The sequence below is a fragment of the Rhinopithecus bieti genome, unplaced genomic scaffold (genome assembly GCF_001698545.2).
Source record: "Rhinopithecus bieti isolate Rb0 unplaced genomic scaffold, ASM169854v2 scaffold_74563, whole genome shotgun sequence".
In the NCBI taxonomy this organism is placed as follows: domain Eukaryota; kingdom Metazoa; phylum Chordata; class Mammalia; order Primates; family Cercopithecidae; genus Rhinopithecus; species Rhinopithecus bieti.
In genome coordinates this window covers 681,703-824,901 of record NW_016827726.1, presented here as the reverse complement: position 1 = coordinate 824,901, position 143,199 = coordinate 681,703, and the positions used below count along the sequence as shown (strand labels likewise).

Sequence of the window (143,199 nt, the reverse complement as noted above, 5' to 3'; positions counted from 1 at the left end):
AGTAAGACATACACAGCTTCCATAGTCAGAGGTCTTGAGCTTTCACTTTGTGCTTGGAGACCCCAGAAGTAGTTGGGGATGGAGGCAGCCTCTGTCTGGAGCCTGGTGTCCCAGGTTGCTGGCCTTGATTTTCACCACTGATTTCCTCTTTTGGATTCCTTCGAGGATGTTCACATGATGACTACAGAGCCATCCCAGTGTCTGGTACTACATAAGTCCTTAATAAATGATTGTTGAATGAATTATGTGATGGGGAAATAGTCTTGGACTTGGGGCGAGATGAAGCTTGATGCAGATTCTATGTGTGCATGGCTGAGTGTCTATTCCTTCTGAACATCAATTTCCTCCCTGGTGACAGTGGGTGTAACACCACTGGCAGTGCTGGGTGTTTGAGGCATAAACAATCACAGTTGAGCAAGCACCTAGCACACGCTGGCACTCGATCCATGGTGGTGTCTTCTCTGAGTGCCCAGCTGCCTTCTTCAGATTTCTGAAAATGAAGAAAGTCTTCATTTTCTTTCTTATTTTGATTTCCCCTAGTTCAGTAGGCTTTTTTCAGGTTTTAAAAAAATCATGGCAGGAACACTTAGCGTGAGATCCACCCTCTGAACAGATTTTTACATGTACAGTACAGTGTTATTGTCTGCAGGCACAGTGTTGCACGGTAGGTCTCCAGAACCTCTTCATCCTGTACAAGTGAACCTTTCTGCCCATTGAACAGCCCCCTCTTCCCCCACTCAGCTCCTAGCAACCACTATCTACTCTGCTTCTATGCATCTGACTATTCTTCCTTATTCTTCCCTAAATAAATAATGTTCCCCTTAAGTACTGCCTTCTAGATAAATAAAATGCTCTTACTTAATTTGATTGTTTTCCTGTTTGTTTAATTACTACCATTAAAATGTTAATGCTTTTTTGTATTTTCTCACGGCAAATGTGATATGTTAGTTCCATTTTGGGTTACTGTATTTGTCAAGTCTTTGACGTTTTGATTCAAATTGGCTTAAGTAAAAGCAGAAATTTATTGGTTTCTGTAACTAAATATTCCAGGGGGATTGCTTCAGCCAAAGCGGAGGCTGTGTTCAGACAATCCAAGGATGGTGTCAGGACCCCCGTCTACCTCCTGGCTTGCTCTCCACCATGTGGCTCTCGCTCGTGGCACAGAGGTCTTCACCCCATCCTCTCCTCTCTACAGCCCCACTGAAAGAGCCCTTCCCTCCATCGCAGACCCTCAGAGTCCCAGAACTTAGATCCAAGCACAGCTGAGGGAGGGTAACACGCTGGCCAGCCCTCCTGGGTCCATGCCTGGAGCTGGGAATGGGCTCATTCCCTTCCAGACCTCATGGGCTCGGAGAGGCAAGTGATGGATCGCTGAATGAAATCAGTGCTGGGTTCGTGGACGCGGAGGGGAGGGTTGTTATTCCTTCTGTTTTACTGGTGAAGAAAACACCCGTGTTCACTACTGTCCTATTGGCAGCTAACTTGGTCCCCTGTGATAAGCTTATTTCCTCTGAAAAATGGGACCTGGGCATTAAACTGTCAACTCCTAAAGCCCTTATGGAATTGGGGTGCTCGTGTTGACTTCTGGGCCTGTCCAGGGGCCTGTGTGGGGCCATCAGCGCAGGTGCTTGGGTGGGAGTGGGCAGGGAGCATCAGGGAAGGCTGAAGTCTGCTCTGTCCTGGCCATGCCCCAGGCACCCTCGAGGATCTAGTGCTGGTCAAGACCTGCCCTGGATCTTCTCTCCCTCATTTGTGAAATGGAAGCAAACAACTCCGCCCTCCCAGAGACATGGGGAGGATCAAACGAGGGATGAGCGCTTAGTAAGTGCCCAGTGAATGCAGAGTTGGCTCAGAACTCATGTAAACTCGGGGCAGGTCACGTCAGCTCTCTGAGCCCAAGCAGCTTCCGCTGTAAAATGAGATGATGACCCTGCATCCCAGGTGGGTCGGGTACGAGGTGCTCACTATGCCTTTGGAGACTGAAGGAAGAGGAGACTTCGCGAGCCATGAATCCCCCCAGTGCCGGGCGTCCCCGCTCCCGCCCGTGCGCACTTGCTGAGACCCTCACTATTGAAGTGAGGAAATGGATGCCCAGAGAGGTAAACTTACTCCCTCAAGATCATGTAATCACACAGCGAAGGGGCAGAGCCAGGCTCAGTTCCAACTGCTTCCCCAGGAATTGGGACAGTGCTCCTTATATAGTCCTAGTTACTCCAGACCTGGCTAAGAGCTGGCCTCTCAAGAGGTCTCCCCAGGGCCCGAGGCTGAGTGAGGGGCTCTCCTGTGTTTCCCCAGCTCCCTGGGCTCTCCAACCGGTTCTCACTACCTGGAATTGCAATTGTCTATCTACGTGTTTGTCTCCCCCACTGGACAGAGGATCAGGTCTGATGTACCCCAGAGCCCCCGGCCCTTGATATGCTGCTGGGGGTGAAAACGATGCTGGGTGAACATAGAAACAATGGCATGGTAAAGAGAGCTTCTGGTATCGCCCCGAGCTCTCTCCATTGGACCTTGAGCAGGGTCCTGCCCTGCTTTTGCCTCAGTCTTCTCAGCTGTGAAATGGGAATAACAGCACCTCCCTAGCTGTGTTGTTGTCAGGATTAGAAACAGTGTAATAGTAATATAGTCATAATAGCAGCTGGCATCAGGTGATGGCTTGCTCATTTATTTCTTCCAACAAACTTTTAAGGCAAACACCAGAGACTCTCATATTTTACAGATAAGAAACCGAGGCTGAGAGAGAACTGCTTTGCCCAGAGTTGCACAGCTGGAACCTACCGCATACACAGTGGGAAGCTGATAAGTAGTGTCTAGAATAATAAAGAATGTTCCTGGGGTAACTGAATGAATGTGCCCCTGACCACATGGCCTCCCCTCCTCTGCCATCACAGGCCCCTGAGCCCTTGTTAAGCAGCAGGCTTGGCCAGGCAGTGCCCTGGTGAGTTACTGAGCTGGGAAGGCCAGCGTGCATGGGGGTGCATGAGTGTGCAGGTGTGAGGTGGCCTCTGGAAGGAGGGGGATTTGGAGTGGAGCAGAGGCCTTGCCAGGCAGTCCTGAGAAGCAATCGGGCTCATAAAGTCTGGTGTTTTCATCTGAAGAAATTGCTGCATCCCCTCCCAGTTCCCTGGCTTTTTGTTGCATCCCTCTCAGCAGCAACCCTTTCCTCTTGTGGGAAAAAGCTGCACAGCTGCCGGACCTGTGCCCTTCAGCAGCAGCCTCTCGCTGCAATGGAGCATTCACAGTGCGCTCCAGTGCAGGAAGGAAGGGTGGAGACAGGCATAGCGTGGGGTGGCTTAGCATCAAATAGGCTGGACTCAAGCCCCTGCTCTGACATTCACTGGCTGGCAGACCCTGTCCGAGTCGGGGTCCCTCTCTGAAAATGGGGACATGTCCCTGGGGGCTGCAAGCGACCAGAGAAGACCAGCAGCCCATTACCCAAGAGGTGAAAGACAAGGGGGCTGTGAGCGGCACCCTGGGCGAGGTGGCCGCCCTGAGAGCCTGGGACCCTAAGGTAGGGCCAGGCCAACCTGGGAGCGGGAGAATCCGAGCCAGTGATGGCTTCATTAGGAAGGTGGTGTTGAGCACAGCCTTAAAGGATGGGGAAGAAACTGGGTGGGGGAGGGCGCGGTGGGGAGAGAAGAGACACAGCAGGCAGCCTCAAAACCTTAGACCAGTGCCGGGGGCTGGATTCGTCAATACTTATGCAGTTGCAACAGCTAGAAATGGGATTAAGCTGATTTCTTCTTTTTTTGGTTCACATAATTGAGAAGTCTAGAGTTGGCTTTCTGCATAGCTAGATGCAGTTTTCCAAACGCTGTCATCATCTCTTTTCATCACTCAAGTCTGCTTTCCCCCTGTAGAATCTCAGTGGGGCTCTCTCTCAAAGCGGCCCCAGCACCAACGTCTTCCCCCACAGCTCCAGAGTAAGTTCCAAGAAAGGTCTCTGCCCTGGCTCGGGCCACGCCCACCCCTGAGGGATGGGGGATGAAAGGTTCTGGTTGGTTTTGACTGGGTCATGGGCCGATCCTTGGGTTAAGAATGTACAAAAGTATTTCCATTAGGAAACCTGGGCTGCAGTTACTGGAAGAGAGATAGTGGATTTAGGACAGGCAAAAACTACGTCCATGGCAGGGCCTGGTCCTGCTGTAATGCTTCCTGCTGCCAGCTGTCTCTATCATTCCTTTTTTTTTTTTTTTTTTTTTTTTTTTTTTTTGAGACAGGGTTTCACTGTCTTCCAGGCTGCAGTGCAGTGGCATGGCTATAGATCACTGCAACCTCAACCTTCTGGGTTCAAGCAATCCTCCTATCTCTACCTCCTCAGTAGCTGGATCTGCAGGTACACGCCACCATGTCCAGCTAATTTTGTTTTGTTTTATAGAGATGGGGGTCTCATTATGTTGCCCAGGCTAATCTTGAACTCCTGAGCTCAAGCGATCCTCCTACCTCAGTTTCTCAAAGTGCTGGTGAAACAGGAAAGGTTCCCTTGCCCCCCTCGCAGGGCGTACGATGTAGGTGTGGCTCGCTTCTTCCCTACCCCGCTGCTTAAACCTCTAGGGGAGCAAAGAGATGGTCAGGCTGTGGGGCTCCGACCCCACGGCAGTGTCTAGGGGTGAAAGTTGGCAGCTCCTGAAGCCCGAGTGGGCGTGTGTTACAGGGTGCTCTCTTAGTTCTGCCGTCTATAGGAAGCTTGTATTAACCAGCTCAATCAGACCCTGTACCTGTCACAAGGACGGAGAGCTCTCTGTATCCCGGGTTCTTCCTTGGTATAGTGGAAGAATGGGGTCACATGTGGGCTTGGAGAGTGAGTGCGAGGTTTGATTGAGTGGAAGCAGCTCTCAACAGATGGGGAGCGAGAAGGGAGACGGTTTTCCCTGAAGTCTGGCCGCTGGGCAGCCTGACTCTTCTCCGACGGCTCTTTCCTAACTCTGCGTCGTTCCCCCGGTCGCTGGCCTGCCGGCCTGCCGGTGCCTGACAACGTGCGCTCCCGCCCGCATGCTCTTGAGGACCAGTCTCTTGCGTCTTCTTCCGCCGATGTGTTCCTCACGACGTCTAGCCGCTTGTGTCGCTGCCTTGCTAGGGTCTCAGGTTTTCATAGGCCCAGAATGGGGGCGTGGCGGGCCAGGGTGGTCTGGAGAAATGCAACATTTGTGTGCGAAGGCAGAAGTGCCTGTCCTCATCTAGCTCTGTGCGGGTGGAGCCCTAGCCAGGGACCACACCCTCCTTTCCCAGCACTCCCGGATCACTGGCATTACACTCCAGAGCCAGCACACCCAGCCCACCTTTCCTTCAGACATGAGAGCTCCGGGCTTCCCTGTCACTGTCCTCTGGCCCTTTGCACAGATGCTCCTCATCTTGTCTGAGCTTTCTCTTGGTGACTGCCAGCATGAATGACCAGGTGTGGCAGGCTGAAGAATGGCCCCCGAAGATGTTCGTGTCATAGTCCTTGGAACCTGTGAATGTGTTTCCTTATGTGACAAAAGTGGCTTTGTGGATGTGATTAAGAATCATGAGCTGGGAAGGTGACCTTGACTTATCTGGCAGCCCTGATGTAATCACAAGGGTCTGTTCTTATAAGTAGAGTCAGAGAAGGGGAAGGGATGATGAGCAGAAGTGGGAGGGATGCAGCTGCTGGCTGGGGCCACCAGCCAAGGAATGCAGGCGGCCTCCAGACACTGGGAAAGGAAGGGCAATGCATTTTCCCCTGGAGCCTGCAGAAGGAATACAGACCAATTGCACTTTGATTTTAGCCCTGTGAGACCAATTTTGGACTTCTGGTCTCCAGTACTTTCTGGTCCTACCTCTGTGTTGTTTATAGCAATTAAGTTTGTGATCTGTTACGGCCGCATCGGATCAAAAACTTAATGGCTTCATACCTGACGTCTTACTTTCAGGAGATCGTGCTCCACACTGGCCTCCACTTTGTCACCCACAGATGGAGCCACCTCTCCCGGCTCGCAGCTGTCAGCTGGATTCAGGTCTTCCCTCCAGTGACCCCACTCCACCTGCTGGCTGGCCTGCCACTGTCTGGGACCTACCCTCCACCTTTCTCCTCCACGGGGACAACTCCCATACCTCTCAGCTCCAGTGTCATCTCCCGTGAGAAGTCGGATACGTGCCCCATCAACGTCTTCTCAGCACCCTTCTTGGTCCAATCCTGCTGGGCAGAATCACGTGTTTCTCTGGTCTCTCTATTAGGTGGTGAACTCAGTGTATACAGATGACGTCTGCTTCATCGCTATTGCTGGTTCCCAGCCTGGGGCCTGCACACATCAGAAGCTAAGTCAACAATTACTCACTTGAATGGGCCACTAGCCATGTGGTGTGGGCCAGCGAGAAACCCCCAAAGAAAAGCGTGGGGCCTCCCTCTTGATGGCTGGCTGCTCACCCTGAATCTGTTTTTTTTTTAATTCCTGGTTCGTGCCTCCCTTGGAGCGTGTTGGGTGGTGGGCTGAGTTCTGTGTTCTGGCCCATAAACTGGGCAGAAGTAACGGGTTCCCTTCTGGAGCTGAAGCTTTTAAGGAGCAAATATGTCCCTCATTTTCTTCCCTTCCTGAGTCTGGAAGAGGTGAAAACAAGGTCCTTGTGCTCAAGGGGAGGTGGCTGCCAGGGGTGGAAGCCTGGTGTCTGGCTTACTGTGAAGCGAACCCTCCTACCACCCACGGCTGCAACCGTAGGCTTAGGACCATCAAGTAAAGAAGAAACCAAATTCTGATGTGCTGAGTCCTTATTCATTTTGGATCTACTTGCTTCAGCAGCTTATATTACTCTAATCAATACAGGAATTGGCACCTTGAAGCAAGGATGTTGCCATAACAACCTTAAATACATGGCACGGCCCCAGGGGGTGGACAGTGAGTAGCGAAGACTGGAGATCCCGGGTGGAAAGTGGGGGACTTGTGTGATGCAGTCGCAGCGCATCTGATGAGACATTCATTGCCTAAAATAATCTGCAAGGAAGACAAAGGCCAGCGAACCGGCAGCTCTAGGGGAAGAGGCAAAAATCCTGAAAGCTAGTGTGTGTTTCTGCTCATAGAAGCACACACTAGCTTTTGCTGCGTTTTGCTGCTTATAGCAACAAGAAAGACATGAGCTCAGGTAAGATTTGTGTAGTCTGCAAGCAAAAATGAAAGAAAATAGAAAGGTGGGGTCTCTCTGGGTGGGTTGGATTTTCTAGATTTGGACTACTGCATGAGCAAGTAATAGACTTCCATTGAGTTTGAGTGTGCATACACCTCTGGGTCTATTTTTCCAGCAGCTAGCATTGCCCTAACATAGGCAGCTTTGATAAATGCCACTTTTGGGTATAGCTAGTACTCTTCACATCCACTTTGGCTCAGTCTCCTATGGCAGGGAGGGGCCACACTGAGCCACCATTCCCTGGATGGACTGCCCTAGAATCTATGGCATCAACTGCAAGCAGAAGGCTGGGGTCAGAGGGCTGCAAGGTTCCCAATAAGCCCAGGGTCACATAGCTGATGAACTGGGGGAGCCAACTCAAGGCAAGCTTCCCTGGCTCTAGAAACATGCTATTTAGTCACCTGAGATGTGTAGGGGCCTGTTTTTCACTGGGGCCTGGTGAGTGAGTGTGAGTGTGTATGCCTGTGTGTGTGTATGGTGATGGGTGGCAATTGAGTCCTCAGTGGCCCCAGTGTTGAGATTCTTTGTAAGTAAAGCACTGCTGGACAGAGGGACTGCACAGGACAGGTATGCTTGCCCAGAAAAGTCTTTACTGATTGTAAAACTGGGGCTCAGAGAAACCAAGGACCTGCTGGAGGTTGCACAGCAAGTGGCTGCCAAGCTGTGATGAACAGCCAGGACTTTGCCTGTCTACAAGGAGGGCCTCCCTCCTTTACTCTTGCTCATTCTGCTCTGTCCTCCCTGAGCCTTGCCTCCCCCAATGGCTTTCACACACTCTGACAGCAGAATCCTGCCTGCTCCTTCTCACGTCTCTACCTTTCTGAGCTCCATGCTGCAGGGCTAGGACCAGGACCAGAATGGGAACCAATGTCAGGGGGACTGGAGTCCCAGCCTGGACTTGGTGTATTGAACTGTCATGAACTTGGCTGATCTTTGGCCATCTGGCCTCTCTGCCCACTTCACTGGCGGGACTTGCCCTTCTGTGTTGCATGTGACACTATCCTGGGGCATCCATCAAGCTGTCCTGTGCTCTCCAGGCCAGGCGCGGGGGTGGCCTGATTGCAGGGGCTCTGCATCATAGAGAGGCCACCAGAAGTCATTCATCACAGTGGTGGCAACTTGGCAGAGAGGAAAAGTGCTCTTTCTGTCCTGGCCCCCAGAGCTGCTCTGGTGTTTGGTAAGCTCAGACCTCCAGTTTTCCTTTATTTTTTCTGAGGTACCTGACATCTTTCCAATAAAGTTCACCCAAGTCAGTGTTCAGGGCTTGCAGCCAAATATGCAGATGATGCATCAACTCCAGATGATGCAGACAGAAACCCAAATGAATAGTGGGAAAGAATTTCCCAAAGCCATCCTCAAAGCAATGCAGTGTGCGGTTTTTGATCACCTACTGTGAGCTAGCCACTGGGGTTCAGAGAGGCAGCAGTCCCCTTTACAGCCTGGAAAAGCTCACAGAGTGAAGGCAGGGAAAAGAGACAGTGGATGGACGGGGGCCAGTGCCCAGTGGCCAGGAGTCAGGGCTTGGGGCTCTGCTGTGTCCACTGTCTCCCATATTATAAACTTTTAACTATGAATTTGATTGGTACCCAGAAAGGTTTGGTCCTATTTCCTCTCACTCCCCTTAAAAAATAAAATCAACAAACCATTCAGGATGTCTTTAATAGAGACTAAATCAGAATTTTTCATAACCTCACTATGGAGTTGGCATTTGCAACATTTTCCCCCTAAAGCTAAAGTTGGGTTAATATGGAATCATTTGGAAATCAGACAGTGGACTAAATTAACCAATAACCAGCCTGCGTTTGGCAGTTTGTCATTTTCAGGGAACCCTCGCAGGCATCATAGAAGCCTGCAGGTTAGAGAGTTATGACTCAAAGAGGGGAAGGAACATGCCTACATTCACTCAGCCAGGGTGGAAATGGTAGAGCTGGGGTTGATCCTGGATCTGCCTGACTCCTCAGATCCACTTTTCTTGTGTTTAATTGAAAGGGGTAGTTGAAACTCCGGAAGCCTTGGAATGCTGGCGCTAGGGGGAGACGATTTCTGAAGGGTTTAGGGAGGGCAGTTTACTCGCAGGTGCTGGCTGGATAGGCATTCGTGGTCCTGCACTGCCCCCTGGTGGATTCCCCGTGCCTGGGCTCCCCCTGGTTTGGAGACTAGCTGGGTGTTGAAGGCTGCTGGCTATGGGCGGGTTGGAGACCTCCCCGGTGCAAGCAGCCCCTGCTTTGGGACAGCTGAATGTTTAAGCCTACGAGATCATATAACAGATGTTCATGTGTTTGCTTATTTGTGGGAAAAGTGTTCATTAATTAATTCACTTCCCTGCATTCTGCAGGTCGAAATGCTGATGACTCCCCACTGCCCTGGCCCCCAGCCTCATGGGAGGATCAGATCCCCAGAGAGACGCCCACTATGCAGGGAGATTGGACCATCCTAAGCTAAGCGCAGGGCGTCCTGGGGAAGGACAGGAGTGGGGAGCGGTGGGCGGGGCCGGGGAAAGGCTGCCTCGGGAAAGTAAGGGAGGGGAGATGGGACCAGATGGGGGAGGGGAGGCAAATCTGCTTTAAGGCCAATGGCCCGAAGCTTCAGGGGACCCTTGTTTTCTAGGACTCTGGACTTCATTGTCCCATTTATCCTTTTGTACTATTTTTCTTCAGGAGATATACCCCAACTCATGTAAGCTTCAGGGCTCCACCAAGCCTGGCTCTGCCGCTGGACAGATGGGGATGCATGCGGAGGATGTGGAGCAGGCAGAGCCGCCCAGAGGACGGTATGGCGGGAGCCCTGGGCGAGTGCCCCACGGAACCTGCAGGGAACGGCAGAGGATCAAACGACAGAGGCAGAGGGGCGGGCTGGCGCGGAGGAGACCGGTGGCCTCCGTAGTGAGGACAGTGGGTCCCACTGGAAGGTTTTGAGCAAGGGAGTGGCCAGGCCCTGTGAGTGAGATAGGTCTCTATAGAACAGGAGCTCGCCCACAGGGGCCCCGGCCTTCCTCCGCCGAACAGTCGTCAGGTCTGATTCCAGGGTCTGCAGGGACCTTGCCTGGTTTCAGTCTGTAGAGTAGGGACCATGCTGGCCGTGTAGTGCCCGAGGATGGCTGATTTTGGGGGCTGTGTGGAAGGAGTGGAGGGGCCTAATGGAAGGCATAGGCAGTGTTGTCAGCTGGGGGCTCCCCTTGTCCACCCTCATCTTTTCCACCATTACTTAGGAGAACCTGAGCTGTGCACCGGTGCAGCTCACCTAGGTCCAGGCCAGGCTGGGCCTCCTGGGCCAGATGTGCTGGGGAGGCCCGGGAGCTGGGAGTGGGCAGGTGGTGGGATCTAGAGGCTGGAAGTGAACATAGGAATGTAGGGGTGCTCTGAGAGGAGGACTGACCAGTGAGGGGGACCCAGCCCCAGGGTGACAGTGTCTGGTGCAGAGACAGTGCCTGGGGCAGGAGAGGACAAGGAGAGGGCCAGGACCCAGATGCCAGGGCCTAGGAGTCCACAGCTCATAATGTCGTAATTGTTGGCCCTTGGTAGCCCTGGAGTGAGCCAGGTGGCTTAGGAGTCTAGGGCTGGGGCAGAAATCCAATGGGAGGGGCCATTCTCAGAGCTGCTAAGCTTTATCGTCGGGTGGAGGACTGGTCTATATCTGGCAGTCTGGTCTCTGGGACACAGGCCCAACCTCTTGTTCTCTCAAGAATAGGATTCCCACCCTGCCTGCAGCCCCCAGGAGGCAGCAGGAGGCCCCCGAAAGGCGGAGAGGAAACGCTTCTCTGGCCCAGCCTGGTAATTAGGTCCCTCAATTGCAATTACTTTTGCAATTAGCTCAGCTGGTAATTGGAGCTGGAGGTGGTAATTTCTGTCCTTCATGGAAGCTTCCTCTGAATTGGGCTCCGCTCATCTGTCCAGGATGCAGAGTTGTGATCCTGGAGCACTGTCTCTCAGTGGGAGCTCTGAGTGCATGGCCCTGGGCTTGGCAGGTGATACATTTGGATTCTGCTAGAGCCCCTGAGGTGGGACATTTTATGTATGGCAAGGAGGTGCTTTGTGGGCTTCACAGTAAAGAGCAGGGTTGCTCTTAAGATTTTTGGAGTTTGGGAGGACTGTATCTTACATATCTAAATACTTACAAGTCAAAAATCAAGCAAGCTGTGGCAGGCAGCCCCTAAGATGGTCCTAGTGATTTTCGCCTCCTGATACTCCTGCCCTTGTATGACCACCTCCCCTTGAGGGTGGGCTGGCTGGAGACTTGCTTCTAACCAGTAGAAAACGACAAAAGTGATGGGGTGTCACTTCCATGAGTAGGTTATACAAAATAGTAACTTCTGTTACAATCTTATGATGCCTCTTGGCATGCATGCCTTGATGAAGCAAGATTCTTTCTGTCAAGGAGCTGAGGCCAGCCTGGCTGATAGGCAGCCACTGACTGAGCTCAGCCACCAACCCTGCCCTAGTTGGGCCTTCAGATGAGACTGTAGACCCTAGGCTGAGACTTGATTGCAGCCTCCCAAGACACTGTGAAGCAGAAAACCCAGCTAAGAAGTTTCCAGATTCCTGATCACACAAATTGTGAGGTAATACATATGTGTCATTTTAAGCTACGAAGTTTTGGGATCATTTGTTACACAGCAATAGGTAACTGGTACATAGACACATTATTAAATTAAATAGCTTCTATTTTTTGATCTTGAGAAAGTATACTTTTCAAACTACCTAGAAGGTCAGGTTCAAATCTAGAATCTTCGGACTCCTTGGAGTTCCACACCAGAACGTGGTATGGGGAGGAGAGCTGGACCTTGGCAGAAGGCCACCCTGCTCTGTGTCTTCCCACCTGGGTTCCATCCCATACACCCCACATCTTACACATGCCCAAGGGTCAAAACTCCATTCATATGCCCCCATAAGTAGCCACCCTTGGGCCTAGTCATGTTCATGGTCCACTCCTGAGAGGTTGGACATGGGGACAGGCCTGCACAGGCCCAAGAATTGGGTTTTAGCACCATTTGGCCAAGGAAATCTAGGGCCCCAATTCCTGCAAGTGTGATTTAGAAGGGGGCTGGGGTGCGCTCCAGGTGGCCACATCCTTTCTGCCCCATAGACCGTTGACTCCGTGGGGGCCACTGGAGGGACAGGGCCAGGTCTTCCAAAGTAGGGTCCCTCTTGCCTGGGTCTGAGGGTGGTCCTGGGAGGGCTTCCTGTTCTAATCTTCTCAGGCAGGGATGAGGTGTCTCCCGGGATATACCAGAAAAGAGGAGGATCCAATAATACTCAGCCCAGGGGCAGGGCTGGGGCCCACATCTGCTCCCTCTTCCCTGTCTTCCACCTTCACTGGGGCCTGACGTGTGCTAGGCATTTGCTGGCAAAGCGTCTGATGGACACAGCCTCCGGCTTCCCAGTCAGTAAGGAAGACATACCTTAGAGCAGAGCCAGTCCTTCTCCCCAAGCAGATCCATTTAATTAGAATTCATTGAACATATATTACAGGCCAGGAACTGGGTATTAAGCAGGGAGAAATTTATCAGTATAGAGGTTATTAGAAAGCTCATGGATTGACAGCAGAGCTGGCCTGGCGGGGAGCTGGGGCTGCCCTTGGAAGCCTGTGCACCAGGGCGAGCCAGTTACTGCCAGAGCCCACCACATTCTGTCCTGCACGGAGGAGCTTCTTCCTCCCTCCCTTTAAAAAATTGATTTAGAATAGTTGTACACATTTATGGGGTACATGTGATATTTTGATACATGTGTACAATGTGTGATGATCAAATCAGGGTAACTGAGACATCCACCACCTCAAATATTTATCTTTTCTTTATGTTGGGAACATTCAAATTCTTCTCTTTTAACTATTTTGAAATATGCAATACATTATTGTTAACTCTAGCCACCTTACTAAGTTATTGGACACTAGATCTTCTTCCTCTTATCAGACTGTATTTTTGTACCCATTAATCAACTTATCTTCATCCTCTCTTCCCCTCCCCTTCCCAGCCTCCAGTAACCATCGTTCTACTCTCTGTCTCCATGAGATCCACTTTTTTAAGCTCCCATGTATGAGTGAGAACATGTGATTTTTTTGTCTTTCTGTGCCTGACTTGTTTCACTTGACATGATGACCTCTAGTTTCATTCATATTACAGCAATTTCACTCTTTTTTGTGGCTAAATAATATTCCACCATGTATTGATATGGTTTGGCTCTGTCCCCACCCAAATCTCATCTTGAACTGTAGCTCCCATAATCCCCACATGTCATGGGAAGGATCTAGTGGGAGGTGATTGAACCATGGGGGCAGGTTTTTCCCATTCTGTTCTCGTGATAGTGCATAAGTCTAATGAGATCTGATGGTTTTATAAAGGGCAGTTCCCCCGCACACACTCTCTTGCCTGCGACTGTGTAAGACATGACTTTACTCCTCCTTTGCCTTCTGCCATGATTGTGAGGCCTCCCCAGCCATGTGGAACTGTGAGTCCACTAAACCTCTTTTCTTTTATAAATTAACCTCAGTCTTCCCATATTTCCTTCATGCCATATGAAAATGGACTGAATATATATTATATACTATCTATTTGATATATATATACGTATATATATATATAACATTTTTGTTTATCCATTTATCTGTTGGTAGACTCAAACAAAACTCAATAGCAAAAAGCCCAAATTATTTGTCTAAAAATGGGCAAAATATTTCTCAAAAGAATACATACAAATAACCAACAGGTATATGAAAACATGCTCAATGTCTATCATGAGGGAAATCCACATCGGAACTGAGGAAAGTGGAAATCACCTGGTGACCATCGGACAGTCCCAGAGGCAAAAACTCCTTATCTGAGGAGTTCAGAAAGGAGCAAAGACCACCTGGTGACCATGAGACAGGCCCTCCGGAGGCAAAGCTCCCTAGACCTGGAGAAAATCAGAAGTAATGAGACTTCCCTAGTATCCAAAGTCGGCATCTGGTTCCAGGCCTCTTTCAACTTTTATAAGTAACTAAAATTTCTATACATCTCTGGAAGGCCATACCAAAACTCATTTTACAACCCTCAGCTCCTGCCTTGAAGTCCATAGATGCCCCTAAGGGAAAATTCACTGCAGCGTGCTGTCTTCTTGCTGAGGTGTCCCGCTGCATGCTTTTGCAGCATTCTTCCTGTCTAATAAACTTTCCTTTTTCAAACTTATACTATTGTTGGTACTTTTTTTTTTTTTTTTTATGAACCCACGAGTCGACCACTTCCTGGTGCTGGGACTCTGACCTTGCCTGGCAGAAACCACAATGAGATATCATCTCATCCCAGTCTCAACAAAAAGACAAAAAATAATGGGTGTTGGTGAGGATGCAGAGAAAAGGGAGTGCTTGCGCGTTGTTGGTGAGACTGTAGATTAGTACAGCCACGGTGGAAAATAGTATGGTGGTTCCTCAAAGAACTAAAAATAGGACTATCATATGATCCTGCAATCCCACTGCTTGGAGGAGCTTATTGCTAAATCAAAGTTGCTCAAGCCTTTGATTGGGATATTCTGTCATATGTCTGCACCCTAGGGGTAAAGAAGGCTGCGCAATGCAGAGGTTTGCACTCTACACTGGGCAAGAGGGCTTTTCAGGATAGAGGAAAGGATTTAGATGTGAGGGTGCTTCCCTACTGGGGCAGCCCTGATTGACAGCTGCTTGCCATGGCAATAAATACAGGGAATAACAAGGTAGCAGGAATCACCCAGCAGCAATGTACAAAAATGAAACATTTACATTTTCTTCTAATAACATGTCACTTTCGTTTCCTGAGACCACTGGTTTGGAAGAATAATGATGGATCTGATCTTGCCAAATAAAGGATTTTAATCCCTTCCATTTTAAAAGTCACATTCTATTTCAATTTGGGGTAAATATTTAAACAATCCCCGGAAACACCTCCACAGCCCTTGCTGCTGTTTATAATCTCCAGCCCAGAACTTCCTCCCCCTTCTCACTGGTTTGTCACCTTCCAGTCCTCTAGCTTGCTTTTACCAAAAAAAAAAAAAAAAAAAAAAAAAAACTGATTCCAGAATATGAAAAGAGGACTGCAGGATCAAAGCCAATCAGTGTTTCTATGTAACCATATTCTGCAGGCAGTAATGTTATGTCAGCTTGTGAATTGCAATTGAATTTAACACTTGGAAGAGTCATTTCAGGTGGTGTCTGGAAACATTTTAGTGTGTTGCTAAGATGTGGAATAACCCCCCCAGGTTAAGGGGTCTGTATAAAAAGAACCTTCATCAAACATTAAACCACAGGAATTTTTTTTTTTTTTTTTTGACCTGGAAACCTTTACCATTTTGGTGACACATAGGATAAATTAATTTTTATTTACTTCAAAATTATGGGACCTTGAAAACATATATTTACTAAATACTAAATAGGTGCTAGATGAGTTATATGCAACCCTGACTTGGTCCTTGATCCCTTTTTACAGATGGGAAAACCAAGGTACAGATAAAGAAGTAACAGACCCCCTAAGGTTCCCTTAGAACTAGAACTGGAGCCAGAGCTCATATCTCAGGGTTTTGAGGCCCAGTGAGGAGTGTGGTTTCCCCTCAGCAAAGGGCCTGAGGCCTGCAGTTTGCATATCTGTGTTCTTCTCTTATCTGGGGTCAAAATAAAATTTGGTTTTGTAAACATTAATATGCTGGACCTGATTATGGTTTCAGAGCTGGGAGGACAGGGGTCTTAATCCCCACCCCACGGCTCTAAGAGCAATTTTGGCGTGGTTGAGAGTTTCTTGTGCTTGAGATGTTCTCCATGGCTGGCCAAAATTGATACTTCTACATTATCAAAATCAGTATTAGGATCTTTCAAGAAATAGTTTGTGACCTGTGGAGGTGGAGATATGAAAGCCTCAGTGAAACCTCTTCCTCGCCCCTTGGAGTGACCCATGATACCAGCTGGTCAAGGAATTGCTCGAGAGGCAGCTCAAAACCAGAACACAGGAGAGCAATTCTTTAAACCTAGAGTATTGTGTGTGTGTGTGTGTGTGTGTGTGTGTGTGTGTGTGTGTGTGCACGCTAGGTTCTTACAGCCTGCAGCAAGGGTTCAACAAAGCCAAGCTGATTGGCTGGCCGTTGTCTCCAGGATAGCAGAAGGGGATGTCTATGAGCACACATCCTTGTGAAGATTGGTGGGTTGTGTAGAGGGGAGGCAGGTCTCCTGCTGCCTGGATGGACAGCTGACTAGCATCAAGAGCCCAGTGGCCCTGAGTGTGGGCAAGGAATCACACAGATGGCACAGCATCTTGGTGACAGAGGGAGCCAGGAGAGGACATGAATTATGTCCCACCAGATCCTGGAGAGGCAAGGTGGCCTTGGCAGGTGGAGTGGGGTGTCTATAGTCCTAGATCAATCTCATCTTGGAAATAGGGCAGATGGAGCCGGTTTTACATTAAGTAAAAATGATGCACAGAACATGCCTTCTACCTTTGTCCTGAAGAACTCCCGTCAGACATTGTAACCACTCAGAATATCCCATATTAAAGATAATTTTTACATAATTATGAATTGAGCTGAGCTATGGCTGACAAGCTATACTTTGTAGACATCTAAAATATTGCATTTTAGGCCCGGAGTGGTGGCTCAAGCCTGTAATCCTAGCACTCTGGGAGGCTGAGGCGGGCAGATCACTTGAGGTCAGGAGTTCGAGACCAGCCTGGCCAACATGGTGAAAGCCCATCTCTACTAAAAATACAAAAAAATTAGCCACGCGTGGTGGTGGACACCTGTAATCCCAGCTACTCAGGAGACTGAGGCAGAAGAATTGCTTGAGCCGGGGAGGTGGAGGTTGCGGTGAGCCGAGATCCTGCCACTGCACTTCAGCCTGGGCTACAAAGCAAGACTCCATCTCAAAATAAAAAATAAATAAATAAAAATAAAATATTGCATTTTGTAGATTTTAATCAAATGTAGACTCATTTTAAATTTGCATTTTCTTTTCATACTTTAGAGGCTGTTTTCTTTTCTTTTTTTCCTTTTTTTTCCCCAAGTCCCAAGTACCTTTGGAAGCTTCTGAAAATCTTGTGCTTATAACGTGTAATGAATAAAATGGCCCTGCCAGCAGGGGGAGTCCCTGCCCACTGGCTGTGGTTAGAACCCAAGATTTCATCGAAGTGTAGTGTTCAAAAGGTTAAACACACGACTCATGCAAATAGATAGCCAACACGAAACACAGAATAATTTAACTCATTAATGAGAGTTCAAATAAGAATCTGAGAAACAGCCATAGACCATCACTGAAAGAATGTCTTGGGATAGGATTGCTGAATTAGACAAAAACAGGGTAATGTCCTACAGGACAGTAAACTATAACCTTTGGTGTGATCTCTGCCACTGTACAGAAATCATTTGCATTTCTAATGGGCCAAAAGGAAGCTATTTGCAACTTCTACAAGTTAACATGTAACTTTACAGAGTCTGGGTCCTAATCAATAGTAAACAGTAAGTCAAACACAGGGACATTCCCCTGGAGAATCAGATAGTCCTGGGCAGGCCTGCTAGATAGGTCCCCCCGTGTGACACTCAAAGGACATGCTGTCACCTTTTATCTTTATTCCTAAGTTTTGGGTAAAAGTTCTTAACAATAGAAAGGGGGAGAAAAGGGTTTTTCTAGGTCAAGTCTTTGCTGGGGTCAGGGTTCTCAGGGAGGTAAATGGTTTGGCATTTCTTCAGAGCTATGTCTTCCAATCTTTGTTCAATATTAAACTAGCTGGGTCAGGGAAAACTGATTTTCTGTTAACAAAACTATATACAGAAACAAAGTCACTTACCTGTTTATTTCCATGGTCACAATGGAGTCAGTACTCAGAAAATACTCAGCAAAACATTTCCCATTTTGTTTCGGTTTTTGTTCCTTCCTTAGTTTCATTTGGGAATTATCCAAAAATAAGTTACTGGAAGCACAGGAAAGAGTTTTAGCTCTAGAAAAGGCATTATTTTTTACTGGTAAGCAGCCCGATGGCATGAACTACTGGGTTCCTGCATTTCAGCAGAGGACACTGTGGGCCCCAAGCTCGCTCTGATAGCCCGTGTGTGGCACAATGTCCAGAGTGGGCAAATTCACAGAGACCGAAAGTAGATTCATGGTTGTCTGGGGCTGGGGAGTCATTGCTAATGGGTGTAGGGTTTCTTTTGGGGAAAAGAAAAAATTTTGCAAAGTTGCAAAATTTAGCAGTGATGGTTGCACAATTTTGTGAATATACTAAATACATTAAGTTGTGCACTTTAAAAGGCAAATTTTATGGTATGTGAATTATATCTCAATCAAAAAACACTCCAGAAAAGGGTCAACACAACAAGGGACTTTGGAAAATTCCCTAAAGGGTCAAGTGTGGGGATCAATGCACATTTCTCCAGCTATGAGAGGAGAATGATCCTGGAAACTGGAGTTACCATGTTTGTGGTTTATTTCCATGATGTTTCAGGGCTCCCCGCCATCTGGCTGGCTCACACTCTAACTCAGCTTGGGCCCATCCTGTCTTTAGTGACATGTTTCAAAGGAGACAGTTTCCAAGAACTAAGAGGGTCCTCTCCCCTCTACTCCCCTCTACCTCTCGTACACAATGCAAGTCTGAAAGACTTAAAATCATTTGAACACCTGCTTAGATCCACCCAGTGCTTTAGCATTTTATGCTGCCTGGGACCTAAATCTTCAAACTGGACATTTCTATAGTATTGTTTCTGGCATTGGAAGGAGTCACAACCACAAGGAAAATCCACCTTAAATAATGTTGTCATTATGTATCGAATGCTTTTATTCATCATCTCTTAATCCTCACCACAACCTGTAAGGTAGATTTTGTTAAACTTGTGCAAACAAGATGGTATCTGTGGCCTCCTGATGCCTTGAGATCTGGACAAGGCTGGTTTGATCTCACTCATTCACTACCCTCTAGGAAGACCACAGCCTTCCCGAGGTTCCAGTGACTTCCCAAAGGATCCAGAGTCTCCTGTTTTTTTCTAGCTCTGGAAACCTGCCTCCTCCAGGGTCCCTTCTGTTGTGGTCTATGTGGGCCCAGATGCCAAATTCCACTCCCTCTCCAGATTCCACACCCACTACCAAAGCCAAAATACTCATGAGTGCAATGGGTCTCTCCTGGAGATCTTTGTGCAGGAGGAGAGGTGGAGAAGGGTTTACAGCATATCAGTGTGTACAACTATAAAACGAACATGAGGCATTCAGTTTTCTTCCAAGTGTCATTTTGGGAATGTACATGGTTAACTTCATTCTGTCCCCATCTTAACGACTTTTATCTCTTTTCTCTTTTCTCATCCCTCCTCCTCACCACCTGCCACCCCAGACTGTACCTCACGAACTCCAAATTATTCTCCCACTATTATGCAGATAAATGAATTTTCAGATTCATCCAGGTGCTCAGCAGAACAAAGGGGACCTAGTTAACATTAAAGGGTCTTCTTTGGAAAAGGCAGTTTGGGTTATAAATAGCATAAAGAAAATGTCCCCAGTACCACCATGTCATGGATGAGAGAATGAGACACAGGGGCCTGTGTCAGTCACTTAGATTTCCCTCTCTGGCTCAGGCTCTAGATCAGATGAATGCTGGGTCCCTGGGAGAAGATCCTGGAGTCAACTCAGAATGAGCTCAGTCCCTAAGTCTCTAAGAGAGGTTCAATTTCAATGCCCAGAGCAGCCCTGCCTTGGCACTCAAATCCTGGACTGAGCTCCCAGGTTGGTGGAGGACCTCCATTGCTTTTGGGAAGGGGCAGCCTGCAAGGTCTTGACATTTGGAAGGCTCAGAACTGACAAGTCAAGAATGTACCATTTAGAGTTGGGTGTGTACATCTCATGGCTGGCAACTGCATCCATGTGGGAGCAGGGAAGCCTACATGGGCTAGATCAGGCAGGGCTGTGAATGTCAAGCCCAGGAGCCAGCTCTGCATTCAAAGGTAGTGAAAGCCACAAAGGTGTTTAAGCAGAAGAGCACTCAATGACTTGCACTTTGGCAGTAGCAGTAGCTGATGCTTATTGAGCACATGACATTGTCTAAGCTCTTTGGTTACATTGTGCCGAGCACTTTGCAGACATGACATCCTTTGAAACCTTCCAACAACTCTGTAAGATACCACCAATTTTCCCCATTGGTGGATGAGGGAACTGGAGTGTGACTTGTTCCCTCAGCTGGAATTCAATACCATGACCTGCTGGCTCTGAGATGCCCTTGGGGACACAGGGAGGTGTCCATAGACATTGGACGAGGAGGGAATGAGGACTGGAAGCTAGTGGGGAGTCCAAGAAAGGTAAGGCAAGGCCTGACGTAGGGCAATGGTGATGAAGATGGGAGGAGCGGGCTCACTAAAGACCCTTTCTGAGGTCAGGAGGCTCTTGGGACCTCTCTTGAGCACTGTAGAGAAACCCCAGTCAAGACAGAGGCAATTCCCAATCTCTCTGTATTTCTTTTCCTCTGAGGTCTGCCTGCTCTCTCCAGTTTCCCTGGAGGGGCGGAGGGAAGTGTGTGCGCGGTGTTGTCAGGGGAGAGGGAAATGGAGGAGGCATCCTCAGTGGCGTCTGCTCTGGGCAGGGGCCACATCCCACCCCTACTTTCTCCTCGAGGGGCTCCCCCAGAGTAACAGGGCAGTTCTGTTCCTGAGTCTACAAACTGGCAGCCTTCTGATCAAATGTGGCCTATAAAAAGGCTTGGTTGTTTCAGTATAGCATTTTTTTAAATTACCAACTTTTCAAAGAGAGATTTATCTAATTTATCCTCCTCCTTTCCCTTCTTTCCTCTCTCCCTCCCTTCCTTCCCTCTATCCACTTACTTTAACAAGTATACAGCATTTACGATGCCCCCAGCATCCTTCTTAGAGCTTTACAAATATTAACCCATCTAATATTCCTAAGAAATATCCAAATTTATGTCTTCTCCTGAAAAATAGACTTGGCCCACAGTCCCGGGTGGTAGCATCATCGTCCAGCAGAGTTGCTCTGGTCCGTTTTGGCCAAGGTCATATAAACATGTGTGCAATTAGCATGGCTGGGGTGGAGATCAACAGCAGGGACATTGGATGTAAATTGCCAGGCACCCTCTTCTGTTTGTCTTAAGCCAGTGAGCTTTGGTGGCCCCGAAGGCAACTGAATTAGACCCTCTGGGATGTCTGTGATGTGTCTCTTGGACAGAGGGATGTGCCAAGGGAGGAAGTAAAATGAATTAGTCTGGGAACAGAGACAGGGATCACTTTGACATGGAGGTGAGGCCCAAGCTGGGACTTGAATGATGCCTGGGAAGGGAATTCTGCAGCAGACATGACCGTGGAGTGAGAACATGTGTGAGCGGTTGGGTCCTTGAGCAAGAGAGGAGAGTGCGGCAAAGGGGAAGGGCTGTGAGTGAGTCTGGACCGTTAGGCAGAGCCAGACCACAGGGGGTGGGTCAGTGGTGATGGAGGTAGAGCACTGAGGGGCCCATAGCCAGGCAGTGCCAAGGCCCAGATTTGAGTCTTAGAGATCTCACTGTGGGGCAGGGTAGAAAATCATTGTGGTGTGTGTAGGAGATTGAAGACAACTTCAATAATGCGGAGTTGAGGATCTTTAAAGAACTCATTTCCAGACAGTTGGGGGACCCTGTCTCCATCCTGAGACCCTTGCTCTGCAGGGCTCTGGCGTCAGGCAGATTTCAGGTCGTATCTGGCCTGGCTTCTGTGGCGGATTAGACAGTCATTTACCCCTCACCTCAGTTCCACTGGAGAGTGAAGGGGTGGATTTACTTGCTTCATCCATGGCTTGGCCATGGGACTTGCTCTGGCTCATGGTGTGTTTGCAGATGAGATGCCCAGAAACTTGAAATGCACATGTGTTGCTGGGCTTGCTCTCTTATGTCCCTGCCTTTTCCCGGAGAAGAACATGGCTGGGTGGCCCTACTGGTCCCAGGAGAGCCTGGGAGACACCGGAAGCAATGCTGACCCATCCCAGCAGAGCCTATCCTAGACTAGCTGCCTACAGATGAATGAGCTAAGTAAATGTTTACTGTCACATGCCGAGAGATATTGTGGATGTTTGTTACAGAGCACTCCTGGAGCCATTCTTAGCTGATAAAGCCTCTAATAGCTGGGTGACTCGGGCAGGACTGGCTTCCTCCACAGAGATCCAAGGAGGAAGGCAGGACTTGGTAGAGCTCAGGGAGAGCCTGGGGTGAGCCTCAGGAGAAGTCTGAGTATTTCTTCTACCTACCTTTTCTGTCCTGCACTGGAAGTAGGGCATCTCTAGGAGGACTAGAAGGACTAGAAGGCACAGGTGGGATATTGAGGCTGTGAAGAGACAATTTCTTCCCAGTGTTGCTGGTGGGAGTGTGAACATGCTTTGCTTCTCTAGAAGGCTGTTTGGCAGCATGTATACTCCACATTCAGAAAGACACTTGCAGGTATACTTATGCTAAACACACTCACACACACATACACACACACACACAACCAAAAAACCTGAACTTACACATGTGCATGAGACGATCAGCATATCAGTGTTTAAACAGCCAAAAAAAAAAAAAAATAGAAATAACTCAAATGTCTGTGGCTAGGAAGACAGCTAAACTGTGGGGTACCTACCAATACCAATGCCATAGAACACCTTCCCACGGCTAAAAATAATGAGGAAGATCTTTATGTGCTAGCATGGTTGAAACTTGAAGACATACTGTTGAATTTGGTTCCTTAGGTGCAGTATAACTTTCCTGTTAAAAAAAACAAAATAAATAAAACTGAACCAAATACCATACAGCAAACTAGGGTAACAGTGGTTGCATGGAAAGAAATTGCTAGGGAAAAAAGATGGTTGGCGGGGGTGTCAAATAAACTCTACCTTTCTTTGTAATGTTTCCATTTTAAAAAGAGATTGTATGTCTAGTATCAGTTATGTCCTTAACAATTAATTTCGAGATAAAGGTATAAAGAAAAGACCTGGACTTTGGAGACAAGCGAATCTGGCTGGAGCCCCAGCTATGCTGCTTGTATGGGTTGTTAATTTTGGAGTTGTTAACAGCTCGTGGGGATGCTAATCTCTACCTGGGATGGCTGGTTGCAGAAGAGACGAGCTGGTGCCTACAGAAGGGCTGACATCATGTCTGGGTACAGGAAGGGGCTCGTAAAAGTCAGTGGAAAGTGACAGATGGTTTATCTGGGAGCCGCGTGGCCCACACTGTGTGTCCCTTTGGGGCCCTATTTCCCTGGGAGTCCTGCCAGGCCCACCAGGTGCATGAGAATCTGGTAATGCCCCAAATGGCCCAGGCAGTGAGGGCTAAGCTCAGGCCAGGTCAGTGCAGCGGCTTGCCCGGTGGCATCTCAGGACCTGAGAAGCACTTTGTGCTCTGTGACCTTGAATGAGGAGGTCAGGGATATGGCACTGACTTCTGCAAAGACCTCCAAAACATTGAGTTATGAGCCTAGGTCTGTTGACAGTTGGGGCAGTGGCAGGGTGGGGGTGGGGGGCTCCTTCCATTCACTCTGCAGGCTCGGACTCCTGAATTCTCACTGGATGCTTGGAATTCCGGTGGGAAACGTGTGTCCCCAGCAATGTTTTCCTGCTTGTGTGACATGGGGAGAGCCACCTGAACTCCCCGAGCTCCATTGCCTCATCTGGACAATGAGGATGATGACCTCACCCTCGACAGTAGTCTTGAGGGCCACACCAAGCATGGTGAACTTCCGGGTGCTTTGCCGGGGCTCAGTCGCTGTGAGTAGAATGGGATTCTCCATCCCACCCAGCTCAGCTGGGATTAGATTCCAAACCACCCCTCAATCTGGCTACCAGGCAACTCCCCGCCACCCACCTTGCATCTAAACCGGGTTTAAACACCCCCTGAACCAGGGTACTCAGGAGCCTTTTCCTCTAGAACCTCACAGCTGCTGGGTCCACTTCCTCCCACGCTCGAGTACCGCGCCTCCCTCCCAGCCTCAGCCACACCGCTCTCCACACAGCTGGTTTCTTCCCTCATTCCCTTGTATCGTTTAGGTGCATGCCCATCTTTCAGGTGGGCATGAGCTTTGATTCCCTTGGTTTCCCAGATGTAGCCTGAGGTCTGCAGTGAGCAGATGCTCATAGAATGTTCCTGTCCACCCCCACCTGCTGCAGGGGCCTCACGATCTGCCCCCGATCCTCCCCCTGATCTATTTTCTCCACCGGAGCCTGAATGCTCTTTTCATAACACACACTGCATCATTTTAGCCGCCTCTGCTGAAAACCTTTCAAAGGCTTCCCGTGACTCATGGGAGGAGACAATTCCTGATGTGGCCGCCAAGCCTCCCGTCTGCCCATGGGGCCTGTTTGGGCCTCACACGCCCTAGTCTTGGTAGTTTCTCAAAGACTCTCTGGTCTCCTTCCCGCTCTACAACCCCATTCCCCTTTGCCTAGTTAGTGATCACGATTTTTGCTTCTCTGATTCCCACTGGTGGAATCTGAGCGAGCTGGCACAGGATTCTGGACGTTGTAGTTCCCAGGCCCCAGCCCTGGCTGCTTGCCTATAAAGAGCCCGGATATTCATCATACCCGTGGCTGTCGCTCAGGGGTTAACACTTCAGTTCAGGACTGCTTAGCATCATCTGCCAACCCAATTTACTACCTTCACCTTTCCCAAGTCTTCCAGCTTTGTCTTTTCTCCCCTGAAATATATATTAAAACTCATTTTCAGCAGAGCAGTTCCTGTACGTTTGATTTACACACAATCTCTTCTCTGCTTCTTGTGAAAATTTGTCAGGGTATGTCTTCATGGGCTCTTCTGGAGGAATGGAAGCTCAGAATTCCACAACCTCTGGCCTCCTCCCTACCATGCCGGGGAGCACGGCTCACGGCTGACATTGCGGTGATCAAACATCATCCTCAACTCCGGCCTGCCCCCTTCCTTCCTCCTCAAAACCCTTTTGTTGGTAGCTCTAGGATTCATTCTTTGCATAAAATCCATGCATTTTCCCTTGACCTGGTTTTTGCTTGTGCCTCATCCATCCACCCACTCTCTATTGTGGGCTTGTTTGATTGGCAAGTTTTCCATTTTAAAGATGCCTCTTTCTCCCACATAAAAAAAGGTGTCTCTGCATCTGACAACTCCAGGAAGACTTACCAAGCTCCTCCCAACTACCTGGCTCTCCAGGTCCTTCTGATCAGCCCTTCCCTCACTTCTGGTGTGGCCCTTTAAGATAAAACTAGCTTCTGGAAAATGTCTTCTCTTTTTGAGGCAATTTTTAATTTGGCCTTTACCCCAGCATTTTATCATGACTCTTTTTCTAAATCAAGACACCGTATGATGAAGTTTGGGAAGCATTTCCTCACCAGGAAGTTAAAAAATAAAACCGTGAGGCAGCATCTGTTTCGATAGTTTTATTGGAACACGATGGTAACACAAACATGGATTTGGGGTCCCACCACAGATGTTCCTCCTCCAGGCAGCATGCACCCCACTTCTGCAGCCAGCAGAGGCTCCAGGAGGCCTGCAGAAGGCGGAGGCAGCCCAGAGACAGACGTGGAGGCGTCTTCTGCAGTGGCGGGTGGTGTGTTGGCCCCTCGGGCCAGAGCTCTGACCAGCTGAGTCTGTGAACAGCCAGACTGGTTTGTTTTCACTCGAGGTCATGTGGCCATGACTGGGAGACCTGCCTGCCTCAGACTCCTGGGAAAACTTCCAAGGAGGGGGTTCTGGGGATTCCAGAAGGAATTCAGCCAAGAGACTAAGCACCTCTGGGGGTCACCAGGGCAAATCCTGCCTTTAGGTTTATTGGCAGATACACTGCTGAAAGCATCTGTTTTGTCCACTCTCTGCACTCTCTTTTCTCTGCTCCTTCATCCAACACACATTTATTAAGCTCCTACCATGTGACAAACTCTCCTGCATGGGTTAGACAGACAACGGGCACCAGAAACAGACAGGACCCACAGCCTCCTGAGGAGGAGAGACAGACAATATTCAAGGAATCACACCAACAGCGTGCCAGTGCCTTCCAAGGAGAGCTCTGAGGGGTGTGGCAGGGGCCTGGCCTGGTGTGAAGGGCCAGGGAAGACTTCCTCAAGGAAATGACATCTCAGGGCACTAAAATGGGCAGGAGGAGCCTTTTGTCGTGGAAACAGCTTTGAGCATGGAATGGGCAAAGCGAGTTAATCAAACTAAAAGGAAAAGAACAGCAGGGCCAGAGTGAAGTTGAAGAGGAGGCCTGGTGCAGGGAGAGGCTGGAGAGGGCCCAGCAGGGTCCAAGCACACAGGGCCCGAGGGCCGGGCTGAAGATGATTTTATCCAGCTGTGTGGCACGACCTGGATTGCATCTGCATGGCTCACTCTGGCTGTCGGATGGAGGGTGGACTGGGTGGGGGCGAGAGTGCTGAGAGGTGTTCCAACTGTCCTGATGGAGACGATGGTGGTCAGATGGAGTGACACAGAGTAGATGGGGAGAAGCCAGCAGATGGTGGAGCCAGGGCTCCATGAGGACCGAGGCAAAGGGAGGTGGCAAGGTGGACCCTCAGCCTGTGAAGCCCGGGCAGGCTTTGGTCTGAGAAAGGGACCTGGGGAACAGAGCAGGTGCAGGGGGAAGGCAGGCACGCAGCTGCAGACACGCTGAGGGAGAGTGCCTCTGAAACTCCCAGGTGGAGGTGTTGCGGAGGCGGCAGTGGGTCTCAAGCTCCTGGAAGGAGCCAAGCCTGCAGTTATAAATCTGTGAGGGATTTCGTAACCGAACCTCGTGCCTTGTAACTGGAGTTGTGAGTGCAGACAAGGTCACAGGGGGAGAGTTGCTGAGTGAGAAGAGAGGACTCTGGACTGAGCCTGGGGAACAGCCACATCTGATGGCAGCTAGAGGACGATGAGTTGCAAAAGGGACAGAAAAGGGAGGTCAGGGATGTTAGGGAGGGGGAAGACCACGAGGCATCTTGGAAACCAAGGAAGATTGAGTGTCAGGGGCCAGCCAGGAGATGCCACTGAGAAGCCCTGGGGGCAGAAGTCCCTCCACAGCCCCCTCTCTCTGGGGCTGGCACTATCCTGTCTCTTTGAGACACTTTATGGATCCTGTGAATAGGAACAGGGGGCCTACCCTCTTGGACAGGAGAATCAAAAGCTGCTTAGAGTGGTCAGGAGACGTGCCCAAGGTCATACAGCCACCAGAGAGTGCTGGGGGCCAACTCCATTCACAACCATTACAGTCCCTCAAGCTCCATTCCTCCCTCCATGAAGCCTGGCTGCAGACACTCTCCCCAGCAAGTCCACTACACACCACTTCTTGATGACAAGCACCAGAGAGGGTCATACTCTAGCAGGAAGGGACCCCCATGGCCTGGAGGTCTAAGCCTTGCTAGGAGGAAGGTGGCTGAGTCAAGGAAATATTTGCCCTCTCTCCTGAGAGGCGATGTAGTGCAGTGTCAGTGGTGTGGGTTTGAGGCCTGGCTTTTCACTCATCATCTCATTCATTCACCCATTCAACAAATATTTTTGCATGCCTCCTATGTGCTACGCACACTTTCTAGGTGCTGAGTGGCCTTGGGTAGGTCCCTTACTTCTCTGAGCCTCAGTTTCCATCTCTGTAAAGTTGGGGTGGTGAGTCTTGCTGTAAACTCATGTTGCTATAAGGGTTACAAGAGCTCATGCCAGGGAAGCACCTGGTACACAGTAGGTGCTCATGAAAAGCTATTTCCTTCCTGTCTCTATCTTTACCTTTCCTTTCCTTCATCCTGCAGAACCCAAGAGGGAGTGAGAGACCAATGCTTTCTTGCAATACCCTCTGCCTTGCTCAGAGGACATGCACGTTCCTACACATACGCACCCATGCACACACATGTGCACGCATCCCCGTCTGTCCAACCTTCTCTGCTCATGACTCCCAGGGCCAGCACCAACATGGGCTTTGAACCCATGGGATTCAGCCCACTCGGGCCCAGAGGAGTCTTGTGTGCCTGTCTGGGAATGCTGAGCACAGAATAGGCTGTTCCGCCCTAGGCCTGAGGACCCCACACCCAACTGTGTGTTCTGGGAGCCCCCCGACTCAGTCCAGGGTGAGTCCTTGGTGGCTTTGGAGACTGGGTCCTTAGGAGCTCCAGGAGTCACATCTTGGGGACCAGGAACAGTATCTTCAGTGTCCTGGGGCTAGGTCTAGACAGCCTCAGAGGGCAGCGTCCTCACCGCTTTCTGGGGAGGTCTCTTCTGTGGCTCCTCAGACAGTGGCTCCCCCGATGGTTCCTCTGAGGGGCCTCCCATGTGTCTCTGAAGGAACCTGAGCCCCCACAGGCTCTTGCAGCAGCTCAGGAGGTTGCTGGAGCACGTAATGCAGGACAGTGCTGGCTTCCTGAGGAGACACAAGCACATGCCAGGCTGAGGTGGCCACAGAGCAAGGCAGGGCAGCCCAGGTTTAGCCTCTCGATTTTGCTTCTACTAAGTCAGGGCCTGGGAAGGGTGGGATGGGGTGGGGAGGGGAGGGGAACCGCCCTTTGCCACCCAGAGCAGCCTATAGGCAACAAGGACTTCTTCCCTCAACCCACAAGAAGGAGTATTCAGGAGACTTGCTTTCAAATCCCAACTCCACTTCTAACATGTTGTATGCCTATGGTCAATTTACTTAGTTTCTCTGGACTTCAAATGAAGATAAAAATATCCAGTTCAGGATTTTTGTTTTGTTTTTGTTTTTGTGTTTTTTGAGACAGGGTCTTGTTCTGTTGCCCAGGCTGGAGTGCAGTGGCGTGATCATAGCTCACTGCAACCTCAAACTCCTGGGCTCAAGGGATCCTCCCGCCTCAGCCTCCTGAGTAGCGGACACTATAGGTGCGTGCCACTGTGACTGGCTAGTTTTTTTAAATTGCCTTTTTGGCCGGGCGTGGTGGCTCACGCTTGTAATCCCAGCACTTTGGGAGGCTGAGACGGGCGGATCATGAGGTCGGCAGATCGAGACCATCCTGGCTAACACGGTGAAACCCCGTCTCTACTAAAATACAAAAATTAGCCAGGCGCAGTGGTGGGCACCTATAGTCCCAGCTACTTGGGAGGCTGAGGCAGTAGAACGGCGTGAACCCGAGAGGCAGAGTTTGCAGTGAGCCGAGATCGCGCCACCGCACTCTAGCCTGGGCGACAGAGCGAAACTGTCTCAAAAAAAAAAAAAAAAAAAAAGCCTTTTTTTATAGAGGTGGGTTGTCACTCTGTTTCCTGGGCTGGTCTTGAACTCCTGGGCTCAAGTGATCCTCCTGCCTTGGCCTCCCAAAGTGCTGGAATGACAGGCGTGAGCCACTGCACCCAGCCCTCACTTTTCCTACTCCTGAAAGAATTCAGTGTTACAGAATACACATAAAAGTAAGCACACATAGGCTGTCTGGTAGTAGGAGCCCCGTCAAAGTGTGCCATTTCCGAGTCTTAGTGAGATGATTCCTGAGCATCTGCAGCATGCCCCGAGTTGGGGAAGAAGTTTGGGAGAAGTCTGAGTTACTCCATCTGGCATTCAAATCAGCTGTGAACACCTCGGCCACCAAGGGAATCAAGCGTACTCCTCCTTCTCCCTTCCACATAGAGGGAAGGGAACACTTGTGCCTTTAGTGTCCATCTGATGATAGCTGTGGGTTTGGAGGCCTGACTTTGAAAGGCTTTGTGAACAAAGACATAGCTGATATCTGCGCTTCCTTCCATGTGAGGGCATGTGCCGGCCAGGCCATTGCAGAAGGTCTGGGTGTGGCCCTTCCTCCCTGAACACCCCACCTGCACCTGGGCCTCAAGGTCATCCCTCTGGCATTTCAGAGCCTGCAGGCGTCCTTTACCGTGTTAGCAGTGTACATATTTGACCAAGCAGGCAGGTATTTGCCCTTGCATTAACATTCCAGATGCAGCCTGTGGCTCTGAGAAGGCAACTCTCATTGCACTCAGTGAAATTATCAAAGAACAGCTAGCTCTAGGCTAGGAAATAACCACCTCCCTTCTTCTAAGGGGCCTAAAAATCACTTAAAATAATGCTATTTTGGAAATACCACATGTTCATAGTAACAAATTCAGACCATAAAGATTAACTAAAATGAAAATAAACATCTCAAGTCTTCCTCTATTCAGTCATATCTCTTTGTTACATGTCAATTTACTCATTAAATATTTTTAAATGAAATGCATTAAGCATCCAAAGAGACGCTATATAAAACACATATACATGGCTTAAGGAATATTGAAAAGATTACCAGTGGAACCACCTGTCAGATTAGGAAACTGAACTTTACCAGCCCCTGATTTGTTTCAGCAAATATTTCTGTATCCCTAAACAATCTATTGTGTTGTTCTGCCTGTATTTCACTTGTATATACATAAAATCATGTTTTATGAACTTTTCTCTGTAGCTAACCTTTTGTTATAGTTTAACACTATATTTTTGATAGGTATAGCTGTAGCTCATTTTCACCGTTGTAAAGTATTTCAGGGCCAGGCACAGTGGTTCATGTCTGTAATCCTAGCACTTTGGGAGGCCAAGGCAGGTAGATTGCTTGAGCTCAGGAGTTCGAGACCAGACTGGGCAACATGACAAAACCTGGGAAACATGGTGAAACTCTGTCTCTAAAAAAAAAAATACAAAAATTAGCTGGGCCTGGTGGCATGCACCTGTAGTCCCAGCTACTTGGGAGGCTGAAGCAGGAGGATTGCTTGAACCTGGGAGGCTGAGGCTCCAGTGAGCTGAGATTGTGCCACTGCACTCCAGCCTTGGGGACAAAGTGAGAACCCGTCTCAAAAAAAAAAAAAAGGTCTACTCTGGGGAGTAGGTGGTCCTGTGTGTGGGGGGAGTAGGTAGTCCTGCTCCATAAGGAGCAGTTAAAAACAAACAAACAAAACAAAAGATTGGGCATAAGTTGATAACTGTTTACATCTGTGTGATGGGTTCAGGGAGCCTTACTATGTAAACGTTTAAAATGTGCTGTAATTTTTTAAAAATGATATTTCATTGTATGAATAGACTTCAATTTATTTATGCATTTATCTGTTAAAGGACATCTGGATTGTTTCCAGTTTTTTACCCTTACAAGAAATGCTGCTCGGGACTTCACTGAACCTGTCCCCTGGTGCATAGGTGTTTGAGTGCCAGCTGAATTCTCTATCCTTTTCCACTAGTCTATTTGTCTATTCTTGCAGCATTACCACCAAGGACTTAATTGCTATATCTTATTTTTTTCCTCTTTAGAAAAGACTTGGCTATTCCTGATCCTATTCTCAACCGTACAGATTTTAGAATCAGCTTGTCCATTTCTATGAGAACACTGCTTGGATTAATGGGAATTGTTCTGAACATACAGATTAATTTGGCAAGGAGAAACATCTTTATTAAATTGAGTCTTTTCCTCCAGAATCTATGAGTCATTTGAATTAATGTTAGGGTATAACAAGGGTATTGCACATAAGATCAGTACACAAAATGCAGTTGCATATATGCAGTCCAGTTCTCTATGTATCAGAAATAGGTAGCAAGACCACTTATAACAACAACCAAAATTACAAGGCACCCAGGTACTCATCTAACAAAAGACATACCAGGTTTTTATGAAGAAAAGTATATAATCATTGAAAGATTTGTTTAACTCTTCTTCAATGTCTAATTTTCTGATTGTTCTTGTAAGTGGTAGTTTTCAAAAGTTGACAATGTACGTTGATTTTATGCCTGGCAATGCTGCTCAGCTTTCTTATTCATGACAACAATTTGTAGATACTTTCTGGTTTTTGTATAGAGGATGGTTATTAGCTGTGAATAATAATAGTTTTGTTTTTTTCCCCCTTCTTATTTTTTAAATTTATTTTTCTTGTCTTACTGGACTGATCTCTGGTAATATGTTGAATAGAAGTGTGATGGCCATCTCTGCTCGCTATTTTAGAAGTAGTTTATTAGTATTTCCTCAGGTTAAGGAAGTTTCCTTCTGTTCAGAATGTGCTCAGATATTTTGTTTTGTGTTTCAAATCGTGAATAAATGCTTAAACTTACCCAGTGTTTTTTTTTTTCTGCCTCTATCGATATAATATTCACAAAGACTTTTTTTCTTCTTTAATTTGTTGAGGAGCGGAATTACATTAGTAACATTTCTAATATTAAAGCAACCTTCCGTTTCTGTATAAATCTAACTTGGTCATAAGGAATTATATTTTTCTTTAAAAATATTGCACGATTATGTTTTCTAATGCTCTGAAATTTTTGTTAACTATGTTCATGTTTCTGATTAGCTTGTAATTTCCCTTTTCATACTTATTTTTTAATCTGTTCTCACAAAATAAATAGGAGAGTTTCTCTTTTTTTCTCTCCTCCGAGAGAGTTTGTATAGGACTGTACAGTGATCTCTTTTCTTTGAGTGTCTGGTAGAACTCATTTGCAAAACCAAATACTATTGGTGTTTTATTCATATTATGTATTTATTTTTAAAATATGGAATTCTCATGAATTTGCATGTCATACTTGTACAGGAACCATGCTACTCTTTTCTGTATGGCCCCAATTTTAGTATATGAGCTGCCAAAGTGAACCTGTCATTTTATTTACTTTTAATGGTTATAGGGCCATTCAGGTTTTCTATTTCTTCCCAAGTCAGTTTTGGCAAGTTCTGTTTACTTATTCACTTCACCTTAGTTTCTTCTTGTTTTGGGCATAAAATTGATCATAATGTTCTTATTATCTTTTTTGATCTCTGCAACATCTATATTAATATCTCCCCTTTATTATTCATAGTCTTTACTTAGGTTGTTTATTCTGTTATCTTAACAAATTTTGCCAGAACTTTTCAAAGTACTAAAGTTTGGTTTTGCTGCTCTTCTCCTTATTAAATCTTTGTCTTCTGTTTCATTAATTTCTTCCTTTGTCTCTACTGTTTCCTTTCTTTAATTGTCTTTGAGTTTATTTTGTTTTTCTTTTCAACTTCCTAAATTGGCTGTTTAAATCATTACATTTCAAATTTGCTTTTAAAAATATGAGCCATTAAGGCTATATATTTCCTTTTGAGTAGCGTTTTAGTGGCATCCTATAAGCTTCGATGTGCAGTATTTTCATTGTCGTTTACTTTAAAATGTTTTCTAATATCCATAATTATTTTTTCTTCATCCCATGATCTATTAAAAACGTTTACAACTATGTAAGAGTTTTGTTATTATTTAATTTTGTTGTAGTCAGATAATTATTCTGTATGAAGCATATTCAATGCCTTGAAATATGCTGATACATACTTCTTAGCCTAACACATGGTCAGCTTTTTAAATGTTCCATATGTGGTTGAAAGGAATATGTACTCTCTAGTTGTTAGATACAGTGTTCTAAGCGTTTTGTGTTTCCCAAATATTAATTACTATTTTATCATAGTTTAATCTGTAAATTTTGATAGAGGTATATTATACATTTTCTGCCCTAACGATTATTTGTCAATTTCTCTTTGTAGTTCTGTCAACTTTACATATTTTTAAAGCAGGGTTATTTGGTACATACAAATTTAAAATGTATCTCTCTGGTGAACTGAACTGTTCATCAAAATATGGTGGCCATATTTATCTTTAAAGATGGTATATTTTGGCCGGGCGCGGTGGCTCGTGCCGGTAATCCCAGCACTTTGGGAGGCTGAGGCGGGTGGATCTGAGGTCAGGAGATAGAGACAATCCTGGCTAACAAGGTAAAACCCTGTCCCTACTAAAAATACAAAAAAAAAAAAAAAAAAAAAATTAGCCAGCCGTGGTGGCAAGTGTCATCTACTCAGGAAGCTGAGGCAGGAGAATGGCATGAACTCAGGAGGCAGAGCTTACAGTGAGCCGAGATCCCACCACTGCACTCCAGGCTGGGCAACAGAGTGAGACTCCATCTCAAAAAAAAAAAAAAGTTGGTATACTTTTGCTTATAGCTACTCAGATTTCTTTCAGTTAGTATTTGCTGGGTACATCTTTTTTTCCTTTCTATGCTTTCAAAAATTATGTTCTTTATATTTTAAGTCTCGTGTAAAAACATTTGTTTGGAGTTAAAAAACCAAGCCTGACAATCTTTGTATTTTTTTAATTGGCCAATTTGTTCCATTTATATTCACTGTAATTACTGATTTATTTTCATTCATTTCTTCCATCTGTTTTTGTGCTTTACATTTGTCCCATTTTTTTCTAAATTTTCCCCCCTTTTCTTGTTTTAAGTTGATTTCTTTTTCTCGTTCTCTTTCCTCCATACCATATGGAATCTCTACCTTCTGTTTTTTAAGTGATTATCCAAGGCATTTTGACATGCATATTTAGCTTTAAAAAGCCCAGTGGCAGGAGTCCTTCTCTCTCTTACTTGACTTGCCCCCCATGCTGTGCATAAGCTGGGATGAAACACCAAACTGGGATTCCCATGCTGTGTAGACTCTAGTATAGATTACTTTTAATGGCAAAAACTGCAATTACTTTTGCACCAACCTACCACTTGCAAAGATTCTAGTAGGTTTAATCTTCTTCAACCCACTTCACGGCCCCATGGCCCCTCTTTGCCCTGAGCCAGAACACTGGAAGCTAGTGGATGCTAATGGGGTTATAGGTGTGTATAACACGGCATCTGCTGAACTGTAAGTGTTTGTGATAAACACCTCATTTTCACATTTCCATCCTCCATTCCCCTTCTCATGCTAACAGCACCTTGATTCTTCTTTGGAATTCGACCTTCCCCACTTTTTGTCCTTGTGGATTAGGTGGAATTGACCTATTTCCCTTTGCCCTGGCTTCAGGGTTGGGTATGTGACAGTTGGTTCGGGGATAGACATATGACCCAATCCAGCCAATGAAACTGAAGCCTGGAGCTTTTTGTTGGAATAGTAGGAAAGGGATATACTTTTCCACTGGGTCTGCAAAGATGTTAAGATAGAAGCTTGCACCCACTGGTGGCTCTGTGGGAAGACTCCGCCTGAGGATGAAGTCAACACAGTGGAAAGCCGAGTTGAAAGTTGGAGAAAGACAAGTTCCTGAGGACATTTGAGCCCTTGGGTCCAGCCATGCTTGAAGCTACTCTTAGTCTCTTCAGTTCTATGAGTCAGTTACCTATCTCCCAAACTCCATCCTCTTTTAACTGGGTTTCTGCTACTTGCAGTTAAGAGGGTTCAGACTAATCATATTCCTAAATAAATGTCATTTGAATCTGAATCTCGTGTTTTTACATGGACGGTGTTATAATATGTTCAGCCACCAGGGGACAGGACCCGGTTTCAGAGCTACTGGGCATGGGTAGCTTTGCTCAGCCCCGCTCTGAGCCTCAGTTTTCTCATCTGTGAAATGAATTAATAATAGCACCCTCACAAGGCTAATGTGAGGACAACAGATGATGAATGTCAGTGCCCCTTCCCATTTCCCTCCACTGCTTATCATACAAATGATCAGACAGAACCACCATCTGTATGTGTTACCCTGCTATTTCTTGCATCTGTGCCTTTGCACAGATTTTGTTATTCACACTGCTTTAAATTCCTACCTTTTCTTCTTTGCTGGTCAATTCATCCTGTGTCTTTACTTTTTTTTTTTTTTTTTTTTTTTGAGACAGAGTCTTGCTTTGTCGTCCAGGCTGGACTGCAATGGCACCACCTCAGGTCACTGCAACCTTCACCTCCCGGGTTCAAGCAATTGTCCTCCCTCAGCCTCCTGAGTAGCTGGGATTACAGGTGCATGCCCAGCTAATTTTTAAATTATTTTTAGTAGGGACGGGGTTTCACCATGTTGGTCAGGCTGGTCTCAAACTGACCTCGTGATCTGCCTCGGCCTCCCAAAGTGCTGGGATTACAGGTGTGAGCCACCATGCCTGGCCAATTTCTCCTGTTTCAATACTCTGCTCAGTATCATCTCCTCTGGGCAGCTGTCTCTGAGGTCTCCCAGAATTACTGGGTCCCTCCTGGCCCCTGCAGCCCCTTTGCTGAGGCACTTATGTCCCTGGGTTAGGTGTCAGCTTACTTGTCTGTCTCCTGGACTGAACAGGAGTGTCATAAAGGCAGGCATTGGATCTTTCATCATCTACCTTGTCCAAGTTTATAGTAGGTGTTCATGTGTGTTAACGAAAGAATGAGAACCCCAATAAATCTCAGTTTGGATAGTGATTCTCCTGTCTTCTGACTTCCCAATTTCACAGATGGTCAGAAGCAGTCGAGCTTCTCCCCGGCTGTCTCCAGTAGCAGGTACCCACTTTCTGGCTTCATTTCACCATCTACCTTCTCACCACCAGCCTGTAAGAGTCTTGTGGGCAGGAGCCCCGGAGGGAGACCGTGAGGGAGGTTTACCACTTCAACAAACATCTGAGCGGCAACTGCGTGCTAGGAGTGAATGGGAGGAGGTGTGAGATTCAGAACAGGAGTCCTGTGTTCTGTCTGAGCCTTCCTCATCCACCGCTGCTGGGTCTCAGACAACTCCATCCCTCTCCGTTCCTCAGTCCCTCTCCACATCTGTACAACAGGAGCAGTCCTGAAGAAGAGGCTGTGAAAGCCATGAGATGAGATGGGAGAAGTGGAATGTTTTGAAATTTCAGGGAATCCTTCTCTTTCTCCTCCTTCGTAAATGTTTTGTCACTGAGGGTCCCTAAAAACTCATGGGACTAAACTCATGAGCTAAAAAGCTCATGCCTGGAATCCCAGCATTTTGTGAGGCTGAGGTGGGCGGATCACGAGGCCAGGAGATCAGATCGAGACCATCCTGGCTAACACAGTGAAACTCCGTCTCTACTAAAAATACAAAAAATTAGCCAGGCATGGTGGCGGGTGCCTGTCGTCCCAGCTACTAAGGAGGCTGAGGCAGGAGAATGGCATGAACCCAGGAGGTGGAGCTTGCAGTGAGCCGAGATCGCGCCACTGCACTCCAGCCTGGGAGACAGACAGAGACTCTGTCTCAAATAAAAAAAAACCCAAACAAACAAACAAAAACCTGACAGTAGAGGGACTGTGTGCTAGGGCTCTGGGTTGATCCTGTACTGAACAACACACAGAAACCCCAGACTGAGAGGGTCAGTTTCATCCTGGGAACTGGGTCACCAGGATGTCACTCCTTTAAGAGGAAATGGAAGTGCAGGAGGTTGGGGAGAAGAGGGGTTGGCTCCTACCCTCGGGGCCAGCCACAACCCACCTCACGAGAGGTCTTTCTTATTGCCTTAGACTTCTGCAAAAATTGGGGGCAACCCTTTCCTCTAGGCCATACCTATTTTTTGGTTGTCATTTTTTGGTTTTTTTTTTTTTTTGAGACGGAGTCTCGCTCTGTCGCCCAGGCTGGAATACAGTGGCCGGATCTCAGCTCACTGCAAGCTCCGCCTCCCGGGTTTACCCCATTCTACTGCCTCAGCTTCCTGAGTAGCTGGGACTACAGGCGCCCGCCACCTCGCCCGGCTAGTTTTTTGTATTTTTTAGTAAAGACAGTGTTTCACCATGTTAGCCAGGATGGTCTCGATCTCCTGACCTCGTGATCCACCCGTCTCGGCCTCCCAAAGTGCTGGGATTACAGGCTTGAGCCACCGCGCCCGGCCTATTTTTTGGTTGTTTTAAAATATGCCGTGGTGGAAATTTCAGGACACAAAGTCACCTGGAGACCAGTCATGGTGTTCTTTTCATTCCCCCTTGTTTTCTGCCACAAACCAACATTACCCAATATGCCCAAATGACCACACTTCAGCCTTCTGTTCATGAAAGGAATTCTTTTCTCAAGGCCTTCTCCTGGTTTTCTGGAAGTAAGCACAGAGGGTTTGCCTGTCCCCAGGGTCTGCTTTGAAGAAGTGGAGACTGAGGGGTGGTGGGAATGGCAGGGATCCCCCTTTAAGGCAGGGCTCACTTCATCCTGCGTTAACAGGCAGCATGAGCAGGGTGTTGAGCAGGCCGGGGAGACTCCCAGCAAGAGCTTTGCAAACATCTGGGTTTGCTTTTGCACCCAGTGAGGTGAAATGAACCCCGTGGGACTTACTTGAGATCAACAGTTGTCAGTCACAGGCCTTAACCCCTTTTTAATATCTTCCATGATAAAAGGAAAGTGAGGTTCTGGGAGCTTTAGGTCCACAAAGGGAATTGTGATGAGGGAGCTCCTGGGACCCCTATCCCTGAACACTCCTGAGCTACAGCCTTGGACCTGACCTGGAGGCTGCCAGAGGGAGGGGTTGGCTGTGACTCCAGCAGGATCCCTGAATTTGCTGGTGAATGAATAAATGCCTGGCAAGAAGTAGCATTTACTAAGTGCTCATGTTCTGGGGCCTGAGCTAGGTGTTTTGCATCTTTTTTCTGTTTAACTTTCTCAATGGTACGATAAAGCTAGAACAGGTGTGTGCATTTAACAGACCATGAACGTGAGGCTCCGCGTAAGTAGGAGCTGCCCCAGGTCATGCAGTAGCAACGTTCAAATCTGAATCCAGGGCTATGTGACTTCAAAGCACGCTTCCCTCCCATGATGACATGCTGCTTCCTGTGGGGCAGGCCAAATGGATCAGGCAAAACGGTACAGAGGGATAATACGAGGGACACGGAGATGATCTGGGCAGGGCTGCCAGTCTCCAGCAACTCAAGGGTGAGAAAACGTTTGGGTTAATTGCTGCAGTGTAAAAACAAAACTGCCTGTGTGATAACAGGAGCCTGTAAGTGAGCGTCTGCAGGTAGGTGTGCCAGTGTATGCACAGGTGTAAACTACACACAAGGGCCGGTCTGCTTGCACACAAGAGCGTGTGTGTGCTCCAGTGCCTGAGTGTGCATGGGTGCGTTGCCCGTGAGTGTGAGTGGGCATGCACCAGCAAGACTGTGTGGCACAAAAGCCATTTCTGGCTCTGGAGTTCACGGGAGGCTACATGGAGCAGGTGGCATTTGAGTTGGGCCTGTTGCCATGAGGGGTGTTTGGGAAGGTGGGTAAGGCTCTTTAGGCAGACAGCAGCCTGAGCTCTGGGGTATTCTCTGAGAACAGGAAATGGCCTATCTCAGCTGAAGAGGAAGAAGCATGGGGCGGAAGAAGATGAGAAGGGCAGAAAAGGATTCTGTAGTCGGAGCATGAAGGTCTTGATTGAGGAATTTGTGTGTGATCTGGCAGGCACTGGGGAGCCACTGAAGGCTGTAGAGCAGGGGAAGTGTCATGAATTGAACAATGACTGGACTCAGTCTGTGACCCGGACAGCCCTTCTTCAAATTCTATGACTGCATGGGGTGGTGAATACCCCAGTGAGGGAATGGGGAAGGGAGCTTGCCTCTCTGGCAAAGCATATTCACTCACTGCTGGGAGAGATGAGGTTGCAGGGGAGTGGGTCTGGGCAATTTTCATGGGCATCCTCTTTAAAGGTAAAACTTTAGGCAAAATGTGTGACTCAGCATGGTCTTTGAGCATGCACTGGGTGCTCAGCCTGGGATCCCCCACCCCACCAGCAGTCATGCTAGCAGGGACTTTACAGAAGAGGGGACTGGCCTTCCCTGGGGTTGAGCACCCTGACTGAAGTCACACAGCTGGTGAGCAGAGGAACTGGGCTCCTGCCACCTCCGCTAGGCGCAAAGCCTGGGCTGAGCCCTAAGAACTACCACGCAAGGCTACCATCCACTGAGCTCCTGCTGCACTGCGGCCTGTCTCTAGCATTTTCTATGTCTTAACTCAGTTCCTTCTCACCCCAACCCCATAGGGCAGGTGCTGAGATTCTCCTCGTCTTACAGAAGAGGAAGTTAAGGCACAGAGAGGTTAGAAGACCTGGCAAGGGGGTCACACAGCCAGTAGGCGGCGCTGAGTGTGTTGCAGCCCGTCCGGTGGAAGAAGTGAAGGTGTGGGAGCCCTACTTCCTGGGAAGTCCCTCCCCCACCTCCCTGCCATCCACTTCCTGCTACTGACCTAGGATTGCTGGTAATAAAACCACAAGAGTATGCATGGAGGAGGCCCTTAACATCCACACTGTCGCTTAACTTTTACAACATCCACATGATCGATATGATAGATATTTATCCTGTTCTTATCTCTAACAGATGAGGGCGTCTTGGCCCAAAGAACTTCAGTCACTTGCCCAGGACTCACAGTAAGTGGCGGAGTCTTGAGAAGTCCAGGTCGGCCCCACGGCAAAGTGGGGGGCTCCCCGCCTTATAATGCACAAGGCCGAACTCAGAGGGGGCCCAGAGTTGGCCCACACTGCTCCAGAATCGGGGTCACACTCAGGTCTCCCAAGTCCTGGACTGTGTTTGCCCTGCCCAGCTGCTTGAACTTTTCTATAACTGCCACTTTCAGATGGGCTGACTTCACGCACCCTCTCCTCAAAACTGTGAAATGTTTTTTTCAAACTGAAGGAAACCCCCAGGCCACTGCCCACTCATGCCAACGGCGGCTCACACACAGGCACTTCTCAGTATCAGTCACGATCCCTCATTACGTCCCAGCTCTGAGAGGCAGGTGAAGTGTCGCGCCCATTTAGTAGATGGGGAAACTGAGGTTCAGAGAGGCCTACTGTTTGCCCCTGGGCCTTGAGCAGTGCCTGGCAGAGCTGGGAATTGCCTGGGCTTGTTGAATGCTGCGTCCTGGGTGTAGCCCCTGAATCGCCGTGCCAGTTTCTTTGGTTTGAGACCTTTACTGGCTCTGTAGCCTCTGAATGGCTCAGGCCTTGGACCTGGGGACCTCTCAGACGGTTCCTTCTCAGCCCCTTCCAGGATTCCTCTCCCCTCTTCCCTGTCCCCTCGCCCATCCTTAAATGCTGGTGACCCCTTCTCCTTGCGGTCTATGCCCTCTGCCTTAGTCTGCTGCCCCCACAGCACTTCTAGGGTCCTCTTGCTGATGTAGCTTCGAGGAAGTAATAACCTGATGGGGCTGGCAGCAGGGAGGCCCCCACAGCCTGTCTAGAAAATAGCGAGGCGAAGTGTGGCAAAAGGCTTCAAATACCCCTCCCCTTTAGCCAGTAATTATTTCCAGAAATTCCGTTTCTAGGGAAATAATCTGAAAGAAACAAAGTGTTCCCTGCATGAAGATGTTTATCATAGAGAGAAGAAGAGACAACAGCCAGATGCAACAGTAGGGAAGCGTTTTCTCGCACCTATTCCCGCGCGAGCTGGTGTACCCCTGGGGCTCACCGTGTGCTGGACACTGTTCTCCAGCCTCTGTATTATTCTTTCCTTTAATCCTTGTAACAGCTTTTTGAAACAGGTACTAGTAACATCCCCTTTGACAAGTGAAGACACCGAGGCTTGGAAAGGTTAATCGGCATGCCCAGGGTCAGCCAGCTCCCTAAGGTCTGACTCCACCAGCCTCAACCGTTACCAGGGTAGCGATGGTTAGTAGTCACCATTACCAGGTAATTGTTGGGAGAGGGTCAACGTGCTGGGCAGCGTGAGATGCTTATCAGGTGGGGCAGGCTGGGCTGGACTTTGCAATGCAGGGAGACTGCATGGCTCCTGGCCCTGGCTTCTCTGTGTCATCGGCACTGGCCCTGCCACTCAGGCAGCAATGGCAGGTGAAGGCAGAGACAATTTCTTAAGTCCCAAACAGAAACGGTGGAGAGAGAGTCAATGTGCTTTAGGTTTGCAAGAGCCCCTGTGAGCCATTCCCCACCACCCAGGGTGAAGGGGGCACCACCTGGGGAGTAAGGTGGTAGGCTGAGTTAGATGCTAGGCTGGGCCCTGCTCCCCACTCCCAACACTCTCCTGTTGGGTCAAAACCTGGATGGCAGGGGAGCGGGAGTCACTAGAAAGTGAGTTTGGGGGGTCTGAAAGCACAAAGGCTGTGCCTCACTTCCCATCTAGAAGCTCAGAACAAGGCTGTCTCAGAGGAAGGGGCCCCTGCAGGGGAACAGAAATAGCAGCTAGGAGGCCTCAAGCTGCACCCCAGTTCCTCCTTCCTCTCCTCCACAGGGGCTGCAGGAGATCATTAAAATCTCCCAGAGCCCACAGTGAGCCTCAGCACATGGCTGAGCCTTGGGGACTGCCTGCTAGGGTGTCCTAGGGGTGGGGACCCATAGCAGAGGCAAAGGCCTGCAGGGGGATGTAGCTGGCTTTGGACAGCGCCAGGGAGAGCCCAGGAGCCCGCCAACTATGTTCACGTGGCTGCCATGGAAAGAGAAGCTGACAAGACAGGTCTGGAGTAGCCCAGAGAATGCCACTGGGGCCAGACAGCCTCTGGGGACTTACACTAGGGGGATGCAGGTGGGGAGGGGAGAGAAGCCCGTACGGACTGCGTGCCATTTCCAAAGCCACCATGTTTACTACTGGAAGTGGCTGAGCTCCCTGACCTGGAAAATTTCCCTGACCTAGAAAATTTAAGTTTTTCCATCATCTGTGAAGTGGTAGCCTATAAGGTCCCAGAGCAGAATAAAACAAAGTATCTTACACCTGGGCACGTCCAGGTGTGCGTGCCAAGCTCCACTACTGGGGCATGGGCACTCACTCAACTGTTCCTTCCCCAGCCCTGGGAGGGAGGCGCTGGAATGATCAACCCCATTTTTCAGATGAAGAAGACAGAGTTTGAGAGAGAGGAAGTCACTTGCCCCATGTCAGCTAGCCAGCCAACTGGGGAGGTCAGCCTTCAGAGCTCTGGCAACAGACCACCGCCATGTCACAGATGGCTTCCCAGTTTGTGAGAGTGTCTCATAAGGGACGAGTGAATGGGGGAGACAGCAGGAAACTCAGCAGCCACAAAAGGGAGAGACTTGCAGCCTGCTCAGGAACGAACACCAGGTGGAACAAAAGCAGGGCAGAACAAGAGCGTGTGCATCCTCTTACCACCATGATATTAAGGCCGTGTCTGCACCCAGACCACGATGGGAAGGGAGCGTAGAGCTGTGACTTCAGGGACTAGGAAGGATGGCAACAGACATGGGGTTCTCTATGACTTTCCATTTTATCTTCCATTTTCACAGTAAGTTTTAAAACTGTGTCTCCAGATTCAGCATGAGAAGGAGAAGTTCCCTGAATCCTCTGGGCATTGGGGACAGCCCTGGCACCCACCCTGACAGTCTGTACCTGGGTGACAAAGGGATGTGGTCAGTCCTCACATGAGGAGGGACTGAGTGTCCTCCATGGACCTGCGACCTCCCGTCTGTGAGGCCCTCGCTACCTTCTGCAGCTTTCTGCATGGATCAGAGACAGGAGAAGCAGGCACACTGATGGCTGTGTAGCACCACCTGCCAGTTTGGGGCAGTCGGGACCACCTCGACTTCCTATCTCCAGGCAGGGTGGGGAGGGAATGGTCCTCCTACACCAGGAGAGCCTCAAGGGCTGTGTACACCCTGCAATGCAGGCACACCCCCTTCCACTCTCTGAATGCTCTGCCACAAACAGCCACTGCGAGTGTAATGAATACCCCAAAACAGGGAGCCCTGTGACTCACCACTGCTGCTTCAGGGACAGGGACAGCTGCCAGAATGCTTAGCTCTCTTTTACAGATGGGGAAATTGGGACTCAAGAGAGGGATGCGATCTCTCCAAGCTCACACAGCCAATCTGTGGCAGGGAATGAGGAAGTCTGGTCTGGTCTTCTGTCCCCATGGCTGGGGCTCTCTCAGCAGTCCCGCCCTGTGCCCAGCCTGCACCCTCACCTGCCCCTGACTCCCGAACCGGCAACTCAAGTCGTGACAAGGACACGCTTTACTGAATTTGCCTCCACACTTCGAGAGACTCATTAGTATGAAAAACACGTTCCTCACCACCCTTGCCAGAAGATTCTTGACACAACACAGTTGGGGGGTTGGCATGCACTCTCCGTTGTTAAGTATTTATATATAGTTAGTGTTGGAATGGTCCCCGGATACCGATCCAAGTCTCCCGTTTTCAGATGGGGGGCACCAGGCTTAGGGTCAGGACCCCCCTGGAACAATTCAGTAGCACAGCTGAGACATGCATCCACAGAGCCTGCCCTGAACTTTCCAGCTGCTCCTTGGCAAATGGGCCATGGGGAAAATAAATAAATAAATAAAGGCTGCCACTTACTAAGCATTTGCTCTGTGCCAGGTGCTTTGCATAAATCGGTGCTAAATCTTATCCTAGTTCTCTCAGGGAGGCATTTTTATTCCCATTTTGCAGATGAGCATGCTGAGACTCAGAGAGGGCAAGGCACCTGCCCAAGGTCACACAGCCAGGGGCTGGAAATGACACACATTTCTTCCCCCACGCCAGGGCTGGCAAACGACAGCCCACAGGCAAATTGAGCCCACCACCTGTTTTTGTTGAAATGGTTGAAAATAATAGAATAACATTTTGTGACCCTGTGAAAATGATATGCAGCTCAAATTTTTGTGTTCATAAACACAGTGTTATGAGAACACAGCCATCTCCATCCATTTGTGTACGGTCTGTGGCTGCTTTCACCCTACAAGGGCAGAGCTGCGGCACTGCAACAGGGATCAAATGGGCTGCACAGCCTAAAATATTTGCTATCTGGCCCTTTGCAGCAAAAGCTTTCTGACCCCTGCCTTTTGCTGGGCTGTCTCCTGAAGGGTCTGGAAAGTATGCAGCCCCCATACGGTTGTACAGGCCGTTCTCTGCACAAAGGCATCAGGTGAAGGGGGCAAGGGCCTGCAACAAGCCCTTCCTCTGCTTGCCAGGCTGTGCACCCCGGGCCGGGTCCCCTGGAGGAAGGGCCTTTTCCTCATTTGTTCGCCTTTCTGTGCTTTTTTTTTTTGGGGGGGCGGGGGTGGGGTTTGGCTCTGTCACCCAGGCGGCAGTGCACTGCAACTTCCGCCTCCCAGGTTCAAGCGATTCTCCTGCTTCAGCCTCCCAAGCAGCTGGGATTACAGGCACGCACCACCACTCCCAGCTAATTTTTGTATTTTTAGTAGAGATGCAGTTTCACCATGTTGGTCAGGCTGGTCTCAAACTCCTGACCTTAGGTGGTCCACCGCTTCAGCCTCCCAAACCGCCAGTATTACAGGCATGAGCCACCGCGCCCAGCCACCATGCTCCTTCTTAAGGGTACAAATGTACTAGCAGTGGCCCCGAAGGCATGGTGCCCCTTCCCACCCCATCTCGGTCCCTGGGAAGGTAGCACCTTCAGACCAGCTCAGAGGGAGCCAGGAGGTGTAGATCAGGGTAAAGGCAGGGCAGAGGAGGGGAAGGAGGGGTTCACAGGTAGAAGCCAGAGTCTCCAGATGGCTTCCAGTCACCATCCCCAGACCCATGTAGGAAGGTTCTCTACCTTTCAGTGACTCCTGGGGGGCCACGATTTATTCTCCTTGACTTTTGAGGCTGTAAAGGGCTTCCCACCTCCTCTCTGCTCTCCTTCCCCTGACTTCCTCTCCAGGAGTGGGAGGGGCTCTCACTCCCCAAACTCTCTGAAGAGACAGAAGAGGAAGAGGATTAACTGTGTGCTGGCACCGTTGCTCCACGTGGCTGCTGTGCAGAAGTGCAGGCCCTGAGAAGCTGGGCGGGCAGGGATTTGGGCCCCGATGGCCCACGGTGCAGCCTCGAGCTCTCCACCCAGAGCCTGCAGAGGCCACGAGCCGCCCTAAAGCCCGAACACTTGGGGAAGGAAAACTGGGCCTTTGGAGGGAAGAAAGGGAAGGAAAGAAGAAACAGGGGAAGGAAAAATCACAGCAAAAAGGATGGAAGAAAGAGGCAAAGGAAGAAAAGGCGGAAAATAAAGATAGCACCGTGGCAATGTTACACTAAGTGAGGGAGCCAGGCACAGAAGAGCACCTGTTCCATGAAATGTCACACAGGCAGGTCCAGAGAGGCCGAAAGCAGATGCATGGCCACCTCGGGGTGAAGGTGCAGGGAGTGGAGCGCAGGGAGGGTGGGGGTCAGCTCCCAGGTGCAGGATTTCTTTTGGGGGGTGGTGAAATGTTCCAAAATGGATTGTGATTGTAGATGCACAACTCCATGCATATACTAGAAACCACTGAACTGTCCACTTCAAACAGGTGAATTCTATAATATATCAAATGTAGCTTGAAAAAAACTTACAATAAAATGGAAAGAAAGAAAAAGGAAGGCAGGCAGGCAGACAGGAACAAGAAAATGAGATGGATGGTGAAGAATGAAAATTCTCATTTGCTGAAGTAGCTGTCACATGCCAGGAATTACGCTAAATGTCTGTGCCCTTTACGCCTTTGCTGACTTTTCCAAGTAAGTCTGATGATTATCAGCATTTTACTGTAAAGAAGCTGCAGCTCAGACTGGAGAGTGACTTGCCCGAGGTCATCAAACCAGTAAGTGGTGGGGCCATAACTCATACCAGGCAGACTCACCCTCCAGCACCCCAGGAGAGCACCCGCAGCAGCTGTGAGACAGGGATCCAGCTTCACAAGGCAGCCAGAAGGTTCCCGAGTGGCAGGGCCAGCCGGGGCCCCTGACTGTGGCGTGAGCTGCCCTGGGTGTAATGCAAAGGGCACTCATAGAGGCCAGGCAGGAACACTGAAACCACGTGCTAAAGGGAGCATTTCAGTAGAGCTGAATGTGTAAGTGAACAAGCTGGGGCTCTTGAAGGGGTGAACACATTCAGGCCCTTAAGGAAACTTATCTTCTGGGCAACAGCTCTTCTTGAGAAGTGTGTGTATCAGACATGTGGTTTGCAGCCTCATCTTCTGAGATTGGATTTGGAGCAAAAGATAAAGTCAGTCTTGCTCCTCAAGCTGTGCCCCTGACTTCTGGCCAAATCAGGACATGCCGTGGTGATGCTGTGGATGCAGCCCAGGTTGTTGGGAACTCCGGATTCCAATCCTGACTCAGAGCTCGCTGTCTATGCTATTGGCCAGAAGTCGCACCACCTTCCCGGGTTCATCTGTGCTGGAGCTGGAGAGGGGTTAGGCTGTTCCCACCCCGCGGTTCTGTGATTCAGAGCTGGTGCTGGGTTCTGCCAGGAAGCCTGCCCCGATGCCAGTATTTGCAGGGAGGCTTATTGTGCCATCCAAGCTAAAAAGGGGAACCAGGAATCTCTGAGTTCTTATGAGGTTTCTGGAACTTCTCTCTTAGAGACGTGGTTTCCTGATCTCTACAGTGGGGGTGGGTTCACTTCTCAGGGTTCTTGGGGGCCTATCACAAGACATTCACTCATTCCTTTATTCAACCAGCAATATTCCTGGGCCTGTTCTGTGCCAAGCACAGTGCCACGTGTTAGGGTCCAGTAGTGAACAACACAGACAGGGGCCTGTCCTATGGAGCTTACGGTCTAGGGGGAGCAGACGTTAAACCAGTAGGGTAAGTCAAGAGGGGGAAGAAGAGGGTCTGGGCTGAGGGGAGCCTGCATGGGGTTAGACACCATGTGGGCTGAGGGGAGCCAGAGGGGAGGAGAGGAGGTCGTGGCAGGGCAGGGCCTTGGAGATGGGAATAAGAATTTGCTGTTTTACTCTAAGCAATAGGAGAAGTGGAGTATAATCCAACTTACGCCTGAAAACCTCACAGAGGGAAGAAAAGCAAATTCAGGGAGCCAGTCAGGGGCCAGCTGGGATGCTGAGCTGATGGGGGGACAGAAGAAGAGCTGGAAGGATTGCGGAGGCACCAGCTGTGACTCCAGCCCTCCAGGCATCAGGAGTACTGAAGCCACAGGCACAGGCACAGGCCCAGGGACTGTGTAGGCATGAGGACGGGCCACGCCCGGAGACTGTGATAGCCCAGGTGCTAATGAATATTATCTCCCGCCTTGGGAGATTACCATGAACAAGTGAATGGGTGGGGAAAGGGCTGAAAGAGACCTAGGCAGGGGTCCAGAAACACAGGGTTCTCCTCCCAGCCTCTCCTGAGTTTGCTTCACACCTCAGACAGGTCACTTGCCTCCCTGTGCCTCATTTTCCTCATCTGGTATGTGTAGGGCTAGCACTGAGGTGACAGTCAAAAACAGGGCCAAGTTCAAATCCAGAGAGCATTTCATCCTAGAGTCTAGGCTTTGGGATCAGAGAGACTCGGGCTCAAATTCTAGCTCTGCCACTCATTAAGGCTGGCGGCCCAGGCCAGCTCCTCTGTTTCCGGGAGTCCCCTGCGGGTGGGGGCCACACTGTGAGAATGCCTGCTGTAGAGTAACATTCTTATGAGAAGAGGGCCTCAGACTTGCTCACTGCTCTACCGCAAACAGTGCTGGCAGGTGGCAAGTCCTTGGTAAATGCTTCTCACTGAGCTCTGGGTGGTTTATTCTGGCTGGGGCAGAGGGTGGTGGATGGGGCCGGGGAGGTGGCAGGAAAGGCAGCAAGATGGTGGGCAGGGACCAAATCAGGATGGGTCAGAGGGTTGGGACTTGTGGGAGGCTGGATAATGGCCCCCAAATGCGTCCACATCCTAATCCCTTGAGAGTGTTACCTTATGCGGCAAAACAGACTTTGCAGATTCGATGACGTTATGAAATGTGAGCTGGGGTTCTAGAGTAGCATGGGTTGGTTACTCAGGCGGGCCTCAGTGCAATTGCAAGTGTCTTTCTAACAAGGAGGTAGAGGGAGAGAGCTGGCTACAGCAGAGCAGAAGGTGACGTGACCTTGGAAGCAAAAGGCTGGAGTGATATGAGAGGGGCCCTAAGCCAAGGCATGCAGGCTAACTACAAGTGGGGAAAGGTAAGGAAAGGGAGGCTCTCTGGAAGCCTTCAGAAGGAACCAGCCCTGCTAACACCTTGATCTCAGACATCTGGCCTTCTGAACTGCAACAGAATAACGTGTGTTATGTTTGGCCACTAGGCTGGTGGGGATTTGTTATGGCAGTCACAGGAAATGGACACAGGGCTACCTATGTGCAGGCGGCCGTGGGAGGCAGAGGAGGGTCCTGAGCAGGGCACTACACTGAGATTCATGATTTAGGGAGCTCACTGTGAGTGACGGAGCAGACAGGGAGCGGCTGGGAGCAGGGGTATCTGAGAGCAGACAGGGGAGAGGTGATGAGGGGTGATTAGGGGCAGATGGTATCTGCCCACAAGGCAGCCAGCAGGTTCTCAAATGGTGGGACTAGCCGGGGCCCCTGACTGTGGGGTGAGCGGCTCTGGGTGTGCTGCAAAGAGCACTCTTAGAGGCCGGGCAGGAACGTTGTGGGGTGGCTGCCAGTTGGCCACAGGGAAGGGAGGACCAGCCAGCTTGGCCACTCTATCTTCTGGAGTCACCCCTTGGCCGATGGTGCCCCACCCCACACAGGGCAGGCTGGCTCAGTTCCCTTTGGAATTCTTGGCTCAGGCAGACAGCCCAGTCTTGGCAGTGATAAGGGCTCTGGGTCAGTGCAGGTTTGTCCCCAGACGGAGAGCTGGAAGGACATGCTATCAGCCAGCAGGGAAACTGGGAGCCGAGCTTATCGAGGGACACACGAGGCCCTGATCGCCCTGGCAGTCTTGGTGGGAGTATCAACCTCTGGCTGTTCTTGGCTACCTCCACCCTCCATGCCCTCAACCATGGTGTGGGGCCCTCTGACTGGCTCCCCAACCCTTCTCTGCCAAAGCCCTCTGCCCCTGCACCACTGGAGGACAGACCACAGCTGTGCTCTCCAGGAGCATGGGCCCTGGACTTGCCTCTGGCCCTGCCTCCATGGCTGCATGCATGACCCTGGCAGGCACCACCTCTCTGCTGGCCTTGCTTTCTTCACAGCCCCTCACCCAGGGTGCCCGCAAGGATCAGAACAGGAGATGGACACTCATACCCTGCAGCATGCCGGGCACCCAGAGGACAGTCTATGGCAGGTGCTGCTATTTCTGTTGTTGCTCAGATCGCAATTTTGGGTTGTGTCCCTTGGGGCAGTTTACTTGACTTCTGTGAGCCTCAGTTTTCCCATCTGTAAAGTGGAGATTAAGCAAGTCCCTGCTTCACAGGGTTGTGTGGAGGAAGAAGTGAGGCCCTGAGTCTCAAGGGTCCAGTCCTGCCTTGGATGAAAGGGTCTTTCTCATTTGCATTTAAAAGCTCAGAGGTCTACTCTCCGGGATGGGCTCCTGGGCCCACGTGCCAGCCCCATCCGGGCTTCAATCCTTGGCATGTGTGGCTCTGAATCTGACCAGTCAGTTTCTTAACTAGACCATGAGCAATTGAAGGTGGCCGAGGGTGGCAGGGGGTAGGAGATGCTCTATCTCACTTCGTGCCCTTAGCACTTGGTGCAGGGGTGGGAGTAGTATGCCCCCGAGGAACAATGAATGCCTGGAAACAATGTCAGACATTGAAAAGGGGCCAGTAGTGGGTGCTCAATGAATGTTAGCTATTGTTGTTAAGTGCTTATTGAATGAAGAGGTTCCCTTAAGGACTCCACTGAAAAGGCGGCTTATTAACCCAGGGCTCCAACAGGTAACGGCAAACACAAAGTAATACATAAGACTAAACCCAGGAGCGGCAACCACCTTCTAGCTGAACCACATCCCCGTATTTTTTTCTTTTTTAAGCTTTGTGAACTGAGTAGGCTCTGCACTCCAGCTGCCTCCTGAATAAGAGATTGCGCAAGGATATGGTAGGTGGGCGTTTTGCCCATCAGGACTGGAAGCGGAAGTTTCCAGGTGTGCACTTGGAGGGTGGATTTGAGGGGCAGGGTCCAGGGCCTGAGGCCACAGTTCAATGCAGGAGCAACAGGCTTGCTTCAGATGGACAGTGGTGAGGGAGCAGAGGGCCCCAGATCCAAGTCTATGGAGGGACACTCCACCCCTGGGAATGGAGGTGGCAGCTACAAGGACCAGAGGGACTATGCAGGGGTCTCACTAGGCAGTTTTGCCCCCACAACTCCAGAACCTGGAACCCTTGTTGGTGGGTCTGCAGTATCCACACAAGCTTTTCTTGAATCTGATGCTCAGTGCTCCAGCGTGGACTTATGTCCTGTTGGGAGACGGCAGAGCATGTTTGTGTCCCTTCGCTCACGTGAGCTTCAGGCAACTCTGGAAGGCAAGTAGGAAGCCCGGTGAGGGTAGATCAACTCTCTATGAGATGAGGAAACCGAGGCCTGAGATGGGGAGGAACTTGCTCAGGATACAAGGTGAGTGCCGGCAGAGCTGAGACCAGGGCTGTGCCACTGATTTTCCATAACTTCATCACCATAAACCCAAAAAAATCTCATTTCTACATCCCCAGTATTCATCATAATTCCTGGCATGTGGTGGGAATTGGATGAATGTTTGCAAATGAATGAATGAACAAATGAACAAACAGATGAATGAAAGGGTCAGTTCCACAGACCAGCATCCTGGAAGGCAAAGCCATGGTCTGTGGGAAGAGAAAGGAAAGTAACATTTATTGAGCAACTTCTACGTGCCAGGTGTCCTCTGAGCATCCTTTCATTTGCTCCTCTCAGCAGCGAAAGCCCAGACCAGTAAGCTGCCTCTCCCCACAGTGAGCTTCCTCGGTGCCACTCAGGTCTTTGGTGTGGTTTCCCTTAAGATCCTGCATTGGCTTTGTCACCAGTGAATTTATCCAAATCTCATTCTGATTCTGTGCATCTTTTCTGCCTGGTGCCCTCAGGAGGGGGAATCCTGTGGTCCTCACTCGCATCTCCCACACTCTGAACATCCGAGAGTCTGCAAGCTTTTAAGACCTATGGCCTCCTTGATTTTGCTTTCTTCTCTTTCCTCTCTCATCAGTCAGTGCCACAACCCCCTCGTCTACAGTCTCATCCTCTGGTCCACATCTTAGGGGTACCCAGAGCCCTCTTTCCAAAGCATAGATCTGCTTAAGTTACCCTTACCCTTGCTTCTAACTCTTTCACCTTTCCTAAAATCTACAGTATCATGCCCAAACTCAGCCACCTTCAAGGCCCCACCTTTCTGACTCCACTGGCCTCTTTCCCCACCAACTTACACACCCCCACGGTAAGAGCTGATGCATAGTAGGTGCTCAATAAATGCTGAACTGAGCTGAGTTTCTCATTTAACCCCACAACAGCCCATCAAGTGGCAGCGTTGGTGACATGGTGTTTTGAGTGCTATCCTGGAGGGGTTCGTTGAACACTTACGACTCCTTAGTGGCAGTCAGGCTTCAAACATAAGACTCCTAATTGTAAGGACAATGTAGCTAGGAAAAAGGGCTCGCGAGTTCCAAAGTCAGGTGGCCACTCTTCAGGCCCCAGCTGTGTGGTCTTGCCAAGTCCTCTGAGAATTTTAATATGCTCCTTTAAAACGGAGCTAATAAGTTCTCCCTCTGGGGGCCGTTGGGAGGATTAAGCAAGAGGGTGTTTACAAAGTGCTCATGAAGAGTGCCTAGAACAGAAACCAGCACCATCTAAACAGCAGCTCCTTAAATCACTCCCATCAGTAGCATCCCCTCCCGGTGCCCCCATCCTGTGCACCAACGGCTAGGGCTGTTACCTGTCTGTGGCTCCCTGGGGGGCTGTGACTTCTGTCCCACTCCACACCTGGAGCTTCAGGGGTTTCTCTTCCTGTTGCCTGGGTTCTCGGCTTTGGGTCCTGGACAGCTGAGAGGCATTGGACCTCACAGAAGTTTTGTGGGAGTTGCGGTTGGCAAGCCTGCAGCAGAAGAGCTGCTGGTACCCGGTGCGGAAGTCTCTGTTCAGCGCAGCATACAGGATGGGGTTCAGGGCTGAGTTGGCGTAGCCCAGCCACAGAACGATGGCTTCTAACACCTCATTGATGGCATCATCCCCTCTCAGCCCACGGTACACAAACGCGGTGAAGTAGGGAAACCAGCAGATGATGAAGGCCCCCATGACGGCGGCCAGTGTCACTGTGGCTTTGTGCTCCCTGATGGTGGCTGCCTTCCAGGAGCTAATGTGATTGATCCTCTTGGCCTGGTCCCGGGCAACCTTGAAGATGCGGTAGTAGGTGATGCACATGATCAGCAGCGGTAGGTAGAAGGTGACCAGCCCATCCACCAGCCCGTACACTTCATTGACCTGGACTTTGCACTTAGAGGTGGTATGATTACCCTTGCTGGTCTCGTTCCTGCTGTTCCACCCCAGGTGGATAGACAGGAAGGACAGGGTAATGGAGATGACCCAAATTAAGACCAGAGAGATGGCGACCCGAACCGGGGTGACCAGCACAGGGTACCGCAGTGGGTCCATGACAGCGCAGTACCGGTCGAGGCTGATCATGAAGAGGTTGAGAATGGAGGCTGTGCAGAGCATCACATCCAGGCTGGTGTAGATATTGCAGAAGACCTTGCCAAAGCTCCACTTGCAGGACAGCTGGTAGATGGCAGAGAAGGGCAGCACCAGGAGGCCGAGGAGCAGGTCAGTGACAGCCAAGGACACGATGAAGCAGTTGGTCAGGTTGCGGAGCCGGCGGTTCAAGCCCACGGCCAGACAGACGACCACATTGCCAGCAATGGTGATGAGGATGAGGACTGCAAGGACCACGGTGATGGTGATCTTGCAGGCGGTAGAGTCCAGGCAAAAGGAAGAGGCTGTGCCATTGGGTGCCATGCTGGGACCCTGTGGCTCGGTCCCCTGACCAGGGCCCCTGGCTGCTTCTTCTCCACTCCCAATGTGACAATTATGCCAACCACTGGACTCCAGGCTCCCAACAGAGCCAAAATGTGTCCAATTTTTTTTTTTTTTTTGGCTGGGGGGTGGGGAAGGCTTCAATGACTGACTCTGGGCTGCTTTTCTAGAAATAAATTAAGCAACACCTTCTAAGGTGTTGGGAATTAATATGAATGAAGAATAGAGAAAAGCAAAGCCTTGAAGCCAGGTTCATGGATCAAACTCCAGTCCTCAGATGATCCCTCGAAGAGCTAGCTTCCTCCCGGGACTGGGGTAGGTCTCTACTCCCCAGGTTTTGCATAGAATCCGAGGCACTGTCTGGCGGTGGCTTTGGTGTCATGCAGGATGGGTCATGTGGAGACACAGCTGTATCCCTCTCCATAGCTGGTGCCCACTCCCATCTGCGTGATGGAGTCAAGTATTGGGGATCTCCCTCTCTGAAGCCAGTGGAGAGCAGGAGCTAAAAAGGCAAAGGTTGGATGTCAAGCACCTTGAAACCAGATAGAAAGCATGACCCGATTCAAGATGTATCCTTGTACTAGATCTCAACCTCTTGGCAAGACCCCAGGAAGTATGGGGCCAGTCTGGATACCTCTCTTTGGGAGGGACTCGGGCAATCAGGATACATAATGGAGAGGTAGAAGGGAGGCAGGATGCAAGGGGCTGGATACTGAGACTTGTGAGAAGAGTTGGAAAAGCTGGAAGTGCTTGTACTGAGGATCTAGACACGGACTTTCAGCTCCACTAGAAGAGGGCCTGCATCTGTTTGTTCCTAGTGCCTGGCCCCACAGACAGACATTAAGCATCTGATGAATAAAGGATAAAATGAATGAATGAATAAACAAATGTAACGAATCTACTCCTCTGAAGTGCTGAGAACAGTATCTGGTGCTGCTGTTTGGCAAAATGTCATCATACTCTAAGGCGGTGGCCGACAAACTTTTTCAGAAAAGGGTCAGGTAATAAACATGTTCTGCCTAGCAGCCTGTGACGGCTCGGCTCTGCCTTTGCAGTGAGAATGCAGCTATGCAGATGACGTGCAGACAGAAGAGCGTGGCTGCACTCCAACAAAACTTCAGTAATGAACACTGAAATTTAAATTTCATATCATTTTCACGTGTCACAAAAATTCTTTTGATCTTTTCCAAAATTTAAAATGTAAAAACCATTCTTAGCCACAGGCTGTACAAAGCCAGGCAGAGGGCCAGATTTAGTCCGCAGTTCGTCACCTGTCATCCACGCCACCCCTGCTCTGAACACATCTCTAAATCTTACTGGTCTTACTTGGCAGAACACGTGATCCCACATCCAGGTCAGCAGGGACAGAACTCACTCAATCCTTCTAATGGTTGCATAACAGTCTGTGGGGAGGCTCACCATGAATAGGTTTATCCTAACATCCCCATATCACCCTCTCACGGGCATTTGGGTGGTTTCTCCTTCCTCCCTTCCTCCCTTTGCACTATTGAAGTAGTGCAAACACTACTTCAATAAAGTAACTGCATGTGCAATGCCTCTTGATTAAATAAGAGCCCCCGGTCACCAGATAATCTCCAAGGCTCCCTCCCAGTGGTGGCTGTATATGATTCCAACTGGCGAGAAACAAGCTGAGGCCCTGCTCCGCGCCCCGGTCCTTCCCTACCAGCTTCTCCTGGTTTTTCAGAGAGCAGGCAATCTCCTGAGCTCTGAGAGTGTGCAGAAATCGAGTTGACGGCGGAACCTCCTCTCATAAGCAAGCTAATCTCCATAAAACATAAATTAAGCCTCTCCCAGGCTCTTGCCTGGAGCAGTTTGCAACCTGAATACGAGAAGCATCATTTAATCATAACGATTGTGTTCGTGCAGGGATCAGGGTTCCCGATCACCTTCTGCCACCCTCCCTGGCTCAGCCACCAGTCCTGGCAGCTCAACCTCCGGGTATTATTTTTAGCAGATCTTTTCATTATATAAATAGCCCAAACAGCATGGGTCTCACCGCCACACTTGATTAACTTTGGAGGGGGTAGCAATCAGGGTATTTTTTTTTGAGAATCCCTATTTCTCATCAAAATTTTTTCTGACTTACCACAACAGCCGGGTATAGGTATTTTGGCATTAGGCTGACATTTGAGTTATGTTTGGAAGAGGGGTCTTCAAATCTGAGTGAACCAGCCTCTCCTATAATTAGAAAATCCTTTCCTTCTCTCCCCTCCCGCCCCTCCTTCTCTCCCCTCCCGCCCCTCCTTCTCTTCCTCGGTCCTTTTCAACACATATTTCTTTGAAAACCCAGAATGTGTCAGATGCTACTCCAGGTGCTGGGAGGACAGTGATGACCAAAACAGCTGTGAGTCCTTTCTTAATGGAGTTTTCAAAGAAGAACCACTTCTGCTGTATTCCTATTTAAAGCCCAGCTCCCGTAAGTTCTGGTCACCTTTTTCGAGGGCAGGTGATTTTGTACAGCGCTCTGTCTCCCTCCCATCCTCTCCTGTCCCATGTGGGCAGAAGGATTGCCTTAGAGGGCCACGTCATCCCCTTATGGAGCAACCTTCAATGGCTTCTCTTTGCCTGTGAGGAAGAATCATGTCATCCTTGTCACCATCATTGTCACCATCATAGCTAACAAAAAATAGTCTCTCAAACTGTCCTTTCAAACTTCTAAAGTGATGACAGGCTTATTCCAGTAAGCCAAGTACCCCTGAGGTGTACAGAAAGGGCCAAAAATCAGGGCCACCGCACCCCTGCACCCCTGCACCAGGAAGTGATTGCTGCTGACCATTTGGTATGTGGGGGCCTCCTGTGTTTCTCATGCCTCTGCATGCACATGGACACACCCCAGACACTGTCCATACACAGCATACATGCTACTGAGCAACTGCTTCTCCTTCACTTCTTTTAAAATTTCCAATACATAATGGATGGCCCTCTAGGTCACTTAGATCTAAGCCATCCTTCAGGGAGCCCAGCCCATGGCAATGCAACTGCTGTCATGAGGATATGTGCACAAGGATGTCCACTGGCAGATGTGCAATGGCAAGAATGGAAAACAATCTGAGCTGCCATCTGCAGGGGGAAGAAGGTTCAACGAACTATGGCACAACTGTCCTGCAGGATCGCCCTGGGCAAAGCGACACCACACATAGTACATAAAATATTACTGAATCCTCACAACCCCACGAGTGAGGAAAATCATTATCTCCGTTTAACGGTTGAGGAGACTGAGGCTCAAAGAGGCCAGGTGATGTCATGCCCCTAGAAAGCGGCAGAGACTGGATTCGAATTCAGCTCAAACTCCTTTGGCCTGTATTTAATGCCCGTTCTTCGATCAGACTTCAACCTGTCTTTCCAACAGGGTCTCACCCAGCACTCCAGCATCTGCCTCTTAATTTCACAGACTCTCAGGCAACCAAGCATGTCCCCAGATGCAGCATGCCTTCTCCCTCCTGTCTCTGCCTTTGCGTCCCCTATGCCTGGTGCTTCACTCTTCCTTGTATTCACTTCAACTACTCTCCTTTCAAGGCCCAGCTCAGGTACCTGTCTCCTTGAGTCCTCCTAGATGCCTAAAAGCAGGAGTAACCCCTCTGCACTTTGTACCGAGTTAGATTGTACAGCACCTGCTGCCTTGTAGCGTTGATCTGGGTCTGCGGTATTTAATTCTGAAAAGTGCCAGGCCCATTCTGATTCTGTGCCTTTGCACATGCTGTTTTCACTGCCTGGAAGGCCTTTCCTTACCTAGAGAGCTCTTACTCTTTTGTCAAGCCCTGGCCTCCTCTGTCACCTCCTCCAGGAAGTCTTCCAGAGGTAACTTCTCCATCCTTTCTCACTTCTACCTCCCTTGTACTCACCTCAGGCAGAGGCTTGTGCTTTCTGAGGTGGACAGAAAGGGGGTGTTTTTTTAATCCCATTGGGCAGAGTGTTGAGTTTTCAAGGCCCTGGGAGCGCTCTCTTCTTAGTGGAGTCCTTGGTGATTCACCATGAGAATGTGTCTTCCCAGGAATTGAGTTGTGGTGAGACACAAAATACCACTCTTCTCTTCTATCCTTCCAGCTGGTGGTGAAGAGGACCAGGGCTTGGAGGGTGAAGCTTTCCACAGAAAGAGGTAGAACTTGGCAGACAGCCCCAGGTCTGCCTGATGCCACAGCCTCCCTCTCACTGGCCCCAACCCATCAGACTCCAGAAGAAATGCCGCTGGTGTGCACTCGGTTTGAAAACCAGAGGGGCGAGGCCATCTCGAAAAGCAACCAAGCTGGGGACTGGGATGTGCTCCCCCTCCGAATTTACCAAATCAAGTCCAATACTTTCTTTTCCCTTTTCAGCGGGAAGTGAAACCCCTTTTGTGGTTTAAGTACTTAAACCCCAGACACAGCCCTGTGGGAGCCTGGCAATTGCACCCAAGCGGCCAGCAATTTGGGGGAATCAGTTAAGGCCTGATTGGCCTTCTCACTCAGCCTGAAAGATAAATCTGATTTTCCAGGCAGTAATGTACAACAGGAAAAGAAAATAGCATCCATGCAGCGACCACTGTGCCTGATGCCCCTGCTGGGCGAGCATCACAGCAACCCTGTGAAGCAGGTGGTTTGATCCTTACTGTACAGAACAGACACCGTGAGGAGTGAAGGGGAGCCTCTGGGCTGAAAGCAAGGACCTGGACATTGGACAGATCTGGGTTCTAATTCCAGCGCTGTTGCTGAAATAGCTTTGTGACCTTGGGCACGTGACTTCCAACTCTCTGAGCCTCAGTTTTCTCATTTGTAAAATGGTGATGCTACTACCTTCTCCTTCACTTGATGGCTGTGAAATAAAGAGAGTAAAGGGATGGAAAACCCTTACTGCCCGGTACGTGGTAGGTTCTTACCAGTAACATTTTTGTCATTGGCTAAAGCTGCATGGCCAGCAAACAGCATTCATGAGCATGACACATACCAAGCAGCTTCCAGGTGAGGACACTGTGCTGAGGACTGGGCTACAGCAGTGAGCACACAGCAGACACATCTGGAGCACCCATCACAGGGGTGGGAGGAGACACAGTCCGGGACCTACGGTGGAGCTGCTTATTGATGGCAGCTGTGCTAAGGGTTATCTAAAGGGAAATAGCGCCACCAGAATGTATCATGGTTTCGGTATGGAAGGCTTCCCCAAGGAAGCAATATTCGAGTTGAGATCGGTACAGATGGGAACAAGGTAACTGAGTGAACACGGGACAAGCAGATTCCAGAGAGAACAGCCGCTGTGAACGTTTGGAGGAGAAAGGTGGTGGGTTGTATCCCAAGAGCCCTGAGATGCCTCCGGCAGGTGGAGGAGAAGTTCGAGCAGAGGGTGATGGGATTGGAAGGTGGGAAAAGCGGCACAGGGTCCCTGACCTCCTGCTGTGTATCAGGGTTCGGGGGTGTGGCAGCTGGGGGTGGGCCTGAGCAGGTGGCTGCCTGGCACCGCCCAGTTCCTCATTCTCATGAGCTATTCATTCTCAGAACTTTTCCCCTGTAATCGACCACTTCAAATGTTCCAGGTGCCTGTTGAATGTATTGGAAAGTGGCTCCAGCATCAGTCCCCAAGGAGCCACCCAAATTGGGCTGGGAGGGGTTATTTTGGGGTTGCAAGGAAGTAGAGAGTTATTTTAGTGTTGCAAGGAAGACAAGCCTCTCCAAGCCTAGAGTGGCTGCCCCTATACAAGCTGCTGACCAACCTGGCTTCAGTCCAGACGGTCAGAGCTGAAATGATCCCTGGCCTTCCCAGGGAGCCCTTTCTTCCCACTTAACATGGCAGGACAGCTTCATTTAAGAAATGCTGGTCGATATATTGAACAGATATCTGAGCTCATGTTTCTCGCAGCACTATTCACAGTAGCTAAGATATGGAATCAACCTACACGTCCATCAGTGAATGACTGCATAAAGAAAAGGCAACAGGACACAGTGATTCACACCTGTAGTCCCAGCATTTCGGGAGGCTGAGGTGGGAGGACTGGCCAGGAATTTGAGACCAGCCTGGGTAACGTAGGGAGACCCTGTATCTACAAAAAGTTTAAAAATTAGCTGGGCATGGTGGTGCACGCCTGCAGTGCAGGCTACTCGGGAGGCCCAGGCGGGAAGATCACTTGAGCCCAGGGGTTCAAGGCTGCAGTGAGCCAAGATCATGCCACTGCACTCCAGCCTGGGCAACTGAGTGAGAACCTGAAAAAAAAAAAAAAAAAAGAAAGAAAGAAAGAAAGAAAGAAAAGAAAAGACGGAAAAAAGAAACAGAAGCAGTGGTATACAGACACACACACACACACAATGGAATGCCATTCAGCTATAAAAAAGAATGAAATCCTGTCTTTTGCAATATTTGACTTTCTGTGTCTGCCTTGTTTTAGTTAAAATAATATCCTCCAGTGCAACTGGAGTCAAATATTGCATGTTCTCACTCAGAAGTGGATGGTAAAAAATGTGTACACGTGGACTTAGCACATAGAATGCTAGACAATGGAGCCTCTGAATGGTGAGGAGGTGGGTGATAAGAAATTACTTAATAAGTACAATATACATTACTTGGGTGATGGAGATGATAAGTTTTGACTTGACCAGTATACAATCTACGTATGTTACGTAATTGCACTTGTACTCCATAAATTTATACGAATAAAAAAAAAACCTGGAAAAAAAGTGTTGACGACCCATTATGTGTTAGGAGTTCGGGCTCCTTCTTGCCTTTGCCCAGGAGCCCAAGGCAAGCCCTGGAGCAGGGGCTGGGGATGTATGTGAACAGGTGTGGTGGTCCCAATCCTCTAGAAGTTCAGACACGCAGGAAATGGCTAATAAGAGCTGTGGGTGGAGACCACACAGGCGTGGGAACTGGGACACTGGTGCTTTGGCTCTGAGGGCAGTAGCAGGCAACAGCTCCGTGTGTGCGCAAGTGTGGGAGCGGATGTGTGTGGGCCAGAGTGTGTACTCCAGCACACACACATGCATTTGTGGAAGGAAGCATTTTCTTGGGTCTAGAAAACCCATTAATGTTAAAATCACTCAGAATACTGACCCGGCAGTTGCACTTCTAGGAATCTGCCCTGTGATTCCCCAAAGCACTGCTTGTGTTGGCAAAGTCTGGAAAGTGTAAACGTACACATGACAGAACGTGGTGAAGCTGTACAAAAGACTTAGCTGGGCTGATGGGAGGGCCTCCAAAAGTGTGCCGATGCTAAGTGCGATATGCACAAGGGGTACACATGTGTGCATACCCACACATCTACACATTAACATCGGTCAAGGACCGGCTCAGGCGGGCGGCAGTGAAAGGGTAGGGATGGCTGCCTCCGGGGAGGAAATGGGAGCTGGGAAAGGATGGGAGAAAGGCTTCTTTTCCACCATGTGTCTCTTGGGACCTTTCAATCTTTTCACCTTGTGTATGTATCACCTACTCAAAACCTAATAGACATATAGTTTGACTGGTGGAGAATGGAAGGAGAAAGGTATGCTGAGCAGAGGGAACAACACGCAAAGGAATGGAAGCTGGAGGACTAGCTCATGCTTAGGAGTGGGACAGGGCCATACGGTTGAGATGGGCTCCAGGCTAGGATTGGGCGAGGGTTGATGCTTGGTCCACTCAGTCCTAGACGCCCCTTTATAAAAAGTCCTCTACTTCCAAGCTCATAGCCCTCAGGGCTCATCCTCTCCTCTCAATCATTGCACAGGTTTTGCAGTCCAACTGTCCTGGTCTTTGAGCATGCCACGGCTTTCTAATTCCCCTCTTGTTAGGGTAAAAATAGCAACACCTGCTATGTCCTGTGTGATTGGCCCCACCAACCTCTCCAGCTAGTTCTCAAGAGAAAAATGTAGCTGGGGATGGAATGCTTGGGAGTTTGGACTTAGTTCTGAAGGTAATAAGGAGTCACTGAAGGTTCAATCCTCAGCCCTAAGATCACCCAGGGAACTGGCAGCAGATATGGGACCCCATATCTCTAGATCTCAGCCAGTTAACAACCCATGAAAATACTACTACAAATTGGCATATAAGGAACGCTTACTTCATGACAGGCCTGGCATTATCTCATTTAATCTTCACCACAGCAATGTGAGGAAAGAGATTTTTCTTTTTCCCACTTACAAACACAGACACTGAGGCTCAGCAAAATTAAGGAAACTGTCCAAAGTTTTAAAAACAGTAAGTGGCAAAATCAGGATTTGAACCCAGGTCTGTCAGCCTCCAGAGTCCCCGTTCTTGGCCTCCACATATTTGGCTTTGTAGGTAGAGAAAGGGCTTGGGCTTTTAAAAGAGATGGTGTGATTGCAGTTGTATCAACAGCACAAGACACTTCCTCCCTTGTGGTAACATCCAAACGTCTTTCATCTTTGTGGTTGCAGGTGTCTAACTCCTTCCTGGCAGGACATTTGGTCAGAGTCCATAGGCAGGAAAAGACTTCTGGTTGAGGCTGTTCATCGGAAAGCAAGTCTCGAGCCTCCCAGGAGCGCTGGTCCTGCCCCTTTATTTCTTCTGAGTCAGGAGGGGTGCAAAGGCAGAGCTTGTTCTTGCTTCTGTCCTCAAGCACGTCTTGTCCCAAGCTCTGCAGCCCCCAGCGGCACTCCTCTGCATAGGCTGAAAAGTGAATGGATCTGAATGTTGTCTGGAATTTGGAACTGGGGGCGGGTTCTGTAACTGGTGGTGTTGGCACAGACTAGGAAGAGTCTCACTACCCATGAGACATGTGTCCTCCAGCTCAGCGCTAGATGGCAGGGTCAGAGTGGACACTTTATGATGATGAGTGTCATCCCCTAGGCATCATAGTGAGGGAGAGGGGGACCTGGATTTGAAGCAAAGATAACATACAATATACCATGTTAAATTGTGCAGTGTTGGGGAGCATTCAGTACCTTCACCATGTTGTGCAACCACCACCTCTCTCTGGTTCCAAAACATTTTCATCACCCCAGAAGCAGGCCTTGCTCCCATTATCAGTCGTTCCCGCTTCCTCCCTTTCCCTAGCCCCTGGCAGCCGCCGACCTGCTTTCTGTCTCTGTAGACTTGTCTATTCTGCATATTGTGGGCACAAAGTGCATATAAATCATGAAGTGAGGGGCTGGAAAAGGACCCCTGATTCTTTTTTCTAACTTGCTTCTCCCCAGCCTCCAAACACCTGGTTGCTCAGGTTATACACTTAGGCATTCTTCTTCTTCTTCTTCTTTTTTTTTTTGAGACGGAGTCTCACTCTGCCACCCAGCCTGGAGTGCAGTGGTGCGATCTCAGCTCACTGCAAGCTCCGCCTCCCGGGTTCACGCCATTCTCCTGCCGCAGCCTCCCGAGTAGCTGGGACTACAGGCGTCCACCACCGCGCCCGGCTAATTTTTTGTATTTTTAGTAGAGATGGGGTTTCACTGTGTTAGCCAGGATGGTCTCCATCTTCTGACCTCATGATCCGCCCACCTCGGCCTCCCAAAGTGCTGGGATTACAGGCGTGAGCCACTGCGACCGGCCCGCATTCTTCTTGATTCCCATCTCTCGTTCACCTCTGACTTCCAACCCATCAGCAAACTGTCGTTTCTGCCTGTGAAATGCGCTCATGCACACGCACACCTACTCTCCTTTGCAGCTGCCCCTGTCCTAGTCCTAGTTCGAGCCATCACCCTCTCTTGCCTGAAGTTTTGAGACAGGTCCTCACCAGCCTCCCTGCTGCTGGCGCTTGAATCACTAGCACCTGCCTGCTACTACCTCACCAGTTCTGTCCTGTTCCGCACTCTTACCGCCGGCTCAGAAGGCCACTTGTGATCGGCATCCCTGGCAACCTGCTCCATCTCCAATTTTTTTTTTTTTTTTTTTTTTGCCGGAGTCTCCCCCTTTCCCCCACCCCTGGGGGCGGTGGCCACATCTCCGCTCCCCGCCAGCTCCGCCTCCCGGGCTTATGCCATTCTCCTGCCTCAGCCTCCCAAGTAGCTGGGACTACAGGCGCTCGCCACCTCGCCCGGCTAGTTTTTTGTATTTTTTAGTAGAGACGGGGTTTCACCGGGTTAGCCAGGATGGTCTTGATCTCCTGACCTCATGATCCGCCCGTCTCGGCCTCCCAAAGTGCTGGGATTACAGGCTTGAGCCACCGCGCCCGGCCTCCATCTCCTCTTTTACCACCCGAGGCCTCAGTGGGTGCACACTGGTTCCCCTAACCTTGCTCTTATTCCTCGGATACTACACACCTGCTCCTCCCCAGAGCTTGGTCTGTGACCTTCTGATGACCTGGACATTCCCGTCTCGGTACACACATCAGCTCTGCAGAGGGGCCTCCTGGACCCCTCCAAGGCAGCTCAATTCACCCTCTTTAACATCCCCCCCATGTGGCCCTCTTAGCATTTAGTGTGTTTTTCTATTGGTTCACTATTTGTCTCTCCCTACTGGAATGAGAGCTTGGCGAGGGTCAGGATCCAGGATCCAGGATCCACTCCGCCTTGCTCCCTAACAGGCACTTAATGGGGAATCCATTAATACTCAATTGGCTAAATGCATTTGAAAATAACCATCATAACAATGTAATATCCCATTTATTGGGCACTTTGAAAGTGTCAAGTAATGTTTGAAATATTTTAAATACATTATCCCATTTAATCTCTTCAACAACCCTATTATGTGGGTGCCACTATCCATCTCTATTTTATAGATAAGAAAATTAAGGTTTATGATGTTTTGTGACTTGGCCAAAGTCCTCCATCCGCAGTGGGCTGGCGAGTGTGGCAAAGGCCTGGGGAGGGAGTTTTCAGGGCAGGGGTGAGAGGGGATAGCTGAATAGTCTGCCTTGGTTCTCGGGGAGGTAAGATGTGGATCGCTCATGTTTTCAGGGAAGCCCACATCCCTGCCACCCAGGGGCAAAACTGGGAATACAGATCCTGAGTTTGTGTCTCTGGTGTGACTCTGACTTGCTATGTTACCTCAAGCAAGTTTCATACCCTCAGTTTCCTCAGCAGAAAAATGTGGAGATGGGCTTAGAATATTTCAAAGGTCTCTTCCAGCAACTGTATGTGTGTATGTGGAGGGGAGAAGACAAGGAATCATGAGCCCTCCGTAGTAAAATAGAGCTCTGGGTGGAAATAAAACACAGTGCTCCTCATGTTCAGGGAGCCCTTCTGCAGCACCCCAGAGAGGCAGTCATTCTGCCTGTCCTTGCACACCTCCATCGATGGGCGGCTTACTACCTTACAAAGTGTTTGCCAATGAGTCACAGCCATTTAAGGACATTTACAGAGCTCTACACCCTCTTTCTTAGGGAGGTCACACCTCACTGCATAATAAATACATTGCAATTTATGCACTTTGCAAAGAAAATATAATTTGTATATGGCTATTTGACTTAGGCAGCTGACTCTGACCAGCTGGCATAATGTTACATTTGCAGATGTTCAACTGGACATTTAATACTGGCAATTTTATCGTTTTCTCTTTGTATTTTATACCTGGCACTTTGGGTGTATGTGTGTGTGTTTGCAAACTTTTTTGTGTGTCTCTGAAAAGCTTTGAGGTTCAGAGAAGAAGTCCAAGTTCCTTTTTCCAGGCTTGCTGTCCCCACCATCATCGTCATCACCTCCACCATCAGTAGCAGCTGTGGCCACATGAACTGGATACCAGTGCTGCCGGTGACTAAACGTCTCTCCCTCCCTCTCTGTTCTCTCCCCCAACCCCTTTCCTTGGAGGTTTTGCCCTTCTGCCAAGGTACAACTTTCTCTTACAGGCAGAAGTCCTGCAACCAGCTAGGTCACCTTAAAGATAGCAGCAGCAAACAGATAACCCTTGCCAGGAACATTTATACCCGTTGATTATCTTACGCAATCTCTGCTCTGCTGAGGAAAACCAAGCCCATGCAGTGCCCCACAAAGCCTGGGGCACTCCATCTGGCTCCTGGGAACTTTCTAATATGGATCCTCAACTTCTCTTTCCCTCACTCAGAGGCTTCTGTGCACAGAACTGTCCTCCAGTTCCCCAAAGCACGGCCCCATCCCCACGCAGCACTCTCAACAGACATTAGAGGTCTGGTTATACATTCTTGGCATCATTGTATACACTTAGCACACCTTGCCATTAACCCCATGTGTGCCATTCTTTCTTTCTCTGTTGGCCCCTACCAGGTGAGTGTAAGTGCCACAGGGCAGGCCCCATGTCTGTTTGCCCACCACTGCATTCAGATGAGGCTTGGTAAGCATTGCTACAGGCCCAAATCTGGATATGGCCTGGCAAAGCAAATCAAGAACCAGCCCAGGCAGCTGTCTGCCTGGAAGAGATTGTTGTCATCCTGATGTGGCCAGTCTTTGGCCAACAAGGAGGGTGGGGATTAGGCTTAATCATGTAGACTCTCCACGGGTCTCTGGTGGGCTCAAGGGTCTTGAGGGTTCTGCCCCAGGCAGGTGGTTGCATTTGCAGCCTGGCTGTGGCAGTGCTCTCAGGCACACTGCTGGTGCAAGGGGAAGTTCTGGGATTTCTGAATGATCTATTAGTAGGACTGAGGACAGGAAATAGCCTAGTGGTCACTGTGAGTGGAAGAGTCCCTGTCCAGCATTTCCGATGGATGGCCAGGTTGCCTCTCCTTGATTACCTCCAAAGATGGGGAGGTCATTTCCTTCAAACAACATGTGTCTCCCCTAGTTTTCAAATTTTTGGACAGCAAAGATGGAATCAATGGCCACAGGCTGAATTCAGTCTACTGAGGAGTGCTGTTGGGTTCAAACAATGTTTATCAATATTTTTTAAGGGCCAACCTTTAACAATCAGGAGATTTCATGTAAGAAGTCTAGGTTTCCAGTTACTTTTAAACAAAATAATAATTTTGTTTGAGGCAGGGTCTCACTATGTTGCCCAGGCTGGTCTTGGACTGCTGGGCTCAAGAGATCCTTTTGCTTTGGCCTCCCGAGTAGCTGGGACTACAGGCCTGGCTCCAATTACTCTTGAAAAACAGCCCTGGCCCTCATTCCCACCTGTCCCCTTTGGATTGAAGCCTGGTGCTAGGAGCCTGTCTGGCCAGACACAAGCCCACAGGGAGTGACACTGAGCAGAGCAGTGACACCACCTGCCTGGCCTCGGAAGCATCAGAGTTTGTCACCCCGAGGGAGCTGCTCCTGTGGTTAGTGAATCTGGGCTCCTTGGAAAAGCAGCATCAAGTTACAGAAGTATCCAGTCTCCCTGGTTCTGCTCAGTCCATGAACGGTAAAGGCAGGATTCCTTTAGTGGAGCTCTAGTGCTTTTTGAAAGCATTAAAAGGGACATTGCTTGGATCCTGATGTGAACAGAATCATGGTACAAAGGCATCTTGAGGCAATCGGGGAACCTTGAACGCGAATCAGGCATTGGGTTATGTTAAGGAATTGTGTTCGCTCTGTCGTTCTGCTAGCTGCAGCCATGGGGAGGTGTCGTGCGCTCGCCAGTTAGAAATAAACACAAACACTGAAGCTAGGCACGGTGGCCCACGCCTATAATCCCAGCACTCTGGGAGGCCAAGGTGCATGGATCACTTGAGGTCAGGAGTTTGAGACCAGCCTGGCCAACACAGTGAAACCCCATCTCTACTAAAACTACAAGAATTAGCCGGGCGTGGGGGTGGGTGCCCGTAATCCCAGCTACTCAGGAGGCTGAGGCAAGAGAATCACCTGAACCTGGCAGGCAGAGTGTGCAGTGAGCTGAGATGATTGCACCACTGCACTCCAGCCTGGGCGACAGAGCGAGACTCTGTCTGAAAAAAAAAAAAAAAAAAGAAAGAAATTCTTCCAAGCACAGTGCTATGATGCCTTGGATTTTCTTTAAAATATTCACATGAACAAACAAAAAATATTATGTGGTGGCAGGGATGAAAGACAACTGGCAAAATGTTGAAAATAGTGAGGCTGGGAAAGGGGGATGTAAGGTTCATCATTCTCTCCTCTCTACTGCTGTGTCTCTTTGGAATCTCAAAAACAAATGCATTCAACAAAGCAGGGGCCAGGCACTGTGGCTCATGCCTGTAATCCAGCACTTTGGAAGGCCGAGGCGGGAGGATGGCCTGAGTCCGGGAGGTGGAGGCTGCATTGAGTTTTGATTGTGCCACTGCACTCCAGCCTGAGCTGGAGGAGACCCTACCTTACAAAACAAAACAAAACAAAAACCAAGGCAGGGACCTCCTGGGGAACTGTGCGATCGGCTCTTTGTGGACATTGTTGCACTTTGCTCCCTGATTCTGCACTGAGTCCTGCCCTCAACATTCCTTCCATGCTGGGGAGCTCCCCTCTCCTCTGCTTCTCCCACCCTCTTTCTGGATTTGGACAACTCTGCCCTGACCTTGCTGCCCTTCCCTAAGAGTTTTGAGTGCCTGTCACCCTCGCTCTGCTTCTGGGAGCACGCAGTTCTTCCCGGACAGCCGGCAGAATGGCTGGAGTCCTCCTCACTGACCACCCTGGGCCCTTCCTCCTAGCCGGCCCCTCACCGCGACTCCCATCTCAGTCTCCAGCACCTCATGAAAAAAGGCATTGTTCACAGCAGCTGCAGTGAGTTCTAGTCCAGCTCTGCTGCTACCAGTTAGTCAATTTTGGCCAGATGGCTTTGCTTTGAGCCCCAATTTCCCTTCTTGTAAAATGGGGCTAATAACCCAGCCTCACAAGGGAGTTAATAGGTGTATGGGGTCAAGATCAAGACCCTTCTAGAGCCAACTTCCTGAGTAACACTCCCCTGTGCCCCCACCCTGCAAGCAATGGCAGGCAGCGGGGGTCTCTGCCTCAGAATTCTCAACTGGAGGAAGGAAATACCTGCAGTTCCCCACTGTCTGACTGCTGTGCAGAGTCAGTGGGCAAATGTGTGCCAAGCCCCAGCACTCACTACTTTGTTCACACACCGTGAGCGTGAATACTGCATGTGTGTGATGCACAAGCCCATAGCACAGTGCTTGGCCCACACTGGCACCTACCTTCCTCCAGCTTCCCAGGTGCCTGTGTCCCGCCCGCCCTTCCCCTTCCAGAACCTCATTCCCACACAGTCCCAGCCCTGGGGCACCAAACCATGGCTTTTCAGCTCCTGGCCTAGGTGGCCCACTTTCTAGGGATGCTCACTCTGCCCAATTACAAATATTTGAAACAACTGTAGATATAACCATATTCTCAACAATAGGCAATATTGGGAATGACCTATATGTTCAAAACTAGAATAATGGTTAAATTATGTCACAATGAAATTACTATAGCTATTACTATCATTTCTTGGAAACTATGAAATAATGAGGGGAAATGCTTATATTTAAGTCAAAAAATAGCAGGATTCAAATTGTAAGGAGACAATGATTGTAACTATGAACTCCTAATCTGTCAACTTCCAGGGGATGCGGGGGGACAGCAAAAAAAAAATTTACGCCTAGTAGGACAGACTGGATGGTATTAGTAGTTTTATTTTGGATAGTCATACTGGTTATTCTGTCTTCTTTACATGTTTTTTTGTTTTTTTTTTCTTTTGTTTTTTTTTTTTTTTTTTATTTTTTTTTTTTTTTTTTTTTTTTTTTTTTTTTTTTTTTTTTTTTTTTTTTGAGATGGAGTTTTGCTCTTGTCGCCCAGGCTGGAGTGCAGTGGTGCAATCTTGGCTCACTGCAACCTCTGCCTCCAAGGTTCAGGCGATTCTCCTGCCTCAGCCTCCCAAGTAGCTGGGATTACAGGCAACTGCCACCACACCTGGGTAATTTTTGTATTTTTAGTACAGATGAGGTTTCACCACATTGGCCAGGCTGGTCTTGAACTCCTGATCTCAGGTGATCTGCCTACCTCGGCCTCCCAAAGTGCTGGAATTACAGACATGAACCACCTCGCTCGGCCCGCACATTTCTTTATTCAAAGTTTTCTACATTGAGGGTGAAGTCTTCAGTGACTAAAAAACAACATGTAAGGTGCAAAATAGTATGTATAATATATTCCCCTTTGGGCCAAAAATAAGACTATACATTACATATATATATGCCTTTACTTGCAAAAAGAAAATCTGAAGAATAAACCACAACAAATTAACAAAAGAGACCTCTTCTTTTTTTGAGCAGGGACTGGGCAGATGGCGGCCAGGGTGCAAGGAGGCCTTTCGTTGTACACCTTGTATATTGTACTTTTGAACCACATAAAGGTCTTATCTACTCAAAAAGTGAAAAGAAAAAACATAACTATCTAATCAGTCTTTAGAAGAGGCAGTAGGGTCCCAAATGAGCTCTGTGGATATTTGTTAAAGGTGCTACTTCAAAAAAAAAGGGATCTGGAGGCTGGGTGCAGTGGCTCATGTCTGGCTCATGTCTGTAATCCTAGCGCTTTGAGAGGCAAGGCGGGTGGATTGCTTGAGCCCAGGAGTTCAAGACCAGCCTGAGCAATATGGTGAAACCTCATCTCTACAAAAAAAAAAAAAAAAAAAAAAAAATAGCAGGGTGAGGTGGTGCATGTCTGTAGTCCCAGCAACTTGGGAGGCTGAGGTGAGGAGGATCCCCTGAGCTGGAGAGGTCGAGGCTGCTGTGAGCTGAGATTGCACCACTGCACCCCAGCCTCAGTGACAGAGTGAGACTCTATCTCAAAAAACAAAAAAAGGAATCTGTGCCTTAGTGCGACGGTCATGTCAACTGGGGTCTCTGTTGAGGACTTGACTGAACTCGCCAATCTGTACTGTGACTGAGAGGGGCTGGGGGTGGCAGGGCTTCCAGACAGCCAAATGAGGCCCCAGATCCCACCTCCACAAAGCCTTCTCTGAGACTGATGCTTTGAGGAACACAGTTTGGGGGCTGCAGGGCAAGGAACTCCTACTGGCCCAGCCTCTAGGTAGCAGGGCAGAGACAGGGATGAGGCTGGTCCTGGGGTCCCAGATCCCAGGGCCTCAGGGCTCAGGCAGGCAAGTGAAACATGGCAGGCTCCACCCACAGTGGGGGTGTAGCGCCCAGCTGGAGGGGCAGCCACTACGCAGCTGTGGCCACTATGGGCTCAGTGCCATCAGAGCTGCACATTCTCCAGAAGCTGGAAATTTGGATGTTAAGTAAAATCTTCTGGGTTTGAAATAAAATGTCCTAACTTTTCAAAGAAATCTCATTTAAAACTGTTGGCTCATTTTTTTTTTCCTAAACAAAAATATCTTGTGGTCTCTGCAAAAGTCCTCTGCCAGCTGCCATCTATGATCTTGGCGTGTTCCTGGTGTTCTTGGAGAGCTAGGTCAGTTTCCAGGATTTCCTTCTTCCTTTTCTAACCAATCTTCCCTATTTTATAATTGCTTTGCGAGCTTGGCCTCAGTTGACATCACATTCACTGGTCAATTGTTTGGTGGAATCTGCCTTCCCCCTGTTTGACAATCAGACTGACAGGCATCCATCTCTGGCCCTGGGAGTGTGGTAAGGTGTTGAGAACTTTCTAGCTCTAGCAATGAGCTTTCTTAGGGCAGCGAGTGTTCTGTGCCTGGAAGCAACAGTCAGTGTTCCTGTAGCCAGGACCCCTGCTCTGGGTTCTAACAGTCCTCTGATGCCAAGCAGGGATGCCCCTCCTGCCCATTCCAGCCTCAGTTTCCCCTCCCATCTTGCCATCATACCGTCTGTGCTTGAGGCATCCAGGGCCTCTCACTGTTTAACTCTCTTTAATTCTCACCCTTCTGTGCTTGTGCATATCCAGATCCCTGGGTCTGGACCTCCCTCTCCCGCTGCCTCTACTCCCCCTCTCCAGCCACCTGGAAAATGCCATGCTCAAATGCCATCTCCCGCAGCTCCTGTGCCTCCTCGGTCATAGCAGGAACCCCAGGAGGCTGGCATCAGCTGTTCCCATGTCATTCATTACTTAGATTCCTTCCTTTCCTTCAACCCATACCCTCTTCAGATGATTTTACCTCTCAGCTTTGAAGCTGTCCCTTCCTCTCCAGCTGCAGAGTACTGGCCTTCATCCCTGCACAAGATGAAGAGAAAGAGCCAGGGCATCCTGATTAGGTTCCTGGCCTCCTGCTCTCTCCTCAGCCCCACCCTCCTCTGTCTGTCTGGAGAAAAGGCATTTTAGAAAATGCAAACCGGATCGCCTCTATCCTCAGCTGAAAATCCTTTTGTGCAGGCTGTGTGCGATGGCTCATGCCTGTAATCCCAGCACATTAAGAGGCCATGGCAAGAGGATCTCTTGAGCCCAGGAGTTTGAGACCAGCCTGGGCAACACAGCGAGCCCCTGCCTCTATGAAGAAAAAGATAAGGCAGCCATGTATGGTGGGGCTCTCCTGTAGCCTCAGCTACTTGGGAGGCTGAGGTGGGAGGATGGCTTGAGCCCAGGAGGTCAAGGCTGCAGTGAGCCGCGATTTCACCACTGCACTCCAGTTTGGGTGACAGGAAAAAAAAAATCCTTCTGTGGCTCCCACTGCCTACAGGACAAAATCCAAACACCTCAGCTTGACACTGAGGACTTTTCAAGGTTTGCGCCCTTGATTCCTCTATTACCTGCCCCCACTGCCCTGGGGTCTCAGGTCAAGCCTAATCATTCTGAATGCTCTAAACACCCCTGGACATTTTACAGCTCTGTTTCCTTGTACACGCCCTTTCTACACCTGGAATACCCAGATGCTCTGTGTCTACCTGCTGCATTCCCGTGCACCTGTCTGTCTTCCCCACTATGCTGGAGTCTTTTCTCAGGTGTCAGATGTATCCATTGCTGTATCTTCAGTGCACTGCCCAGGACTGACTGAGCACAAGCAGGGCCCCAGGAAGCATTTGGTGAGTGACCGAATGAGTGAATGAGTGGCCCTCATGTTCACAGAGGCTTTGGCTCTTAGATCATTCTCCCAGGAAAAATGGGCAATTCTAGAGCCCAAAGTGGCCAAAGTGTCCAGTCCTTGCTGGAGTTGGAGGTGTTTGCAATCCTTCCTCCTGTATTGGAGGTTGGGTGCCAGGTCAAAGCTGCCACAAGCTCTTGCAGACTGTCCCCAAGGGGCTGGCAATAACCAGCCATGCTGCCTGCTCCAGTCCGTGACCAACTTGGCTCCCGCCACGCTTCTCTCACAGCAATAGCGCCAGGTCCGCACCCTCCTGGCAGTGCCGTCACACAGCATCAGATAAGGGCAGAGCTGGAAAGGCCCTTTGCAATCAGCTAGTCTCACTTCCTCTGGTTTTCAAATGGGGCAGCTGAGGCTCAGAGCAGGGAGGTGGTTTGCCCAGGGTCACACAGTGAGTCAAAGGTGTAGTCACACCTGGAGTTCTTCAAGATCTTATCAAACAGGAAAATACGATCAAAGAAAACTTGAAGTGTGCTAGAGGGGGGCTGAAGAAGTGTCCTTGAGACTGGGAGGACAAGGAGGGCCTCTCTGAGGCTGATCCTTGAGCTGCTGTGCAAAGGGCAAGCTGGGCAGAGGAACTGGTGAGTACAAAGGGCCGGTGGGGAATGAGCTGGCCCTTGTGAGGCTTTAGCCAGAGCTGAGTGAGGAGAAAGGCAGACAGGGCACGGGCAGGGCCTGATGGAGGGCACCTGATAGACTTCTATGGAGTTTGCCTTTCAGTCCAAGTAAGGAATGACTCAATGAAGTTTAAAAGGCGACTCTGATCTGAACAGACAGTTTTCCAAAGAAGATACACAAATGGCCAAGAAGCACACTGAAGGATGCTCAAATTCATTGTCCCTCAGCGAAATGTAAACCAAAACCAGAATGATACCACTTCACAACCACAAGGATGGCTAGAATCCAAAAGACCTAAGAAGCTTTGGAAAGGACTGGGACCTCCACGCACTGCTGGTGGGAATGTAAGAGGGTGAAACCTCTTTGGAAACAGTTTGGCAATTCCTCAAACAGGCGCCAAGTCAAAGCTTCATCACCGTGTGACCTAGCCATTGGACTCCTAGGCATATATTCCAGAAAAGTGAAAATATATGTCTCCCCAAAAGCCTATATGCAAATGTTCACAGCAACGTTATTCATTGTAGCCCAAAAGCAGAAACAACCCAAATGCCCCTCAACTGGTGAATGAAGGAAATGTGATCTATCCATATCATGGAACATTATTTAGCCATAACAAGGCATGAAGTGCTGATACATGCAACAACATGGATGAACCTTAAAAACATGGCAGGTGTAAGAAATCAGTCACAAAACCTATTGTGTGATTCAATTTTTGTGAAATGTCCAGATAGGCAAATCTATAGAGAAGTAAAGTAGACCTGTGGTTGCTGAGCCTTGAGTGGGAGTGGGGAGTGGATAGAGGATGACTGCTAATGAGGACAGGTTTCTTTTGGAGATAGAGAAAATGGTCTGAAATCAGGTAGTGGTGACGGCTACACAACTCTGTGTGAATATCCTAAAAATTATGGACTTGTCACTTGAATTGGTGACTCTTATAGTATATGAATTTATCTCTATAACGCTCTTATGTTAAAAAAGACCACCCTTGTTGCTTGAGGTCAGTGGGGGCAGAAGGGAAGCAGGCAGGCCAGGTGGCCGATAGAACAACCTCAGGCTCAAAGGACCAGTGCTTTGAAGGCACTTGGTAAACACCTGTGGGTACCTGAACCAGCTGATCCCTGGTCAGGAATGCTCTTCTCTTCCAACCCAGGCTTTCTTAACCTCCACACTATTGACATTTGGGACAGGATAATTTTTGGTGATGAGGGCTGTCCCGTGTATTGTGGGAGGTTTAGCAGCATCTCTGGCATCTACCCACTAGATGCCAGCACTCCCCCTCCCCAAGTTGTGACAATCAAAAATAGCTCCAAACATTGACAAATGTCTTCCAAGGGGCAAAAACGTCCCCAGCTGAGAACCATCGTTCCAACCTCCCTGGCTCACCTGGTGAATTCCTACTCATTCTTCCTGATCTACTTCAAATATCATCCCCTCTGGGCAGCCTTCACCTGCATCCCCTGAGGCCTCACAGTTTCCTAAACACCCCTGTCAAAGCCCTGAGGACCCTGCTTACACACCACTCTCCCCATACCCCACTGTCTGTAAGCTCTGTGTAGCAACGGCTTTTTTTTTTTTTTTTTTTTTTTTTTTTTTTTTTTTTTTTTTTTTGAGACAGAGTCTCACTCTGTCGCCCAGACTGGAGTGCAGTGGCACAATCTTGGCTCACTGCAACCTCTGCCTCTCGAGTTCAAGCGATTCTCCTGCCTCAGCCACCCAAGTAGCTGGGACTGCAAGCACCTGCCACCACGCCCGGCTAATTTTGTGTATTTTATTACAGATGGGGTTTCACCATGTTGGCCAGGCTGGTCTCGAACTCCTGAATTTGTGATCCTCCCGCCTTGACCTCCCAAAGTGCTGGGATTACAGGTGTGAGCCACTGTGTCCAGCCTGCAATGACATCTTATATATGCCTGGGTTCCCAGTATCTGGCACAAACCCTTACACTTTGGAGGTCATTGTTGTGCCATTTCTTCACCTCTACAGTGCAGGGATGCATTGCTTTTTACAGCATCTCTGTGATCCCTGCTTACATGTTGGTTGGTTGAATCTGTCAACCCTTCCTGACCCTGATTAGGAGTGTAGGCTGTGGATTTAGATGGCCAGTGTTCGAATTCTGTTAGACATTGGGCAAGTGGCTGAACCATGTTACTCTTAGTTTCCAGTCTGAAAGTGAGCCCTATAGTGTTGTCATGAGAACATAGTAAGAATACAACAAATAACAGATATTACTGATATTAATAATTTTGTATTTCTTCTAAGGGGCCTGCCAGGCCTCGACATAGTTGCCCCTATTACTGACAAGCCTTCATGTGCCAGCTGCATCCTGGGTGCTGGCAAGGAGGAGACAGGTTACATCGTCCCCATCTTTAAGGAGTCCTGGGGGAGGAGCATACCTGTAAACTGTGGGGTCCTAAAAGATCTGGTTTGAATGGAATCTTGCAGGAAGAGTAGGATGGGGTTGCTAAGCAAAGGAGGGCATTGCAGGCAAGAGAAATTCCAACTGGGAAGTTTGGAGGTGGGCAAGAACACAGTTCATTCTGCCAGCTGGATGTGGATTGTTGTAGGTGGACCAGCAGAGGGTGGGTGGGTGGGGTAGCTGGAGGCGAGAAGGCTGGCCAGAGATTAGACCATCATGAGCCATGTATGCCAGTCTGAGGACTTTGGTCTTGATCCACTTGGTAATGAGGAGTCTTGGAATATTTCTGAGCAGGGGAGCAGTAGCCTCAGCTCTGTATTACCAAATTGACAATAGGATAAAGGATGCATCAGAATTGGAGGGGACAAGATAGGAGACAAGAAGATGGTGAAAATTTCAACCTGGAAAACACTACTTGAACCCTTTTAGAGACAATTCAGTCTTTATTGTAGGCCTGAGACAGGGCACCCTCAGATACAGTGCACCCTTACTGAACCATAAGTTACCTTTTTTTCAATCAGGCACCCTCCTCCCTGCTCTCAGAACTCGAAGCCAGGTAGTCCACTAATTATTAAAGAACATGCTCATTGCATAGAATCTGGAAAGTCAAGAAAAAGTAGTCAGGGAACACATCTCCCACAACCCCAGCATCCATGGGCAAACACTGTTAACACTCTTTAGCCTATTTCCTTCCAGTCTTTTTTCTAAGCTCTTGCCACATATTTGGGATCCTGCCATCTGTATGCTGATGCAAAACATGTTTCCATTCACTAAAAACTCTCAACTTTTGGTGGTCACATGTGTGTCCCATAATTTTATTGATTCCCTACTGTTGGATATTTAGGTACTTTGTGACTGTTGATGAATATCTCTGCACATGAAAGAGGCTCTGTTCATATCTCCATCCTTTCATTTGGATGTACTCCTCTTCTTTAAAACATTTTTTGGCAAAGGAACCTCTCTAGCGTGCTGGGACACCCTTTTCCCCATCATCAGGGATTTCTTCCTCAAGTCTGAATTAAATCTTTGGGACTGGAACTTAATCCTGTTTCCCTTACTATGGGGTGCTGGCGGAGATGGACCACAGCTGGTCTTGTTTTTCCCATGGAATGTTGCCTGGGAGGGTCAGTAGTTAATCATCAGCCGAGAATGGAGAGTGGGATGTGCCTGTGAGCTCAGGAGAATTAGCCTAGACTGAGATAAATAAAGACAAGGTTAACCGGGACAAGGTGATGGAGGAAGCAAAGAAATTGGTGGACTGGGGTGAGTCAGTCTGATATCGGCATCCTATGTAGTACTGAGTAGTGACCTTCCTTCCTTCCAGACCCTAAGAGAAATCTCTTGGAAAGAGTACCCCAACCCTGCTGCCAGCCTTCAGGCTCACTTTCTCCAGTGCTTTGTAGCAGCCCTTCCTACGACACATGGAACAAGTAGCCAGTGCTGATGGCGCACATGCCATGTGCCAGGCTCTGTGCTATGCCACAACTTATACAGTCATATTTTGGGGCCAGCACGATACAACCAGAAGCACCCTGGAGGCGGGCAGACCTGGTTCCAGTCTCTGCACAGGCACTTCCTACTGGTGTGACCACATGGCAATCATTTACCTCTGAGAACCTCAGTTTCCTCATCTGTAAATTGGGATTTGATGGCACCAGTTTCCCAGGATTGCTGTGGTGACTCTAACCAATGCCAAACTCGTAATGTACCAAGTACCAGGCCTGCAAGGAGCAGGTTCTCGAGATAAGTTATTTTCTCATGATATTGAATTCTCCTTATATCCCAGCTCAGATATAAGGAGAAAATGCCACCATCCAGACCCAGAGATGTCAAAAAATGTAATATATCCAATTGCCTTGGATAACCTCCAGGGACAGGAAACTCATTAGTAGGGAGGAATTTATAACTTCCTTTTATAAATAAGGAAACTGAGGTGCTGAGAGATTATGCCAGGAGTCTTCACAGGACAAAAACTGCCATCTGAGAGACGTCATGTCTTAGAAGAGCATCAGCCTCAGGATAGGTGTGGAGTGGAGGCCGAAGCTTCTGAGCCCCCCACATTCCCTAGGCCCTGCCCTGCTTCATGTCCAGCCTGGCCACCACCCAGCTTCACCGACTCACCCTCTTTGGCAAAGGACACAAAGGGGACCTAGAACATAGAAATGACTTCCCAAGAGGCAACCATGTCCAGGACTGGGCCCACCTGAGCTAGGGCATGACAGCTGCCACTGGGGGCCACCACAGCACACAGGCACTTTCCTGCCCAACCTCGTTCACCTCACAACACCTCATGGGCAGTGTGGGGGGATTAGCATGGCCCTGAGGAGGAAACTGAGGCTCTCAAGCTCAAGGTCAATGCGCAAACTGGGATTCCTGTCAGAGGCCACTTGCTCCGCTCATCCCACAGGCGAATCCACGTCCAGATGTCCCCAGCAAGGACTCCCACCCGCTAAGCGCTGCCTGTCGTGGCTCCAGTCAACGGTCGTCGGGCAGCAAGCAGCAGCCCAGCGGGATGAAGCCAGGTCCTTCTCCTTCCCTGAGACATAGAAGCCCCCTCCCCACCAGCCCTCGCCCTCCGCTGGCTTCCCTTTAGCAGAAAGTTGCTCCATGCTCCGACAGACACATCGCCGCGAGAAAATGCCACCACCCAGACCCAGGGACAAAACGGGGACTGTTTCGGCGCAAGTGGACTTTCCAAATCCACCCCTCGCAGGCAAAGAGGACATAAAGCCGAACCGCGTCCCGAGCACCGCCGCGGACTGGGACTGCCTCCCGAGCCCTCAACGCCCCCTTGGGGAAGGCACAACCCCGGCGGTCACAGAGAAGGAAACTGAGGCTCACAGGCCAAGCGGAGGCATCTGCCCAAGGTCAGGCACAGCCAGGGAGCGGTGGGGCCGGGTCTCGAACCCGGGTTCGGGGCCACGACCGCCGCCGGGGATCCCGGAGCAGCCCCTCAGGCGGCTCCGCCAGCTCACGACGGGTCCCCAAGCCCGCCCGGGACCCCACCCCGAGCCGAGGCCCCGCGGGGAGGCGGCGGCCGCGTTACCTGGTGCTGCTGCCGCGGGCGTTGGCTCCGCACCCGGTTCGCCTCGGTCCCGCTCCCGCGCCCGCGCCGGCTGCGCTCCGGGCAGGGATGGAGCGGGCGGCGCGCGCACGGCCTGCGCCCCGCGCCTCGCACCCACTTCCTCGTCTCCGCCCCCAACTCGCTCCTCCTTGCTCTTAACGCTCCTTCCCTTCCTTCCCTCTCCAAGTCTCTCTCTCTCTCTCTCTCTCTCTCTCTCTCTCTCTCTCTCTCTCCTCTCTCTCTCTCTCTCTCCTCTCTCTCTGCGCGCACACACCCACATTTTCTCCTCCAGTCTCCCTCTCCCACGGTCTCACCCACTTTCTATTTTCCATTCTCCTTCACCCTCCCTCCTCATCTTACCGACTCTGACACTTGCCCCTTCCTCCTCCTTTCCGACACACTGCCCCCTCTTTCTCTCCCTTTCCTCATTGGGCGCCCAGGGCCCAGCTAGAGTCAGGCTAGAAGGGGGAAATAACTAGTTTTGAGGAAAAGCTTGAATAATTCTGGAATCTGAAATCTAGAAACACAAATGCAGAAATTAATTAGTTCAGGGGTTATTAATTACCAAAAAAAAAAAAAGTCAAGAAACTTCAAAAACCCTAGAGTGGCTTTGTTTTGGTTGAAGGAAGGGATGAAGAGAGAGAGAAGTAAGGAAGTGCACTTTGGGAAAAGGGGTTTTGGGGTAAGGAGAATAATGCCCACCTTCCAGATGAGAAAACCAAGGCTCAGATGGAAAAACCCGTCTCCTGAATATCAAGATATTAAGGCCACTGTGCTAACCACACAGATCTCCTTGGAGGGAGCCTGGGTGGGCAGGATGGTGAGAGATTTTCGCCAGGCCTGGATAGCAGCCCAGTGCCGGGGAGGCAGGCGGTCAGCTGGGCTCACCCGGTTTGCTTGGGGAGCCTGGTGTGTGGAGGGGGATTTCCGTGCAAGCTTGGCAAAGGATGGTGAAAGCGAGGAGGGTTCAGCTAGCATGCATTTCAGACACATGCCACTGCTGATTGATGCTCCACCTCAAGCCATTCTGTCACCACGGACCAGCCCTGTGCCAGGGGCTGTGAGGCAGAGGACGAGGGGCCATGGTCCCCTAGGTCTCAGTTCACAGCTTCTGGGGAGGCTATTGCTGCACTATGCATCCAAGTCATTGTCATCTTGGAATGACAAGAGCCTCCAAACTGGTCTTCTGGATGCCTCTCTTGCTCACCTGCCATTCACAAAGCAGCTCAGATAATCTCTGAAAAGTGTAAATCAGATCGTGCCTGTCTACTTCCCTGCTTCCAGACCTCCCGTGACTTCTTGCTATAGTTCAAGTAAAATCCAAGTTCCTTGTCACTGCTAAGAGGCCTCACCCTACGTGGTTTGCTAGAGCCACCTCTCGGATCTCATCTCTCACCACTCTTTACCTCTCTCTCTATACCTCAACCACAGTGGCTTCTTCCCCATTCCTGGACTAGGCCAAGCAGACCATACCACAGGCCATTTGCACAGGTTGTTTTTTCTGCCAGGAAAGCTCTCCTCTGTTGCTGTAGCTGCTCGAGCGTCACCTCCTCGGTGAGCCCACCCCTAACCGACTTATCTGAAGGAGTCACCTTCTTGCCTATAGTGTTTTTCACAGCAGCCCCTTTTATTGTAATTAACACAATTATCACTGCCTAAAATTAATTTGTTTTTCTTTTTTCCTTTTTTTTTTTTTTTTGAGATGGAGTCTTGCTCTGTTGCCAGGCTGGAGTACAGTGGTGTGATCTCAGCTCACTGCAACCTCTGCTTCCCAGGTTCAAGCGATTCTCCTGCCTCAGCCTCCCGAGTAGCTGGGACTACAGGCGCTCACCACCACGCCCAGCTAACTTTTGTATTTTTAGTAGATATGGGGTTTCACCATATTGACCAGGTGTGTCTCAAACTCCTAACCTTGTGATCCACCTGCCTCAGCCTCCCAAAGTGCTGGGATTACAGGCCTGAGCCACCATGCCTGGCCTATTTTGTTTTTCATTTGCTTATATGCTTATTGCCTGCTTTAGCTCACCGGCATACAACTGGGGAAGGATTGCAACCTTATCTGTATTGTTCCCTGTGTCTCTGCAGAGCCTAGAACAGTACCTGGTACATAGTAGATACTCAATAAATATTCACTGAATGAGTGAATGAAAAAAATGCTATAACAAAGAGGTTTAGAAAATGAAAAAGTTGATTGACCCTGACAAAGGAAAAAGAGGATTATCTTCAAAAAGATTACTTTACAGGCCAATCCTAAAAGAAAAGCAACATTTTACAAACTGGAGAAGAGGGGAAGGACTGTGCAGGTTGAGGTGACAGCACAGAGAAAGGTACTGAGGCATGAGGTTCAGCACAGCTGCAAGCCAAGGTATGGGGAGCACAGACAGAACCACGAGACAAGGCTGGAGAGGCCAGTGGGAACCTGATCGAGGGATGCCTGGAGGACTCAGATGGCAGTTTGGACTTGATCCAGTTAGCAATAAGGGGGTTATGGCAGGTCTTTAAGCAGGGGATAGCTGAAAAGGCTGGGATGTGTGTCCTAGAGTAGAGAAGGCTCCAGTGACCTTCGTCTCTATGAAGGAACTCTGTGCAGAGGGAACAGATGAGACAGCAGCACTGAGGCTAATGGTAGAAATAGAATGAGATGCATTTCCACTCAGTAAATAATGTGTTTTTAAAGGAGCTGAAGAGGAAAACGGGCTCCGGGGTGGTGGAATCACCATCCACGCATCTTCAGTGCCCCTCCCGGAAAGAGGTTGATGTGCCTGGGACTTGTGTAGCTGCTGATGTGCTGGTAGAAATGATGTGTATTTCTTCTGAGCAGAGGCTTTAGGGCCAGGAGTGCCTGCCATGTTCCTTTCCTGTCTGCCACAGGACTGGCACCATTCAGGTGTTGTGCCAGGGAGAGGCTGCTCCATCACCTGGGTCCCAGAGTGAAACCACAGAGGCCCAGCTGGCCCCCAGGGAACATGTGGTGTAAGTAAGAGATACTTACATTACATGCTGTAGGCCATTGCAGTTTCTAGAGTCATCTGATATTGCTGGATAGTCACGGTCCCTTGGTCTGCCTTAGTGAGTCACAGGCTCACCCAGGCTGGTTCCAACACTCACTAGCTGTGATGGATTTTCAAAAACGAACCTGGCAATTCAGCCCAGGCTTCTTTGCAATGGAACAGCACCTCCTATGGAGAGGTGGAGTGTATTTCATTGCTCCTTGAACTTCGGACTGACCTTGAGACTTGCTCCAACCCATAGAACCCAGTAGAAGTGATGCAGTGTGGCTTCTGAGGTTAGGCCTTAAGAGACGTGGCAACCTTGCCTTTCCCCTTCTCAGAACAATACCCAAGACCACCACGCTGTGAAGCTATCTAGGATGAAAGACCATGCGGAAAGAGGTGCTCAGCAGTCGCAGCCCTCACAGCAGACCCACTAGCTGAATGCAGCCACATGAATAAGCTCAGGTGGGGCCAGCACAAGAACCACTGTTTAAAGCTGGTGGAGTGGTTTAAAGTGGTGTAAAGCTAGCTCGAGTGGTTTGTTATGCTGCAGTGAATGACTAGGTAAGTGGCGCTGGGAGAATCAGCAACCATCTTGAAGACCATTTCCTTGGCTAAAAAATAAGCATAACAGTAACGTTATCCTTGTAAAGAGACTGTTTTAAAGAGACTGTCTCTTGTAAAGAGACAATGTCTGTTGTAAAGTGTGTGGATGAGGCTCAGATTTTTTTAAAGAAAGGATATACAATTCATTTATTCATTCAACAAACGTGTATTGAGTACCTACTGTGTATGTGTCAGGCCCTGGGTCTACTCTGGGATGCAGCAACAAGCAAGATAGGCAAGGACCTGCCATGCTAGAGGTAGATGAAACGAGCCCAATAATTCCAGCTACAGATAATTGCTTTGGGGAAAGCCAACAGGGTAAAGTCATTGAGAGTGACTGGGCTAGCACTTTGTTTAAGATACTTAGGGAAGGATTTTCTGAGCCTGTGACATTTGCACCGAGCCAGGCATTTGTAGAGAAGTGGGAGCAGCCTCCCTGTGAAGGACCAAGAAGTGCAAATGCTCCAGGGTAGGGCAAGCTTGGCCTTGACAAGAAACAGGGACAAAGTCAGTGTGGCTGGGTGTATGAAGAAGAGGGACAATGGCCAGAGATGGGGTTGGTGCAGGGCTTTGTAGGCCATGGTAAGGTGGTGGATTTCATCCTAAATGCAATGGAGCTGTAAAGGTTCTAATAGGGTGGTGATATCCTTCAAACACTGTAAAGTGATTTCCTGCTGGAAACAGTTCATGGTTGGCCACCCATCTGATCAGGACAGCACTGTTGACCCTGTCCAGCTCTCAAAGTTTCCAATTCTGTGCTAGATCTGAAAACCTCTGGAAGCTCCTAAGCATCTTCATCATAAAAGGAGTCCTTGTTGTTACGAATAACCAGAATTGAGGCTCCCTGCCTTGCTGGAGGGCTTTGGGATCTGATGGCCCGAAATCCCTTCTGGCTCTCTGTATGTAACAAGAACCATCTTTCAAAGGAAGCCGAAGAGGCCTCTCATTCTGAGGAAACCCAAACCACTATTGGACCAAAATAGAAAAACGTATTTTCTTTGGAATGAGTAATCCCTGCTGAGTCTGACTGCTTGAAATCGGAAAACAAAACAAAATAATAACAACCAAAAAACCCCATAAACCCAACAATTAAGATACTGAATGACATGGTATGGTAATAACTTTTACCCAAGTGGTTTGTGGAAAATTCTGATAAAAACCTACTGGTTTTTGTCATTGGTTATTTCTTGTCTGCATCCTGTGCTGTGTGGTAGCTCTGGGTTTGTGGTAGGGCACCTGAACTGTGGTCGGGCTGTGTGGGTGCAGATTTCCTGGCTGTCGTGTGCTGAGAACCTTGAGAGAAGTATTGGAAAGGTCTGGGGCCTGGGAGTCCCCAGATGGATACAGCTAATTCCTGCCCCACCCGTGCTATTCTGGAGACCCCAGACTTAGCTGCTTCCCCCAGCATCTCTGAAATTACACAATGACCCAGTTTTGGCTTGCAAGGGGAGGAGGGAACATCGTTTGTTGACTATCTACTGTTTTCTGTATACTGTGCTAAGTTCTTTGGGTACATCATCTCTAGTAATTCTCATCACAGCTCTGTGAGGCAGATACTCTTATTTCCTCTAAGTTACAGATAAGGAAACTGAGGCTCAGAAAGTCAGATATGTCTCCCAGGTTCCACAGCTAGCTGGGGGATTCACTTCACCAGGTTTCTGCTTTTAACCACTCTGCTCTCCTGGTCCACTCAAACAACAAAACAGACTGTTCTATGGGGACCTAGAGTAGAGAATGATTCAGCCGGGGGTGGAGAGGGATCCAGGAGGCAACTTTTATAGCGGATCTGGAAGCCTAAATAGGACTTTGTTCATGGGAAGGGTGGGGAGGGATGTTTCAAGCAGAGACAAAGCATAGAAGGACATTAAGTATGAGGTGTTAAGAGGGAAAAAGGGACAGTGGTATTGTGGAGTGATGGGATGGAGAGGTGGGTTGGGGTAGAGCATAGAAGCCCTTGAACATTCTGCTAAGAAGCCTGGGCTGCATCCTGGTGGCAATAGAGGGTGGTCAGTGCAAAAGAGAATGTTCATCTGAGAGATGGTGAGCGGGAGAACATTCTCCCTGATGACTGATAGAAAAAGGAACAAACTCAGGCATCTTCTGATTTCAAGGAACAGAGATGCCTGGAACTGGCTCAAGCATGCAGGACTTTATGGAACTGAAATTCAGGAGGTCATGAAAAAAGGCTGGGACGCACAGCCTGGTCTCATGGAACCTGGACAGTCTTCCGGCAACATCTATTCCTTTTTTCTGCCTCTCCTGGAAAATCATCTTCTTTGTCTCCTTGAGCAGACTCGTGTCCCCAGTTCTGAATCCCCTATACTTTTCACTTCCATGGTATTGCTACTGGGGCTCTGCTTGGGCCTCAAAGCTACGTGACTCACAGATCCATGGCCCAGCACAAGTTGACTACAGCTTTGAGTCTCTTAATTCAGATCATAAGAAAGATAAGATCTGAGGGAAGTGACTTGTAAAGTACCTAAGAGAAAGGGAAGGGAAGTAACATTTTCTTGAGTGCTTACTATGTGCCAAGTGGGCACATGAAATATCTCAGTTAACCTCACAATAGCCTCACTGAGCAAAGGGTACAATCTCCATTTTTACAGGAAGGAGAGTGATATGGTTTAGATAGCTTCCCCTCCAAATCTCAGGTTGAAATATAATCCCCAATGTTAGAGGCCTGGTGGGAGGTGTTTGGTTCATGCAGGCAGACCTCTCATGAATGGTTTGGCACTCTCCTCTTGGTGATGAGTGAGTTCACATGAGATCTGGTTGTTTAAAAGTCTGCGGACCTCCCCCCACTTGCTCTCTTGTTCCTGCTTTTGCCATGTGATGTGCCTGCTCCTGCTTTGCATTTCACCATGATTGTAAGCTTCCTGAGACCCTCACCAGAAGCTGAGTAGATGTTGGTGTCATGACTATACAGCCTGTAGAAGCAAGAGCCAATTAAACTTCTTTTCTTTGTCAATTACCCAGCCTCAGAAATTTCTTTATATCAATGCAAGAATGACCTAATACAAAAAATTGGAACTAAAGAGTAGAGGTTTGCTGTAAAGATAGCTGATGATGTGGAAGTAACTTCGGAACTGGGTAATGGGCAGAGGTTGGAAGAGTTTGGAGGGCACGGAAGAAGACAGGATGATAAGGGAATGTTTGGAACTTCAATTGGCTAAATAGTTGTGACTAAAATGCTGATAGTGATGTGGATGGTGAAATCCAGGCTGATGAAGCCTCAGTTAGAAATGAGGAACCTGGCCAGGCGCAGTGGCTCACACCTGTAATCCCAGCACTTTGCGAGGCTGAGGTGGGTGGATCACTTGAGGTCAGGAGTTTGAGACCAGCCTGGCCAACATGTTGAAACCCTGTCTCTACTAAAAATTTTTAAAAGAATAGCTGAGTGTGATGGCATGTGCCTGCGGTCCCAGCTACTCAGGAGGCTGAGGCAGGAGAATCTCTTGAAACCAGGAGGAGGAGGTTGCAGTGAGCTGAGATCATGCCACTGCAGTCTGGCCTGGGCAACAGAGCAAGACTCTGTTGAAAGAGAAAGGAAAGAAAGGAAAGAAAGAAAAGAAAGGAAGAAAGGAAGGAAGGAAGGAAGAAAGGAAGGAAGGAAGGAAGGAAGAAAGGTAGGAAGGAAGGAAGGAAAGGAAGGAAGGAAAAAAGGAAAGAAAAGAAAGAGAAGAAAGAAGGAAGGAGGAGAGGAGAGGAGGGAAGAGGAGAGGAGAAGAGAGGAAAGGAAAGGAAAGGAAAGGAAAGGAAAGGAAAGGAAAGGAAAGGAAAAGAAAGGAAAGGAAAGGAGAGAAGAAAGAAATGAGGAAACTATTGGCAACCAGAACAAAGGTCACCCTTTATATGCCTTAGCAAATAACTTGGCTATATTGTGTTAATGCCCTAAGGAACTGTGAAAGTTTGAACTTAAGAGTGATTACCTAGAGTATCTAATAGAAGAAATTTCTGACCAGCAAACCCTTCAAGATGTGGCCTGACTGCTTCTAACAGCCTATGCTCATCTGTGGAAGCAAAGAAATGAGTTAAGTTGGAACTTATATATAAAGGTAGGGTAAAAGTTTGGAAAATTTGTAGCCTAGTCATGTGGTAGAAAAGAAAAGCCCATTGTCAGGAGAGGAATCCAAGCAGGCTGTGGAGCAACCACTTACTAGAGAGACTTGCATGATTAAAGGGAGTCAGGTGCTGATATCCAAAACAATGGGAAAAGTCCCTGAAGGCATTTCAGAGCTCTTCTAGGAAGCCCCTCCCATCACAGACCCAGAGGTCTAGAAGGAAAGAATGGTTTCCCAGGCCAGGCCTGGAACGTCCATGCACAGCTGCAGGACACTGCTCTCTGCATCCTGGTAGCTCTAGCTCCAGCCTCAGCTCAAAGGGGTCCAGGTACAACTTGGGCAGCAGCACCACAGGGTGCAAGCCATAAGCCTGGCCAGTTTCCATACAGTGTTAAGCCTACAAATACTCAGAATGGAGGCATGAAGGAGGCTTGGTGGCTTCCATCTACATTTCAAAGGATGTATGGAAAAGCCTGGGTGCCCAGACAGAAATCTGCTGCAGGGGTGGAGTCCCCACAGAGAGACACTATTAGGCCAATTCTAAGGGGGAAATGTGGGGTTGGAGACCCCACACGGAATTCCCACCATGACACAGCCTAGTGTAGCTGTGGGAAGGGGATCACTGGCCTCCACCCCCCAGAGTGGTAGATCCATTGGCAGCTTGCACCCCAACCCTGGCAAAGCTTCAAGCATCAACTCCAATCTTTGAGAGCAGCCATGTAGGTTACACACAACAAAGCCAGAGGGGCAGAGCTACCCAAGGCCCTGGGAGCCCACCCCTTCACCAGTTTGCTCCAGCTGTGGGACATGGAGTCAAAGGAGATTATTTTGGAGCATTAACAGTTAACAAATGCACTGCTGGATTTCAGATTTGTGTGGGACCTGTTGCCTCTTTCTTTTGACCAATTTTTCCCTTTGTGAGTGTTTATCCAATGCCTGCACCACCATTGTATCTTGGAAGTAAATAACTTGTTTTGACCTTACAGTCTCATAGGTGGAAGGAGATGAGTCTCAGATGAGACTTAGGACTTTGGAGTTGATGTTGGAATGAGTTACAATTTTAGGGGACTGTTGGGAAGAGATTATTTTATTTTGCAGTGTGAGAAGGATGTAGGAATTGGGGGTCCAGGGGTGGATAAGATAGTTTGGATATTTGTCCCCTCCAAGCCTCATGTTGAAATGTAATCTCCAGTACTGGAGGTAGGGCCTAGTGGGAGGTGTTTGGATCATGGAGGCAGATCCCTCATGAATGGCTTAGCACCATCGTTTGGGGATGAGTGAGTTCACACAAGATCTGTTTTTTTTTAAAAGTCTGGGACCTTCTCCTCTTGCTTTCTTGCTCCTGCTCTCACCAAGTGATGCACCTGCTCCCCTTCATCTTCTGCCATGATTGTAGGCTCCTGAGGCCCTCACCAGAAGCCAAGCAGATGCTGGTGCCAGGCCTGTACAGCCAGCAGAACTGTGAGCCAATTAAATCTCTTTTCTTTATCAATGACACTGTCTCATTTTTTTTTTATAGCAACACAAGAACAGCCTAATATAAGAAATGACTTGTCTAGGGCCTAACAGTAAGGAATTAGCAGAGCATGAGAGTTAATTTTATTTGTCACCTTGGATGGAGCCATGATGCCCAGATATTTGGTCAAACATTATTCTGGATGTTTCTGTGAGGATGCTTCTGGGTAAGATTTCCATTTATGTTGGTGGATTTTGAGTAAAGCAGATTGCCCTCCACATTGTGGGCAGACTATTCAATCAGTAGAAGAGCTAAACAGACCAAAAAGACTGATCTCCCTCAAGCAAGAGGGATTTCTTCTTACAGAATTTGGACTTAAACTGCAGCATTAGTTCTCTCCTGGGTCCAATATATATCCTATTTATTTTAATTCTCTGGAACACCCAGACAAATAACCAGAGTAGGAACTCTTAGTCACCTACTAGAGCAAGAATGGGAGAGAACATTTTGGGCAGCTGGGGGGACATGTTGACTGACACGGGCATCCCAGGACTGGGGACTTTAGTAAGAAACTAATAGCCCAGAATACAGGGAAAGCCAGGTCTAAGAATCAGCCCAGGCTGAGCCCCTGGGAGCCTGGCTGGATCATTAATTAGAGGCCTATGAGATAAGGGACTCAGAGGTGAGGCTAAGGAGGTGAACCTAAGGCCCAGCCAAAGAAGTCTTTGGCAGTTTGTTCCTGGTCTAGGCAGAGACAGAGAGCACTGATATTCACTACAATGATTCCCAACTCCCTTCGCCCCTGCTCTGTACCCACTTCAACTGCTGGAAATTTAGAGAACAGCTTTCCTAGCCTCTGTTGCCGCTAGGGGTTGTCATGTGACCCAGTTTGACCAATGTGATGAAGGGACCAGGAAATTTCCTCTTATAATAAGAAAGGCAGACACCAGGCACACCTTCTCCTGCTGCCCCGATGGCTTATCCCATGACCTCCTTCCTTTGATCCTGCAGGTGAGGCAGCCGTATTGTGACCATGAGAACTGAAGAGAAATGGACTCAGAACCCAGATATTGTAAGGCTCCTGGAGAAACCCTGGAAACATCTATTTATCAACGTTTTTGCTGGTGAGCTAATGAAACACCCTATGGTTAAGCTACTGTGAGTCAGAGTGTTTGTTATTTACAGCTGAACACATCCTGATTCAAGGAGGAAATACGTATGTGCAGCAGATATGACTTCATCTCCAATGTGCTGCCCCTCGAGAGTATGGTGCCCGAGTTTTCCTCTGTTTTTAGGATATTCTTTCTCTGCATCCTCTACCTGCTTCCCTCTCAAGCTTAGATATTGTCTTCTCTGGATAGCCAACTTCCAATTTCTAGGCTGGATCACACACCCCTCCACTGAACTGTCTCAGTTCTGTGTACACTTGCTTTCATAGCATATGTCACATGGCAACTTTTCCACAAGACGTGTGCTGTGTGAGGACAGGAAAGAAGAAGAGAAAAGGGAGTCAGTGATATCGACCTCTTCAGGAGACTTTCACTTTTATCTCATTGCCCAGACCTACCACACGGTAGGCACCCAGCTGCAAGGAAGGCTTGCAAAGTGACAATTTCACCCTTCCAACTTCTATAGTGGAAGACAAGCAAAGGAGAAGAGTACTGGGAATGGAAGCATGGGTTGGCCTCCAAGCAGCATCTGCCACAAATGAGAAAATATTTTAAGTTCTTTGATGTTTTAGCCATAACATTATTTTATTTTTTTCTAAATGGAAATATTTTATTATTTTTTCCTAATTCTAAAAGCAACAAAGCTTGTTTTAAAATGGAAACCATATGGGTTATGGAGTGAGGTTCCTAAAATCTTTTCCTTTAGATATAATCTTATGAACAATTTAATCTATATATTATTTTGGCATAAAATATTTTTTGTCTAAGCAGAAAAATATTTTAGACACTTGTTTGTAAAAGTGGGTTATATAACATATACTGTTTTGTTATCTACTTGTTATTTTTAACTTAAGACTAGCATGGCCATTGTACATAGTTATACAAATAGATATGACTTAACCCTTTTTGCCAGTGGGATAATTTCGGTATTAGTTATCTATTGCTATATTGCAAATTACCACAAACTTAGTGGCTTAAAGCAACACATATTTATTATCTCCCAATTGCTGTGGGTCAGGAATCTAGGCTTTGCTTAGCAGCATTCTCTGTTTTAGGGTCTCTCATTAGACTGAAAAGTGTCTTCCAGGATTGAGTTATCTTCTGAAGGCTTGACTGGGGAAGAAGGAATCTTGCTATGGTTTGAATGTCCCCTCCAAAACTCATGTTGATATTTAATTGTCATTTTGATGGTATTAAGAGGTGAGACCACTAAGAGGTAATTAGACCATGAGGACTCTGCCCTCATAAATGAATTAATGTTATCATGAGAGTGGCTTTGTTATTGTGAAAGTAGGTTATTGTAAAAGCAAGTTTGGTTGTCTCTTCCTTGCTTGCTCTCCCTCATGTGTGCCCTCTCACCCTTCTACCTTTTGCCATGGGGTGATGTGAGAAGAAGGCCCTTGCAAGTTGCTGGAAACTTGATACTGGATTTCTCAGCCCCCAGAACTGTGAGAAACAAATTTCTTTTATTTGTAAAATATGCAATCTGTGGTATTTTGTTATAGCAACACAAAACAGACTAAGACATATCTGCTTCCAAGCTCACTTACATAGTCAACAGAATTCGTTCCTTCTGTGTTGCTGGACAGAGAGCCTGAATTCCTTCACGGCTGTTGGTCGGAGGCTGTCCTCAGCGCCTTTCCATGTGGTCCTTCCCTACTTCCTCAGATCAGCAAGGCAGAGAATCTGCCAGAAGGGTGGAAGTCCCAACCTTTTGTAATCGAATCACAGAAGTGGTACCCACTCAATGCTGCAGTACTGGCTGGAAGCAAGTACTAGGTCGTACCCACAGTTTAAGGGGATGGCATTACACAAAGGCCTGGACACCAGGAGCCAGGGTCATGGGGGCTGCTGTCTGCTGTGGTGTCCTACTTGTTCAACTATTTTGCTGAGGCACACTAAGGTTGTTTCCAGTTTTATCACCAGTATAAACAATGTCATCATCCTTGCACTTATATCTTCATGAACTGGTTCAAGATTTTCTTTTTACTTTTCTTTCTTTTTTTTTTTTTTTTTTGAGATGGAGTTTCGCTCTTGGTGCCCAAGCTGGAGTACAATGGCATGATCTAGGCTCACTACAACCTCCACCTCCTGAGTTCAAGGATTCTCTTGCCTCAGCCTCCTGAGTAGTTGGGATTACAGGCACGTACCACCATGCCCGAGTAATTTTTTGTATTTTTAGTAGAAACAGGGTTTCACCATGTTAGCCAGGCTCAAACCCCTGACCTCAGGTGATCTGCCCACCTCAGCATCCCAAGTGCTGGGATTAGAGGCATGACACACTGCACCCGGCCTGGTTCAAGATTTTCTTTGGAAAATTCTTCATGGTGGAATTTCTTGTTCTAAAGACAAATAGATTAACGGGTAAGTGGCCTCCCAAAGGCTGACCAAATGTGTATGTTCAACATCTGTATGTGAAAGTGGACCATTTCTTGTCACACTCACTAATACAGCATTTAACAATTTGTTAAACTGGCTGGGTGCAGTGGCTCAAGCCTGTAATCCCAGCACTTTGGGAAGCCGAGGTGGGCAGATCACAAGGTCAGGAGTTCGAGACCAGCCTGGTCAATATGGTGAAACCACATCTCTCCTAAAAATACAAAAATTAACCAGGCGTGATGGCCGGTGCCTGTCGTACCAGCTACTCAGGAGGCTGAGGTAGGAGAATCACTTGAACCTGGGAGACGAAGGTTGCAGTGAGATGAGATCAAGCCACTGTACTTCAGCCTGGGTAACAGAACAAAAAATCAAAAACAAACAAGCAAAAAATCTTAAATATTCTTCAATATGATAGATGGAAACTGGAATATTTGTGTTTTAGTTTGCAATTCTTTGTTTCTCAGTAAGGTTGAAAATATTCTGTAATGTTACCAGCTACTTGTTTTGGTCAGGATTTTTTGGTTATCAAGTACAAAAATAGCCTCTTTTTTTTTTTTTTGAGACAGGTTCTTGCTGTGTCACCGAGGCTGAAACACAGTGCTTGACCTCGCAGGCACAAGCAATCCTCCTGCCTCAGCCTGAGTAGCTGCAACTACAGGCAGACAGCACCATGCCCGGCTAATTTTTAAATTTTTCTTTTGTACAGATGCGGTCTAACTATGTTGACCAGGGTGGGTTCAAACTCCTGGCCTCAAGTGATCTTTCTGTCTTGGCCTCTGAAAGCCCTGGGATTATAGGCATGAGCCACTTCACCGTGCCAAAAAAGCCATTTGAACTAGCTTATGTGTAAGCCATCGCACCCAGCCTGCAATTTTTCTGTTAGGACATTGCTCTTTTTCCTACTGACCTCTCACATATTTTGCAAATTATATCTTTCCTTTGTCTTTATGCCTTTTACAATACAAAAGTTTTAAATTTCAACGTGGTGAGACCTATTGGCCTTATTTCTCACTTCTGACCCTCATGGCATTCTGAGAAAGGCCTTTCTCAGCTCAGGGTCATAAAACCTTTCTTTCTTTTATTTTCCCTATGACTTTAACAATTTTTGTCTTACATTATTTGAATATCAAATCCATTTCAAATTGGTTTTTACCGTCAAATTAATCATCTCTCGAATAATCATCTCAACACCATTACTTGGCTAGGCCCTTCTTTCCCCACTGAACTGCCTTGATGTCCCACCTCCCACTGTCTGTAGTGGTTACTGGCAGGGACATTTGAGTTGGACACACTTGGGTACTGGGTCCCGCTCTGCCACTCACTGGTTGTGTGACCCTGAGTAGGTTACTTAAGGTCTCTGGGCTTGTGCCTCCTCCTTGCAAAGTGGGGATCATCAGGGTTCCAAACTCAGGTGATTGCTGTGGAATGAATTGATCCAGTCCCTCCCAATCACACAGTAACCATCCTCAAGATTACTGTTTCCTAATTCCCCCCAACCCCACTTGAAGAACCTATGTCTGGGCTGTCACTGGTTCCCTCTGTCTGCTCCACCCCAGAATTGCACCATTTACAACCTCCGGTTCTGTAGCCCGTGTTAGTATCCTCCAGTCTGGAAGCTTTTAGAGGACAAGGATGGTGCCTCAGAACCTGGTATACAGTAGGTGCTCAACAAACATCCACAGAAAGAATGACTGAGTAATGTGAGCTCCCCTCCTTGTTATATTTCTTAGACATTTTCTTGGCTATTCTTGAGCATTTTTTCTCCCAAATTAATTTTAATTAATTTGTCAAGATCTTCTCTCGGGCACTAATGGAATTTTTTATTGGCATTACAGCAAATTAATGAGGTGATTTGAGGCGAATTGGCCTTACAGCCCCAGGAACATGAGCTGCAGTGCATTTACCCAGCCCTTCTTTCATGAGCTTTGCTAAGCTGCATCGTTTCCTTGTTATTGGCCTGGCCTGTTTGCCTGCACGTTTATTCCTAGATGTTTTGCTGTTTCTCTTGCTTTTATGAAAGATGTCTCTTCTCCATTGTAGTGGCCGAGCAGTTAGCATCTTGGGTGCAATCAAGATCCTACCTCTTTCTGGCATCAGTAGTTATGAGCACACAGCTTCAGAGTCCAGTAGATCTGGGTGTGAATTCACTTAATGAGTGTATAATCATGAGAAATGACCCTCCACCTCGAGTCTCAGTTTCCTGGCCTGTGACAGAGAAAAACTAACATATATGCTGCAGTCTTGCTATGAATATTAAATTAGATATTTTGAGTAAAGCTTTTAGGGTGGCACCTGTACAAATACACAAGAAATGTCTTCTATTACGGTTATTTAGTAATATTACTGGCATAAATATTTTATAACTCTAAACAATGTACTATCATGCTGGGTGTTTTGTTGTTACTATACACAAAAAGTATTTCTGATGCCACACCCCCCACCCCATCTCTTTGGTAACTAGGGGACTGCACTATTTTCTTAGTGCTCTGCCTAATGATCTTTCAGATTCTTGAAAGCAATGTGGATGTTGAGTGTGGAGATGCAGAGAGAGAAAGAGAAATTGCTCCAAGACCGGGTGAAGACTGAGGATGGGAACAGGAAACATTGAAAGGCATGAGTGAAAGTAACAGGAAAGGGTTCTTGGGGGGAAAGGGTGAGAGAGACAGCGAGAGAGAGCAGGATGGGAGGAGACAGTAGAGAAGCGTCAAATGTGATGTGGACTTTGGAGGGAAATCCTCAGCTCTGCCCATTGTCTCTGCTCCTCTGACTTTCTGGCCAAGCGAGGAAGTTACGAGCACTGCCCTTCCAACCCAAGACCTCTGCCTGGGTCTCTCCAGGAGGTCCTTGATCCTCAAGACAGAACAGCTGGACCAACAATCTCAGCACTGCAGCTGCCCGCAATGCATCTATGGAGGCTGCAGGTCCCCTGCAGGGCCCCAGATTCCCAGGCCTCACAGAGGCCTGAGCCCATCAGAAAGTGATGTGCCTCCCTGTTGCGCCGGGAGGAGGCTGGCAGAAGGATTGGGAAACCAGCCATGAGGACCTGCATCTGCTGCAGGGCGTGGGCGTGGAGAGAAAGGCCAGCAGGCTCCCTGCCCCCCAGCCCTCCCCAACTGAGCTTCTCTAGCAGTCTCAGCGTGTTTCCCTACCTCCGGGTGGGATTCTGCAGGGCTGGAAGGGTTCAAGCATCCTTTGAAATCCAACGCTAAGTTCTTATGACACCGTTTATTACCTATGAACCCTGTGCACGAATGAGTGTATTCTCTCATTCTGGGCCACCAAGTAAATTTCCTGACACAGCCCCTGCAGGGCACGCATGTTAGAAACTGTCAAGGCAGGAAACAGTGCACTGCAAGTGGGTAATTTGAGCAGTATGTGAGAGGGACTTTTTACAAAGGTGCAGGCAGGCTGAAGAGGAGCCACAAAAGACAGTGCCGCACCCTTGGTGGTTACAGCCAGTCACATTTGCCCTTAGGGCTGGAGTGGACTAGCCCCCAACCTCACTCCCTGCTTCCCCCCTGGCAACGCTGCCTGTTGGCTGAACACAACAGGAAGCCAGGGGACGAGGGAGCTCTTTGACGTAGCAGGCTTTTGGGGTGGAGAGAGGGTCTGGCAGGACAGATGGACGTTATCCATCATGGCAGGGAAGCCCTATATCAGTCTCCAGGAGAGTGATGGCAGACATGTGTGGCAGGTGCCTGGCTCTTTAGCAAGCCGTTTATCTGTATGAATTTATTTAATCCCCACCACAACCCTTTGAGATAAGTGTGATTAATAGCAACATCTTTACTTTACTCAGGTAAAGTCCAGACAGGTTAGCAACTTGCCCAAGTTGCCCTGCTACTGAGCGGCAGAGCTGGGACCTGGATCCAGGTCTCGTAGCCTGGGGTCTGAAGTCTGAGGTCTGAGGCCCTCCCCTGCACTGCTCCCTGCCCCTTGTCGGGGACCCCTAGAGGAGCTCCTCCTGCACGTCAGGTGTTAACTACCTTCCCATGAGGCTCTGCCCTGTAGAATGTGCTAGGTTGGCACGCATCCAATGTTAAGACAGAACCTCAACTAGGACAGAAGCCTACTCAACACCTTACTCAGGGGGATCCACTGGAGATGTATTGAGCTGGCAGCAAGTGACAAGAACAATCAGGTTGCCTGTGACAACTGATGGCTGGAGGTCCTGCGTGTACTTAAACCAGCATTTCTGCTCTCAGTCCTAGTGACAGCCTTGGGTCCCAGCCTCGTCCTGTGTCCCAGAATAAGACAGGTAGACAGGCCGCTGGCTATACATCCCAGCTCCATCGCTTTCCAGCTGGGTGGCCTTGAACTCACCTCACTCTTCTGACCTGCAAATTGGGGAGACAATAGTTCTATGTTATGGGATTGTTGTGAGGCTGAAAAGAGTCAATGTGAGTAATGATAGCAGTTCTTGGCACATTGTATACACTATATGTTAGCTGTTTTTGCTGGTGTTCATCATCATTATGATTAGACAGAGATCAGCCCTCTCATCATAGGCTTCCAGGGCAGGGCTTCTCAACCCCAGCTGTGCATTAGGAGCTGCTGAGATGTTTCGAGGATGTGTGTGCCTGGGCCGCCCAGCAGACAACTCAATCAGAATATCTGCTAGCGGCCAGGCACGGTGGCTCACACCTGTAATCCCAGCACTTTGGGAGGCCAAGGCGGGTGGATCTCGAGGTCAAGAGATCGAGACCATCCTGGCAGACATGGTAAAACCCTGTCTCTATAAAAATACAAAAATTAGCTGGGCGTGGTGGCACGTGCCTGTAGTCCCAGCTACTTGGGAACCTGAGGCAGGAGAATTGCTTGAACCTGGGAGGTGGAGGTTGCAGGGAGCCGAGATTGTGCCACTGCACTCTAGCCCAGGCAACAGAGCAAGACTCCCTCTAAAAAAATAAAAAGTAAAAAATAAAAAATATCTGTTAGTAGGTAAGTGGGGACCCAGGCAAGGGTAAGAGATGGTTCCAACTTCCAGGAGCTTAAATCTAGCAGGGAGCACCAGAGGAACTACAGGGCTGGGTTGGTTTCTTCATTTGAATGTGAACGGTAAGGAATGTTGAAATCAAGGGCATATTTCACAAGGGAAAGGGAGTGAATTTGAACAGGGCTGAGGATACATTTTGCAGGATAGAAAGGAGGTGGGCAAACAGTTGACAGGACAACAGCAAGAAAGTGGAAGGGGCATGCCAGGGGCCATGACCACTGCCTTGGTCCTCTGCTAGGGCTGGGTGTAGGGATGGCGCATGGTAAGCATTTATTTGGTGAAGGAATGAAAGAAGGAGCCTTTAAAACATAGCATTCACAACGCTAGATTTCTGTGTATTCTGTTTCCTAGGGCTGCGTAACAAAATACCACATGCCGGGTGGCTTAAACAACAGAAGTGTATTGTCTCACAGTTCTGGAGGCTGGAAGTCCAAGATCAAGATGACAGCAGGGTTGGTTTCTTCTCAGGGTCATGAGGGAGACTCTGTTCTGTGCCATTCCTCTAGCCGCTAGTGGCCCCCTTGGCTTGTAGATGATGTTCCCCCTGTGTCTTCACATCTCTTCCCTCTGTACATGTGTCTCTGTGTCCAAATATCCCCTTTTTATAAGGACACAGTCATACTGGATTAGGGCTCTTCCTAATGACCTCATCTTGATCATCTTCAAAGACCCTATTTCCAAATAAGGTCACATTCACAAGTATTGCGGGTAAGGACTTCAACATCTTTTGGGAGTACACAGTTCAACCCAGATCATTGCTATCTCGGCCACCCTAAGAGCTTAGACATTTATTCATTCCTTTCATACCTCTATTGAGCATTTAAATGTGTGCCGTGCCCTGGATGTTGGAAAAGAAAAGGCTGGGAGGGCTGGTTCCCTGGCATCAAGCAGCTCACAGCCTAGAGGGGCAAACCCAAAATAGGTAGAAGGGAAAGGATCCAAGAGGAGGAAGACAGGGGAGAGAGTGGGGCAGGGTGCAGGGGGTAGGGGTTGCTGAGAATAGTCAGGCTGTTCTCAGGGCTCGGTTCTAAATCCTGTATAAACAAGCCCTCCATGAATGTATTTGCATTTATTATCCAAGTTCACTGGCCTCAAGTTCCCCAGGCATTTGAGGAGGTTCTTCCTTTTTCCTTAGTGAACAGGAGGCTTTTAAAAAATAACAGACTTCTGGCTGGGTGCAGTGGCTCATGTCTGTAATCTCAGCACTTTGAGAGGCTGAGGTGGGTGGATCACCTGAGGTTGGGAGTTTGAGACTAGCCTGACCAAAATGGTGAAACCCCGTCTCTACTCAAAATACAAAAAAGTAGCCGGTCATGGTGGTGGGTGCCTATAATCCCAGCTACTCAGGAGGATGAGGCAAGAGAATCCCTTGAACTAGGAGGCAGACGTTGCAGTGAGCCGAGGTCATGCCATTGCACTACGGCCTGGGCAACAAGAGCGAAACGCTGTCTCAAACCAAACCAAACCAAACCAACCAACCAAACAAACAAAACAGACTTCCAAACACTTTCCAAACAAATTCTCCTAATAAATTCTTTTAAAACTTCTGTCAGAATCTGAGCCTTGCATCGAGGTATCACAAAAATCTCTTTTCCCACATTCTAACTCTGGCTCATCTCTTGCCCTAGGAAAAGCGTGAACACCCCTATCTGGTTCTACCCCATCCCACCATTCAAAGAGTGAGATCTTTCCTTCCAACCCTCAGCCAAAATTCTCCCAGTATAAGAAACAGTTCTGCCCAGAATCAATGCCGCATGGGAGGTGGTGCCGGCTAAGTTGTTGGTAACCTTTTTGCGTTCTATTTCCTAGCAGGGCCAGGGAGTTTCCCCAGCTTCCCAGAATGTCTAATGACGCAAGTAGATTGGGAAGCATGTTAAGTGGGGACCCATGGGCATTTCTCAGTTCTCTTCCCTCCCTGAGCTGACAGATGGAATGCCAACTCAATCCATGTTAGAGTTGCTGATTGGAGTATGGAAGAAATGGTCATTCCCGGGGTTGAGTGTTGCTTCCGGCCCAACCACATTGCTGTCTTTATTAGCGTAAGGCTCTGGTCCCAGGACATCCCACACTACTGGGCTCCCCTCTGTGACAACTATTCATGGACTCCTGGCTTGCAGGCAGCTAGCCAAGGCCTGCATTGCACAGGCGGCAACTTCCTTCCCAAGCCCTTGACTTTTCCGGGGTTCTAGATTGTGACTTCCCTCTTCTTGTGTTCTTTCTTTTGGTGATAAACAGTTTTGGTTCACCATTCACTGAGCTCTGATCCTGCCACAGCCTTTGGATAGAGGGAATGGGGGCTCCTACCCTCACAGGGCTTATGGTCCAGTGCGGAAGACAGAAAACAAGCCAACGGTCATAATAAGGCAAATACGAAATACAAATAAATACAACAAAGCAATAAAAGTTACAGAGTGTGATGAGGTACTATGATAAGGGAACATACTGTTGAGCAGGAAAGGGGTCCCAATCCACACCCCAAGAGAGGGTTCTTGGAACTTGCGCAAGGAAGAATTTGAGGTGAATCCATAAAGTGAAAGGAAGTTTATTGAGAAAGTAAAGGGTAAAGAATGGTTACTCCACAGGCAGAGCAGTGGCTTGGGCCGCTGGACTAAGGATACATAGAGCTATTTCTTGATTATATGCTAAACGGGGTGGATTATTCATGGATTTTGCAGAAAAGAGGTGGGCAATTCCTGGAACTGAGGGTTCCTCCCCTTTTTTGACCATACAGGGTAACTTCCTGAGGTTGTCATGGCGTTTGTAAACTGTCAGGGCACTGGTGGGAGAGTCTTTTAGTATGCTAATGCTTTATAATTAACATATAATGAGCAGTGAGGACCACCAGAGGTGACTTTTGTAGCCATCTTGGTTTTGGTAGGTTTTGGCTGGCTTCTTTTTTTTTTTTGAGACGGAGTTTTGCTCTTGTTGCCCAGAATGGAGTGCAATGGCGTGATCTTGGCTCACTGCAACCTCCACCTCCTAGGTTCAAGTGATTCTCCTGCCTCAGCCTCCAGAGTAGCTGGGATTACAGGCAAGTGCTGCCACGCCTGGCTAATTTTGTGTTTTTAGTTAAGACAGGGTTTCTCCATGTTGGTCCGGCTGGTCTCAAACTCCCGACCTCAGTTGATCCGCCCGCCTTGACCTCCCAAAGTGCTGGGATTATAGGCGTGAGCCACCTCACCTGGCCTTGGCTGGCTTCTTTACCTTATCCTTTTATCAGCAAGGTTTTTGTGACCGTACCTTGTGCTGACCTCCTATCTCATCCTGTATCTTAGAACGCCTAACCTCCTGAGGATGCAGCCCAGTAGGTCTCAGCCTTATTTTACCCAGCCCCTACTCAAGATGCAGTTGCTCTGGTTCAAACACCTCTGACAATACCACTGCAAATGTTGAAAAAATGGAAGTAACATAGATGTTGCTGTTCAAACAATGCCCTGCTATGCAGCCATTAAAGAGGGTGCTGATTAGCTCTAGGGACTGGCGTGGAAAGGTGCCTGAGATACGCTGCTGTCAAAGGCCACCAACCGAAGACCACCAGGAGCACAACTGTAGTTGAAAGGTAAGTTTATTTGGTTTGCTTCAGCAAGGGAGAATGATTTCTGAGGAACCATAGGAGTGTGTTAGTAATTGGAGGGGGTATCGGAGGTGAGGTGATTGGGAGAGTTTCATAGAGAATTCGTTTGACTTGAATGGTTCTAGGTGAGAATAAGGAAGCAGGTTCCAAATTGGGTATTGTCAAGGAGCAACAGCAGTTCAGTGATTGGGCATCTTAATGCATTTTATCTTGGAGGCAGGAAAAAAGTAGCAATCATTCATTCATATGAGTCAAATGAGGGAGTGTTTGGTAATTTATGTGGCCACAGATTGGCTTTGTCTCTGTCTTCCTCGGTGCAGCATGGCCTAGTCTGAGCTCCAGACCATCGGGGCTCAGTTTATGTTCTGTGAGCATTGAGCATTGTTTATGTTCAGATGCAAACATCACGGTCTGGCTGCCAGTAGAACCATCTTTTACTTTCTCATTGTTAATAGAAAAAAAAAGGTGTCAAATTTTGGGGAAAGTATACACACACACAAATATGAGGATCTATGTAAAAATATGTGCATATGACAGAAATTAATGATTTATTAATAGTGGTTTTTTTGTAGTTGATAGGATTTGTGGGGTTTTTTAAAGGTCTGGAAATTTTACATACAAATCAGTGTTACTGGAAAAAGTGGGAATATTTAGCAACACTGAGCTTAAATCATTTTTTTTTCTGTAACAAAATATACCAGGGTTTTGTGGAAAGAACAGTATTGGAACCTCCCAATTCATGTTCTCTGCTATTTAAAATTAGGAAATCTCATTGGGATGTCTCTGACCTGGATCTGCTAGTAACCCCCGAAGAATAATTTTTCAGTAAAAAGTGAGTCTGAGTTCCTGTGGCTATAAGCCCCTGTAGATCCAGCCACCCTGACTTGGAGTCAGGGTGCTTGAGGAAAGAGCTGATTATAGGAATACAGGAATGTACCCCAACAGAGCTGAACTTTGGGGCAGCATCAACAGGAAGGGTCTGACCAGTCCGGAGCTTTGCTACACTAGACAAGTGTCCACAGGACTGTGTAAGACCAGTGTTCAACAGCAACACCTTCTGCAATAATAGCAGCAGCAGCCTATGGGCACAGTAGCTCACACCTGTAATTCCAGCACTTTGGGAGGCAGGGGTCGGCAGATCACCTGAGGTCGGGAGTTCGAGACCAGCTTGACCAGCATGGAGAAACCCCGTCTCTACATAAAATACAAAATAGCGGAGTTGTAGTGGCGCATGCCTGTGAATCCCAGCTACTTCGGGAGGCTGAGGCAGGAGAATCAGCTTGAAACCCGGGAGGTGGAGGTTGTGGTGAGCCGAAGATTGTGCCATTGCACTCCAGCCTGGGCAACAAAGAGCAAAAACTCCGTCTCAAAAAAAAAAAAAAAAAAAAAAAAAAAGAGAAGAAGCAGCAGCAGCTCTGATGGATGATGAAATCCTCCCATTTCTTTCTCCCCGTGGTGTTTTCTAAATTCAAAATCTTTTATAGATTTAGGGGTACAAAGGCAGTTTTGTTACATGGATATATTGCATAGTGGTGAAGTTGGGGATTTTAGTGTAGGTATCACCTGAAAAGTGTACGTCATGCCCACTAAGTAATCTCTCATCCCTCACCACCCTCCCACTTTCCACCCTTCCAAGTCTCCAATGTCTGTTATTCCACATTCTATGTCCTTGTGGACACATTATTTAGCTCCCACTTATAAGTGAGAACTTGTAGTATTTGACTTTCTCTTTCAGAGCTATTTTACTTAAGATAATGGCCTCCAGTTCCATCCATGTATTTGCTGCAAAATACATGATTTCATTCTTTTTAATGACTGAGTAGTACTATGTTGTGTATATATACCACATTTTCCTTATCCAATCTTCCATTGACAGACACTTAGGTTGAGTCCACATCTTTGCTATTGTGAACAGTGCTGCAGTAAACATATGAGCACAGATATCTTTTTTATGTAATGATTTCTTTTTCTTTGGGTAGATTCCCAGTGGGATTGTTGAATCAAATGGTAGTTCTATTTTTAGTTCTTTGAGAAATCTTCATACTGTTTCCCATAGGGGTTGTGCTAATTTACATTCCCACCAACAGTGTATAAGCATTCCATTTTCTCCATATCCTTACTAACATGTTATTTTTTTGACATTTTAATAGTACTCATTCTGACAGGTATAAGTTGGTATCCCTTTGTGGTTTTAATGTGCGTTTCTCTAATGATTAATGATATTGAGCATTTTTTTCAAATGCTTCTTGGCCACTTGTATGTCTTCTTTTGAAAAAACATCTGTTCATGTCATTTGCCCACTTTTTAATGGGGTTATTTATGGGATTTTTTGTTGTGTTGTTTAAGTTTCTTGTTCATTCTGTTTATTTGTTAGATGTATAGTTTGCAAATATTTTCTCCCATTCCGCAGGTTGCCTGTTCACTCTGTTGATTATTTCTTTTTGCTGTGCAGCAGCTTTTTAGTTTAATTAAGTTTTATTCATCTATTTTTTCTTTTTTTTTTCTTTTTGCGATGGAGTTTTGCTCTTGTCGCCCATGCTGGAGTGCAGTGGTGAGATCTGGGCTCACTGCAACCTCTACCTCCCGGGTTCAAGCAATTCTCCTGCCTCTACATCTTGAGTAGCTGGGATTACAGGCACCCGTCACCACGCCCGGCTAATTTTTGTATTTTTAGTAGAGACAGGGTTTTGCCATGTTGGCCAGGCTGGTCTTGAACTCCTGACCTCAGGCGATCCACCCTTTGGCCTCCCCAAGTGCTGGGATTATAGGCGTGAGCCACCACCCTTGGCCTCCATTCCTCTATTTTTGTTTCTGTTGCATTTGCTTTTGAGGTCTTAGTCATGAATTCTTTGCCTATGCCAATGTCCAGAAGAGTTTTTCTCTGGGGTTTTCTTTCTTTCTTTTTTTTTTTTTTGAGACGGAGTCTTGCTCTGTTGCCCAGGCTGGAGTGCAGTGGCGCGATCTCCGCTCACTGCAAGCTCTGCCACCTCCCGGGTTCACGCCATTCTCCTGCCTCAGCCTCCCTAGAAGCTGGGACTACAGGTGCCCGCCACCACGCCTGGCTAATTTTTTGTATTTTTAGTAGAGACAGGGTTTCACCTTGTTCGTCAGGATGGTCTCGATCTCCTGACCTCATGAGCCACCCGCCTCAGCCTCCCAAAGTGCTGGGATTACAGGCGTGAGCCACCGCCCCCGGCCTCTTCTAGTATTTTTATAGTTACAGGTCTTATATCCAAGTCTTTAATCCATCTTCAGTTAATTTTTGTATATGATGAGAAATACGGGTCCAGTTTCATTCTTCTGTATATGGAAATCCAATTTCCCCAGCACTATTTATTAAGTAGGGGGTACTTTTCCAGTGTGTGTTTTGGTTGCAACTTTGTCAAAGATCAGTTGCTTGTAGGTATGTGACTTTATTTCTGGGTTTGTTATTCTGTTCCATTGATCTATGTGTCTATTTTCTATGTGTACCAAGTTGTTTTGGTTACTAAACCCTTGTAGTGTAATTTAAAGTCAGATAAAATGCCTCCAGTTTTGTTCTTTTTGCCTAGGATTGCTTTGGTTATTACAATCTGTTTTTTGGTTCCATATGAATTTTAGGATTGTTTTTTCTAATTCCACAAAAAATGACATTGGTAATATGATAGGAACTGCGTTGAATCTGTAAGCTATTTGGGGCAGGATAGTCATTTTGCTGATATTGATTCTTCCAATCCATGTGCATAGCATTTTTAAAATTTGTATCATCTATATATTTCACCAGTGTTTTGTAGTTTTACTTATAGAGATTTTTCACCTCCTTGGGTAAATATATTCCTAGGTAAATTTTGTAGCTGTTATAAATGGGATTGGCTTCTTGATTTGGTTCTCAGAAGACTGATTGTTATAGGTGTATAGAAATGGTACTGATTTTGTACACTGATTTTGTATCTTGAAAATTTACTGAATTCATTGATCAAATCCTGGAGTCTCTCGGTGGAGTCTTTAGGGTTTTCTAGGTATAGGATCATCAAATAGAGATAATTTGACTCCTCTTTTCAAATTTGGATGCCATTTACTTCTTTCTCTTGCCTGATTACTCTGGCTAGGACTTCCAGTACCATGCTGAATGGGAGTTGTGGGCATCCTTTCCTTGTTCCAGTTCACAGAGGAAATGATTTCAACTTTTCTCCATTCCATATACTGTTGGCTGTGGGTTTGTCATATATGGCTTTTATTATTTTGAGGTATGTTCCTTCTATACTTAGTTTGTTGAGAGCTAAGAAACACTTTGGGGTGCTTGGGCAACTTATGGAATGTGGAAAAACCTCTATGGGCAAGTTGGTGTTCATGTGCCTAGAAAAATAAAAGAGAGATGTTTTAAGCTGGTGAGATACGTAGTACCAGGCTTAGTAGTAGAAATGAATGGATCCACCAGGTGCGGTGGCTCACGCCTGTAACCCCAGCACTTTAGGAGGCTGAGGCAGGCAGATTACTTGAGGTCGGGAGTTTGAGACCAGCCTGACCAACATGGTGAAATCCCGTCTCTACTAAAAATACAAAAATTAGCCAGGTGTGGTGGTGGGCACCTGTAATCCCAGGTACTCAGGTGGCTGAGGCACGAGAATCAGTTGAACCCGGGAGGTGGAGGTTGCAGTGATCCAAGATTGTGCCACTGCACTCCAGCCTGGGCAACAGAGTGAGACTCCATCCAAAAAAAAAAAAAAAAAAAGGAAATAAAAGAAAAGAAAAGAAAAAAGAAAAAATGAATCAGAAGACCAGGTAGCCTCCAGCAAGCAGACTCCAAGGAATCACTAAGCAGATAACCAAGGCCTCAGGCTTTGTAGCCTTCTCTCCCAACCCAGTAAGTGCGTGACCATCTAGGTCCTGTGAGAAGTACCCAGCCAGTTTTTCTCTAGTGTGGTCAGCCCTGACCTCTTTCCCAAATGAACAAGACCCCCACAGGAGCTGGCTCCTCCACCTATCTGACCTCATGTCATAATGCTCGCTTCTTCCTTACTCTGCTGCAGTCACACTGGCCTTCTTGCAGCTTCACGAACATGCAAAGTTCATTCCCACTTTGGAGCCCTTGCATTTGCTGCTCTCTGGACCTGAAACACTTCCCAGAGCTTTTTATGTGGCGGGATCCTTGCTTCCCTGACCACCCTGTCTAAGTGGGCGGCGCCTCGCCCCTCTAGTTGCCCTCCATCCCGTTTCACTGTTTCATTGTCTTCCTTGCATATATCACTCTTGGAAATGTCCTTGTTTGTTCTTTTATGTGCCCATTTATTGTGTATCTCTTTTCACTAGAATCCAAGCTCCATGTTTGTCTGTCTTGTTGTTTGCCAAATCTCTAGCATATAGAACAGTGCCAGCTGCAGGGCAGGAGCTCAGCAATTCTTTGTTAAAATGAATGTTGATTCCTTTAACCCTTTCAGCAAAGGCCAGTTCACAGTGGCCCATGACCTCGATTGGCCTAGAGGACCCGTAGGTCACCTGTGTTGTGTCTGGTGGAGATCTGAACTTGGAGCTGACACCATCACTGCCTTTTTTACTTTCCTGTCAGTTTTGAGCCTGTTTCCTCTTCTCTGAAAATGAGCTAACCATACGGGATGTTGACCCACTCTAAGCAGACAGGAGGTCAATGTTTTTGTGTTTGTGAAATCTGAAGGGAGTGGGATGCATAAGTTAGCAGAGTCCAAGAAGCAAAGGGAGAGAAAGCCAAAAAAAGCACATTTCCTGGTCTCACCTTCTGGGAAGACTTGGGTGGGCTTAGTGCCAGTGGACACCTCAGGGGACAGTGGGGTCCCAGCATGGGAGGTCCCCAAGAAGCAGAGTCAGGAAGGCTCTGGTGCTGAGTAGGATGAGCTGGTGTGTGGGCATGGGGCCAGGAAGGCCGGAGCCTGGCAGCAGGAACAGCTTGGGCTGGAGGCTTGTGTCGGGAACCGCAAGGGCAGGAGGGAGGCAACGGACATTCATGGTCCCTGATGGTCTTCCAGATTTCAGGTCCTCTTCTTTTGTTCTGGGACACCTGGCTTAACTCCCCTGGGCAGAACTTACTGCTCCTTCTTCAATGCTCCTATTAAATATTGCTCATACGTCTTTGACCAGTATCTGGTTGTATAGTTGACCCTCAAACAACCTGGGATCGAACTGCGCAGGCCCACTTCTACATGGATTTTCTTTTCTTTTTTTTTTTTGAGACGGAGTCTCGCTCTGTCGCCCAGGTTGGAGTGCAGTGGTGCGATCTCTGTTCACAGCAAGCTCCATCTCCTGGGTTCATGCCATTCTTCTGCCTCAGCCTCCCAAGTAACTGGGACTACAGGCCCCCACCATCACGCCTGGCTAATTTTTTGTGTATTTAATAGAGATGGGGTTTCACCATGTTAGCCAGGATGGTCTTGATCTCCTGACCTCGTGATCCACCCGCCTCAGCCTCCCAAAGTGCTGGGATTACAGGCGTGAGCCACCACACCCAGCCTCTACATGGATTTTCTTTTTCCTCTGCCACCTGTGAGACAAGGCAAACTCGTCCTCTTCCTCCTTCTCCTCAATGTGAAGATAACAAGATAAAGACCTTTATGACAATCTACTTCCACTTAAAAAAGAGAAAATATATTTTCTTTTCCTAATGATTTTCTTAATAACATTTTATTTTCTTTAGCTTACTTCGTTGTAAAAATACAGTATATAATACACATGAAGTACAAAATATGAGTTCATGGACTGTTTTTGTTATTGGTAAGGCTTCTAGTCAACAGTAGGTTATTAGCAGTTAAGTCTTGGAGGAGACAAAAGTTATAGGCAGATTTTTTTTTTTACTATGTAGGGTCTTGATATCCTTAGCCTTCACATTGTTCAAGGGTCAATTGTATTTTCACATCTTTTCACATGTTTTTCCTTCCTTCTAGACTCTGGACTCTTGGAGCATAGCGTTGATGGCTTTTTTATTTATGTTCCCAGGCAGAATTAGGCAGTACTCCTTCTCCAGTGCTCCCACTGAACATAGCCTGCAGGTTTGTGACAACAACTATCTGGTCAATTGGAATTGTTTATTCACACAGGTGGCTCTTTGTTGACCCATAGGGCAGGGGTCAGATATTTTCATATTTATGTCCCTAGCTCTTAGCACATCCAATAAACACTCAATAATAGCTTATTGAATGATAAAAGAAGAGTAAATATTGCCTGGAGGAATTCTCGTTCTCACATGCACCCTATGGATGTTCTCCACAGAGTTTATTATTGCTCAGCCCATGAACTCCCCCTCTGTAACATTAGATTAAAAAGACTTGCCGCTGCATTTCAAAGAACTTCTCTCCCTTCCTATAAGCGTAGGAGTCATTATCTATTGGGCTCCTATATTGATATATATTAGCTCATTTAATCTGCACAACACTTCCTCTGATGGCTGGAGAGTGCGAATGAAGCACAAAGAGGTGGCGAGTCAGGATTTGAACCCACATCCAGGAGAGGCCAGAGCCAGGCACGTTTGCCTGTGTTAGGACACCCAGAGGCAATAATAAACCTTTACCCAGGGCTGTGGCAGGATCAAATTTAGTGACAGCTGCTCGGATTATCTTCTGCCCTGCCCCAAGGTGGGTGGGAGAAAGCCGTTCCAAACCCTCAGCTGGGAGCCTGAGCAGATCCAAGATTCCCGAGGATGAGGTGGGGTGGCGTTTGGGCAGACTTGTGCGATGACAGCCAGTATGGGAAACCACTGGACACAGGTTCCAGAGGCCCCTCATTGCCAGCTAATGGTTGGTGTAGCTGCTAGGGTCCCAGGCTAGCAGGCAGCAGGCCCCCCCGTGACCTTGTCTGCCAGAAGGAGACATCAGCTACACAGGCGTACTGCCTTTGGGATACAGGCAAGATGCAGTCTTAGGGGCCACAGGACAGCCAGAAGAAAACCTATAATCTAGTTTCTGTCTGCCTTGACCTTGAGCAAGCCCCCCATCGCCTCCAGCAGTGGGTGCCCCACACCCAAAAGCCTGTGGTCCTCCAGCTCTCCGACTGCAGCGTCTCCTCTTGTCCAGGGGATTTTCCTACAGTCCAAATTGCATCTGGTCTGCCCCCGTTAGAGCTTCCGTAAAGTCTTTCTGGGTTTTGCTAGAACCTTTTCCCCAAGACTAGCCTCCTTCTTCTCTTCCCTAAACCTGCCAGGTGGAAACCTTTGGCAATGGCATGGGCTGAGCACCTCGTCACTGTGAATATTCAAGCAGAGGCTAGTGAGGGCCTCCCTTTGTGACTACAGGGCCTGCAGTTCTAGGGTCTTCCTTATGGCTGGTATCAGTGAGCCCTACAGAGGGAACTGTGTGAGCCCCAGAGCTGGCCCATCTTTCCTTGGAAGCTGTCCGTTGCTCTCCCTGGCCTCCATCTCATCATCTGTCCATGGGGATGTTGACATCACCTCATAGGATTATTGTAAGGATAAAATGAGAGGAGGTTTATAAAACCCCTAGTGCAGTGCAGGGCACATACACAGCACATGTTCCTCTGCCGTTTGGGCCACCACAGCAGCTGGTCTGCTGCCTTGTGCCGGAGCCCTGGCCATGGCCTGAGCTGAATTGCGTGAGGATGGACAGGAGGCTGGTGCCCACTGGGAAGGCAGCTCCTTACTTTCCACATTGCTTCAGTTTGCATTTGTTCTCTAACACTCCCTCCCTCTAGACTTTGCTTCTGTGGTTCCTCCTCTCCGTATTTACTCACAAGCCCATTCAACAATTATATACTGAATTTCTGACCCTGGTTTTATGTCAGGCACTGTTCAAGGTGCTGGGAACAATACAACTGTGAATAAGACAGCGCTCACGCAGCTCGTATTCAAATCAGGAGAGAAATAAAGACAATAACAGAAGGTATCTGCAACAGTGTGAAGTGCCCCAAAGAGTGTCAGGCATGGTGACTGGACAGTGTGACAGAGTGAAGATGCAGACAGAGAGGAATGGCAGGCCACAGAAACCAGCCCTGGCCAATGGACGCTGAACAGGAACTGAACAGGAATAGGCTGGTGGGATCCCCAGGAATGAAGAGTGAAACTCGGAAAGGAGGCAGGTCCCAGGGAGACCTCAACCAGACCAGTCATAGGACAGGCTGTCGCCCTTCCTCTCTGCATGGGCTAGCTGGGCCTCCTTAAAACATGGCTACAAAAGGCTCTAGCATATGTGCTCTGGTGAACCAGATGGGAGCTCCTTCTCCTTTTATGACCCAGCCTTGAAAGTCAAAGGGTGTTACTTCTGACACATTCTGTTGGTCAAGTTCCTAAGGTTGGCCCAAATTCAAGGGCACCCTACCAGTTGTTAATGAGCGACAAGAATATGTAGATTTGTTTCAAAACATATCTACCCAAGTCCTGACAGACCATGGACTTGAGTGCTGTCACCACAGAGAATAAGTTCTGATTGTCCTTTTGGAGTAGCTGTGGCTGTGTCACATGCCACCCCAAAATTCCCATGAGGCAGGGGAGAAAGGATTTCCACCCTTCTTTGGCCTCCCTGATGTAAAGGCTGGTTTGATGCTGAGTAGCCAAGAAATAACAAGTGTCTGAAGAGGTAACATCTGATTTGAGATCTAAATCATAATGGAAAAGTTGGGAGGAAGGGAAGCATTGTAGACAAAAGGAACAGCAAGTGCAAAGGCCCTGGGGCAGGGATGAGCTTGAGGAGTTCTAGGCACAGAAAGAAGGCCAAGTGGTGGAAGTGCAGTGAGTGAGGGAGAGACCAAGAAGAAAGGTGGGCGGGAAGCTGCCTTGTTTTTCAATGCTGCTGCTGTGGCTGTGGACCCAAAGCTGCTTCCGTCCTGTCTCCTTCCTCCCCAAATTCAGACAAGATTGCCAGGCTCTGAATTCTCTCTGCATCTGAGTTGCACTTTCTCACGAATACCACATACTTTCCAACAGATCTGGAAATGATTTATGGGCACGCTTGACTCAGAGCCCTGGAGGGGAAGGATGGGAGTGTATTTTCATCTCTGTGTCTCCAGGGCCAGAGGCAGCTTGGCACAGGAAAGGTCTCAGGTTGCCTGAATGATTTAATCAGCTGCCCACGACAGGGGACAGCAGACGTTAGTAACGTAGGAACCTGTGTCAAAAAGTGTCAATGTTTCCAGCTTTTACGTAAATATTGTACCAACTAAACAATCAGAGCAACAGGCTATGTGCAGCTTGTGAGAAAGCCCCTGGTATTCTCTGTTTGCTCAGTTTGGGGGTCAAATCTCCCATCTGGGAAACTTCTGGCTGCTGGTAGACATTGCGGAATCCCTGTCCCATGGTTGTTGCTCCATCTTCCTTGCTAATGAAACCTCAGTTTTCTGCAGCTGGCAGGCGATGAAGCATAATTTGTCTAAGCAGATCATGTGGTCTGGTTACCGAGGGCTGAGAGACAAATTACCCCAAACTGTAGTGGCTTGAAACCATAACAATCATTTTATTATCTCACATGGTTTCTGTGGGTCGGGAATTTAGGAAGGCCTTGAATGGGCTGTCCTGGCAGTTTCAATCAGACATGGCTGGAGAAGGAACAGTGGGGAGCTGGGGCACTTGGGGCTAGCAAGCCTCTCTCTCTCTTCACGTAGGGCATCTCTATGTGGAATCTCTGCATGGGCTAGCTGGGCCTCCTCACAACATGGCCGCACAAGGCTCTAGCACATGTGTTCTAGTGAACCAGATGGGAGCTCCATCTCTTTTATGACCGAGCCTTGGAAGTCACAGGGTGTCAGTTCTGACGTATTCTGTTGGTCAAGTTCCTGAGGTTGGCCCAAATTCAAGGGCATGCTACCTGTTAATGAGTGACAAGAATATGTTGATATGTTTGAAAACTACCACATCATATCAGTCTTACTCTTTTGCCACTGATTGGTCAAGAGTTGGTGTGCAACCTATTTCTGGCCAATGAGACATAAAGGCAAGTCTCTTGCAGTTTTTCAAGCATGATTTTTCCTGTTCCTTTTATGCCATCTTCTTTCCTCCTCTCTTGGGATACATTCATGATGTTTGGAGCTGTGGCAGCCAAATTGCAAGCTGATAGAATAAGAGGGACAGAGTGGGAAACTGGGAAGAGCGTGAGTCCTTGATGACATGGTTGAGCTATTGCCTCTACCCTGGAATAATTTAAGACCAGACATCTTGATATGTGAGAATAATAAACCCCTGCTGTATAAGCGCCTTTGCCTGCTGTTCCTTGCAGCTGACCATATGCTAATGCTGACTGGTGTAGGAATTCAAAGCACAGGCTTTGGAACAAGACCTTTCTTCTTCTTCTTCTTTTTTTTTTTTTTTTGTTGTTGTTGAGACGGAGTCTCGCTCTGTCACCCAGACTGGAGTGCAGTGGCATGATCTAGGCTTACTGCAAGCTCCGCCTCCTGGGTTCACCCGCCATTCTCCTACCTCAGCCTCCTGAGTAGCTGGGACTACAGGCGCCCGCTACCACGGCCGGCTAATTTTTTTTGTATTTTTAGTAGAGGCAAGATTTCACCGTGTTAGCCAGGATGGTCTCGATCTCCTGACCATGTGATCCGCCCGCCTTGGCCTCCCAATGTGCTGGGATTACAGGCGTGAGCCACCGTGCGCAGTTGGAACAAGACCTTTCTGTGTTTAAATTCTAGTCCTACATTTAGTCACTGTGTGATCTTTGGCAAACCACTTCACCTCTCTGAGCCTCACTGAATAAGGAAGGGAATAACTCTGCCTTACCTCACTGGGATGTTGGGAGGATTGATGAGATCTTGTACAGCACACATGGCACAGTGTCTGGCATGTATTACATGCTCAGTAAATTCCAGCTAATGATATGCAGTGATTTAAACCCACATGGCAGGAGCTATCACTTTCATGATCTCAACAATTTCATGAGATGTGGGTGTTTATATCCTTATTTCGGAGACAGGGAAAAAATGTGAGGGTTAAGAAGGTGAAGTGACTTGCTGGAAGTCACATGGCTGGTGGGGGTGGAGCCAGGGTTTCCAGGTCTGGCTGAGTCCATCTGTTCCTTCTCCACTTTGGTTTTGTTCTGACTCTTACTTTGTTTCCTGCAAAGCTGTCTCTGAGATCCATGGTTTATACCATGTATCAAGCTTCCCACAGTCAGCCTCCTTTCCCATGCACTGCTGTCAACTCTGTTCTGCTGTGTCCTGCCCAAAGCTGCCTTCTTCTCCCCAGCCCTATGGGCACCACCCTGTCTCTCTCACTGGGCTCACAGCAGTGCCTCTTGAGAGCTGGTTTGGAGGTTCCAGCAGAGGAGCACAGCTACTCTTACATGCTTAATGGAAGAATGGTCCTCCTCTCTCAGGGAAGGTCTCCCCCTTTGACTGAGCATACAGCTTTGGGAGGGACACACATGGAGGGGTGAGGGAGGAAGCGGACACCCACTTAGCCAGACAGATCAACTGAATCAACTTTGGCAATCCAGTGGGGTGATAGATGTCACCACCAGATCGCCCTCCATCCTGCAGTGTCTCTTGAATGGTCTCCTTGTGCCCAACTGTGGTCCTCTGAGTCCAGAGGATTCTTCCTAGAACATAAATCAGCTTGCATCTCTCCAATGGCTTCTCAGTACTCTTGGAGTAAAGAGCAAACTTCCTGCGGAGGCCTCTCAGGCCTGCAGCCCCTGAGCCCTGCTGTGCTGTGACCCTCCCACCGCAGCCTACCATGCCCCACACGCTGGGCGTCTCCCTCTTCCCTCTGCCGGCTGCCTCTCCCTGTTCTGGACTCCCTAGAGGACCACTTCTGCCCACTCCTCCCTTCTCTGATCTCGTGTGACTTTATGCCACACAACTTTTCAGTTTCACCCTTCACTAGTTTCTTGAGGTTTTTTAAAATCACATCCCCCCTCCCCTGGGCTGTGAGCTCTGTGTGGACAGGGAAGCAGTGTAGCTTAGTAGATAGAAGGACGGGCTCTGGACTCAGACCAAATTCATGTCCCTGTTTACTACTCATGTGGGCCCTCCCTACAGGCAAGGGATATACTTGTTTTCTGCCTTAGTGTCTTTGTACATAAAAAGAGGGTGATGAGAGAACCCATCTCGTTGGGTTGCCGTGGAAATTAAATGAAGCAAATCCACATGATATTATTAGAGAGGAACCTGGGTCATAGGCAGCGCTTAACAAGTGTGAGTGACTTCTTATTCTGCTGGCTGCACTGCCCCTCCCACCTGGCACTCAGTGCCCCCACCCACGCGGTAATTAGAACTTGCTGGTTGAGGAACGAGTGGATGATCTGCCTTGCTCCTTCCAATAGCCCTGTGCAGTGGGAAGTTGGAATTATTTCCCTCATTTTGCTGAGAAGGAAAGAGTCCAGCGTGTGCTAGCAGCCTGCCTGTGGGCCCAGAGCAAGTCAGGGGTGGAAGCAGCAGTTGAGCTCAAGGCTCTTGACTCCAGAGTTCTGTCCATTGTTCAGGGGTGGATGGGGTCCTAGAGAAACCCTGCCGAGGCCTCAGCCATCCTCAGCCAGTCAGCAGCAGACCACCAGGACTTGGCTGTCTCCTTCTTCAGGGTCAATGCCAGAGGTCCTTGGCTTATCAAGATGTCCCTTTCCCCCGTTCTCCCTGGCTCGGGGTCAACTGTGATTAGGAGGCGTCTAGCCCTGTGTGCAGATGTCCTTGGGGACCCAGCAGCCAGAAGCAGGTGGGTGCAGGCCCTAATCAGGAGGAACCCCATACCGAGACCCAGATTCCATAGCATTCCCTGAACAGCCGCAATGTGCCTGGCACCACGCTAAGAGTGCCTGGCAACTGTGTGGCTCCTGCTCCCCAAGGTCCCTTCCCTCCTGGATAGAGCAAGCCTCTGAAACACAGATCTAACCTCATCCCTCCTCTTCCCACACCACCTCAGCTCCCTGGGCCTGGCATTCAAGGCACTTCTCCTTATTCATGGCCCTGTCATTCTGAAACTCTTATGTACTTGAACACTTGTCTGTGCTCTTACTGCCCATCTTCCTCCTCCACACCTTAAACTCTGTGGCTTGTTCACTGCTATATCCACAGTGCCCCATGCAGTGTCAGGATCTTTTAGTGCTGTATGGATACTTACTTAATAAATGAATAAACGAATGAACAAACCTTCTGTCCCCTGTCTACTGTCCAGTCACATCCCCTAAAGTGTCCCTGATAACATGGTTTGGCTGTGTCCCCACACAAATCTCATCTTGAATTTTAGTTCCCATAATTCCCATGTGTCATGAGAGGGACCTGGTGGTAGGTAATTGAATCATGGAGGCAGTTACCTCCAGGCTGTTCTCATGTGACCTGGTGGTTTTATAAGGGGCTTTTCTCTCTTTTGTTCAGGACTTCTTACTGAGGCCATGTGAAGAAGGATGTGTTTGCTTCCTTTTCTGCTGTGATTGTAAGTTTCCTGAGGCCCTCCTCAGTCCTGCTGAACTGTGAGTCAATTAAACTTCTTTCCTTTATAAATTACCCAGTCTTGGCTGAGCACAGTGACTCACACCTGTAATCCCAGCACTTTGGGAGGCCAAGGCAGGTGATCACGAGGTCAAGAGATCAAGATCATCCTGGCCAACATGGTGAAACCCTGTCTCTACTGAAAATACAAAAAAAAATTAGCTGGGCATGGCGGCGCACACCTGTAGTCCCAGCTATTCCGGAGGCTGAGGCAAGAGAATCGTTTGAACCTGGGAGGTCGAGGTTGCAGTGAGCCGAGATTGCACCATTGCACTCCAGCCTGGACAACAAGAGTGAAACTCCATCTCAACAAAATAATAATAAAATAAATAAATAAATAAATAAATTAGCCAGTCTCGGGTATGTCTTTATTAGCAGCATGAGAACAGACTAATACACCTGCCATGGCCCGTCCTGGGTCTTACACTTCAGCAGTACCAATCCACACCTTGGCCAAGGCTGGTCTCTGCCTGGCACGACCTCCCTTTTTTGACCTGTTCTTTGGTGAAGTCTCAGCTCTTTCTTGACCTTCCCTCACCCTGCCTGCCCCACTGGTCCGTCTTCCTGGTTCCTCCCTGCATTCTCCATGGCCTCCACCCCATGGATGACCTCCATCACAGGGCTGTGGGAACCATTAACTAACCTGGATTATGAGCTCCTGAAAAACCCATGTCTGATTCATCTCCTGAACCCCAGAACTGAGCCAGGTCCTTGGACAGTGTAGACACTTGGTAAACACTTGCAGACTCAGTCTTTCAGGTAAATTAGTTTAATCCTCACACACCCTGGGTGGCAGGGGTTCTTTGTGTTGGAAAGTGTGCCTGCCACCGGTCAGCAGCAAGGGCGCTGTTGGGCCCCAGATGTAGAGTCCAGTGGTCCAGGACTGAGGCCATGGAGTCGGGCAGACCTGGGTTTGAATCTTGGCCCTGCCATGTGCCAACTCTGACCTCAGGACAGTTTTCCTACTGTTATGTGCCTCAGTTTGCCCACTTGTCAAATGAGGACACTAATAGGGTCTTTCTCATAGGGTTAAGAGAGTTAAATGGGACAATTTTTGTAAAACACTTGGCAAAAGTCTGGACATAGTAAGTGCTCAATAAATGTCTGCTGCTATTATTGTTACCTTTTTTTTTTTTTTTTTTTTTTTTGAGACAGGGTCTTTCTTTGTCACCCAGGCTGGAGTGCAGTAGTGTGAACGCAGCTCACTGTAGTCTCAGCCTCCTGAGCTCAGCTTCCCAAGTATTTGGGACTATAGGTGCATACCACCACCACACCCGGCTAGTTTTTATTTTTATTTTTTATTTTTTTGTAGAGAGAGGGTCTCCCTATGTTGCCCAGGCTGGCCTTGAACTCCTGGGCTCAAGCAATCTTCCCACCTCAGCCTCCTAAAGTGCTGGGATTACAGGCAGGAGCCACCGCGTTTAATCTGTTGTTTTTATCCTGACCACGCGTCTTGTGCTCTCTTCTACTAACCAGTACTCAGTTGCAGCTACACGAAGTAAACTTCGCCAGAAAATAGAAAACAACAGCCCTGAGTCAGATTGTTTTTGGCCTTTGGCTGCTGAGGCAAAGGACAGTGACATTCGAGATAAGCTCTGCCTATGGCTCTGATTGGAAAGCTGGGCAGTTGAATCTCTAATGATGATAGTGATCTCTGACTCTGGGGAGGAGTTGGGAGGAATAACATGGTTGTCTCTGCAGAGTTTTCCCCAGCCCGGCCCAAACTGTCCAAGCAGCCACATCCCTAGGACCTGCCCCATCTGGGCATCCAGGAGGTAAGGACACCCGACTGTGAAAACAGCACAAATGGAAATGACCTCTCTCATCAATACCAAAGCCTTACCAGGCAAAACAGGCTTTTTGTGGAGACAGAAAATTGTATTTAGCAATCACCTGCTCTGTGGCTGGAGTTTTGATGTCCATGAGCTCTCCGGATTTTCCCAACCATTGAGCCAAAGGACCTGTGGGAAAGACTTGGTGCTTGCCAAATAGCACATAGCTCCAGAAATTCGTGTTAAGTATTTGGGAACCACGTGACTCATTCTGGCCAGTAGCTTGTGTGTGGAAGTAACATCAATCACTTTTTGGCCAAGGCAACTGAAAGCCAGCATACCCCCTCCATTGCTTTCCTTCTCCCTGCCCTGGTGACCTTGGACAACATGTACCCTAGATGACAGAGTTGCAAGATGGAGCAGCCCTGTGAGTGGGGATGTGAGGGGCAAGTCACCTCTTCTATGTTAGGATGTAATTTGTTACCCCAGCAAAGCCTAGAGTAGTCCTGATTCATGTAGCATTATTTTTCTTGTTTCCAGATAAGGAAATAGAATCTTCTGAATTTGAAGCTGTTACCCCCCAAAAAACAGGGTTGGTTTTTTCACCTGGTGAGTAACAAACAACCCTCCATGAGAATACAGGTTTTGATCAATAGGAGTTTTATTACTTGTCACAAGTCAAAAAAAGCACTGGGCGTATTCTCCAAAGCAGTGTCTCCCCGAGGGAAAATGAGAGGAGGGTTTTATGGGGTGATGGAGAGGGGAGGGGGGCATCATCGCACGTAGAGGAGGGGTCCCAGTGGCACAGATGCAGTGAGTCCTCAGGCCAGCATATAGGTCCCATGTTACAACAGTGATGCTATAGCTCCTCCATGGGTAGAGACTTCAGCGTGATGGTGAGGAATGTTCACTTGGGTTCACCTCTAAGTTGCCGGGGTTTGTCAGATGTTGCTTCCAACTGACTAGGTGACAGCATTCCACATGGAGTTTGGGGAAAAGCAGGCTGCAAGGCAGAAGGCTGTAAAACAGGCTGATTGCTCAAGTTGATGAGTTGATTAAATTCCTATAGTCCCTGGAGACCCTTCCTGTCTGCTTACAAAGCGATTTGCTCTAGATCATCCAACTAGCAAATGGCAGAGCTGGGAATGTGTTATTGGCAGTTGGACTTACATCTTTTCAAGACTCATTCCAAATCAGAATTCTACGTTTCTCTAGCTCAGGATCTGAAGTTGGGGTGAGTCAAGAAAGCACAGCCAGAGGTCTTGGGCAGTGGCCAGGTGAGACAGGGGAATCTGGGCAGATCCATCAGAGGACATAGGTGGGTGAGGGCTCCAGCCTCGGCCCAGGAAGTGGGGTTCAGACCTTGTACAGGAGACACACCTGACAGCAATAACTCAAGCATACCCTGAGAATGACCCTATGTTCTAAGAAGAATGTCGGTTCAGAGTTTTGAGCTGGGGAATCGGGGAGTAGCCAACCCAGAGATTCGCTCCTTATCTACAAAGAACATCTGAACCCCTGGCCCATTCCTTGGAATGAAGGCCATACAGGAGATGGAGGCCCTTTGTTTTGGGTTAAATAGAGGTTGCTAGGTAGAGTGTGCTGAGTGAAGATTGCTATATAAACTATATGTTTTTTACAAATGGCAGTGGTTCTCCTGTCCGGTCCACTGCCCTTAGACTATCCCATATGTAAGCCCTCAAAAAACCCTATGTGTTATTCACTGGCTTCGGGTCTCTTCTTTGGCCTCTTGGACATGGTGGCATGCCTATTAGAGTCAACAGGGGTCCAGCTCAACTGATCTGAAGCTCCGGCTCCGGATCAGAAGGAGGTTAAGGGAGGGTTTGTGGTTATCTAAATATAAGCAGAATAAGCCCCCATATGGCTAAGGGATAAGACTGGCTCTTGCCAAGGTCATTTCCAGGGACCAGATGTCTCCCAAGTTCAAAGGAAAAAGTTCAGAGCTTAGAAATTCAATTAAGACTTTGAGGAGGGAGAAGAGGGGGCTGACTAAGGAAAGTGTGCTATAATAAAATGTATTTTATTCCCATTTCTGGCACTGAGCTCCAAAAATCTTTGGAATTTTCTGAGATCTAAAAGTGTCTTTGTTATGCTAATGAGGTTACCTATGGTGGGCCCCTAGATAGTTTTAGGATGGGGATTGGTTACTAGAAAGATTAACCATGAGATTAGATGGTTGGCATTTTGGGCCAGCCCAAGCTCTGGGGAAGGAAGGGGGTTGGAGGTTGAGTTCAATCATACAGCCAGTGACTTAACCAGTCATGCCCACAAAATCAAACCCTAATAAAAACTCTGGACACCAAGGCTTGGTGGAGCTTCCTAATTGACAAACACACTGATGTGCCAGGAAAGCGATGTGTCTGGATTTCACAAGGAGAGGTCACAGAAGCTCTGCACCCCTCTCTCCAAACCTTGCCTTGTGTCTCTGCACTCCGTTAGTCCTTCTCTGTATCCTTTGTAATAAAACTGTAATTGTAGTCTAGTATTTTCAATGAGTTCCATGAGAACTACTAAACCTGAGGGAGTCTGGGACCCGTGAATTTATAGCTGGCTCTTTAGAAGTGTGAGTGGTACCTGAAACGTGTGGCAGCATCTGCAGTGGAGGCAGTCATGTGATGTCCCGAGCTCTTAAACCTGTGAGTCTGATGCTAACTTCAAGACATTTAGTAGGTGTCAAAGTATTGGAGATAAATGAAGGCACAATTATTTGTCCATCTGGAAGAAGAGTTTGAACAGATTGTTTGCAAGGAGCCCAGACAAAGAGATCAAGTGTCAGTGTTCTCAGCCAGAGATGCCAGCATCTACTGCTTTTGGTGGGTCTCCTTTGCATTGGTAATGGGAAGGACTTAGGTTCAGCTAAAAGACACTAGCCACTGGGGACATCCAACCACTGTCCGTGCATTTCTTGTAAGATCATCCTTGTCATCACCATTATATTATCACTATCACCCACACCACCATCATCCCATCATCCTTGCTATTATCATCACCATCACCATTACCATTATCAACATCACCATCATCATCACTGTCTTAGTCCATTTGTGCTGCTATAAGAAAATGCCACAGCTTGGGTAATTTATAAACAATAGACATTTATTTCTCACAGTACCAAAGCTTGGGGAATCCAAGATCAAAGCACCAACAAGTTTGGTGTCTGGTGAGAGCCCAGTCTCCACTTCTAAGATGGCACCTTGTTGCTCTACCCTCCAGAGCGAAGGAATGCTATGTCCTCACGTGGCAGAATGGATGGAAAGGGCAAAAAGAGGTGAACTCCCCCCATCAAGCCCTTTTACAAGGGCACCTAACTGCCAATCATGAGAGCACAGCCCTCATGACTCAATCACCTCCCAAAGGCTACACTTCCCAATCTGCATTAGAGATTAAGTTTCAACATGAGTTTTGGCAAGGACAAAAACATTTAAAGCATAGCAACCACTATCACCATCACCATCCTCATCCTCAGCATCATCATCCTCACCATCATCACCACCATAATCAGTATCACCATCATTACCCTTATCATCACCATCACCATCATCTCCATTACCAACATTATCATCATCACCATCATCATCCTTACCATCATCATCCTCACCATCATCAGTATCACCATCATCACCATAATAATAATCACCACAGTAATAATTATCATCATTCACCATCACTATCATTATCCTCACCATCACCATTATTATCCTCACCGTCACCACCGTCACCATCACTGTCAGCATCATTCTCACCATCACTATCATCACTGTCACCATGATCATCATCCTCACCATCACCATCACTAACATTGATCTAGTGCTTACCATGTGCCAGATCCTCTCTTGAATTTCTGCCACACATTCCATAGCAGTCCAGTGAGGTGGAAACCATAGCTATCCTCGTTTTACCTGAGGAACTTGAGGGCAGGAAAAGTGAAATGACTTCTCTGGTAAATGCCAGTGAGGGTCCACCAGGATCTACAGCCCAGGCTACCTCATTGCAGAGCCTGCGCTCACAGGTAATTTCTTGTAAGCTGCTATGCAGAAGTCTTCCTGCTTCCTCCCCTTACCCTATTCCAGGCTGCTATAGATGGACTGTGTCTCACCCAGAATTCATATGTTGAAGCCTTAACTCTCAGTGTGGCTGTATTTGGAGATAATAAGGAAGTAATAAAGGTGAAATGAGGTGATCATAAGAATGGGTTTCTGATCCTGCAGCATTAGTTTCCTTATAAGAAGCAATACCAGAGCGCTGTTTCTCTGCACCTGCTCAAAGAGGTTGGATGTGCACACAGTGAGATGGCGGCCACCTACAAGCCAGGAAGAGAGGTCTTACCAGAAAGTGACCATGTGGACACCTTGATCTCAGACTGCCAGCCTCCAGAACTGTGAGAAAACACATTTCTGTTGTTTAAGCCACCAGTCTGTTGTATTTTGTTACGGCAGCCTGAGCAGACAAATACACAGGTAGACTCAGTTAAGGGAAGGAGATGGGGAAGGAAGTGTTATTTCCCTGAGCACCTGCTTATGGCTTGCCAAGTGCTGACCAATCCATCAGGCACATAGGCATAGACCTAAGGCCCACGATACTTTTAGGGACCCTCAAAATATTTTAATTTCTTCTAAAAAATCATAAGATAATTTTTTCATGTTAAAAAAAATTTCTAGGGTCCACAACCTCTGCTATGGAAACAAGGACGCATGAAGGCACAAGTACCTGGAGCTCATGAAAGTCATGATGAAGTCCTGTGTGTCCCTGGCTTTGATCAGGCATCAGCACACCATGGCTGGGGGGCCAAATCCAGCCTACTGCCTGTTTTTGTAAATACATATTGCCTATGGTTGCTTTTGTGCAACAAAGATAGAGTTGAGAAGTTGTGGCAGAGATTGTATGGCTTACAAAGCCGAAAAGATCTACTCTCTGCTCCTTGGGAGAAAAAATATTGTCAACCCCTGCTTTACATTCATTAATTGAGTTAATCCATGCCCTGTGAGGCTAGACATTCTATCCTTATTTTTCTAGATAAGAAAACCGAGGCTGAGCAAGGTGAAATGGCTTGGCGCAGATCCCATAGATTTGCAGCAAGGAAATGTTTTTTTTTTTTTTTTTTTGGACGGAGTCTTGCTCTGCCACCCAGGCTGGAGTGCAGTGGCCGGATCTCAGCTCACTGCAAGCTCCGCCTCCCGGGTTTACGCCATTCTCCTGCCTCAGCCTCCCAAGTAGCTGGGACTACAGGTGCCCGCCTCGTCACCCGGCTAGTTTTTTGTATTTTAAGTAGAGACAGGGTTTCACCGTATTAGCCAGGATGGTCTCGATCTCCTGACCTCGTGATCCGCCTGTCTCGGCCTCCCAAAGTGCTGGGATTACAGGCTTGAGCCACCGCGCCCGGCCAAGGAAATGTTGACTTCACAAAAAGTTCTTGTTCTTTCTGTCGCAACCAGGCCCAGTCAGGGTGTTTGTTTGGTTCCCTTCCTTCCTGAAATTGCCCTCTTTTCTTGCTAACTACACAGAATGAAACTGCAACAATTAAGCAAAATTTGTTACCACAATTAATTTCTGTTCAAGCAATATTTTCTGTGCCAAGCCTGTTCCTATACTCGGTGCCATCGATGGAAAGACAAAGGGCCGGGTGTGGTGGCTCACGCCTATAATCTCATCACTTTGGGAGGCCAAGGTGGGTGAATCGCTTGAGACCAGGAGTTCAAGACCAGCCTGGGTAACATAGAGAGACCCCCATCTCTACAAAAAACAAAAAATAAAAATAAAAATTAGCTGGGCGTGGCGGCGTATGCCTATATTCCCAGCTCCTCAAAAGGCTGAACCAGAAGTATCACTTGAGCCCAGGAGTTGAAGGCTGCAGTGAGCTATGGTGGTGCCACTGCACTCCAGCTCAGGTAACAGAGATCCTGTCTCCAAAATAACAATAGTAATAATAATAATAGAATGGTAAAGACAAAGAAGACACACCCTCTGGGAAATGGTATAGGGCAGTGACTATTACATAAGTGTTAGTCCTGGCCAGAGTGGCCCTGATAAGCCGTTTCCCCCTCTCTGAGCCTGGTGGCTTGCTTTTCTAATAATGCAGCCAGCGTGGTTGTTAAGAGTGGGGCTCTGGAGGCAATAGACTAAAGCTGGAGTCCTGTTGTGTAACCTCACCTGTTGTCTCCTCTGTGAAACTGAGATGCAACAACTCTTATAGAGTTGTTCTGAAAAGCAAAGGAACTCAACATGAAAATGCCTTTGAATGCTGCCACAGAAGGGGAGCTTAATGATGATTAACCACTGTTGTTATTATTATTATGATTACCCACCAGGACCACTTGGATTTATTTTTTATTATTTATTCTTAATTTTTAAAAATTTATTATTTATTTATTTTTGAGATGGAGTCTCACTCTTTCGCCCAGGCTGGAGTGCAGTGGCATTATCTTAGCTCACTGCAACCTCCACCTCCCGGGCTCAAGTGATTCTCATGCCTCAGCCTCCTGCGCAGCTGGGACTGCAAGAACCTGCCACCATGCCTGACCAATTTTTTGTATTTTGGTAGAGATGGGGTTTCACCGTGTTGCCCAGGCTGGTCTCGAACTCCTGAGTTCAGGTGATCCACCCGCCTCAGCCTCTCATAGTGCTGGGATTATACAAGGGTGAACCACCATGCCCAGCCAGACCACTTAGATTTCTGAGCATGGTGAGAAGGCCTCACATTGGGGTGTGCTAGAGACTTGGGATCTAGTCCCAAGTGTTTCTGACTAGCCACATGGCTCTAGATAAGCCCCTTCCTCTCTCCAGGCCTCAGTTTCTCCACAAAATCACCAGTTAATCTCCACCCAGCATTAATTTTCCCTTTTCTTCTAGACTGTCCTCGCTGCTCACTCCCTCCTAGGCCTTGTTTCCCTCAAGGATTGCCTGGGGTGGGGTCTGCCCTGTGGCCGCATTGCCCACTTGGTGACTGCCACTGTGGCCTGCCCTCCAGTGACTCAGATGTGTACGTCCTGGGTAAGGTCAGAATCCAGGTGCAGAGCCCACCAGAGCCCAGAAAGGCAAACAGGGAAGGAAATGAGAAGAACAGGTTGTAGCTGACTCAGCACCAAGGTATACCTGTTTGCCCAGAGGATCAAACAGAACCCTCCAGAATTTGGAGATTACCCCTCCACAACGGGGGCCCTGAGGATGAAACACAACCCTCCAGAATATGGAGATTACCCCTCCACAACGGGGGCCCTGGAAGATCAAGCACGTCAGAGCTCGTGGGTGTGCAGTCGTGTGTACAGTTCACGTAGCTCATTCAGAGCCAGGTCTCTTCTCTGTTCATGCCACTTGCTTCCTCAAATCCTCCTTCTCAGTGGGAATCCTCATTCAGGGTCTCCAAGAAAGTCTCCGAGGACTCTCCTCAGTGGGAACCACATCTGAACCTGCTTCTGGCTTCCAGCTGCAGGGGCTGCCTCCTGCCCACCCACCTTCCTAGCTCTGTGCACCCAACCACACTGGCCTCTTCTCTGTTTTTCTGTAAAGCCAAGTTTGCTCGCACCACTTTGGCTGATAATTTCTCTTTTTAAAGCCTGGCCCCTTTGATTCTACTTCTCCGGGAGGTCACCCTAGCGAAAGCAGCACTCCCCAGACACTCTTAACCTTGTTCTGTATTCTGCAGGGCACCTTGACTCTGGGAGGCTCCTATTTGTGTATTTATTGTCTGTCCCTCTGCCCCAGTGTAAGCTCCATGAGGCCAGGGCCCTTGTTCCTCCATAGTGACTGCCTTCGCAGGATCAGGGCAGCGCCTGGAGCATAGGAGGTGCCAGTCACAGCTGCTGAGGGACTGAATGAGTGCATTCACTCACATCTTAAAACTGTATCTTTCCATCTTTTTTTTTTTTTTTTTTGGCAGAGTCTTGCTCTGTCACCCAGGCTGCAGTGCAGTGGCACCATCTCGACTCACTGCTACCTCTGTCTCCTAGGGTTCTAAGCGATTCTGCTGCCTCAGCCTCCTGAGTAGCTGGGATTACAGGCGCCTGACACCACGCCCGGCTAATTTTGTATTTTTAGTAGAGACGGGGTTTCACCACGTTGGTCAGACTGGTCTCAAACTCCTGACCTCAGGTGATCCACTCGCCTCGGCCTCCCAAAGTGCTGGGATTACAGGCGTGAGCCACCACACCTGGCCCCATCTTTCCTTTTCTGTGAGAGGAGGCTGAGGCCTAGGGAGAGCCATAATGTAGAGAGATTTTCTGAGGGATCTAGCAGGGTGACTTGGACCCCAGGCCACGTGGCAGAGAGGTTGAGGGAGGAGCGCAAGCTTCCGAAGCAGGCACCTGGGTGTGGGGCCTTCCTCCGCTTTACTAGCTGTGTGACCCTGGGCAAGTGACTCACCCTCTCTGAGCCTCTTCTTTATCTGTGAAATCATCACTCAGGTGGGTGGTGTTCTGGAAAGATAGAATCTGATGAGTGAGCGTGAGTGCGCTGTGTGCTGATGAGGGTGCGGGGATGGTGGCGGTGGTGTTTGTCCCAGACTCTGTGCTGCTTTGCCAGAGGTGGCTGAACCAAAAGGCTCTCAGGGGCTGCAGACCCCGCACCTGCCTAAAAAGCAACTCACAACTCCACCTGGGGTCTTCCGGGAGTTTGCAACCATGACCTCTAAGAAAACATAAAGGACTCTGGGCTGTATATATTTTTTAAATTGTATAATAGTAAAATATATAGAGGATTTATAATCTTAGCTATTTTCAAGTGTACAGCTCAGTGGCATTAAATACATTCACATTGTGTGCGCCATCACCACCATCTATTGCCAGAGCTCTTTTCACCTTCCCCTGCTGAAACTCTGCACCCGTGAAACGCTAACTCCCCATTCTCCTCCCCTCACAGCCCCTGGCAGCCACCATTCTACTTCCTGTCTCTATGAGTTAGACTATTCCAGGTATGTCGCATAGCTGGAATTAGAGTATTTGTTGTTTTGTGATAGGCTTATTTCAATCAGCATAATGTCCTCAAGGTCCATCCATGTAGCATCCATCAGAATTTCCTTCCTTTTTAAGACTGAGTACTATTCCACTGTGTATATGCCCCATAATGTTTATCCACTAATCTGTCGTTGGACATTCAGGCTGCTTCCACCTTTTGGCTATTGTGAGTAATGCTGCTATTGTGAGTAACGTGGCTGTAGCTGGGCGCGGTAGCTCACACCTGTAATCCCAGTTCTTTGGGAGGCTGGGGCGGGCGGATCACCTGAAGTCAGGAGTTCAATACCAGCCTGGCCAACATGGCGAAACCCCGTCTCTAGTAAAAATATAAAAATTAGCCAGGCATAGTGGCGGGCGCCTGTAATGCCAGCTACTCGGGAGGCTGAGGCAGGAGAATCGCTTGAACCTGAGAGCCAGAGGTTGCAGTGAGCTGAGATCATGCCATTGCACTCCAATCTTGATGACAAGAGTGAAACTCCACCTCAAAAATGTATAAATAAGTAAATAAACATGGCTGTACAAATAGCCCTTTGAGGCCCTCCTTTCTTTTGAATAAATACCCAGAAATGAAATTGCTGGATCATATGGTAATTCTATTTTTAATTTTTTGAGGAACAGCCATACAGTTTTACACAGAAGCTGCACAATTTCACATTCCCACCAATGGGTCACAAGGGTTCCAATTTCTCCATATCCATGCCAACACTTCTTATTTTCTATTTTTTTGATAGTAACCATCTTAACCGGTGTGAGGTGATATCTCATTGTGGTTCTGATTTGCGTTTCCTTAGTGATTAGTGATGTTGAGTTTCTTTGCATGTGCTTGTTGGACATATGAATATCTTCTTTGGAGAAATATGTATTCAAGTCCTTTGCCCATTTTTTAATTGGGTTGTTTTGCTGTCGTTGAATCATAGTTGTTTGTATATTTTGGTTATTAACTCCTCATCAGATATGTGACAGGCAAATACTCTAATTCCATAGTTGCCTTTTCACTCTGTTGCTTCTGTCCTCAGATGCATAGAACTTTCATATTTTGATGTAGTCCAAGTTATCTATTTTTACTTTTGTTGCTTGTGCTTTTGATGTCATAGCCAAGAAAATATTGCCAAATCCAATGTCATAAAGCTTTTCTCCTGTGTGTTCTTCTGAGAGTTTTATACTTCTAGACTATTTTAAAAGCCAAAAAAAAAAACCATGGTAAAATGTAAAACGATCTCAGCGCAGCTTGGGGCCCTCTGACTCAGATGCCCAAAGGCAAGAGTCTTGTGACTAGAGATCATTTGTGTCCAGTTTGTGGGCAGAGCAATGCAAGGCAAGCAGTGGACATGCTGTCCGAGAGCTCCTTGCATCCCCACTTGAGGGGCCTTGGTTTACCCATCAGTAAAATGTACCCGCTTCATGGATTTGTGAGGATTAAATGAGAAGGAATGTAAAGCAACTGACCCTTACTGAGTGTCTGAGGCCCTGATCTCTCTGAGCTGTGCAGGGCCTCAGTTGGGTCACCAAGAGAACTCTTGAAGATTTCAGACCAGCCCAATCTCTGCAAGCAATTCTTCCATGGAAGTGCAGCCCAATAATAAAATAAGGAATTCTCAACTTTACAAACAGCATTAGAAAAGATTAAAGAGGATCCGATTCCTAACCCACTGGACACTTGTTCATGCCCGTTTTCCCTCCATCCTCAGCCAACCCACAGGGCTCCAGCCCCTTCCTCCCCCAGCCTCACCCAATGCCCTCCACCCAGCAAGTACACGCTCTCTTCCCTCCTCCGCTCTCTGAACACAGATGAACTCCTTTCTGATGTGCTCTTTTCTTTGCCCTTTTTGCTAGGCCTGGATCATATAAAGCTCTCGTGAGACCTGGAGAAGCAGCAATGGCAAAACCAGCATTGTCTATGGGAGGGGCCAGAATGTAAAAACAATCCAGGTTAATACGTTTAAAAACATCCAGTCAGTCAACATGGGTGAACTTTGAAAACATTGTGCTGAGAAAAGGAGCCAGTCACAAAAGCCCACATATGAGATGAACGTCCAGAACAGGCAAATCTAGAGAGACAAAGTAGATTGTTGGCTACCTGGGGCAGGGGTAACAGCTAAGGGGTACAGGGGTTCTTTTTGGGGTGATGAAAATATTCTAAAACGGATTGTGATCATGGATACACAGCTCTGTGAATGCACTGAAAATGATTAAACCGTCACTTAAAATGGGCGAATTGGATGGTGATGTGGTTTGGCTGTGTCCCTGCCCAAATCTCTTCTTGAATTGTAGCTCCCATAATTCCCATGTGTTGTGGGAGGGACTTGGTGGGAGATAATTGAATCATGGTGGGGGATTCCCCTATACTGTTCTCATGGTAGTGAATAAGTCTCATGAGGTCTCATGATTTTATAAGGGGAAACCCTTTCCACTTGACTCATTCTCTCTTGTCTGCCGCCATGTAAGACCTGCCTTTCACCTTCCACCATGATTGTGAGGTCTCCCCAGCCACGAGAAACTGTGAGTCCACTAAACCTCTTTTTCTTTATACATTACCCAGTCTCAGGTATGTCTTTATCAGCAGCGTGAACGTGGACTAATGCAGATGGTATTTGAATTATATCTCAATAAATCTGTTAAGAAAAATCTCTTCATCTACCAAAGATACATCTATGCTCCTAGAGGCAAAGTTGCTGATCCAGGGTCAAAACCAGCAAGTGACAAAGCTGGCAACCAAGACTAGTCTGCGTGGCCTCAACGGCTGCTTTATTCCTCTCCCCTGTGCTACCTCCCTCAAGGATAAGTGAGGAGGCAGAAGTCTGGCATTGTCCTTCTAAAATCAAAGGGGTATTAGCGAATATTTTAACAGTATTCTCTATGAGTGATCGGAAGTGCTTTCTTCTTTGTTCTTTCTGTATTGTTTGAGTATTTTAATATTTTTTATTAGAAAATGTTTTAAAAAGAGTACATTATTCAAGAACTATAGGTGACAGTAAGTTTCATGGGGGTCAGTAGTAAACAATTACTCTTGTCATTGCTTTGCTGAGGTGGCAGGTGCTTTTTAATGTGGCAGGCAAGAAACCACTTTTGCAAAATGACATCAATGAGAAAATTGTGGCAGTGGGGGAGAGCTGATTTAGCCAGCCTGCCTCGTGCCTTTAGCCTTCGAGCTGCCTTTGATTATTCCTGGGCTAGCTTTGGAAGACATTTAATTTACAGTTTAAATGATAACAGCCAGGCCGGGTACGGTGACTCACGCTTGTAATCCCAACACTTTGGGAGGCCGAGGCAGGTGGATCACTTGAGGTCAGGAGTTTGAGACCAGCCTGACCAACATAGTGAAACTCCGTCTTTACTAAAAATTCAAAAATTAGCCGGGCGTGGCAGTGCACACCCATAATCCAAGTTACTTGGGAGGCTGAGGCAGGAGAATCACTTGAACCCAGGAGACGGAGGTTGCAGTGAGCCGAGATCGTGCCATTGTACTCCAGCCTGGGCAACAAGAGCGAAACTCCGTCTCAAAAAAGAAAAAAAACATTGATGACAGCCCTTCCCCAAAACTCAACCACCTTCCTAAAGCTAACGAGAGGCCGCCAGACTAGAGAAGAGGAGCCTGAATTCTGTTAAGGTATAGACATAAACAACCACCAGCCATCATTCCACAGGTCATAAGATACGGAACTCCCCAGTCACTCCTGCAAATAGCATCACTATGGTAGAACCTAAGTTTGGCCTTTTGGAAATATCTTTTCAGGTTTTTTGCATGTCTGACACCTAGGGTTCCACCAGGATCCACCCTCCAATGGTGGCTCCATCTGGACCCACCCACTCTCCTGTGGCCCCACCCAGAAGCGATTCAGGGCAGGAGGATCATTTCCTACACCGTTTGGATTATACCCCCCAACCAGTCAACAGCCACCCCACCCCTTTCCCCAGACTACCTGTGAAAAACCCTAAGCCCTGAATTCCAGGGAGACCGATTTGAGTAATAAGAGAACTCTGGTCTCCCGTTCAGCCCGCTCTGTGTGAATTAAACTCTCTCCATTGCAATTCCCCTGCCTTGATAAATCAGCTCGGTCTGGGGTGTGAGAAAGAGAACCCACTGGGCGATTACAAGCACTGGACTTAGTGTATGATGCAAGATGTGGAGGCAATGGTTGTTCTCATTTTGCAGATGAGATCATTTAGGTTTCAAGAAATGAAGTTGCCTGTCCAAGGAGGCACAGCAGGAGATGGCAGGGCCAGGATCTACCCCCAAGTCTGTGGGTTCCAGAGTCTGTTTCTGGAATTTAGGTATTTCCCATGGAGGCATATTGTCTAGATCAGTAGACACAAGAGTCTGGCCACTGGCCACACTCATTGGCCATGGTGGTTAGTTCCAGACTCTGCCCTTGTGGAGGAGATGAAGTAGAGAGGAGACGGCACAGGGAGCCATGCTGTACAGGAGCAGTTGGGGGTCTGAGGAGGAGGGACTGGGGGCATAACACTGTCACTGCTTGGTCTTGGCCAGATGGTGCTGGGGAGTGGGGGACTTTGTGAGGCCAAGGAGGAGCGACAGAGGGAGCTGTGACCAATGGTCAAACTTGGATGGGAGATAGGTTAGGATCTAACTGTCCAGAGATGAGATTGGTCAGCCTTGTGAAGTAGTGAGCTCCCCATCACTGGAGGTGTGCAAGCTGAGGTTTGATTTCAGCTTGTCAGAGATGACGAGGGGTGGCTTTATGCATTGCGTGGGGGTTGGATTCGATGATTGTATTAGTCAGCTCGTGCTGGGTAAAAGTCCCTCCCTACCCCCGCTCCACCAAATCTCAGTGGCTTACCACAGGTAGTTATTTCTCATACGTTGGTCTTCAGGTCAGCTGTGGTTCAGCTGGGCTTGAGTTCTTTTCAGAAAGAAATAGGGGATATGGCAACAAGCTAGCACCGAAGCACAAACGTAGCCAGATTCCCCATGGTGGGCAAGTGGCAGATAGATCTTAGGATAATAATTTTGGAATAATATTCAAGTTGAAGCTGTTGCCTCTGCTGTGTGATGTGCAATCACTACTCTCCACTGCCCTAAAACTTGAGTAAAAATCTTTTATGTACAGAAGCTTGTGTTCCTGGCAATGGGGGAGTGAAATGATCAGTCCAGCGTTCAGCATGGGAGAGAGTGGGAAGCAAAGGTAGCATGGAGAGTGAGAAAAGGAGATGAGCGCCAAGGCTGACTGAGGGAGAGGGAGATGTCTAGAATGGGGGTGTGAGTTAGTTTCAAGGAATATGCTTAGCCCAACAGGCTGGAGGGGACTCAGGGCCTCCAGGTGGCTGCGGTCTGACTTACCTTTGGGGTAGTTTTGTGCTCTATGGAGAATCCTTTGCAGCTTGGGCTAGCCATCAACCTAACGCTGAGACAGAACAGTGTCCTCACAGTGTTGGGGAGTACAACCTGGGATTGGGCAGACCCTCAGAATAGACCCCAAAGCCAGAATGGAGTCATTGCAGTCTAAAATCAGCCCTGGAGTCTTTGTGGAGTCCCTCCACTCCGGGCTGGCTGTTCCAGGCAGAGTGTCAAGGCAACTGCAGTGTTAAGGGAACTTTCTAGAACCTTTCGGCCAAGCAAGTCTCCTGAGGCAAATGTACAAGAGGCAGGACAACCCCAGGCAGCTCTGTATCTGGGTAAGTCAGAATACAGTGTGACTGAGTTGGGAAGAAGGATGCACACGGTCCAGGGAGGCTGGAAGGGAGAAGCCCCAGGAGTGCCCCAGGAGCCTCCACACAAGCTACCTGTGAGCAGGGCCTGGGAGGATGGAGTGGAGTTTATCTGATGGCAGCAGGGAGGAAGGGCTTCTTAGGCGGAAGGAGGAACGTGAGGCAGAATCTAAAGGAGCATGACACACAGCCTCACTAGTTAACAGGAGCTTTTTATCTCTTTTCCCATGTATTTCTCTTTCCTGTTAAAAATGGAAAATGTATTCAGATGTATGCTAATTACGCACCCCACACCCGGAATAGAAAAAGTCGTAGGCAGAGGCTGCAGAATCGTCACTCCTGCGGTAGCTTCTCGCGGTGAGAGATCACAGAGGCTGTGGCTTCTGAGGAAGGTCCTCAGACCCCGGTGCTCTAAGCCACCCTTGGGGCAGCTACACTCGGCAGAAAAGTCGCAGACTGTGCAGCCTCATGGAGCAGGGTTCAAGGCCTGATGCGGGCACTTTTAGACTGCGTGACCTTGGACAAGTCATTTTGCCTCTCTTAATTTTCATTTCCAAAATCTAAAATAAGGATGCAGGCCCATCCTCCTGTCACTGTGTCTCCTCCAGGGACAAGCGCTTGGACTGTCTCTCTGAGCGTTTGCCAACTGGAGGCCCAAGGCCACCTCTTCCTTGATCTAGAAACTGCCTAGCTGCTTGACCCAAAGCACAAGAGCACCTTGATCCGTCTTTCACTCTGTTGTTAAGGAGACCTTTAAGAAGGTGAGAGCAGCCAAGCAGGAAGCACACCCATCTTCCCTGCTAGAACTCAGGCCAGCTTCCTGGTGACCTCTTACCAGGGTCAGCAGCACCAGCTCCATCAACAGGACCTGGATTCCTGTGCCCCTGGCTTCAGGGGGATGCCCAGCATGGAACTGTCTCCCTTTGACCCCACACAGAGCATTTAAAGCGGTCTCCTCTTTGGATCTGGAGGGCTCTGGAATGTGCAGAGCCTGGGCTAAAATTCTGGTTCAGCTGTGACACCTTGGGCAAGTCCACTCACCTCTCTGAGCCTCAGTTTCCTCACAGTTAAAATGGGGATGATAGCATTCACCTTACAGAATTACGATGAGGGTGACATTAAATGAGATAATATATGCAAAGTGGCAGATGTATAGTGAGTGCTCATAAACGGCAGCTATTTTTACCTCCGTGAATGCACCTTCAGACTCTGCTAGGTTTTTCGGAAGCTCTCATTCCCTAAGAACCCTGTCCATGCTCTAAACCCCAGCTCAGAGTTTGTGATCTTGTTTGCCTCTCCCTGCACCCCTGTTTTTCTTGCTTAACCTCTTTTAGCAGATGAGGAAACTGAGGCTTAAAGAGGTGAAGTGTCAGAGCTGGGATTCCAGCCCACCCTTCTGATGACAGATTTCGGGCTCTCTCCCCGTTCTGTCACTCCAGTAGGCAGCTCACATTTGGGGCCAGGGTCCCGGAGGCCCTTCTGGACTCAAGGAAGGATGTCAGCTCCAGGAGAGGGGGCCTGGGGTCCAGCAGTGCCCAGATTCCAGAGCACTTGGCACAGTGGTGCCAAGATTGTGGGAGTGCTCACCCAGGGAGGCAATGAGGGGTACGTGGCCTGAGAATTTAACGGCAGTAATAAAATCAACTGAAAGTCAGCTTGCTTTTAAAATTATAACCATGTGCCTGCAATTCTAAACAATGTTCATGATCTAATACCCCTCCATGAAAAGAAATTGTTGGTCTATGTCTAAACAATTGCTGTGGCTGTTATCGAGAATTTGTGCATGTAAGGCATGAGATCTAATGTATTATGAGAGTAATGTATATCAGCTTCTGATTAGCACATTTTTATCACTTACTCTTTAAAAATATTATTCTTCGTGGAAAATAATTCTTCTTCTTCTTCTTTTTTTTTTTTGAGACAGAGTCTCACTCTGTTTCCCAGGCTGGAGTGCAGTGGCATGATCTCGGCTCACTGCAACCTCCACCTCCCAGATTCAAGCAATTCCCCTGCCTCAGCCTCCTAAGTGGCTGGGATTATAGGTGCACACCACTACACATGGCTAGTTTTTGTGTTTTTAGTAGAGGTGGGTTTTCACCATGTTGTCCATGATGGTCTAGAACTCCTGGCCTCAAGTGATCCATCTACCTTGGCCTCCCAAAATGCTGAGATTACAGATGTCAGCCACCATGGCCAGCCTCTACATGGAAATTAATTCTGAGTGTTCCTTGTCACACAGTCAGCCTTGACAAACTCAAATTCAGCTGTACATTCTTCTTTTGGGTATAAATTTGTAAAGATGCAGAGCTGTTCGAGTTCACTTTGGATGAAGTTTGTCTCTACCCCGTGATACTGTATATTCCTGTGTTTGAACAATAGATTTGAAATAAATAATAGCACAGTAATTGTAAAGATGAAGAAACTGACCTTGAATTTCTTTAACTCTGTCATTCTGCATAATCACTTAAAGCTCTTATTTGTGTTTAAAATTTAAAACAGCAGAGCAAAGTACACACTATGAGATGTCATATTTTTGTTTGATAGTGTAACTTTCGTTTACACATGAAAAATATGTTTCATGATTTCATTATTATTTTATTTCAGAGTATTATAATTTAATATTCCCCTTGTATAGAGAAGGGGATCTAAAAAATTATCTACTCTGGATCAGATATGGTAGATATTCCCTGTCGAGGAACAACCAGACTGAAGCCAGTTCCCTGGGGAGCTGGAGCAACCTCTGCCTCCCTGCTCAGATCAGGACTGACTGTCCAGTGGTCTAGGGGACTGAGGCCATGTGCTGTGGTCTCATGAAGGAGGCAGCGGCCAATATGACATGGAAACACAGACGTTGGAATCAGAAAGACCAGATCTGAATTCCAAATGGCTGTGTGGCTTTGAGTAAGTTACTTCACTTCTCTGAGCCTCAGTGTCATCATCTGTAAAATGGGAGATGCCAACAGTAACTATCTCCTGGTTTGATGAGAGGGTTCAATGAGATACTGTTGCCAAATTCTGCCCGGCCCACAGTTGGTGTGCAAGGACTGGTGGCCACTGGCTTTTTTGTTGTTTTGTTTTGTTTTTTGTTTTTTTTGAGATGGAGTTCTGCTCTTGTTGCTCAGACTGGAGTGCAATGGCAGGATCTCAGCTCACTGCAACCTCCGCCTCCTGGGTTCAAGCGATTCTCCTGCCTCAGCCTCCTGAGTAGCTGAGATTACAGGCGCCCGCCACCGTGACCAGCTAATTTTTTGTATTTTTAGTAGAGACAAGGTTTCACCGTGTTGGCCAGGTTGATCTCAAGCTCCTGACCTCAGGTGATCCACCTGCCTCGGCCTCCCAAAGTGTTGAGATTACAGGTGTGAGCCACCGTACCCGGCCCAGTCATTGTTAATGATGTAATTTCCGTTCATCAAGGGCTGGCAAGGAAGGAAAAGATTGGAAGTGAAAGTGCCTTTGCAAAAATTATGACAGTGGCAGACATTTGACCTGACTGTATCTTGCTTCTAACCCCCACTCTGTCCTTGCCCATTCCTAGATGTATACTGAGCTGACTATGGGAGGAATTTAGTTTATAGTTTAACTTTGAAAAAAACAATGACAACAGCCCCTTCCCAAAACTAACCACCTCCTTCCTTGGGGATTGGACTTACTTTGTAAAACTAACATTAGCCAGAAGATCAGAAGTTACAGCTCGAGAGTCACGCAGCCAGAGGCCACAAGATTCCGAACCTCCCAACTGCTTCTGTAGATGGCATCACTATTGTAAGACCTGAGATTGGTGTTCAAGGTATTGTTAAGGCCCTGAATTCTGATGGACCAGCTGGCACCACCTAGACTGGTATACTGGCTCATCTGGTCTTGGACCCCCACCAAGGGACTGACTCAGCGCAAGAAGACAAGCTCCAGCTCCCTATAATTTCATCCCCGACCCAACCAATCAGTGACCCCATTCCCTAGCCCCCTGCCCACCAAACTACCCTTAAAAAATTCTGGCCTTTGCAATTTCAGGGAGACGGATTTGAGTAATAATAAAACTGTCTTTCCACTTAGCTGACTCTGCATTTATTAAACTCTTTTTTGTTGCAAAAACCTTCTTTTCTCCAGTGCACTGCCTTTTCTGGGCAGCAGGTGAAATGAACAATCAGGCTGCTGGCCCATTTCAGAAGCAGAACAGGGTGTGAGTGGGGGCATTTCCAGTGTGACCCCTGGCAGCTGGGATGAGCAGAAGAACACAGGTTCTGTTTATGGGCTCAGGTACAAGATCTGGAGGGTGTGATTTCTCAAGTGAAACTAGAGATGGAGAGTTTTCAGTGAAATCTTTCATTTTAAAATGTTGGTTCAAATACTTCTACAACACTGTGAGGGTCAAACAAAACAAATGTGTGGGATGAATGTGATCCATGGGCCATTGGTTAGCAACCACAGTCTCAGAAAAGATGGGTCCCGAAATACAATGAGAAGAAAGTTTGTTGCTCTGAGAAACATCAGTTAATCTTTCTTTTCTTTTATCTTTGGCTCTCTAGCTCTGCTTTTCCTCTTCCCCTGTTTTGACTCTCCTCTACTCTCTATTTCATCTGTAAATGTCTCAGCAGTCATCTCTGAAAGATTAGCACTCTTTATAACGTAACCATAATACCATTATCATACCTAAAATAATAGCAATATTTCATCAAATATCCAGTAAGTATTCGATACTTTCCCTGTCTTATATATATATGATATATATCTTATATATCAACTCATATGTTCTAATTCAGTGTTTTCAAACCCTTTTTCATCATGGTCCCCCTAAGGAGCTTTTGTAGACATATTTTCCCAGTCATAGCCTTCTCTCTCCTAATGAAATTTTAATAGCACAGATATACTCTATATTTCTTTGGATTCTGCAGCCCTTTGGAGAGCCACAAACCATTAAAATAGCTAAGATTTTTCCATCATCCAAGAAGCAGTTTTTGCTGCACCGGTGACAATGGTCCACCACCACCTTGAAAAATGTATGCTCTAGTGAGATCCATATGAGATCCACACATAACAATTGGTTGATGTGTTCTCTTAGACCTCTTTTAAGGTTGCCCATCTATCTCTCTCTCTCAAGTTTTAAAAGCAATTAAAAAAATAATAATGTGCACATCTGTCTTTTAGAATTTCCCCTGAATTTTAGCTGAATTTTGCTGTCTGCATTCCCCTGGTGTTGGTTACCATGTTCCTCTGTCCCATGCATTTTCTGTGTATTGCTAGCTGGATCCAGTTGCGTTAATCAGGATGGGGATTGATTTTTGTCTTCCTCTTTCTTTTGCAAGACTGTATCTTTTACTGATGGGAACAGACATTGATGATCTGGTCTAGATTCATTAATTTATTAGGGTTTCTCTCCCTTTAAGTAAATTGCTTCTAAGAGTTAATTCCTGAAAAGGATGAAAAAATGTGCATTTCTTAAGTGTTTATTTTCATTGCACTCCCTGCAAAGAATGTTTTAAAGCTCCTTAATCTAAAACACAATGGCTATAATTAAAAGTTTAGCTCTGGTGGCTCTTGGAGGGCAGCAAAGTCATACATGTGAAATTCATGTATTTCACAGCTCACTACAAACATAAGGAGAAAGGATGACCCAACCAGAAAAGTTCTTTCTGCCTTCTTTCCCTCCTTTGTTCCAATAATGAGTATTTACTAAGATCCTATTGTGAGTGCTGGATTCTCTCTTGGTATATAGGACCCCGGTATTGAGCCAGCCAGAGTGGGGAGCTGGTGTTCCCAGAATAAACCTGAACCTGACATGCAAGACATATCTCCAAGGTATTTTTAGGTGTTGGTGAGGGTGTGCGGAGATAGCTCCTTTAAAAGCCAAATCCTCACTTGGAAGAGAAATAGGTTCACCAGAGGCTGCAGATCTGGTTAGAGTGTAATCTTTAACACAAAGCCAGATTGCACAGGGCAGGGTTTAGCCAAAGACTTGCTTCCAATGCTAATGAAGCAGAATTCCATCTTGAAGGGTGGAAGGAGGAAGCTGGGGATCCGAGAGGGGCTAAGAACGAGATCTGTCTTTCTCCCTGGCTGGTGTCTCTGGTGCCTAGTGGATGCTTGGAACCAACTCTTTGAATAAATGAAGACCAAGTGAGATAATATAGAGAAAAATGCTTTTGCAATCTGTAAAATGCTGTTATAGAATACTGGTTTGTTGTTTATTAAGGTGAATATTGACCTTGACCTTGGAGAGTGAGGGTGGGGTAAAGAATGTAGGGAGGAAAAGGAGTTATTATGTACCAGGTACTTTAGAGACGTGGGTCTTGTTTAATTCCTGTAGCCCTTGTGGGAAGTAGGAATTCTTTTTTTTTTTTTCTTCTTGAGACAGAGTCTTACTCTGTCACCCAGGCTGGTGTGCAGTGGCATGATCTCGGCTTATTACAACCTCCACCTCCCGGGTTCAAGTGGTTCTTCTGCCTCAGTCTCCTGAGTAGCTGGGATTACAGATGTGCACCACCGTGCCTGGTTAATTTCTTTCTTTCTTTTTTTTTTTGAGACAGAGTCTCACTCTGTCGCCCAAGCTGGAGTGCAGTGGCCGGATCTCGGCTCACTGCAAGCTCTGCCTCCCGGGTTTACACCATTCTCCTGCCTCAGCCTCCCGAGTAGCTGGGACTACAGGCACCTGCCACCTCGCCCAGCTAGTTTTTTTTTTTTGTATTCTTTAGTAGAGACGGGGTTTCACCATGTTAGCCAGGATGGTCTCGATCTCCTGACCTCGTGATCCGCCCGTCTCGGCCTCCCAAAGTGCTGGGATTACAGGCTTGAGCCACCGCGCCCGGCCAATTTCTTTATTTTTAGTAGAGATGGGGTTTCACCATGTTGACCAGACTCATCTCAAACTCTCAACCTCAAGTAATCTGCCTGTCCTGGCCTCCCAAAGTGCTGGGATTACAGGCATGAGCCCCTGAGCCCCTGCGCCCTGCCAGGAATTCTTATTCTATGATTTGTCGGATTCTACACATTTATTTTGTCAACCTAAAAAAAAAAAACATCAAAAAGCTCAAATCTAGTTGAAAGAGCTTTATTTCAAGAGCAGTGCAGGGCGGGGCGGGGTGAAGGGGAGAGATAGTTCCTATTCTACTATCTATGTAGGCAAAATATGGAAGTGCTAAACAGTATTATAAGGTTTTCCGTACAAAAGCTAACATACAGATACAAGATTTGTTTGGATTGATTATACTCTAAGGGGGTTGCTTAACATTCACTTGTGAAAAGGTAACAATCACCAGGGTCTCTGTCTCCAAAGTCATTTAGTCTATGTTTGAATAAAGAATAGGGGAATCTGGTTAATACATAACATTTCAACACAAAGGTCAGGAAGCAAGCATCCAAAAACAGCCGGTGTTATGTGACTCAGTTTACAAGGCTTAACTTTTCTCCTGGCCACAATTCATTTGGAAGTCCTGAAATTTTATTTTCTTTTTAAGTTTTGATTTTGCACATTCCAGAAACACACTAGACTGGGTGCTAGACAATTCTGACAATCTCTCCATTTCTTTATTAATTCATTCAATAAATATGTATTGCGTGCTTGCTCCAAGCCACTTTACAAATGAAGACACTGGAGTCAGTGCCTTGGCATGCCACTTCATCCCTCTGGACTTCGGCTTCTTTAAGTGTGAAATGAGAACAATACAACTGGCTTTACTGGTCTCCTGGGAGGCTTCCCTGAGAACCTGGCGCATGGTAGGGACTGGCCAAAACAGCAGGGCAGGGTAGCCCAGCCTGAGTTTTCCTTTGCTGTGTAGACCTGGGGTTCTTATTTGGATGATATTCTAATTGGGGACCTCAGTCCACTTTGTTTTTCTTCCTTCCCTCCCCTCTTACCCCTCCATTTCTTCCCTGTGTAGGCAATGCATGCTTATATAATTATGCCCTTACTTAAGAAATCCCACAGGCTGATCTTGAAACAAACCAGGCTTGGAGACCCCATCGGAGACCCCATCATGGACTCTCCTGCTTGGAGGGAGTCGCAAACAATTACTTCACTATCATCTGACTAAAGTCAAGATAGCTCCAACCCTGACAGGCAAGGGAACGAGACTCACCGCAGACCCCGCACCCTGCACCACTCCCACGTGTCTCCTATACCAAGTTTCCCTTTAAAACCCTATGGTAAATTTTAAAATTTAAAATAGTACTTCAGACTGGGCGCGGTGGCTCATGCCTGTAATTCCAGCACTTAGGGAGGCTGAAGCGGGCGGATCACCTGGGGTCAGGAGTTTGAGACCAGCCTGGCCAACATGGTTGAAACCCTGTCTCCACTAAAAATACAAAAATTAGCCGAGCATGGTGGTGGGTGCCTGTAATCCCAGCTACTCAGGAGGGTGAGGCAGGAGAATTGCTTGAACCCAGGAGGCGGAGGTTGCAGTGAACTGAGATAATGCCACTGCACTCTAGCCTGGGTGACACAGCGAGACCCCAGCTCAAATATAAATAAAATAAAATAAAATACTTAAGAGCTCTAGTTCACCATCTCCTTGGTTTGGTGGGTCTCTGATTAAAACTGCTTTCCCCACAACCGATCCTCGCTTCTCCTGTTCTGGTCCCATTACAATAGCATTTCCTTGGGGGAATTTCGGAAATGAGGGACAGTATTTTTTTTGTTTGCTTTTTGTTTTTTTTTTTGAGATGGAGTCTTGCTCTGTCCCCGGGATGGAGTGTAGTGGCACAATCTTGGCTCACTGCAACCTCCGCCTCCTTAGTTTAAGCGATTCTCCTGCCTCAGCCTCCTGAGTAGCTGGGATTACAGGCACCTGCCACCACGCCTGGCTAATTGGGGCAGCTTTTTTGTTGCCATGAGGATTGTGAATGCTTTCAGCATTTGGGGGACAGGCACAAGGATGCTTGGGTCCTGCTGTGGGCACAACAGTACTGCACAGTGAGGCATGAGGAAGAATTGTCCAAATCCTCCCAGATATTATAATGTCCCACCAGGCTAAACAGTACAACCATAGATCAATAAAACTCCAATATTTAATAGGGAAAAGCTTTCACAAAATGGTATGTAAAATCTCAGTAACTCAGGAGAAGTTTCTTACAGAAGGAGAGGCTTGAATGGAAGAAAAACACTGTCTTGAGATGATTGACCAATTTCTCTTTTATGTGCATCGAATTCATCGTAGACCATGTATTTCCAATCTCATGTTTAGTTGAAAAGGGTTTCCAGCCAACAGTATAGTTACCACAAAAACAGTCATTGAATACTGGTAGCAAAAGAGGTTTGATATCTCTTTTTGAGACGGAGTTTCGTTCTTATTGCCCAGGCTGGAGTGCAATGGCACAGTCTCGGCTCACTGCAACCTCCGCCTCCTGGGTTCAAGAGATTCTCCTGCCTCAGTCTCCTGAGTAGCTGGAATTACAGGTATGCACCACCATCCCCATCTAATTTTTGTATTTTTAGTAGAGACGGGTTTTGCCATTTTGGTCAAGCTAGTCTCGAACTCCCGACCTCAGGAGATCCACCCACCTTGGCATCCCGAAGTGCTGGGATTACAGGCATGAGCCACCACGTCCGGCCTGATATTTCTTACAACAGACTTAGATCTGAATTGTACTAAATTAGTGGAAATATATGAAATGCAGAAATGTCACTAAGTTTCATGGAATAAAGGTTTCGAAAATATTTAAAATGATTGCTGTTCAATATAATTTTATTTTTCTTATAGTGATAAGAAATCTATGTTCTAGAAATTGCACATTAAAATCATTTATTTTGGGATTGCCTGATATTTTCCTTTTCCTTTTATTTTATTTATTTATTTATTTTTTAGACAGAGTTTCACTCTTGCAGTATCAGCTGGAGTACAATGGCACAATCTCTGCTCACTGCAACCTCCGTCTCCTGGGTTCAAGTGATTCTCCTGCCTCAGCCTCCCGAGTAGCTGTGATTACAGGCTCCTGCTACCATGCTTGGCTAATTTTTGTATTTTTAGTAGAGACAGGGGTTTCACCATGTTGGCCAGGCTGGTCTCAAACTCCTGACCTCAAGTGATCCGCCCACCTCAGCCTCCCAAAGTGCTGGGGTTACAGGCATGAGCCACCACAGCCGGCTTATCTTCTTAATCTAATAAGGTTTTCAGTTGACCACAAAGATTTTCTTAAGTCTTTAGTGTTATTATTTTTCCTTTTCCAGACCATACCTTACGTGTTGTCTCCTGTTAGAAAAACTTCAGACAAATTAAATGTAACAGCGTTTAATTGAGCAAAGAACAAGTGGTGAATCGGGCAGCCCCCTAGCCAGAATAGTTCAGAGGTACTCCAGCACTGCTGCGTGGTAGAAAAAAATTTATAGATAGAAAAAGGAAAATGACATACGGAAAACAGAAGTGAGGTACAGAAACAGCCGGATTGATGAGAGCTGGGCGTTTGCCTTATTTGAACACGGTTTGAACAGTTGGCTGCCTATGAGTGGTGAAGTCTGGCTTCTGGGATTGGCTGAGACTTGGCTACTTGTTACAAGAGTAGGTTATGTCTGTTCACACATCCAGTTAGGCTACAGTTCACTACTTATAGAGAAACCTTTAGGCAGAGCTTAAAATATGTAAGGAAGCAGCTTTAGGCTAAACTTAAAATTTAACACTCCTCTCTAAGGATACAGATTCCCAGGTCTTGAGACTGAGTGAATGCCTCGGCGTATACTAAAATTTCAGGACAGAAGTTATGTTTGCTGGGATACTTCGTCACTACCCTGTCCTTTGTCACAACACGGAGAATTATTTTGACACTACGCTTATAAGTAAGGCCCACCTACTTTGCGAGAATATCACGCATCCTGATTTTCTCTGTTAGTCTTGGCATGTTAACCAAACTCCAATGAAGGTTATCTCCCTTTCCTTATCACATGTCAGTCAGCCTAGTCTGTTTACACCGACCCTAACACTGGCTTTTAATCTGAGGTCTACCCTGCCTCTGCCCCTTTATGTTTCTGTACTTCTTACACCTTCTAGAAGGCATCTCAGCACCTTATCCTCTTTAATCCAAATTTATACACTATAAATAGGAACCGGCATCTGACTACTTCACTGTGTCTTCTATATAGTCATGTTTGAGCACTTACTCATTGAAATATGCATTATTGCATTATGGATTTTTAAATATTTTCTTTTATATGTGTATATTTTTGGGTGTGTTATATATATATTCACATCTTGGGTGTAGGTAGGTTATGTTATCTAAAATTTCAGGATAGTAAAGGGAACACTTTTTTTTTTTTTGTGATGGAGTTTTGCTCTGTCACCCAGGTGGGGTGCAGTGGCGTGATCTCAGCTTACTGCAACCTCTGCCTCCTGGGTTCAAGAGATTCTCCTGCCTCAGCCTCCCGAGTAGCTGGAATTACAGGCGCCTGCCACCACGACCAGCTATGTTTTGTATTTTTAATAGAGACATGGTTTCACCATGTTGGCCAGGCTGGTCTCGAACTCTTGACCTCAGGTGATCTGCCTGCCTCGGCCTCCCAAAGTGCTGGGATTACAGGTGCCCAGCTAAAGGGAATACTTTTTAAAAACTGAAACAAATTTAACTTCCCCCTCAGAAATATATATTTTTTTAACAGCACGGATTGGATATACTAGAAATGCATTTTTTTCTGATTTGCTTTCAAATATTACTACAAAAATATTGATTACAAAAAATTGATTACATATATTGATTGCATTGTGTGTTAAGGGGCTGAGAGCCTTGTCTCCAGAAGATCCCGATGACATTGGGGCTCTGTGACTGAAGTCTTGTCCTGCAGCCACAGCGTCCATCCTAAAGGATGGACTCTTCACTGCCCCCTCTGCCTCGGTCTCTCCTGTTCCGCTGCAGCACTCCAGGGTGACAGCCTCACCGTGTTCCTCCCTGCTTACCAGCAGTCTTTCAGGGCATTCAGTGTAGACAGCATGAGCACTTCATGTTTGCACAAGGCAGGCCCAGCCACTGCTTCCGCCTCTGAGCTCTGGGGAGACTCCGTGGTTGGAGGGATCCAGACAGCCCTTATGTCGTGCCCCTGCCTCATCACTCTGGTGCATTTTGGGGTCTTGTAATGGCTGAGGCAGGCAGGATGCCCTGCTCAGTGCTTCCCAAATGTCAGTGTGTGGAGTCTCATCATGTAGTATCTGCCATGTCCTGCCGATGTCATGAGAAGGCTGTTCAGAGCACAGATTCTAGATGGAAGGTGCCTGGGTTCAAATCCTCCCTCAGCTGCCTCCTGTGTGGGCATGGAAAATGACTCAACCATGCTGTACCTCTGCTTCTCCATCTGGGAAATGGGTATAATAATGGCACCTACCTTACTGGGTTGCTATCTGGCTTTAATGAATTAATCTGTGAAGAATGCCCAGCCCGTGGTAAGCATTACGCAATTGCTGGATACACATTGTTTAATATTTTCTTGAGATCAGCTCACTTTTTAAAAATTTAAGTTTAGCTTTGCTCTAAGAAATAATTCCCCTTAACAGCACAGATTGTAGCTGCTATTTGTATGTTTTTCCCATTTACTTTCAAATAAGCACATGACTATTAAAATGAAGACTGGCGGTCTACATATCACATGTCGACAGGGTGGATAAGTCCCATCCCTTCCATCCCAGAAAGAAAGGCTCACATGGGGATCCCCAGTGTCCCAGGCCCAGGGAGGAGCAGGCACTGCTGAGAACTTCACCGATTTGACAATTGAGGAAACTGAGTCCCAGGTCTTGTCCAAGACACTGAGAAGGCGATTCCCCTCCACCGCCCGCAGGCCAGGGGTGAGGGATCACCTCCATATTCATCACTGTGCTCCCAGGCACTGCTGGAGCCTCTGAGAGGAGACTGTTATTCCGTTTTTGCTGAAGTCATGCATTTTGGAGCTATCTGGCTTCTTTCACACCCACCCCTAGTGGGGGTGGCTGTGGGAATCGTGCTCTGGCAGATAATTAAAATTTCAAATGAGTGAGGAGCCAGGAGGCCTGCATCTTCGGGAGGAGATGTGCTAATGGGCTTGAAGTGAGGGCTGCAGCTGTGGGGCCAGGGAGAGGGCCTGAGAGGACATGGCTGGGCCGCCCCGAGCTGCTCTTCCCCACACCAACCCCTCCACCCTCTACTCCCCTCCCTCGGCCGCAGAGGCCTCGCCCCTGCTAGAGTCCCC

General features: G+C 48.0%; 1 protein-coding gene across 9 annotated transcripts; it reads right to left on the bottom strand.

Moving 5' to 3' along the window:
• Nucleotides 1–25,434: 25,434 nt before the first annotated feature.
• On the bottom strand, nucleotides 25,435–78,195 carry HRH2 (histamine receptor H2). 9 transcript variants are annotated; one of them, XR_001883819.1, is made up of 8 exons: nucleotides 77,839–77,992; nucleotides 76,056–76,191; nucleotides 75,504–75,595; nucleotides 71,043–71,098; nucleotides 55,696–55,829; nucleotides 52,150–53,745; nucleotides 45,115–45,250; nucleotides 28,300–28,388 (listed from the first exon to the last, which is right to left on the bottom strand). XR_001883819.1 is itself a non-coding variant. In XM_017864102.1 (7 exons), exons 6-7 carry the CDS (start codon nucleotides 53,223–53,225, stop codon nucleotides 28,196–28,198), a joined length of 1,269 nt encoding a protein of 422 aa, XP_017719591.1. In that variant the 5' UTR covers nucleotides 53,226–53,745; nucleotides 55,696–55,829; nucleotides 71,043–71,098; nucleotides 75,504–75,595; nucleotides 76,056–76,191; nucleotides 78,044–78,094; the 3' UTR covers nucleotides 25,435–28,195. The 9 variants fall into 9 exon arrangements, 6 of the variants coding, with proteins under 6 accessions (XP_017719591.1, XP_017719589.1, XP_017719590.1 ...); XM_017864102.1 differs by lacking the exons at nucleotides 45,115–45,250; nucleotides 77,839–77,992 and adding an exon at nucleotides 78,044–78,094 and having other exon boundaries at nucleotides 25,435–28,388; XM_017864100.1 differs by lacking the exon at nucleotides 45,115–45,250 and having other exon boundaries at nucleotides 25,435–28,388.
• Between the last annotated feature and the right edge of the window lie 65,004 nt (nucleotides 78,196–143,199).

What these genes read in the sequence shown, in the direction of transcription:
- HRH2 (XM_017864103.1), bottom strand. Translation starts at nt 53,225, where the DNA reads ATGGCACCCAATGGCACAGCCTCTTCCTTTTGCCTGGACTCTACCGCC. An exon ending in CCCCAGGGAGCCACAGACAG is followed by an intron (nt 28,389 to 52,149) that starts GTAACAGCCCTA and finishes GTGTCTCCTCAG; the next exon opens with GAAGCCAGCACTGTCCTGCA.